Source organism: Artemia franciscana, chromosome 20, assembly GCF_032884065.1.
Source record: "Artemia franciscana chromosome 20, ASM3288406v1, whole genome shotgun sequence".
Taxonomy (NCBI): domain Eukaryota; kingdom Metazoa; phylum Arthropoda; class Branchiopoda; order Anostraca; family Artemiidae; genus Artemia; species Artemia franciscana.
Window position 1 is genome coordinate 11,399,879 of NC_088882.1, and position 142,344 is coordinate 11,542,222.

General features: G+C 34.9%; 2 protein-coding genes across 3 annotated transcripts; both read right to left on the reverse strand.

Moving 5' to 3' along the window:
- Positions 1-23,161: 23,161 nt before the first annotated feature.
- Positions 23,162-76,282, reverse strand: LOC136039754 (uncharacterized). The gene is made up of 7 exons (XM_065723604.1): positions 76,128-76,282; positions 56,844-56,974; positions 40,876-41,238; positions 29,515-29,717; positions 27,956-28,246; positions 26,708-26,902; positions 23,162-24,384 (listed from the first exon to the last, which is right to left on the reverse strand). The coding sequence occupies exons 3-7, from the start codon at positions 41,207-41,209 to the stop codon at positions 24,160-24,162; spliced, it is 1,248 nt and encodes a 415-aa protein (XP_065579676.1). The 5' UTR covers positions 41,210-41,238; positions 56,844-56,974; positions 76,128-76,282; the 3' UTR covers positions 23,162-24,159.
- A 17,086-nt stretch (positions 76,283-93,368) lies between these two features.
- Positions 93,369-141,820, reverse strand: LOC136039758 (phosphoribosyl pyrophosphate synthase-associated protein 2-like). 2 transcript variants are annotated; one of them, XM_065723611.1, is made up of 8 exons: positions 141,693-141,820; positions 136,585-136,704; positions 121,771-121,880; positions 114,358-114,536; positions 109,407-109,552; positions 103,910-104,042; positions 100,202-100,348; positions 93,369-94,695 (listed from the first exon to the last, which is right to left on the reverse strand). In XM_065723611.1, the coding sequence occupies exons 1-8, from the start codon at positions 141,767-141,769 to the stop codon at positions 94,537-94,539; spliced, it is 1,071 nt and encodes a 356-aa protein (XP_065579683.1). In that variant the 5' UTR covers positions 141,770-141,820; the 3' UTR covers positions 93,369-94,536. The 2 variants fall into 2 exon arrangements, with proteins under 2 accessions (XP_065579683.1, XP_065579684.1); XM_065723612.1 differs by having other exon boundaries at positions 94,285-94,695; positions 121,780-121,880.
- Positions 141,821-142,344: the final 524 nt, after the last annotated feature.

Sequence of the window (142,344 nt, forward strand, 5' to 3'; positions counted from 1 at the left end):
GATTGTAGCTTAGTCATATAATTTACTACGGGGGAGGGTCAGCTCCAGAAATCGTTTAATTGTTTTAATTTTTTACCTTCAATATTTAAATCAAAACGCCCAATATAGCTTCAGATTCAATCTATCTCCAAATTTGTAATTCAAACGCCTAGTGAACGTTAATAACGTCCTATTCTTTGAGTTTTGGATTCACATACTAACCCATAAGCGTAGAACTGCCTCTATGTACAATGCTATGTTAACTTCTTGCTAACTTTGCTTTTCTAAATATTTTGTTTTAACCAGCTCCAAAAAAAGGAATTAACATAAATGTGCAGAGGATTATTTTATCGCATTTCACGTAACGCCAGCGCTCCTTGTGTGACAATTAAATGAAAAAAAAACAGTTTTTTTTAAATGAAAGTAAGGAGCGAAATTAAAACTTAAAACGAACAAAAATTACTCCGTATATGAAAGGAGCTGCTTATTCATCAACGCCACGCTCTTAACGCTAAAGTTTGACTCTTTCTCTTAACTCTACTTCTTAAAACAGTAAAAAAAAACTTTTGCGTAAAGAGCGGGGCGTTGAGGAGGAAAAACCCCTTTCATGTACGGATTAATTTCTGTTCGTTTTAAGTTTTAATGTCACTCTTTTCTTTCATTTAAAAAACTTGTTTTTTTTTAATTTAATTTCTGGACGTTTTTTAATTAATGCATGTTTTGATCTTGGCTCTCCGCACATAAATAATTAAAACGAAATTTGTATACTAATTCTTTTTCGGCTAAATGGCTTTCTCATAGATTTAATCGGAAAATTTTGAGAAAAAAGGAGCGAGGGAGGAAGCCTAGTTGCCCTCCAAATTTTAATTACTTAAAAAGGCAACTAGAACTTTTAATTTTTTACGAACATTTTCATTAGTAAAAAATATACGTAATTTACGAACTAACTTACGTAACGAACTTCTACATTCGTATGTTTTTATTGCGTGAATGAGGGGGTTCACACCTCGTCGATACCTCGCTCTTTTCACTAAAGCTTAAATTTTGTCCCAGTTCTATAAGAATGGCCCTTGAATCACAAAGGCAGTAGAATAAAAAAAATTACTAAAAATACTTTAGCGTAAAGAGCAAGGTATTACGAGGAGGTAAACCCCTCATATGCGTAACAGTTTCTGCTCGTTTTAAGTTTTAATGCTGCTCCTCACTTTCAGTAGAAAAAAACTTTTCATATTTATTTTTTCATTGTCTTATTAAATAATACTAGGAAATCCTGCACCCCCTTCATTGAAAGTCTCTTCCCCCAAGAGAAATTTTTCCGTGGAAAGATCATCCCATGTACCCTTCCCCCTTAACTCTCCTACACTTCCCAGTAACCATTACTATATGAAAACACAGGTCGAATTTTGTAACTTGCAACCCCTCCCAAGGGGACTACAGGGGAGTAAGTCGTCTTCAAAGACATCGTTATTAGGTTTTTCGACTATGGTGAATAAAATTGTTATCTCAGAATTTTGATCCAGTGATTTTGGGGAAAAAATTAGCGTGGGATGGGGCTTAGGTGCCCTCCAGCTTTTTTCGTCACTTAAAAAAGGCACTAAAACTTTTAATTTCCGTTAGAATGAGCCCTCTCGTGATATTCTAGGACCACTTAGTCGATACGATCACCCCTGGGAAAAAAATAAAATAAAAAAACAAATAAACACGCATCCGTGATTTGTCTTCTGGCAAAAAATGCAAAATTCCACATTTTGTAGATTGGAGCTTGAAACTTCTACAATAAGGTTCTCTGATACTCTGAATCTAAATGGTATGATTCTCGTTAAGATTGTATGACTTTTAGTTGGTGTTTTCCCCTATTTTCTAAAATGAGGCAAATTTTCTCAGGCTCATAACTTTCAATGTGTATAACTGATCTTGATAAGCATGCTGTGCAAAATGTCTGCTGCAAGTAGGATAAAATAAATCCAGAAAATGAATATATGTTTTTTTATGTTTGTATATATAGTTTGTATAATAATATAGTTTGTATAAGTTTTAGCTGGTTATAACAGGCTAATAAAACCAAAAAAATGCATAATTCCTTACTTTCTTTCTTTAGCTGAGAACTAACTTTATAAGGCAAAGGTAAGTAGAACAAGAAAAACAAGAGCTAAGAGCTCATATGGCGCTTGTGACGAGGCATGAAGAAATAAGAGCCAAGAGATCATATGGTATGAGCTCTAACAAAATTCTATGAATCAACAGATTGACTTAAAAGGAAAATAAGTGGCTGATGGTCGAATCTGGGAAAACGACTTTATCAAGTCAATTTGTGCAGCTCCCTGACACGCCTACCAATTTTCATCATCCTATCACGTCCAGAAGCCCCAAGCTCACCAAATCACTGAACCATTCCCCCCAACTCCCCAAAAGAGATTGAATCCAGTACGGTTCCTTCAATCACGTATCTAGGACATTTGCTTATTCTATCCACCAAGCTTCATCCCGATTCTTCCGCTCAAAGTGTTTTCTAAGATTTCCCCTTCCAACACCCCCCAATGTCAAATGACCTGGTCGGGATTTGAAATAAGAGCCCTGAGACATGAATTCTTTCTAAATATCAAATTTCTTTAAGATCCGATCACCTATTCATAAGATAAAAATACCCCAATTTTCACGTTTTCCAAGAATTCCGGTTTCCCCCTCCAATCCCCCCAATGTCATAGGATCTGGTCGGAATTTAATATAAGAGCTTTAAAGCACAAGATCCTTCGAAATATCAAATTTCATTAAGATCTGGTCACCCTTTCGTAAGTTACAAATACCTCAATTTTCAAAATTACCCCCCCCCCCCAATTCCTCCAAAGAGAGCAGATCCAGTCCGGTTATGTCAATCAGGTATCTTAGACAGGTTTTTATTCTTCCCATCCAGTTTCATCCTGATCTCACCACTTTAAGTATTTTCAAAGATTTCCGGTACCCCCCAACTGCCCCCCTCAATTACGCTGGATCCGGTTGAGATTTAGAATAAGAGATCTGAGTTACGAGGTCCTGCTAAATATGAAATTTGAGTAAGATCCGATCACTCCTTCGTAAGTTGAAAATACGTCATTTTCTAAATTTTCCGAATTACCCCCTCCCCCCCAATAGAGCGGATTCGTTACAATTATGTAAGTCACGTATCTAAGACTTCTGCTTATTTTTCCCACCAAGTTTCATCCCGATCCGTCCAATCTAAGCGTTTTCCATCATTTTAGGTTCCCCCACCCCAAACTCCCCGTAATGTTACCAGTTCCGGTCGGGACTTAAAATAAGAGCTTTAAGACACGATATCCTTCTAAATATCAAATTTCATTGAGATCCGATCACCCGTTCGTATGTTAAAAATACCTTGTTTTTTCTAATTTTTCAGAAGTACCCCCCCCCCCAACTACCCCAAAGAGAGTGGATCCATTCCGGTTATATCAATCATGTATCTAGGACTTGTGCTTATTTTTACCACCAAGTTTCATCCCGATCCTCCACTCTAAGTGTTTTCCAAGCTTTAGCTTCGCCCCTCCCAACTCCCGCCCCCAATGTCCCCAGATCCGGTCGGAATTTAAAATAAGAGCTCTGAGACACGATATCCTTCTAGATATCAAATTCCATTGAGATCCGATCACCCGTTCGTAAGTTAAAAATATCTCATTTTTTCTAATTTTTCAGAATTACCCCCCCCCAGCTACCCCAAAGAGAGCGGATCCATTCGGGTTATGTCAATCATGTATGTAGGACTTGTGCTTATTTTTCCCACCAAGTTTCATCCCGATCCTCCACTCTAAGTGTTTCCCGAGTTTTAGGTTTCCCCCTCCCAACCCCCCCCCCAATGTCACCAGATCTGGTCGGAATTTAAAATAAGAGCTCTAAGACACGATATCCTTCAACATATCAAATTTCATTCAGATCAAATCACCCGTTCGTAAGTTAAAAATACATCTTTTTTTTGGTTTTTCAGAATTTACCCCCCCCCCCAACTACCCCAAAGAGAGCAGATCCGGTCCGGTTGTGTCAGTCATGTATCTTAGACAGGTTTTTATTCTTCCCATCCGGTTTCATCATGATCTCACAGCTTTAAGTATTTTCTAAGATTTCCGGTTCCCCCAACTGCCCCCCCCCCAATTAAGCTGGATCCGTTTGAGATTTAAAATAAGGAATCTGAGTAATGAGGTCCTTCTAAATATGAAGTTTCATGAAGATCCGATCACTCCTTCGTAAGTTAAAAATACGTCGTTTTTTCTAATTTTTCATAATTAACACCCCCCCCCTCCCAATAGAGTGGATCCGTTCCAATTATGTAAATCACGTATCTAAAACTTCTGATTATTTTTCCCACCAAGTTTCATCCCGATTCCTCCAATCTAAGCGTTTTCCATGATTTTAGGTTCCTCCGGCCCAAACTCCCCCCAAAGTCACCAAATCCGGTCAGGACTTAAAATAAGAGCTTTGAGACACGATACTCTTCTAAATATCAAATTTAATTGAGATCCGATCACCCGTTCGTAAGTTAAAAATACCTGAATTTTTTTTAGTTTTTCACAATTAACCCCTCCCCCCTCCCCAAATACCCCAAAGAGAGCAGATCTGGTCCGTTTTGTCAGTCACGTATCTTAGACAGGTTTTTATTCTTCCCATCCAGTTTCATCCTGATCTAACCGCTTTAAGTATTTTCTAAGATTTCCGGTTCCCCCAACTGCCCCCCACCCCCAATTACGCTGGATCCGGTTGAGATTTAAAAAAAGAGATCTGAGTTACGAGGTCCTATAAATATGAAGTTTCATGAAGATCCGATTACTCCTTCGTGAGTTAAAAATACATCATTTTTCCTAATTTTTCAGAATTAACCCCCCCCCCCCCCCCAATAGAGCGGATCCGTTCCAATTATGTAAATCATGTATCTAAGACTTTTGCTTATTTTTCTCGACAAGTTTCATCCTGATCCCTCAAATCTAAGCGTTTTCTATCTTTTTAGGTTCCTCCAACCCAAACTCCCCCCAATGTCACCAGATCCGGTCGGGACTTAAAGTAAGAGCTTTGAGACACGATATCCTTCTAAATATCAAAGTTCATTGACATCCGATCACCCGTGCGTAAGTTAAAAATACCTCATTTTTTCTAATTTTTTCAGAATTAACCCCCCCCCCCCCAACTACCCAAAGAGAGTGGACCCGTTCCACTTATGTCAATCGTGTATCTAGGAATTGTGCTTATTTTTCCCACCAAGTTTCATCCTGATCCCTCCACTCTAAGTGTTTTCCAAGCTTTAGTTTCCCCTCCCAACTCCCCCCCCCCCAATTTCATCAGATCTGGTCGGGATTTAAAATTAGAGCTCTGAGACACGATATCCTTCTAAATATCAAATTTCATTGAGATCCGATAACACATTCGAAAGTTAAAAATATCTCATTTTTTTTAATTTTTTAGAATTACCCCCCCCCCCACTACCCAAAGAGAGCAGATCCGTTCTGGTTATTTCAATCATGTATCTAGGACTTGTGCTTATTTTCCCACCAAGTTTCATCCCGATCCCTCCACTCTAAGTGTTTTCCAAGATTTTAGGTTTTCCCCTCCCAACTCACCCCAATATCACCAAATCCGGTCGGGATTTAAAATAACAGCTATAAGACACGATATCCTTCCAAACATTAAATTTCATAAAGATCTGATCATCCGTTCGTAAGTTAAAAATACTTCAATTTTTCTATTTACTCCGAATTAACGGGCCCCTCACTCCCTCCCAGATGGTCAAATCGGGAAAACGACTATTTCTAATTTAATCTGGTCCGGTTCCTGATATGCCTGCCAAATTTCATCGTCCTAGCTTACCTGGAAGTGCCTATAGTAGCGAAACCGGGACCGGCAGACCGACAGACCGACAGAATTTGCGATTGCTATATGTCACTTGGCTAAAACCAAGTGCCATAAAAAGGTACTGAAAAGGGTTTTAGTGGCCATCTACGTCATTTTACAGTAACACAATAAACAAAAGTGAACACAATCTTAAAAGTTAAAGCAGCGTAACTTTGACCAAATGGATTAACAAATTTGACCCAATTAATGGTCCGCCCTCAGCTTTGGCGCATCTTTGTGATGGCCCCTTTCTACAAACAGACTTGATTTTTCCTTACACAACTGGGGAAAATTCAGAACAATCATCAGAATTTTCAGAGATTTTTAAAACATCTTTAGGTTTGTGTTTTGTACATGTTTTTTAGCACCCTTTTGCTTACAGGTGGTTTTACAAAAGAAAACTTGAGGAGGCACTACCTACGCGCGAAGAAACCTTAGGGGCGTGAATTCGAAACAAAAAAATATCTAAAATTTATATTGATATTATAGTTCTTAAAATTTTATCTCTGTCAAAACAATGCGGAGGTCGTAGTTGGCAGTAAGTTCGCGTAATTGCACTGCATATATACAAAGCGAATAAAACCGAAATATGGCGGAAAATTTGGACTGTACCGCAGTGTACCATGACCTCTTTATTCTGTCAAAACTGTACAATTATACCGCATTGGCAGCGTTACTCAATAGCTTTTTATGGCACTTGGTGACATATAATGCTATATGTCACCAAGTGACATATAGCAATCGCAAATTCTGTCGGTCTGTCGGTCCCGGTTTTGCTACTTTAGGCACTTCCAGGTAAGCTAGGACGATGAAATTTGGCAGGCATATCAGGAACCGGACCAGATTAAATTAGAAATAGTCGTTTCCTGATTTGACCGTCTGGGGGGAGTGGGGGGCCCTTTAATTCGGAAAAATAGGAAAATTGAAGTATTTTTAACTTACGAACGGCTGATCAAATCTTAATGAAATTTGACATTTGGAAGGATATCGTGTCCCAGAGTTGTTATTTTAAACTCCGACCGGATCTGGTGACATTGGGGGGGGGGGGTTAAGAGGGGGAAACCTAAAACTTGGAAAACACTTAGAGTGGTGGGATCGGGATGAAACTTGGTGGGAAAAATAAACACAAGTCCTAGATACATGATTGACATAACTGGAACGGATCCGCTCTCTTTGGGGTAGTTGGGGGGGGGCTAATTCTGGAAAATTAAAAAAATGAGGTATTTTTAACTTACGAAAGAGTGATTGAATCTCAATGAAATTTGATATTTAGAAGGATATCGTGTCTCAGAGCTCTCATTTTAAATCCCGAACACATCTGGTGACAATAGGGGGGGGGTTGGGAGGGAGAAACTTAAAACGTGGAAAACACTTAGAGCGGAAGGATCGGGATGAAACTTGGTGGGAAAAATAAGCACAAGTCCTAGATATATGATTGACATAACTGGAACAGATCCTCTCTCCTTGGAGTAGTTTGGGGGGGGGGGGGAGGTTAATTCTGAAAAATTAAAAAAAATGAGCTATTTTTAACTTACGAATGGGTGATCGGATCTCAATTAAATTTGATATTTAGAAGAACATCGCGCCTCAGAGCTCTTATTTTAAATCCCGACCGGATGTGGTGACATTGGGGGGGGGGTGGTAGGGAGAAACCTAAAATATTGGAAAACATTTAGAGCGGAGGGATGAAACTCGGTGGGAAAAATAAGCACAAGTCCTAGATACATAATTGACATAACCGGAACGGATCCGATCTCTTTGGGGTAGTTGCGGGGGGTAATTCTGAAAAATTAAAAAAATGAGGTATTTTTAACTTACGAACGGGTGATCGAATCTCAATGAAATTTGATATTTAGAAGGCTATCGTGTCTCAGAGCTCTTATTTTAAATTCTGAATAGATCTGGTGACATTGGGGGGGGGGGAGAGTTTGGAGGGGAAACCTAAAACTTGAAAAACACTTAGAGTGGAGGGATCGGGATGAAATTTGGTGGAAAAATAAGTACAAGTCCTAGATAAATGATTGACATAACTGGAACGCATCTGCTCTCTTTGGGGTAGTTGGGGGGAGGGGGGTAATTCTGAAAAATTAGAAAAAATGAGGTATTTTTAACTTACGAACGGGTGATCGGATCTCAATGAAATTTGATATTTAGAAGGGTATCGTGTCTCAAAGCTCTTATTTGAGTCCCGACCGGATCTGGTGATATTGGGGGGATTTTAGGGTGTGGGAACCTAAAATCATGGAAAACACTTAGATTGGAGGGATTGGGATGAAATGCGGTGGGAAAAATATGCAGAAGTCTTAGATACATGATTTGCATAATTGGAATGGCTCCACTCTATTTGGGGGGGGGGAGTTAATTCTGAAAAATCAGAAGAAATGAAGTATTTTTAACTTACGAAGGAGTGATCGGATCTTCATGAAACTTCATATTTAGAAGGACCTCGTAACTCAGATCTCTTATTTTAAATCTCAACCGTATCCAGCGTAATTGGGGGGGGGGGGGATCTTGATGAATTTTGGTAGTTAGAAGGACATCGTAACACGGAGCTCTTATTTGAAATGCTGACCGGCATTAAGCCTCTTATTTTCCTTATAAATCAATATATTGATTCATAGAAATTTGCTAGAGCTCATACCATATGATTTCTTGGCTCTTACCTCTTCTTGCCTCGTCGCAATTGCCATATGAGCCCTTAGCTCTTGTTTTTATGGCACTTGGTATTAACCAAGTGACATATAGCAATCGCAAATTCTGTCGGTCTGTCGGTCCCGGTTTCGCTACTTTAGGCACTTCCAGGTAAGCTAGAACGATGAAATTTGGAAGGCGCATCAGGGACCGCACTAAATTAAATTATAAATAGTTGTTTTCCCGATTTGCCCATCTGGGGGGGGGACTGGAGGCCCGTTAATTCGAAAAAATAGAAAAATTGAAGCATTTTTAGCTTACGAGTGGTTGATCAGATCTTAATAAAATTTGATCTTTGGAGGGATATCGTGTCTCAGAGCTGTTATTTCAAATTCCGACCGGATCTGGTGATATTGGGGGGGGGGTTGGGAGGGGGAAATCTAAAATCTTGGAAAACACTTAGAGTGGAGGGATCGGGATGAAATTACGTGGGAAAAATAAGCACAAGTCCTAGATACATGATTGACATAACTGGAACGGATCCGCTCTCTTTGGGGTTGTTAGAGGGGGGAGATAATTCTGAAAAATTAGAAAAAATGACGTATTTTTAACTTACGAAGAAGTGATCTGATCTTCATGAAACTTCATATTTAGAAGGACCTCGTAACTTAGATCTCTTATTTTAAATCTCAACTGGATCCAGCGTAATTGGGGGGGGGGGCAATTGGGGGGACTGGAAATCTTAGAAAATACTTAAAGCGGTGATATCAGGATGAAACTATATGGGAAGAATAAAAACCTGTCTAAGATACGTGACTGACATAACCGGACCGGATCTCCTCTCTTTGGTGGAGTTGGGGGGGGGGGGTAATTTTGAAAATTGAGGCATTTGTAACTTACGAAAAGGTGACCAGGTCTTAATGAAATTTGATATTTAGAAGGATCTTGGGCTTTAAAGCTCGAATTTTAAAATTCCGACCAGATCCTGTGATTGGGGAGAGTTGGAGGGGAAATCTTGGAAAACACTTTGAGTGGAGGAATCGGGATGAAGCTTGGTAGATAGAATAAGCAAACGTCCTTGATACGTGATTGACGAAACCGTACTGGATTCACTCTCTTTGGGGGAGTTTGGGGCAGGGGTTCAGTGATTTGGCGAGTCAGGTGCTTCTGGACTTGTTAGGACGATGAAAATCGGTAGGCGTGTCAAGGACTTGCACAAATTGACTTGATAAAGTCGTTTTCCCAGATTCGACCATCTGGGGGTTAAAGGGAGAGGAAAAATTAGAAAAAATTATGTGTTTATAGCTTACGAGTGGGTGATCGGATCTTAATGAATTTTGATATTTAGAAGGACATCGTGATTCAGAGCTCTTATTTTAAATCCTGACCGGCATTAAGCCTTTTATTTTCCTTTGAAATCAATCTATTGATTCATAGAATTTGTTGGAGCTCATACCATGCATTAAGCCTCTTATTTTCCTTTTAAATCAATGTAATGATTCATAGAATTTGTTGGAGCTCATACCATATGATCCCTTGGCTCTTAGCTCTTCTTGCCTCCTCACAAGTGCCATATGAGCTCTTAGCTCTTGTTTTACATAGGAATTAGAAGAATCATTCTTGGAGCACTTGAAGAACGAGAACATTGACCCATTTAAAAAATGGTAACATCCTCTCTGAAGATACACAGCTACCCATCTAAAGTTACGAGCCTAAGAAAATATGTTCGATTTTCGAAACAGGGGGAAACATCCTTAAAATTCAAGCAATCCTAATGAAACTTGCGCCATTATAATCAGCACACCAAGAAAACTCTACTTTAGAATTCTCAAGCTCCTATAGACATAAACAAGGAATTTTGCTATATTTGCCAGAAGATAGATCACGAATGTTTGTTCATTTGTCTTTTTTTTCCAAGGAGTGATCATATTGAAATAACGGACCTAGATTATCGGGGGAGGATGCATTCGAACAGAAATTAAAAGTTCTAGTGCCCATTTGAAGTGCCTAAATATATCGAAGGGCAACTGGCCGCCTCCCACGCCCATTTCCCCCTAAAATTGTCTGATCAAAATTGTGAGACAGTCATTTTGTTCAGTATAGTTGAAAGAATAAATACCCTTGTGTTTAGGTATAAAATGAGCCATCACAGTCCGTGGGAAAAGGCCTCTAAGTTTTGAAATTTGTCCATTATTTACGTATAGTATTTGTTATTGGGAAGTATAAAGAGCATTTTTGTGGTTGGGGGGTGTTCTTGGGGTAGATTTCTATAGAAAGACTCTCCCTAGAGGAGAGAAATTTGCGAGGGGATAATTTTCAAGGGGAACTGATACAATGAGAGGATTTGACAGAATTACAATACGAAACTCTTATTATTTGTCCTACATTCTCTTCTCTAAATTTTTCATGTGGAGATGTTCCGGGGGAATTATTTGGGGGGCTACTTTCCTCGTGTTTTGAGTTACAGAAAATAATTTTTACGGAAGGGGGCTTTTCTGGTATGATCGAGAAACCGATTAGCGATTAAAGTCTTATTCAAATGAAATAACACGTGTTTTGATTTCCAGGAAATAATTTCCACGGAAGGGGCATTCTGGAGTGATCAAAAATCCGATTGTAGATTAAATTCTTATTCAAATGAAAGAACGCTATGGAGAATTTTTCTGGCTGATTCATCCGCAAGCGATTTTACGGGGAGGATAGATTTTCAGGGTGGAAATGCCTTGAGGTAATATGACGGGGGGATGCATTTTACGTTGGATGAAATTTCCACGGCGAAATGTTCCATGAGGTAGGGGTATATTTCATAAAGGGTGAGCCAGATTCACTAGCATTATTTTTTAAAACGAGAAGTTTTTTTTAACTGAAAGTAAGTATCAACATTACAACTCAAAACCAACAGTAATTATTAAATACATGAAAGGTTGTTTCCTCCTCAACACCTTGCTTTTTACGCTAAAGTTTGACTGTCTGTCCTAATCTTCGTAGATCGGCAGCTGAAACACGGGGGCTGTTTGATTAGAATAGGAATAAATTTAAAAATGCTAACAGCATTTGAACCTGCATTAGTTGAAAAACGTTGATAAATTATATACAAAACAAGTTTTGTTTTCACTGAAAGTAAGGAGCGACATTAAAACTTAAAACGAAAAAAAAATATTTCCTACATGAAAGGGGCTGTCCTTTCATTAACACCTTGCTCTTCATGCTAAACTTTGAATATGTCACAACTATACTTTTTAAAACAATAAAGATAACCTTAGAGTAAAGAGAGAGGCATTGCAGAGGGGACAGCCCCTTTTATATACGGAATAATTTCTGGTCGTTTTAAGTTTTAATGTCGCTCCTTACTTTCAGAAAAAAAAAACTTTTTTTTATGTAATACCAAGAAGAAACATGGCTTTGTATAGGCATTAACTCTTCGTTTCAGTTTTAGTTTTTCGAATATTTGCTTTTCATATGATTTAAATAAGTTTTGAAGTTATTTATCTTATGTAATTATCCAATGAAAAACAATTTACGTACGTTAAATAACAGTGATCGATATTTTATCAATACTTTGAAGTTTTATATTAAAATAAAATACACGGTGTAAATCTAAAAGAAATTTTGCATCATGGTCAATATATAGACGGTGTATACATACAATACAATGTTTATTCAATACAATACAATTCAATACAATTTTTGAATTGCTGATTTATCCGAGGATCGTAATTGTGAATCGGGTTGCCAGCATACAAGTTCTGAATTTTGATCACACATTTGATACCGATAGAGTTACGAAAACTCGATTAATTTTTGGGACACAGTATGTGGTAGCGATGCTAGCAGCTGGAGACAGGAAACTGGCAACATAACTTAGATACCAATATTGGTATCTAAGCTGTATATGCATCAAAACAAAATTGCGTTCCCGCCTATGGTGTTGTAGTGCTATCTATGCGTTGGAGCGCTGGCTTGGAGGAGGCGTCAAGTTAAGAGCTCTGTACCAAAAGCTTCTCATGAGCAAAATAGGAGTTTTCTTAACTATATATTGCTATCTAAGCTATGGTTTTGATCCTGTATCCGACTTACCTCTATTCTGGGTGTATTCCATAAAAGATAACAACAAATACTTATCCTTCCAAGTGTTATTTGAAGTGCAATAGATAACTATGAGAATATCAACAATGATCACTTGTACTCTAATGTAAATATAGCCCAGTGTTTAACCGGTCTTTAATATACTGGTGAAAAATCCCTATTTTCAATACCAAAATCCTTAACAGCTTTCCCATTTTCTAACTTCTTTCCAAGTCACAAATAAAGCCTTTTTATGCAAACTTTTAATAGCATTTGTTCAAGACGATTTATTTTGCAACTAAAGTCCTTTTACTTGTTCCAAAAAATCTTCTTTTGACTTTTATAAGAATTCTTTTTAGTTATCGACCGGTTAAGTTTGGATTCTGGTACCAGATCTCAGATTCTGGACCATGTAAATTGATTTAATTTGTTTGTTTTTCTTTGCCATTTTTTTCCTTCTCTAGTATTACTTTTGCAACACCCTCGTTTTTATTTGAATTGGTACGAAGGATTGACATGAATAATATCCAACCTGTCGCTTTTTCAAGCGTTATTTTTGTTTTGGCTTTTTTTTTATATTGGGTTCCGCTTATGTTAATAAAAATGTCTGAATTTTTTCCCAAATACAGAAAATCCTATTTTTAAAGGGGCCAGGGGGGGGGGGCGTAAACGCCAAGATCCGTCCCTAGAAAGCCCTTTCGTGGTTCCCACCCGGTGAAAAAAATCATAAGATTATTGAAAAAATCACTAAATCAGCACACAAATCACTTGATTACTGAAGAAAATTACAAAATCAACCAAAGAATCACTAGCATTATAACACTATTTATGAGTGTAATGAATAATTATTTTGCTTTTTTTCCATGCTATATGCCGGTGCACTAATGAGAAGGGTGTAAAATTAGCTCCTAGATGAGAAAAAATACCTTTAGATTGGTGTTTTGTTTTTCCAAGCAAAAATTAATCTTTAAAATTTGAGAAATGCCTTTTGCCTCTTTATGCGGAGAATAGAGCAAAATCCTCGCTTCCACCCTATTTTCCAGATCTGGTACCCTGGGTTTATCCCCCGTTCGGGGAAAATTGGCTATCGCTGATCTAATCGAAACATTTACTTTTACTTTTTATTTTTTTCTTGTCCATCCAAAGCCCCACCTTTTTCTTCAACAAATATGAAAACTATTTTATTTTTACTCATAGTTAATAGTTGATCTAGTTTAATTACTGGACATCAGTGCAAATTTTGAAAATGACCTTATTTCATATTTTGTGAAAAAATTTGTCTCACCCTTCACAAATTATTAAAAGCGTCGTTCTTGTTGTTTAATAAAAATCATCCAAAGAAAAAATTTTCTCCGAATAAAAAAAAAAAAATTTCCACAAATTATTTTTTTCAAGGAAAGTAAAGAGCTCCATCAAACCAGGAATTAGCAAAAATAAAATAAAATAATCTTCCGAGAGTAAAACTACCACAAATCAGCATCAATAAATAAATCAAACCCAAAACGAACAGAAACTACAGTAAATGACCGAGTCAGACTCAAAGTGAGCAGAAGTTAACATGATTAAGGCTCACAACCCCTATGCCTTCATAAGGCTAGAACGTAATTTGCACTCTATTGAAAAATACAAGTCAATGTGTATTGTCAGTTTAATATACATATTTTCACATTTATTTTTTTTAATCTTAATAATTTTTATTTATCGAAGTTATTAAAGTGAAAATATTGATTTTTTTCAGTAAAGTACAAATTATGTTCTGGCCTGAATAGGTATAGGGGTGTTAAGGCCTAATCATGTTATTTTCTGAGTATTTTTAGTTTGATTCGGTTATTCATTGCAATTTCAGTTCGCTTTGAGATTCATTTGTTTATTGATGCTTATTTGTGGTAGTTCTACGCTTGGTAAATTATTTTATTTTTGCTCATTTTGGTTTAATTTGACTCTTTACTTATTCTTGAAAAACACATTTTAATGAGGGCGGGAAAATTTTTTTCATAAACATATAAATGGATCATTTTCAAAATTGTTGCTGGTGTCCCAGTAATTACACTTAACTTTAGGGTTATTTTTCTATTTTTTAGATGGAAGTCTGGAAAAACTTCTCCTGGAAAAATCATAGAAAGTTTCTGTTCTGCGAATCGGGGATTCCGGGGTATACATTTTCGAAGGGAGCGGGGCTCACTGCATGTCATTTTATGTCTGATGTTCCTCTTACAAAGTGAAGTTTGATCTCCTTGTATTGTTTATCAAAACTGATAACCATAGAAAAAGTGTATAGGTTAATACCGCTTATATATGCGTATAGCTTGGAACCTTTCAACTATGCTCAACAAATGGTTATCTCAAAATTTTGAGCAAACAATTTTTGAGAAAAAGGGGACGCATGAGGGGGCTGGTTGCGCTCTAATTCTTTTGGTCACATAATAAAGTGCGCTAGAAATTTTAATTTCCGTTCAAATGAACCCTCTCCCGATGTCCTAGGACTATTGGTTCGATACGATCATACCTGGGGAAAAAACAAACATCCGTGATCTTTTTTCTGGCAAAAAATACAAATTCAACATTTTTGCATATAAGAACTTGAAACCTCAATAGAATAGGAATTTATTCATGCTTATTAGGCATTGCAAGTACACACAGAAAGCTTTTAATTACAGAGAACTCGGAGAATTATTGGAGTATCGATTAGATATTAGAAGTAAAAACTAGAACCATATAAAAACTCCCAGAGGAGGCACTCTACCCCTCTAACTCCCTATCGAACTCAGTCATCAAACTATAATTGATTTAACCTATCTACTTGTGTTACAAGTTTTATTATGAAAAGGATCAAGTCCTATTTTCTTTTTCAATATTTTTTTTTATTCAGAAAATTATATTTAATGTATACCTACTTTATTTTTTTTCAATAACTCCATTTCTGACCTATCTGCATATGTAGAAGATATATTCATATCCAATCCACTTTCAAAGGTTTTAAAAGAAGAAAATATAATTTGGAACTGACAGATTACAGAGAGATTAAACCCTTAAATATGAAAACAACTTGACCTGAGTAAATGTTGGGAAAAAGGAAGTATTGAACATATTTGTAATTTTTGATTAACTAGGTTCGCTTATACTTTTAATTAAACAAAAAAAAAACAGTTTTTTAACTGAAAGTAAGGAGCGGCATTTAAATTTAAAACGAACAAAAATCACTCTGTATATGAAAGGGGCTGTTCCCTCCTCAACGCCACGCTCTTTACGCTAAAGTTTGACTATTTTTCTCAACTCTACTTTTTAAAACAGTAAAACACTTTAGTGTAAAGAGCGGGGCATTGAGGAGGGAACAGCCCCTTTCATATACGGGGTAATTTCTGTTCGTTTTAAGTTTTTAATGCTACTCCTTATTTTCAGTAAAAACAAACTTGTTTTTTTTTAGTTTCTGAATTTTTTTGAATTAATGCATGTTTGATTTTGGCTAAATGAAATTTATATATTAATTAAGAAGGCCTAGTTGCCCTCCATTTTGTCGGTTACTTAAAAAGGCATAAAACTTTTAATTTTTAACGAACGTTTTGATAAGTATAAAATATACATAATTTACAAATTAACTTACGTAACGAACTTCTATATTCGTATATTCTTATTACATATATGAGGGGGTTTTCAACCTCGCTCTACACTAAAGCTTAAGTTTTGTTCCAATTCCTTAAGAATGACCCCTGAATCCCAAAGGCCATGGAAATAAATATTTGAAATTACTAAAAATACTTTAGCGTAAAGAGCGAGGCATTAGGAAGAGGTCACCCCTACATGCGTAATAATTTCTGTCCATTTTAAGTTTTAATGTTGCTCCTTACTTTTAGTTGAAAAAACTTTTTCATATTTGGTTTTTCATTGTTTTTAAATAAAGCTAGAAGACTCTGCGCCCCCTTCATGGAAATTATCCTCCCCCATGACAAATTCCTCCTAGGAAAAATCCCCCTACGTAACCTCCTCCCCCATAAAAAATTCCCCTGAAAACGAAGGTACACTTCTCAATAACCATTACTATATGTAAACATTGGTCGAAGTTTGTAACTTGCAGCCCCTCCCACGGGGACAGTGGGGGAGTAAGTCGTCCTCAAAGACATAGTTATTAGGCTTTTCATCTATGTTGAATAAAACTACATCAGAATTTTATCCGGTGACTTTGGGAAATGAAATATATAAAAGGGGCTGCTTCCTCATCAACGCCCCGCTCTTTACGCTAAAGTTTTTCATTGTTTTAAAAAGTAGAGTTGAGAGAAAGAGTCAAACTTTAGCGTGAAGAGCGGGGCGTCGATGAGGAAGCAGCCCCTTTCATATACGAAGTAATTTCTGTTCGTTTTAAGTTTTAATGTCACTCCTTACTTTCAGTTAAAAAACTTGTTTCTTTTTACTTAATCATGGGTAAGACTAAACTTGATGAAGCTTACATATTTAAAATCAGCATTAAAATGATTCTTTTGATGTAAATATTTGTATCAAAACTCCGTTTTTTAGAGTTTTGGTTACTATTGAGCCGGGTCGCTCCCTACAGTTCGTGGTAAAATTGGTGCTAATAGTATTACTGGCTTTCATACAAAGTAAATATACCACTCGATGTCTTTTTTTATGCTCTTTACAAATATGATAATCGCTTCTACCGCAAATTAAAATTTAAGCAATTTTTGACCTAAAAAAATGACCTATATATGGGGTCATTACAAATCTGTAATAGTTTATAAGCAAATTTGGGCTATATATTTGCACATCAGGGGGGTGCGGGTAAAACATAGCATATATTAAATACGTAAACTAATCATTCCTTTTTTTGGTGCTGTTACACTGGTGATTTCTCTTCTCATCGAAATTCGATGTGCATAAACACATGAAAAAAAACCAGCAATGGTTAGTGAATAACAGCAATGGTCGAATCCGAGCGTACCCAATTCTTCAGTTTGGGACGGGGGTCAGTGGCGAGACTTTGTAAGCTTAGCCAGAGTCGACCCAGCTCTAAATGGGTACCTGGAGAAATCTGGGGAAGGTAAACAGGAAGGGTGTGCGAAAGCACAGGATGGCTGGCCCCCAGCCCCCCATTGCACTTCCTGGCTGAAGGGCCAAGAAACGGAGATCAGCACCGCCGGTACGGACTGTAAAGTCTAATGCCGTATCCTTTACCTTTTACCTTTTTATGGAGATGCGAGAGGCCTCAATGTTTTCCATCTTAATTGCCAAGGATTAAATTCTTCGTTTAATTTTTTAAATGAAGTATGTGATCTTTCGGTTTTCCAGGTCATCGGTCTTACTGAAACCTGGCTGTATGACCACAACTCCGCTCTTTTAAATATACCAGGATATAAATTTTATAATAGGAATCGACAGTTTCGGCAACATGGAGGAAACGGTGCATATATTCGAAGCGATATTGAGGTTTTGGTAAGAAATGACTTAGTAGTATACCAGGAAATGGCCTTTGAACCATTTATTCTTCAGCTTAGGCTGATACCTAAAGATGCATTTGTTATTATATTGTATAGGCCGCCATCTGGCTCCATACCAATCTTTATGGATCTTTTGGATAAGCAGCTGGAGAAACTAGCAACTAGTTCACATCCATTTATGATGCTCGGGGATTTTAATATTGACCTAAGTGAGCTTGATGCGAGTGTTTCTATGGATTTTTTGCGGCTTTGTATGTCCTATGGTTTATTTCCAACTATAAATATATGCACACGAGTAACCACCTCATCATCAAACCTAATTGACAATATTTTTTCAAATTTGTTTTTTTCAGCTCCAAGAGTTATTATTACAGATGTATCCGATCATTTTGGGATTTCAACAAGATTTGATCTCTGTATTCCCCAAAAGTTAGCAACAATAATTCCTAAGAGTACAATGCACGTATTTAGCCAGAGTAACCTTCAAAAATTTAAGCAGGCAATTGCAGAAGTTGATTGGAATAATTTAATAGACCTTACGGATGATATAAATACGAGTTTTCAAAGATTTTACGATAAACTAATTTTGTTAGTGACAAAAACGTTGTAATGGTTCGTTCGTCATCAAGGAAAAATAATCCTAAGAAACCATGGATGTCGCCTAGCTTGTTGCACTGTATTAATAAAAGAGATAAACTTTATAAGAATTCCATAAATAATGGAAATAATCCGATCTGCTTAAGAATTTATAAAAATTATAGAAATGCCCTGAATAAATTACTGAGAAATGCAAAAAAAAATATTTCGTAAATAAATTCACTGAGACTTGTGGTAACCCTGCAAAAACATAGAAAATAATTAAAAGTGTGATATCGACAGAGAACTCTATTATTCCCGATGAAGTAGTAATGCAGAATGGCCTACCAACGAAGGAACCTGAAGAGATATGTAATGCTGTTTCCAAACATTTTGCTAATATTGGCGTAGATTTATCTTCCCGTATAGTATCTTCTGATGATGACAATTCAATTTGGCTTCAGAAAAGGGAGAATCACAGAGATGGCATTATCATATATAACTTCGATAATCAATGGAGCTCTTGATAATAAGCTTAGAGTAGCGGGTCTGTTTCTTGATTTGGTTAAGGCATTTGACACTGTTGACCACCAATTACTACTTCGAAAATGTGAATTTTATGGACTAAGAGGGGCTACTTTAGCTTTGATTTGTGATCATCTCCAAAATAGAGAGCATTATGTTCACATAAATGGATTTTCTTCAAGTAAAAGTCTTGTTAAATATGGTATCCCCCAGGGTTCGGTGTTAGGGCCTACTCTTTTTTTTATTTTCATAAATGATCTGCCAAATGCTGTTGCAACTACTTCTAGAATAGGGGATATAGTGAATCCCGCACCTTCGGGAACCAGGATCACTACACCCTTATTTGCTGGTGATGCGACATTGATGTGTGTTGCCTCAACTGAACAACAACTTACCTCAACAATTAATGCAGCAATGACTATGACATGTCTTTGGTTGAAGATAAACCGCCTTGACCTAAATATAAATAAGTCAAATTTTGTTATTTTTTCACGGTCCCCAAATTATTATCCTTGGATTATGGAAATAGCTACACCGAAGGGAATTGTTAAGCGGTCAAAGTCCGTTAAGTACCTTGGGATTATTATTGACGAAATTTTATCATTTAAGTGCCATGTAAAAGCTATAAGTAGAATATTATCGCGGAATTTAGGGATTATCCGTAAACTAAAACATTCATTTCCTTCAAATGTTATACGGTTATTATATTTTTCTCTGATTCATCCGTATAATTTGTATTGCTCGTCTGTATGGCTTGGGACATTCCCCTCAATACTTCGCCCAATCCGCGTACTGCAGAATAATGCCATTAGATCACTTTGTGGAATAGGGAACCGGGATTTGGTCAGGTCAGTGTATAGTATGATAAATATAATGCCTGCAGCCGGATTGCGTGATTTTTATACACTGATTTTTATGTATAAGTACCATTATGGGTGCGTTCCAGAATGTTTTACAGGAAGTTTTCGGGATAGGTCTAATATTCATGATCATAAAACTCGAACAAGTGGAGATATTGAGGTTCCTCGCCTAGTTTCAAGTAGGACTGCTTTTTCAATTATTTATAGAAGGGCTAAGCTATGAAATAAGCTTGTTCCAAGTATTAAAGAATTGCCCATTAATCAATTTAAGGCCGTGCTGCGTGTGGGGTTTCTTGGTAGGCCTACCTTTGAAATAGATTGAGATTGATTGATTTAGTATTGAAAATAATTGTTTATTGTTTTTTTCTTTTGTTTTCTTTTTTTGCTTTGGGATCATGATATTATGTTGTTTGATTGTGTATGAATTATTTATATAAATTTTTTTTTCTCGGTACACGCTTTCACCTTTCTGCTCATTTTAGATTAACAATTTTTTTTTTTCTCTTCTATTTTTTGTTAGTAACACACCCTCGCAAGCAACGCTTTTGGTGTGCTACCGATTGATTTTGTCTGTGTTATTTCCTTTGGTTAATAAATTAATACTACTACTAAATTAATACTACTACTAAAGCAGAAAATGAGTTTGAAAGCACCTTTACACCTACTGCAGTAGGTGGTTGAACCATTACAACAAATCAAAATAACACCTTTAACATTGGTTTATTTAAAAGATTGAATAAAACAAAAGAAAGCCACGTGGCTAGTATGTGTTTACCATTATCGCGGTTATTTGGATTTTGTCAAGATATTAATCGTGGTTTAGAGGTGTTACACATCAAGTTATATTAAAAAGAAACGATTTTTCCAATATGATTGTAAATTCTGGAGCTCAAAATTCCAAAGTAGGCGTAATGCATTTGTGATGGATGTTACCAGTATTATATCCCAGTTTATCCATAGCGATTCAATTAGAAGGTGGATCAACGAAGAAGGTGGAACAATTAAAAGCTGGATTAGGAAAGGGCAGCTCATTTGAATTAATATGGGAAGCGTGCACTACATATAAAAGTGATAACAAAACAGATAAAGAATTAACATAGAGGAGAGTCAGTGAACACTTTAATACAACTAAAATTGTTGTTGTGCTACAGAAATCTGAAAAAGATAACAGTTATACGGAAAACAATATTGTATTTGACCATATAAACACTGATAAAATTGAAATGAGAGTAAATGGATATATTTATCCACAAGAAGATTTTAAACATGTTTTTAGTGAAGATTATTCTAACGCCTTCATTTCAATGAAGATTATTCTAACACTTATCAACGATTTGTATAGTTAGGATATAAACATAAAAATGTTGTTAGTGGAACATTTATAAGTTAAAATGAATTTAAAACAGTATCTTTATTTTGTTTGGATGTTTCAAAGCATGAATCGAATATTTATCAAAATCAATCATTTATTGGATCAAATTAAGCTTTTAATGGATCAAGTATATACTTATCCATATAACATTTACTACGTTATATTTTTAGAAAGAAAAGCAATCATGGAAGTCATTGCTATTAAATTATATGTTAATATATAAGTTATTTTTGATTAGTAGATTTTTAAATAAAAGTATTTACTAATAAATGGAAAAAAATTTAAGCGAAATGGAAATTGAAAATTAATATATTGAACTATTAAGAAAGAAGATTTAGACATTGGAATGGAATACACGATTAAAGGAACGAAATGTTTTAAAACTAAATATGGAAACGAAGTCGTTATCATTATAGATTTTAATGGTGAAATGGTTGATCTATTTGCACCTAAGCTATTTGATTCCAAGGCAGCTGATCTTGAAAAGAAATTTAAAAAACTAGGTAAATGTATGCCACTAAAGGTTACTGATAAGAATAAAAAAATAATATAAATTACTTAGATATTGATATCGAACTATCCACTAAATATTAAATCATATTAAATTATTACATTTTATGAGTAGTATGGGAAAAAGAGAATATAAATAAACTCTTATTCCATAAATTCATCAAATTTTTATTTCACAAGACCTGTTTTGATCTTAAAGCTCAGGATGAAAAACTTAAAAATTTTGGAACCCCTCATTTAAAATGTTGTGAACTTAATTAAAAAGGGTGTAAATTGATGGGGCGATCTAGATGGGGTTAGAACCTGTGTTCACTGTGTAAAAAGTATAAAAATGAGACTAAATTTAATTTGGTCTCAATTTGGTTAAATTTAATTTGGTCAAATTTAATTTGGTCTGTTTTCATTTTGAATGTATGGTTGGAAAATGTTCAAAATGTGCAATATTTGTTAAAATAATGTAAAATAAACCGAAATTTATTTAAATTGATGGGGAGATCTAGGTGAGGCAAAACTCCCATTTTCTGTGCTATTTATGTTCTTACGAAGAAAAATGTGTTTTGCCTCAATCTAAAGGATTAGAACAAGACATTGTTTGTTACCTAAGTAACCTAATTATTACCTAATTTGTTACTTATTTCACTGAAAATCGCTTTCTAAGAAAATGATCCTCCTCCCTAGATTTCAAAAAACCATCCCCCTCAAGCTTTTGTGAATTGACGTCACTGCCTACATTCAGGACTTTAATTCCATATTCTTCTCTCTATGAATAAGTAGTCACAAGGAATGATGGTCACCGTACCATTACCATGCAAGATAATCAATCTACGTCTGAGCTAGAATATCATATCTTTTTTGTTCTTAGATAAATTAATAAAATACACAGTCTTAGTCCCATGCGGCAATTCCTCATATGGTGCTTAATGTATGATGTAGTTCCAAACTAATTTGTATTATTTCAGTAATTTCCCCTGAATAGTACTTTCTTAGGAAAAAATAGCCAGTTCAATGACCGTTACCATTCACAAAATACTCCACTTTTTTATAGCATATAGCATGGGTATTTCGTTTTGTCAGTGCCAGAGAAAATTGGTGGCCAGCAATAGCTTTCATACAGGCCCTTAGGAATCTCTACTGCTTTAAGAAGATATTAGGTATTTGTTCCACGTAACCCTGCCATATGTGGTATGTCATCTATGGAACTAAAAGTGTTTCCTCAACAATTCCTTTATAACCTACCAGAGAGGGTCCAATCAGTGTCTTAGTCGCCTGGGCTCCAAAATAAATATTTCCATTCTATAAACAAGCAAAACCACTAATAAGATCCACTATTTAAATTAAGTCACAATAACTTAACAATTAAACATTTATTATGATAAATATAACATCCGTCAAAAATTGTTAATTAAGACAAAAAAAAATGCAATATCACATGAACTTACACCGGATGCATCTCAGTCTTTTGAAAATGATCTTGTGAGACTTGGAATTTTCGGGCTTAAGACCACTGAATATCATATATAACCCATAAAGCTTCTCCGGAAAAAAGACAAGTATAAAGAAATTAATTTTGTGAGGTCCAGCATTGCAAAGGAAAACTTCAAAAGAAATGGTCAAACTATATGGAAAATGTATGAAATCATATAGCGCTGTCAATAATTGTATAGGGATTCAAAGACTCTTACACTTTGCACATACCTTTCCATATGCCTAAATTAACTTTCATTTTAGCACAAATACATACGGTTTCATTAAGGATATTAAAAAGGAAGTGGAATCTGCTTTTAGAAAACAGAAGAAATGCTCTTAAGAGAGGCTTTAAATACTTCGGCCCCAGAATGCTCCGTGTCTAAGCTACGAGCCTCTTTCTCCAAAAAAATATTGAAGCAGCCAATATAGTGGTCTTGGAAGGCTTCTTTCCAAGGAATCATCATGAGTTTCAAGCAGAGGTATGAAAATTTAGGTGTCAAGTACGTGAACTGATGTCTGGAGTATATTTAATTCGCTCTATGACTTTCTATGGAATATCAAAGAAATTTTTCGAGAAAACGGTTGTAGAGCTTTCATCCAGATCAAATTTTAGCTGAAACTTTGCTAGGCATTCTGGGAAATTTACTGTAAGTCCTCACTTGAAGGCTAGGAAAGCTAGCTGGCTATCTCAGAGTCAGCAAAGGATAAGGATAAAATCTGACACTTCTTCCTCCGTATAGGCATCAAAAACGTTCCATTCGGTGGAACATTTTTGTTTAAGCACTTTCTTTTATAAAAATGGTGGCTGGCCTGCCTGGGTACCAAGCTTGTAGCAAGAGCAAAATATTTATTGAATGGCTTTGGTCATCACATGGCTATATCAAACTTCGTAATCTGAAATTCCACTTTCTCTGTCTAAAATTATGTTTCGTATCGCCAACGACCTAGATGGGTCCATCGTTTGCTGAATGAACTCTTCTGCAATATCTCTGTCTAATCCTGTATAAGTCTGGCTTAGAGTATCACTCTGAGTGGGTGTTTCAATTCGTTTTGACCTTCGTCTTTTCTTCTTCACTTTTTGGTTTCTTCCCTTTAGGCTTGTAATCTAAAATTAAGAGAAAGATAAATTAAGCAAAGAGACAGTATAGGTTTTATTAGTGGTAGATAATTGAATAAACAAGGTGCAGTAAAGGGGTTAAGATTACCCCTACCCCCTTACATCAGCAATGTTGTATATGGATGCTTACTTTCATAATTCATCAAACAAGAACACTTACATATTTGGACATCCTATCCATGCTATCAATAAAGGTGATATCCTGCCATTTCTGACGGTTTTGATAGTTACGCTTGTTCACCTGTTCTGCTCTTTAAGCCCTACTCTTATCAATGTTTCGGAGGACATTTCCCCCTTCATATGTAGAATATTGTCTGTTCTATTCCTTTCGAAGTTTTTTGTTACTCTTTTCTTTCATTTGAACAAAAATTGTTTTCTCAATTTTACCTCAAGTCTACCCCTTTTAAGTATTTTATTCAATACTATCTTTAAAATGAGGATAAGAGGACTTTAACTAACCTCTCCCCATTCCCACTTTTAACGCTAAAGTTAGACTATCCTATAATATGTGACTTCAAAAATAATAATCATTCTCTAAAAAGTAAAGCTGCTAAAGATACGTTTCTTGGGAAATCTTCAGGAGAAACATTCATCGGACAAATCTTGCCCCTCTGGATACCTCTCACCCCTTCATTTGCGGCAAACGAAAGCATCTGAATTAAATATTTTGCTTCACACTCGAAATTCTTATGAAAACAGTTGAGCTATCACCTCTGGGCAGTGGCAGCAAATCACGAAATTTAAAGGTGGGGAGGGAAAAATTTTATTTTTCAAGATCTTGAGGGGAGCAAGTTTGTCCCCTCATGTAATAAAAGGCCTTTTCTAATGTAAATTCTCCCAAAAGGGTATTTTTCATAATCTAGAGGAGGGGAGAAAACTAAAGAAGAGAACAAATGCACCCCTCCCCCCTAAAAAAATTGGCATTACTGCTCTTCAGTAGTCTGATTGCATGTCTAGTCCAAATGTGTTCCTTCAAATTAACGGGAGCATAACGGTCAATACACCTCCTCCATACTGTGACGTACCTTTCGCAAAAACTTGGCCCTTAATATTTTATATGCAAATATTTAAGCATATGTAACCTTAAGTATTTTTGAATAAACAGTCTGTAATGACCATTCATGGTGAACATTATTCTTTTTTTGTCCCTATAGAATTATGGCCAGGCCAAAATAATTGCTCTGTGGCACAATTTAGCAAAAATTGAATATTTATCTCTTAAGATTTGTTATGCTACTTTTAAAGGGCACTTGAACCTGAAATTACCGCTACGGACCATCTCAATATTCTATGACCACTTATTCGACACGATGAAAAAAAAAACAAAAAAAACTGGACCCTTCAGAGGATTTAAAATCAGACTTATAACTTATCAAGATACTATATGAGAGAAAATATCTGCGAGCTATTAAAAGTCTTAAGTCTTATAGCAGAGAAAATGTCATATTTATGACGAATATTCCTCTGTTCCTGATATTTCTGATAGTTTGTGATGCGTTTTATGCACAAAAAAATATGCACAAAAGAGTTTGAAAAAGGATACCATGTGTAAAACACTAGAGGGGTTAGCTTTCTTGGATGTGTGTGTGTGTGTGTTTTTTCTGTTGTTGCTGTTTTTTGTTTGTTTTATTTTGAACACTAAGGACGGCTTGACGGAGGTCTAAGGACTAATGCCAGAGGACTAAGGCTAAAATATCTGTTTCTGTCTTTACGCTTCATTTTTTTTTCCACTAGCTGACAAATACACTCATTTGATTTTTTGAAATATTTTCTCGTTTTTTTCTCAGCCAATATTAGATTAGATAGTTCTAGATTAGATTGAATCGATTTTTAATGTTTTTATGGAATATTTAGTTAAAATTAAGTTAAATTAAAGTTTAATTAAAATTAAGTTTAATTAATTAATGATATAAAGTTTGTTTTGAAACTCAACATAAAAGGTTTTAATGATTTCTCAAATAATAAAAGGTTTTATATAATTTATTCTTGGATCGGTACAGCCTTATCCACAATACAGCTCCCTTGCATTTAACACTTCAAGCAATACAGACAATAAATGATTAGCATGGCCTTCTTTCAAAATGTAACTTTTTTGTAGCGGCAAAAATTTAAATTTTTCTATATGCTTAAAAGGAATATTAATATTGAACCGGTTATTATTGAATTTATGCAAAAGATTTTGATGCTGAATAAACTCAAAATTCAGAAACAAGTTTGTTATTTTACAATAGTCTGCAGTTTCATCGATTTTCAATAGATTTTGGCTCAAATATGTAGCATTAAAACTAGTTACGAATAAATTGATGCTTACATCATAATCAACAGGTGGCAGCTGCATATCACTAGCTTGCCATGAACGGAAGCCATGATGCTGGTGAAATCGTGGAGGAACGAAATTGGTAAAATAAGAGGGAGGCAGTGATGAAGGTGCTACTGTATAGGTAGATGGGGTTCGCCTCGGATAATTCATAGCTGGTCCAAATATTGTATGCACTTGTGGCACTGCCTAGAAGCAAAATAATGAATTAAGAATAATAACAAAAAAATAGCCGGAAATAAAGTCCAAGGTGAATTTTGCCAACTCATTTAATTTTATAATAAATTGGTATTTGCATTATAAGGTTGTTAAAACCATGCCTCCGGGTAGCTACACGAGGAGCAAACATTAAACTGGGACACAACATCTTAGATAAAAAAAAGTAGAAGATATAGTCATGCAGATACCAATTTGAAGCTACACAGAAGCCATACAACCTCTATTTCCTTTATTCAGCTTAAAGTGGCAAACTATAGAAACGTATATATAAATCAAGCCATGTCAGGTTAGATAAAATCAAGGTGTCCATCTACAAAAACCCACAAAAGGGAAGAGCAGACTTTTGACTTTGACTTTATTTTAAATAATAAACAAAAATATAAACCACTACAAATATAAATCACAACACTAGGAAAGAAAAAAAAATTACCAGCGCATATCGATTACCTACATAAATATGCCTATAAACAGATAGGCAAGAATTATATTATTGTTATTTTGAAATAATAAAAAAACAACTAGAACTTGGGGGGGGATCGACCCTCTTCCTTCGCTTCCCCCAATGAATTTTCCTGGTTAATATATATTTTATATTTTTAGTTACACACACAGTTAAATTTAGTCACATAATAGGCCTATACTCATTTAAAAATGAATGAAGAAGAGAATATAAATGAAAAATAAACTTTTAATATAAATAATTAGCTTTGTGTGACAGTGTTTTATTAATTAATTAATTTATCAACTAAGTAAAAATTACAATTCAGAGTTAAGGATGAAGGCGGAGACGGAGGCAGGACCTCTCTTATTGAAGATGATATGTGTTTGCGTTCAGACTTAAAATAAGATTAGCTCTTTTATTCGCTTGAAACGTTTTGATGCTTAATTTCATCAACTCTGGCTTAAAGAGCTCCTCCCCCCCAGCATCATTCAAGAAGCCCTGTTGCATATAACCAATATGGAAAATCCAGTATTTGCACAATTCTTAATCAAAACTTTAAATATGCAACTAATGCAACTTACCTTTACATTCGGATGGTTTTGGTAAAATGTTTGTTGCCTGATCCAGGTAGCCAATCTATCGGCTTTAGCTCTACCCTCAGGAGATGTATCAATTTCTAATAAATTAGCGCGTGAACCAATCAGAGTCGAGTTCATCTTTGAGCAGTGGCAGGTTTCACGAGCACAAATTGCCACTGACGCAAGAGCCAGGAATATTTCCAAGGTTGCCAGTGCCACAAGTACAGCATTAACGATTACTGCACGTTGTCGAAGTGGGATCTTTCCAAGAAACTCTACTGGCTTGCCATTATCCTGTTCAGTAAAAAAAATAATAATAATATTTAATAGTTGAGTCAAAAACATCCAAAAAAGGTTGAATAAAAATATTTAACTTCTGGGTCCCCTGTAAGGAGCAACAAATCAATATCTAAGAAACCGATCATTGGATCTAAACAATAATTTTTTTATGATCACGTGTCACAGGTAAAGAGGCTATCCCCAACGTTACAATTCAAAAGCTACTAGAAGAATAGCTTCTGAATTCCAAACAGTAATCCCCTCAGAATACTGTATCTTAACTCAGGAATCTACAAAACAAAAGAAGCTGAGCACAACTAGATATCTTTTGTTGTTATATGGAAGCACTTCTGTAGTATGTAACCCTTGAAGTATATTAGTCTTGGGATTTGAAAAAAAGATTAGCTCAACTAGGCAACAACTGGATACGCTTAGATATACTATAAAATCCTTATGTCGGAAATTGTTGCATTCCATTCTTATTCTTCAGCTTAAAAGAGTGCACAACCTTCTTGAAATCCCTGGGTGGTGGAATGTCAAGACAGGAACACGGACAAAGACTTCTGTCAACGTTGGTATATGGTCGTCAGCCCTGACTCACCTCTCAAGTGTGGCGTCTCTGCTCGCAGATCTCGATTGGAAGGTAAGAGGTTCTTCATTCTACCGCCTCCTCACTTATTATACGATACCAATTCTTCTGCTGGTAATGAGCAAAGGTGTTTGGGCTCCTTTACCCATCAGGAAAGTGCTCAGGCTATAGAAATATGGGTTTTGTTAGGCTAACTACTTTTACCTGGTTGCAACACATCAAGATAAGCCTAAAATCAGACTGTGATACCGTTGGCAACCTATTATAGGTATATATCGCAACTTACGACTACAAGTGCAGCAGCAAGAAGGGACTTTCAGTGAAAAACTGGCTATAGATCTTGGAACTTTGAAGTCAGGAATATCGTTAAACAGCTTTTAGTTCAGAGCAGGCATATATGCCGGCTGGTTGCCTATCACTGCCCTAGGAATCTTACATTGATTTGTGATTTCCTACAATTGACCTATTTCGGCTATTTTAATAGATTTATGCCCTCTCCATTGAAGTTGTGTGTATATGCCCAGTTCAGACAAGAGCCTATAGTTGAACCTCCAGATCTGACTATAACTCTAGTTCTTTCTTTATTTATGTTTTCTTCTTAATATAGACGTTGAAAGAGATTTTGGTATAAAATTTACTAGAATAAACTACTTATCATCCAATTTAAATATAAATCGACAACTGCCAAACATACCTCTTTATCGATAAAGAACCCCATTGGAGTGTTATAGTCTTTAATTAGTCCAGTAGTTGTAAACACTAATACAAGGCCAACAATTGCTAGTTCTAAGAGGGATGTGATCAGGAAGCTAACAATGTAAACCATGCTTCGATGATTTTTCCCAGCCACCAGTCCAAGGAAACCACAAACAATAATCATGGCTCCGCCCCACAAACCTGAAAATATATACGGAGGATTAGTAAATAAATAAGCTCAAACATATCATTCGACACACTAACTTTATGACTGTTTCCAACAGCCCCTGGAAACATTATGACAACAAAATTCTTGACAAAAACGGTTACAAGGCAAGATCACATGATCTGATTTATTGGCGGAAAAAAAATCGCTGGCACACTGCTAAGCAGAAAAACTGAGATAAATTTCCTTCCAATCGTAAAGAGGGGCTAGTGTCTCACCCATTTTGACTAAATATCGTTGGCAATTTCTTTATTTGTAGTGGATGGTTGCCAAATTATCCAGGTTAAAACATAACATTTACACAATAAAGAACGAGTAAGGTGGGCTGAACTTTTGCGAAAAATTGGCAAAATTACCCAATTGAGGCATTTTAAATGGAAACGATGACATAGACCTGGGTTTTGAGTCAGGACATATAAAATCTTTGTACGGATCTCAGAAGTCACGTACTCACAACTTATAGTCACTAGCCATATACTGTGCATCTTACTCTAACCTTTGATATTACTATTGGTATAACACGTTTTAATTTTTGACGGTTAATTTATGCTGTATTTTGACTAAAATCAATTAATAGGAAAAGTTTGACGAAAAAGAGTGATGTATAAATGTTACTGTAAATATCCGAAATCTGGTTAGGGTCGACATTCACCGGTGAATGTCTGAAATTCCTTTTTTTCTGCATGGATTCTATTAGCTTTGCGAATCAGTTCTTTTAGTCTTATGCAAGGTTTAAGTCTTAGGCTATATATCTCAGAAATGGGTTAAAACCCTAATGTAACCGTCATCATCCAACCTTACATAAAACTGAAAAGTTGACTGACAACGCTGACTAAATTGATTACAGCTGACTAAGCTGACTAAAGAAGGAGAAACAGGGGTATTTCGGACATTCACCGATGAATGTCGACATTCACCAATTTTGGACATTCATGGTAACACGAACACAAGTTCTAATGATAGGAGGAAGGGGAGTAGAAATAAAACAATCATTGAAAATAGCAATGTTTGATTGCAAAACCAACTTAAAATATTGTTTTCCTTGAAAAGCTTTAACTTCAAGTTACCTACGAGGATATTACCTGTAATAACAGAAAAAAAGCGTACAAGCAGACCCGTATCTAATACATTAATGACAATGGACCGACCAAGAAGAGCGTGAATTGCAGCGGCACCTATGATTTTTCCCAAACTTAAGAGAAAAAGAAGCTTGAAGTTTTGTATATGCGGTTTTCACTTTGTACAATAGTTTGCTTTTACATAACGATGCTAGAAAAAAAATGAGAAAGACAAAGGGAAAATATGCAGCAATCAGGCACGTAAACAGGAGGGAGAGCAGCCTGACTTGTCTCCACCCTTCCTTGAAGTTCCATAATTTTAATGTGTGCTTTGGGACAATATCTATTAATTTCTTTGTAAACCACCGAATTTTTCTGTTTTGGTGAAACAGAAATGAATTTTTGTATTTTATTTTAGAAATTTTAAATCTTGGGCTATTTAAATTTAATACAGAATTTATTTGAAGTTTCAAGGGCGTATCCGAAATATTAAAGTTTTCTGGGGGGGGGTCAAAATGTTTTAAGCACTGTTTAGAATAGCAGTGTTCATCATGTTACTTATACGCATATTATTTAAAGCATTTTTAGAGTTTCTGTAAGCTTTGCTCAATATGAAGCGTCTAGAATTTACGGTTTTTTTTTCCTGGCCCACGGTACAAAACGGTTAACCATACAAGGCTAGGGAAAAGACTACTCGATCTCAAGTTTTTCAATGGCTAAAACCAATTGAAATAAGGAGGTCAATTAAGCAACATTTCAATGCTATTTTACCCCTTCGAGCCCTGAAAGTCCCAATTCTTATCGGCAGAGTATCGACATTTCAACATAGGAATTTTAATATGAACTGTCAGACGGTTCAAAAACATGCCTCCAGGATCAACACATTCCTCATAATCCCCACAAGAAAGAGTGCATGCTGGTGCAAGTAGCACCTTTAAAATAGGGGCTTCCTAGAAATATTTGAGAAGAAAGGAGGACATGTTACATTTTGTTGAGTCAGGGTCTTGCACAGGTTTTTGATCTATGTGATTAGAGAGCCTGAAACTAGGACTCATGGGTGTGCCTGACACCCTTTGAACGCCACCCTGCCTCTAACTTTGCACTTTTACGCACGTTGTACCTATTGTGACTCATTGTTATTCTGGGGCTATTTAAGTAATCGGCATACAACCATTGTTAACATAGCAAGGTCTACCCCACTTCAATACTCATTAATTACCTATTTGACAAATGGAGTTTGATTTTCACCAAAGCTGGTAAAACTCACTAAGTGCATATTTCACAAATTGCGCTTGATTATTAAAAAATTTTTAATCCAAGGATTTTCGAGCTTGTTGACAACAAATTTGAGGCTAATTTTGCAATATATATGACAAAAATCAAAGCAATTAAGTGCTTATTTCCTGAATGCATATTTCACAAATAGCACTGGAATGCCATCAAAGCTTTTGTATAACAATTACCGATTTTCTTCATCACAAATCTGAGACAAATGCTGTACTGTGAAAATGCAATATCATAACAAGGTAAAGGAGCATATATATATGACAAGTTATATTACATTACAGACTTTCTTGAAAACTGCATTGCATTGATGAATAAGATAAAGGAAGTTATAGCAATTTTTTTTTATCAGCACCATTACGGTAATTCGAAAAGGGATATAATATACATTGTAAGTTTTAAAGAAGAGCACAAAACTGACATTCGTTTCGATTGTTTTCTATTGTTATTGAAGAATAGTGCTTTGTGAAAGTAAGTGGTTTATTTGGATTTCAAGAAAAGACAAGCCCATTTTGTATGCTAAAATTTCAAATCCTGAATATTTAGCATTTTAAAAATATTTTTTTGCATTTTATTCATTTTTATAAAAAAAATATAGAAGCTCGTAATTATATACAGACATAAATAAGATATGAGAAATCGGATTGAATCAATTGATCGCATCTCAGTATCTCAGATCTCAAGACAAGACAAACTCATTTTGCAGGTTAAGATTTCAAATCCCGAATACTTTTGCATCTTTATAAAAAAAACAGAATCTCCTAACTATATTCAGACACAATCAATTCACGACGGTTTCAATCAATTCACCTTATTTCAGTATCAATTGTATTTTATTTAATAGGGCGGGGAAACTCAACAGGGTTTTTGGATGAATAGGAAGATAAATCTGCGAATCAAGATTAGAATATTGGAAGTTAAAGTGATGACAATGGTCAAGCCTGGTTCTGAAGCACAGGCGCTCCAAAAAAGAAGGAGGAAGTGGAGGATGTTTTCTAGAGGAATTGCCTACGGATTGCTTTGCTAACCGCCTGACTGACCGTAGTTCAAACAGTAAGTTGTGCGAAAAATGAAGTTTGATCCTGCCTTCTGAGGATATGATGAGAGAAAGGATAAGATGACTAGGACACTTATTCTGCAAATGAAGGATTACAGATTGCCAAAGATTGTCTTTGTCGGCCAACCGTCTAGGGCCAAAGGAAAAGAAGGACATCCCCGAATGGGTTGAGAGGTAATCGTAAGGAAATATTCAAGGGAAGTGGAAACTTCTTGGGAGGGTGTAAAGAGTGAGGGTGTAAAGTGTTGGCCTCAGGTGCCATGGCGCTGCAGTTTTAGTAGTAAATCTAGATACACCTTGGACAAAAAGCTTCAGAAGTTTCACTAAAGAACTTTTGAGGTAATATAAGTGAATTTGGCAAATGTAAAACAAAAGAGGTTTTATTACACTGTCTTAGAATGGAAGGACACAACAAGAAAATTGATAATGAGCGGTGTCATAAGAAATATAGCTACAAAATGCCTGGATGATTTTCGCATGTATTGTCCCGTGAAAACCGCTAATAACAATCACGGTTGAATCGTCTATTAGCCTGAAATAATTGCTGAAGGTCAGCAAGTTAAAAACACTTTGTTTTAAACACCCTTATTTAGTCTCTTGGTAACACTGACAGCACTAATAATTTTTTTTTCTTTCATTTGAACCATTCTTTAAATTTTCGGGTTAGTTTTACTCCTTAAAGTCAAAGAGTATGGGTAACTTAGAGTGGAAACTGGCGCATACTATCAGTGCAATACAGTGTTTGGCAACACTTAGTATTTTTTTAAGTTCTGTTATCATTTTTACGTAAGGAACTGATATTAAACATTTACTACTACCCTAATTTCATCAAATGCACTAATTAAATTAATTATTCTTTTTATTACACAGGAAAAAATGTCAAGTGTCACCAAACACTAGGTGATGCTGATAGTTTTTTTGCTGACATTAGCGCTAGTTCCGACTCTTATAAGTTACCCATACTAATTGATTAAAGGTAGTAAACAAAAAAAATAAAAAACAACGAAAGGATAAACGTATACGGACAAATACCCTATCAATCCCCAACAAAACCATAGAAGAAGAAAAGAAAATATTAGAATACAAGAAGAGCAGTCATACCAAAGTCAAAAGGAGTAAAAAATCATTATCTCTACACAAAGCATCCATTAAGTTATTTCTAGAAATATTCAGCTCTTGATTCAAATTTATATAACTATTTAAGTAGATTGCTGCTTAATTTTAATCAAGTCAGTAGAGGGGGCTTTATTTATTTTGTGCTTTGTGCAACAGAGATAGGTTAGGTTAGGTCTTTTAAATTAAGATGCAAAAAAATTTTTTGTTCAAAACTAGGGGGGAGAGAGATTTTTTAAACGAAGAAAAAATTAAAATATATTGTCAAATTGTAAGATGGAGTGGTGCCCCCCTTGCTTTCTGGTAAAATTGGTACAACTGAGAGATAGCTACCAAGTTCGGTTTAATAAGTATGAAAAACCAGCAAGAGTGAGAATTTTATTGCGTAGCTCAAGTACTTTCCAAGACATTAGAAAGTCGTGATCTACAATTTTACCTCAAATGATTTCGCAAAAAAAACCCAGAAAAAACGGATGATGATGAACGGTCGGCATAGCGTGGGCACCGGTCTCCTAATTCTCTGCCTTTGGCCGAGAGTCTAATGCTTGGTTTGGGGTGAGTCACCAAACCCTTCACGTATTCTTCACCCAGATTTCACTCAGCATCCCTTTGGAGCTGGGAAGACTCTGACTGAGCTTACCGAGTGACATGGTTTCGTAGCGTTTCCTAAATCAAAATTTCGAGATAAATTACGGCTTTTAAATAATTAGTTTATGAGAAACTACCACAGACTTGTTTCTTTTTTAAGAATTGAAAATTTAATGGAGGGTAATCCTTAAACCCGTCAGCGGTACCACTTTACTGATCCTACCAAAATTTTATTCACACCTACTTAGTAGATACTGGATTTTAAAGCTAAGAGAAATCTTGAAAACAAGACAATCTTGACTCATTGTTATTATAGCTGAAATCATATAACAATACAGATTGACAATCTCAGTTAATACATTGTTTTCCAAATTTTCAAATGGATTCAACAGGAACTGGTGTAAAAATGACCCTGCTCTTTTTTCCCATATGTTCAATTACTGGAGGTCCAATTCTAACTTGTCTTCCGTACTCATTGGTTCAACATAAATTGACTCAACTCAAATTTATCTTGAGTTTCTCGTCAAATTATGCATATTCCAGGAGATCCGTGTAAAACTAGCCTGGACAAATTAGAATATTTTCGACGACCAATATCTGACCTACTTATAAGTTTTAAACTGTTTATTCATCGTTAATTTTTATCGCCGGTCTTCTGCCTTTGTGGGCACCTCAGTCCTCAGGAAAAGAGGCCGTGTCTTCAACAAATTTGACGCAACATTAATCTACATTGACAAAACCTATTTCCTTTTAAGGGTCAACACAAATCTTGCGTACCCCAGGTGGTCGATATCAAACAAGTGGGCACAAGTGACAGATTTTCTGCAGTGGAGGACCTTGGAGCCCCTTTAAATTAAAAAAACTTAAAGAGGAATTCTTTTTAAAAAAATACTCATATATTACAATATTAAATGAGTTAAAAATAAAATTTTCACCGTTCGTTTCATATATCAGAAATAATCCCTTACTCGGTTGATAATTTGCATTGGGGTTTTCAACTGTTACGAGAGCTCTGAACTTCACGGACAGAGGTTTCGACGTCACAACATTTGAATGAACCTCCATCTAGACTGATTCAACTTCTATATATTGTGAGTTTCAAGTCAGGTCTTGCAGACGCTTGGGGATGCCTGTCGAACTAGCTGGGGCTTATGATAAATTTTCACTGAAGGCTGACATTTGATACACTTTGAAGTCACTGATTAGAAAAAGACGAGACAGCTATTTTATTTATTTCCTTTTTGGTTTCCATTGGTTAATCTTGATGGTCCAATATTCATCTATCTACTTATGGAGGAATATTTAGTATTAACAGTTGTATTTAGTACAATAGTACTTTTTTAGTGTTTAATTACTGACAAATACAATTTTCATATCCAACTTCATACAATAATGTTAATAGCCTTTTCGGATGCCAAATGGCTCTTTTGTCCTTCAGAGTCTGAGATTGTACGGACAGACTTTTCCAATGTAAAAATCAATTTCAATCAAACATAGTGTACCAATCAGTTTTAAAAAGACAAATTTAAATTTTTGTCACGGAAACTGATGACAAATTTGTGTCATGTGTGTCATTTGTGACACATTGTGTCATTTGTGTCATGGAAACTGTCATAGATTACACATTTCTGGGCCACTGACGTTTCAAAAATAAGCCATAACTAGGATTTGGAGTTGCACCTACATAAAGAGTGCGTTTTACTCTTTTCTACGAATTTTGTTGCAATTTATCCAAGACTTTGAGCTTCACAAACACCAAAGGCAAGAAGAACAATAGGGAATTTTTTAAGACAGTGGGAAACAAATTAGAATGAATATTATTGAATATTAGCCTATGAATATCTTATTTATTATATCAGAATTGTATTGCTGAGGACGGCCCTTGGACATAGGGCCGAAATTTTCATTCTAATTTGTTTCCCACTGTCTTAAAAAATTCCCTATTGTTCTTCTTGCTTTTGGTGTTTGTGATGGAAAGGCAGTGTGGTCTTCGTTGTTATTTAAGTTTGAGCTTCTGTATAAAGATTATAAATATATGAGAAATGGAAAATGGGTTAAGCGACCACTATTACAATTCTTCTAAAGAACACGAAAAACTATAAAACTGATTTAAACTTTATTTTCCTGGATGACTACCGTCAATTATGTGTATTCTTTAAGTTGCTGCAACTAATCTATATTAGCGAACAACAAAACGTATATCAAGGGTTTCAACCTTGGATTTCCCCCAATTATTGCTTAAGCCGTAATTTACGAACTTTAATTGCAATTGCTTTTAATGATAGCGCTCTTTTGCTGATTAATGCTTGAAGGGCATTTTTGATATCTGTTGGACATGATACTAAAAGTCAAATTGGACTCTAAGGAGTCCAATTTCACTCTATGGGACTCCCATTAGACTCTAAAGGAGGTTAAATCTATTAGGGTATTTATTAAGAGCCTTCACAAAGATTGTGGAAGAAATGAAATACCGAGGTGTAAGAGATGGCAAGAATTTAAATTAACACACACAGATATACAAACAAAGATAGTAGCAAAACAAAATAATGTTTTTACAAGTAGGATCAATTCTAGTAAATCTACTCTTTTTTAAGCAAGCAATAATTGTGTATTTATTTATGTGTTTTTTTTGTCGAAAATACCTCCATATTTTTTTTTATTTACCTACTGCCTGGAAATTTCAGGCCAGAAAAAAAAAAACGAAGGCCAAGAGTTTGGAAAAATTCGTCTAGAGCCTTAATTTTAGAAAAATATATTTCATGTGAATGACTCACATTCATATGCATCTAAAGAGCAAATATCGCCATTTTTTCTCAAGGGGTGGTATTATCATTTTTGGTATTTATGACGCATACGAAACTATACAAGATGGGGAATGACTCCAAAAAGCTAAAGCAAGGCACGGAACAAGCAAAAACGAGGATCACATTGAATTGCCAAAGAAAATGTTACACAACGAAATATGCGGTTAGAAGACAGAGCGAAATTTCGATGGAATGAAGGAACGCGTTATTTTATCATCAGCAAAGGATAAACAGGAAGGAAGGATTGAAATCATACCAGAGTTTGTAAATTCAGTTGAAATTTCTGATTCGCCATCCTATGACTGAAAACTAAAGAATGACACGATAATTATATGAATCGGATATTTAGATATTTTAAAAGGTTCATGCAATAGAATATGTTTGGTTGTCACTAAATTATATGCAAAAGGCATGGAAGAAAGTATATGAGACTATGAGGTAATGATGAAGAAAAACGAAGCACAACAAAATCTGTGTTAAAAGATATGCAACAACAACCACCATAACCAGTCAAAATAAAAATGATGTTCATTCGAAAGTCATCGACTGTTTGTTGAAAAGCAATATTTTTATTTATAGTTGCCACTATAAATAAACCCAAAACGTCTTCAATAAATCTTTTAAGCGATTAGCGAAGAGCTGCTTGAATTTCTTTTAGATATAAGTCTTCCTGTTGACAAAATTCATAGAAAAAATCCGAAGAATACTAACCTGTTAAGGAAGAGACTAGGCTAGAAGGCTATCTGCAAATTACCTGGGTTCCAGTTTTGAATTCCCTCCTAAAAAGTCTAGAAATCTAAGTTTTGGAGAATAGCATTTTTTTTTGCTCAAGAATTAACCAATTTAGCAAAATTTTTAGTATATTAACAAATTTTTTATTATCACTTTTTTTATTTATTCAAATAGTGGTGTTTCTTTTCTAGAGCCCCGTTTTCAGGCACCGGTTTTACAAAATTTGTTTTGCAAAAATTGACAAAAACTGTTTTCAGGTTCTTCGTGTCCAACCCAGCCAAACTCTCAAGTTTTTTCATCAATGGGTCCCAAGCGCGTTGGATACGGGTTCTTAAAATTAGTACGCACAAGAATAGCATAAGCGGGGTTCTGAAAGACCCGACGACGAGTATTAGAAAAACATTATGTTTACAGCACGTGCCCAGCTCCGTGTTGGATGTGGTGTAGCCTGAAAATCGGGCTTAGTAGTTTTGGCTATGGTGCATGTTCAATTGCTGGCCCTTAAAAACAGCATAAAAAACTGTTTGACAGTTCGTCATAAAGACAGCTTGTCAAGGGGACAACTTATCGTGGAGAAAAATCATCATATCCTAATCATGAAAAAGTAACCTAGGCATATGAAGATTGGGATAATAATGCAGCCGGATTGCTGAACGGATTAGAGGTAACATACAAAGGGATAGAAATACTTCATGGTCAAGAAATAGTCGGGCCTAATTTGTTTTGGAAACACCGGGCAACCAATTTTCCAGATATATTTATTCAGACTTCGAAATTTTCACATAGGTTTGAAGAAAGAAAGAAAAAGTAGCGCTTAGATCAATAATTATTATAGCTTATTTATTATTCCCCCCAGATCTATGCTAGGCATGCAATTCCTACGGGGGGGGGGGGTAGAAAAAGACTTCAATTGTCAGAAAAGTGTTTTTTCCAGTGACAAAAGTGACCCTTGTAAAAATATTTGCCAAAGTTTTTAAACATTATGTGAGTTTAGTGGGCCTAAACTCCTAAGCCGTGCTGCATACACAAGGGGTGTAATTTTTATAGAGCAGGGGGAGCGGCAACTACCCCCGACCCTAGTTTACTCCCAGCTAACATTTAGTTTCTTCAAAAATCTTGTCAAAACTAAGATAAGCCTGCATAATTCAAGCATCCACAGAAACAGGTCAGTTTTAATGTCGCTCCTTACTTTCAGTTAAACAACTTGTCTTTTATTGTTTAATCTCTGAAAGTTTTTGAATTAATGCGGGTTTTGAAGATTGCTCACCGTACATGAGCAATTAAAACGAAATTTGCATATTAATTCTACTTTTTTTAAACTAATAATAACCTTATAATAACCCAAGTTTGATTTTTGTTCCAGTTATTTAAGAATGACTCCTGAATCACGAAGACGGTTTAATTCGAATTATAGCTTCTTTTAAAAGTTAAGAAACCCCATCATATACGTAATATTTTCTGTTCGTTTTAAGTTTTAATGTTGCTCCTCACTTTCAGTTAAAAAAACTTGTTTTTTAATTCAATTTCTGATCGTTTTTTTCAATAATGCTGGGAAATCCGTCACCCCCTTCATGGAAAATTCTCTTCCCCCATGAAGAATTCCTCCATGGAAAGATCCTTCCACGTAACTTCCACCCCCCCCTAGCACCATAAAAAAACCTGAAAATGTCTGTATACTTCCCAATAACCAATACTATATGTAAACAATAGACAAAGTTCACAACTTGCAGCCCTCCCCCTGGAATTGTGGAGGATTAAGTCATCCTCAAAGACATAGTTAACTACGATGAACAGAATAGCTATCTCACAATTCTGATAGGGTTACTTTGGGAAAAAATGAGCGTGTGAGGAGGCCTAGTTGCCCTTCAATTTTTTGGTCACTTAAAAAGGGTACTAGAACTTTTAATTTACATTCGAATGAGCCCTTTCACGATATTCTAGGACCACCGGGTCGATACGATCACCCCTCGGAAAAAACAAATAAACACACATCCGTGATCAATCTTCTGGCAAAAAATACAAAATTCCACATTTTTGCAGATAGGAGCTTGAAAACTCTACAGTAGAGTTCTCTGATACGCTGAATCGGATTTGGGTAAATGAGTAAGACCTGATGAAACTTATATATTTGAATTTCACATAAAAATCCGATTCTTTTGATGTATCTATTGGTATCAAAATTCTGTTTTTTAGAGTTTCGGTTACTATTGAGCCAGGTCGGTCCTTACTTATTTAGTTTGTTACCACAAACTATTTGGTATCTTTGTCTTTATGGTATTTTATGTTTCATTTTTCAGTTTTCACTGGCGCTTTCATTTGAATTGTAAAATTGGTTCCAGCTCCCCCCCCCCCAGTGAATAACTGTAATCACCGAATTATCCGTTGAGTATCTATTATCTTTGCTGAGAGTTGCGAATTACTGACTAATTAACAATTTGATCCATAACATATACATCCTGACGGTAACACAATACAAATTCAATCAATTTTTTCTTACCTGACCCAAGTTGCGAATATGTCGCCTTTTCAAAAATTGCCAGGACTCCAAAGGCAATAAATAATAACCCCATCAATACTTTTGCCATGCCAAGCGCCAATGCCAACTTGGCAGGAAAATATTGACCACGCTCCTTTTGGAGAATCTCCACATCATAATTAGCAGTTTTTACTGATTTCCAAGTCACGCCAGCAAAGTTCAAACCACTACTTAAAGCAGAAACTGACTGAGGTTTTTTGGCAGTATTTGCATTTATGCTATTTGATGGACTCGAACTAATAGTATTCGCGCGCAACAGCACATCTCGCATGGATTCAGTTCGACGTGGCTTCATGTTTTCATTTTTTTTTCGCCAAAGAATTTCTAAAAAAGAAATTTTTGAATTCATATAAAATGTTCTATTCCATGATATTCTGCAAAATATAAAAAATTCTGTAAATGTATCAAAAATCTCTGCAAAATATGGATTTCACGTCTATGAATGTCACCAGTTACTACTGAAAATTAAATAAAGTACTAAACTGTACCTAGTTCGTAACAAACTGATCTGAGAATCTGTGATAGAGTGTTGTCGCTACCCCCAATTTTTCGGGAATTTCCCCTAGTTTCTACAAAAAAGGGTTCTCGAGAATTCCATTGATAATTTATGTAAATGGGAATTAACGATACATTTCAAGTTGAGGTTTTTATATTGATGGACCTTAATTTTCTGATTGGTATCAGAGAACCCAGTTTTCTTTTGAGGAAATCCCAAAAAATAGGGGATAGTGGAAGCATTGCTTTGATAACCAATGCCATCTATAGGCTCTCAGTTCTATTATGAAACAGCAGCAAACCATATTTTGACGATCAGAACTCTTAAGCGATTGAAATTTTCGCAAATTAGTGTTTGAATTGTAATTTTCGTATTTCTCGATTAGTTTGTTGGCTTTTTGTTATAGCATAGAAACAGATAGCGCAGTAGTAATATAACATAAAAACATAAAAACATAAAAACAGAAATTAGAACAACAGTCAGGATTACTAGCAAAGAAAAGGATTTTTAGCTCGGTAGAAATAAAAAAATATTGTATGACAAACCTTAGGAGAATAGGGTGAATTTAATGGAGGTATGGAAGCCATCAAAGTATGAATGAAGATGTGAAATACAATGGCGACGCTGGATCTTTTGGTGTCCTATACAATATCAATTTGCAGGGCCTATTGCTATAAAAAAAGACAATTGCATTTAAATCATTCATTTAATTAAATCTTCTTGTATGCATATTTTTGTGATCTTAAGTGTAATTTGAGGGTACTTTTTGGACATGCAGCATGACGGATCGTTCTCTGCAGTATTTTCATACTGCAAATAGACGGTAGAAGCGCATGCCTGACACTGCAACTTTGGAAACGGGCGGTATAATGTTATAATGACTTTCGCTGAAGATGAATGCCTTGAAGATCTTGCTAAATATTTTGAAAAACATGTGACCCTTTAATTTGATTGTCGATAGAATAATTTGCGGTATAGATATACAAAAAGGTTTATTGAATGAGGGAAAATGAAACTAGGGTTGTTACGTGAAAGAAATTAAAAAAACTGTTTTTCTTTTGACCAAAGCAAGCTCAGCTCCCAGGTGCTTAGTGTCAAGTAGAGTGCAAGGGAAAGCTGGACAGAACAGCTTGAGAAATTCCAAAACATTAACTAAATCAAAGGCAATAATAGAGAAATATTTGATAATTTGCAAGTGATTGAACATTTATTTAGTAAGGAGGAGTTCAAGATGGTACGAAAAGAAATGAAAGATATTAAGACTTATTGATCTGATAGTTTGGCAACTGCGTTTGTGAATTTAGATAACATAATTGTTACAAGGTTCGAGATAAGATAATAAAAATCAAGTGTGTCATTTTTTTTAATTTTATGAATATAAATATGATTATAGAAAACAATGCGGAGAACAATGATAAAATATTTTAATTTTGAAGAGAAAGTAATTTTTGATGAAGAGGAAGTACACAAGGATATTAAGGAAAACTTTTGTCAAACCTCTTAATAAGAAAGGTGATAAGAGTAAGTGTGGTAATTACAGGGGTATTAGGTTTATTTCCGTAAGAAGCAAATTTACATAGTATGATGATATTTATTCAACAAAGAGATATTATAGATAAAACTCTAAGACCTAAAAAAAAGAAAAGAAGACATATCCTGCTTCCCATGCAAAGATTTTAGTAAGAGGGGTGAGTATGTGTTGACCACATCTTAGATACTAATACAGTTGTGAAAACTCCCATCTTGCCCATGAGAAGCTTTTGGTACAGAGCTCTGAACTTGGCACCTCCTCCAAGCCCGCGCTCCTACGCGTAGATCGTACTACAACACCATAGGCGGAAACACAATTTTGGTATTTGTATTTCGGTCAGTTTCCTATCTCCAGCCACTAGCATCGCTGCCGCGCACTGGGACCCAAAAATAAATCGAGTTTTCATAACTGTATTGGTATCTAAGCTGGGGTGTTGACCTAACTTTCACGGTAATTGAGAAGCGTTTGAATCGTAATATGCCTTTAGTCACAAGTTTGAAAGATTAGGAAGAGGATTATTGAGAAAATAAAGAGAAAAGACATAATAAAGAGATAGAAGAAAATGAAGAAAAAATATAAAGAGAGGACTATACGCATTATCGATTACGAACAGGCATTTTTACGAACAGGCATTTTATTAGTTTGATAGAAATAATTTAGTGAAGTACTATTCTTGTATGGCATTTCAGATTAGGACATTAGAGTGATTAGTGCTATATACCAAAATAATGCTGCAATAGTAATTACAGGAAGTGATTTTAGTAGTTGGTTCGGTGCAGAAGCAGGAGCTAAGCTTGTTTGTGTCTTATCCCCAACTTTGTCCTAAGGAGCACAGAAATTCCAGTGTATTCACTCTAATTGTAGTACATTCTCTCTAATTATACTGTATTCTCTCTAACTGAAGTAAATTTTCATGTTTTTAATTGTTATGCTCCACAAGTGTCATTTTTGTGTTGAACGTGGTTTAAAAATAAGTTATTATTACTATGTGTCACGCTTGTCGAGGATACTTTGCTTAGACTTGGGTGCTTATTAGTTTTTTTTTATAATCCTTGTCAGTGCTTTTAGCTTTTAGCGTTCTATCAGTTGATAACTTCTTTGTGTTTTGTTTTATGTTGCTGTTTAGTTTTGTTACATTTTTTTTCAATACTTCGTTTTTTCCTTTTTTAATTCAATTTTATTTTTTTATTTTTATATTTCCTTTTTTCAATTTTTTTCATCATTCTTTTCCTTTGGTTTCAAATGGAATGGTAAACCTTTCCTAAATTCAGATTATGTAATCTGCTGGAGGTATAAGTATTCTAGATAAATTATTAGCGAAACGAATGAAGATATCGAGGTTTTGGGAGTCCAAAATTTCTGTCTACTTAAAATTTTAATGTCGTTCTTTACTAAAAAAAAGAAAAAAAAAGAAACTTCACTGCTACCCAAATAAAAAAGTGACTTCCTTGTAGCTTTAGATAGGGGACTATATTTCTCCTTTACAGGGTTTCAGCTGTGATGATTCAAATAGTGCAGTTTCCATTTCGATACGACACAATTTTTGTAGTGTTTCACAGTATTTTCCAAAAATTTTATAAATTCGTTTTCGCAATAATTTTTATTTAATCAAAATGATAGTTACTATTCCTGAATCAGATTCAAATGGCAATTCTTCTTCACTTGACATTTGTTTCAAATGTGTCTTAAAATTTAGAGTTCATTCTTTACTATGTTGCTTCCGACTCTACAACCAAGATTTACCACTACTAAAACACGTTTCCAAAATTGAGGTTAAATTTTCGCATGCTAATAACTTTTGGAGAGCCAATTCAAACATTATTAGATTTTATATATTCAGAATCGGCAGTAAATTAGTCTATTCGGATACAAATATTGAAACCAAAAGTAAAGTTTAGTTTTCTCCTGATAAGGGTCACTCATCAATTTCGTTTTCTTATTACGGACTGTTTAGTCTACGGTTTTTTAAGTGTGACACAGGCTGCCACCCTCCCTCCTCAACCCTGGATGTTTACTTACAATTTAAAATACTCTAGTTTATCCCGTTAAATTGTTCTTGGGAGAAGGAGGGGTATGAAACATCCAAAATTAGTTAAGGAAGATACTCCCTCTTCCGTTAGGGTGATTGAGCATATGCATATTACTTTTTATGCTACAATTGAAAATTTTATGTGAATACGAGGGAAAGGGTCACCCTGCTAAACCCTTATTTCAGAGAGAGTCCAAAATATACCTAAGAATGAATACAATTTATAGGGAAAATTATTCTTTTCTTACCTAATCTCTTTCCATTTTTATCTGAAGGCCCTTAGAATTTTGGGAGTTTTTAGCACTTTTTGGGGCTTCATGCATCCCCTCTTCCACCCAGAATGATCTACTGAATCTCTTCTTTGATAGCTGACGTGTAACTTTGCACCACTTTTCGTTAATTTTCAAGCTTAAAAACAAACAGAAAATACACGTTTCATCTTTGCCCTCTTCATTGACATTCCACCCCTTGTGTGGGGGTAATCTCCCACATTTTCTAACATCATGGATCCTGCAAGTTTCCTGAGGCATATAATTTTGATGAGTAACAGTAGACTTGAATTCTAAACATTCGGAGTCACCAGAATAAATTGATTCTTCTAATGCGTTAAATATAAAAAAAAAACATTTTTTTAAACTGAAAGCAAGAAACAACATTATAAAAGTAAGCCGAACGGAAATTATTCCGTATATTAGGGGGCTGCCACTTCCCCACCCTTCATCCTTTATGCTAAAGTCTTTAAAGATTTCCCCCAAAAATATCGCTCTCCAAAGGAAATTTTATTCAGGGAAAACCCATTCCCCCTCTGCAGAAAATTCTATCTCCCAAGAAAACACATATTTCAAATAATAAATACTATTTGTGAATAATGAGGAAATTGCTAAGCTTTTAGCCCCGTCTCCAAAAAATATGGAGGAGGGGTCGTGTCGTCTCCAAAAGCATAGTTACCAGACCCTTCATCTATACTGAATCAAACGGTTATCTCGAAACTGTGATCAGATAGCTTTGGGGAAATAAAAGCGTAAAAGGGGGGCTAGCAGCCTTCCAATTTGATTAATAACTTGAAAGGGGTACTAGAGCATTTGATTTCCGGTCAAATAAGCCCTCTCCTCGTCTTCTAAGATCACTTGTCCGATATAAAAATGGACATGGAAGGGGGCTAGTTGCCCTCCAGTTTTTTTGGCCGATTAAAAACGGTCACTGGAACTTTCGATTTCAGTGCGAATAAGCCTTCTTCCGATATTCTAGGATCACTGGTTCCATACAATCACCCCTGAAAAAAAACAAAAAAACCTGCATCCGTGCTCTTTCTTCTTACAAACAAGAGCTAAGAGCTCATCTGGCACTTGTGACGAGGTCTGAAGAGCCAACAGCTCATATGGCATGAGCTCTAGCAAATTCTAATACTAAATAGATTGGTTTAAAAGGAAAATCAGAGGCTTAATGCCGGTTGGGATTTAAAATAAGAGCTCTGAGTCACGAGGTCCTTCTAAATATTAAAATCCATTAAGATCCGATCACCCACTCGCAAGTTAAAAATACCACAATTTTTCTAATTTTTCCTCTTCCTTCAGCCCCCCAGATGTTCGTATCGGGGAAAACGACTTTATCAAGTCAATTTGTACAGCTCCCTGACAGGCCTACCAATTTTCATCGTTCTAGCACGTCCAGAAGCACAAAATTCGCCAAAGCACTGAGCACCACCATCTAACTCCCCCAAAGAGAGCGGGTCCAGTCCGGTTACGTCAGTCACGTATCTACGACATTTATAAGCATTTTCCAAGATTTCTGGTTCTCCCTCCATCTCCCCCCCAATGCCAACAGATCTGGTCGGGATTTGAAATAAGAGCTCTGAGACATGAGTTCCTTCTAAATATCAAATTTCATTTAGATCCAGTCACCCGTTCTTAAGTTAAAAATACCACAATTTTTCTAACTTTTCCAAATTAACGACCCCCAGCTCCCCCAAAGAAAACGGATTCGTACCAATTATGTCAATCTCGTATCTATAACTTGTGTTTATTCTTCCCATCAAGTTTCATCCCGATATCTCCATTCCAAGCGTTTTCCAAGATTTCCGGTTTCCAAGATTTCTGTTTCCCCCCTCCAACCCTCTATGTCCCCGGATCCAATCCGAATTGAAAATTGAGCATCTGAGACATAAGATTCTTCTATATATCAAGTTTCATTGAGATCCGATCACCCATTCGTAAGATACCTCGATTTCACATTTTCCAAGAATTCTGGCTCCCCCCTCCAACTCCCTTTAATGTCACCGGATATGGCCGGGATTTAAAATGAGAGTTATAAAGCACAAGATCCTTCTAGATATCAAATTTTATTAAGATCTGATCACACCCGTTTGTAAGTTACAAATACCTCTTTTTTTCTAATTTTCCCGAATTACCCCCCTCCCCCCAACTCCACCAAAAGGAACGGATCCGGTCCGGTCCGGTTATGTCAGTCACCCATCTTGAACTTGTGCTTATTCTTTCCACCAAGTTTCATCCTGATCTCTCCGCTTTAAGCGTTTTTCAAGATTGTCGCCCCCCCCCCCCCCTAATGACAATGGACCTGGTCGGGATAAAAAATAAGAGATCTGAGTTTCGAGGTCCTTCTAAATATGAAATTTCATTAAGATACGATCACTTTCGCAAGTTAAAAAACCTGATTTTTTCTAATTTTTTAGAATTAACCTCCCTCCCCAACTCCGCCAAAGAGAGCAGATCCGTTCCGGATATGTCAATCCCGTATCTAGGACTTGTGCTTATTTTTCCCACCAAGTTTCATCCCGATCCCTCCACTCTAAGCATTTTCCAAGAGTTTAGGCTCCCCCCCCCAACATCTCCTTCACGGGATAAGGTTGAAAATTAATATAAGAGCTCTGAGACACGTTATCCTTCCAAACATCAAATTTCATTAAGATCCGATCTCTCCTTCGTAAGTTAAAAATACCTCATTTTTCTAATTTTTCAGAATTAACACCCCCCTCCCCACTCCCCCAAAGAGAGTGGATCCGTCCCGTTTATGTCAATCACGTATCTAGGAGTTATGCTTATTTTTCTCACCAAGTTTTATCCCGATCCCTCCACTCTAAGCGTTTTCCAAGATTTTAGGTTCCCCCCCTCAATCCCCCCCAATGTCACCGTATCCAGTTGGAATTTAAAATAAAAGCTCCGAGACACGATACCCTTCGTAAGTTAAAAATACGTCATTTTTTTCCATTTTTTCGGAATTAAAAAACTGGGGGGAGTGAGTTACCCCCCCCTCCTCCCAGGACCCAGAACCGCCAATGCGTAATTGCCACTATTCTAATTATTTTACTTGATAGATATGGACGTATTGGGTATGCTAAAGCTTTTTACCGCTAATTTGTCTTTTGATGTTAATGTTCTGCAGTTACTTAGAATATGTTGTCATAGGAAGCATTACGCTTGGATGCTTTTGTTTCACAAATATTCTACTTTCCACATAATTATGGCACATCTGGCAACATTGACTGGGACAGTCTATTAGACAACGGTAGCTGAACTAGTGCTGAGCTATATTTGATATCGATTTCAATACAACGGACCCAACATCGATATCGAAAACGATATTCTGCCTTCTATCAGTAAAGATCCAGTAGAAAAGATTCATCATTGAAAATTATATGTATGCATGGGCCATAAAAGGGCCCATGCGTTTACACGGCATGTACATGATGGTGAAACGGCTAACCTTTTTACGTTATCGCAAACCGAAGACTGCCAGGATTGATACAAGATGCTTGCAAAATTACAGAAGATCTGGATGGTGCAATCAGACGGTATAATGGTAAAATATTGTACTGGTATGTTAAAAATTAGGAAGTGTTAATCTGGACTTGCCCCAGTTAAATATAGGAACGTTCTACAGTTAGGATATGGAAAGTGTCAAATAGAGATGGCCCGACCGTTTTGAGAATGTGCAAAAATGTGAGAAAGCTAAAAGTAAAGATATGGAATAGAATAAATTTTTTGATACTTTGGAACTAAAGGTAAATTAATATTGTGAAGAAAAGTTAATGACAACCAGCAAATAAAATGATTACAGAATTATAAGATTCCAAGTGCTGACACGGCGGCGAATAAATCTTTTAAATATGGTGGTTGTGAAGTTGGAGATAAACCACTAAAGATTGTGACTATGGTTTCTGAAAAGGGGAAAAACCAAGCCATTTAAGAAAAACTCCCATTAAACTCCTCTATAAGAGAGGTGATTGGAGGGAGTGGGGTAATTACATAGGCATTAGTCTGGTTTCTGTATGAAGCAAATTACCTAGTATGATGATACTTTTTAGACTTAGAGATGCTGTAGATATAGTTTTAAAAGCAGAAGAGTGTGGTTTTAGGGAGGGGAGAGGATGTGTCAACCAATTTTTTGCTCTTAGGCTAACATAAGTGAAAAGAGACTGGTTCATTAAACCCCTTTAGTCCTCATCCTTATAGATTACGGGCAAGAGTTTGATTCAGCCGATGAAACTCTAGTGAAGGTCCTTCACTATAGTTTGTACTTGTGGAGTGTACGAATGATAAACATTAAAGTGATTAGTGCTATATACGACAAAAAGACTGCTGCGATTATGGCAGAAAGTGAAGCTAGTTGCTATGGTGGTAAATCAGGAGTTAAACAAGGTTGCGTTTTATCCATAAATTTAAATAAAAAAAAACAATTTTTTTTAAAAACTGAAAGTAAGGAGCGACATTAAAACTTAAAACGAACAGAAAGTACTCCGTATATGAAAGGGGCTGTTGCCTCCTCACGCCCCGCTCTTTGCGCTAACTCTTTCTCTAAAGTCTACTTTTTAAAACAGTAAAAAATTTCCATGACTTTTAGGGGGTGAGGCATTTTCAAAAATAAGGCAAATTTTCTCAGGCTTGTAACTTTTGATGGGTAAGACTAAACTTGATGAAACTGATATATTTAATATCAGTATTAAAATGCGATTCTTTTGATGTAACTATCGGTATCAAAATTCTGTTTTTTAGAGTTTCGGTTACTATTGAGCCGGGTTCGTTATCACGAACTGTTTGATTTATATTGATTTATTTTTATGAACTTTGTCATAAGGAGTAGAGTAAAGACAATGGGCGAAAATGAATCAATTGAGGAAGTAAAACTCTCTTAGACTTAGTTTGTGCTGATTATTTCAGCATCTCACATAAAAATGGTGGCAAAATGAATGCTTTTTGGGGTGTTTCAAGAAATCAGGGCACAAGAAGTGGTTTGAAAACTAATGGTAGAATGACTAAGTGGCTAAAACTAGGGGTAAGTGAAGGCGATGATAGGTAACGAGAACGTCGATCTCGCTCGATATCGTAAGTAATATTAGTAAAGACGACAGGCGCATTGAAAATTCTAAAAGTAGAATAGCCAAAGACCAGGGCGTTCTTTTACAGTTGAAAAATAGTTTGAAAGAATTAAATATGAGCCTGCAAAGCAAGATTAGGATTTCGGAATCTACACAGATGGCAGTGGTCAAGTATGGTTCTGAAGTGAGGGCGCTCCGAAAGACGGAGGGTTTGCCTGATGTTTTCCAGAGAAATTACCAACGAATTTAGTATCGTATTTCGTATTTCAATCTGTAAATTGTACGAAAGATTTGGTTCTATCCCGATTTATAGGGAAATGATAAGAGAAAGATTGAGATGGCCAGGACCGGTCCTCTGGATGAAAGATCGGAACTTGCCAAACATCGTCCTTGTCCCAACGTCAAAAATTAAGTCTTCCCTGAAGGAGATGGAGAATGCCACAAGGAATTACATAAGGAAAATGGGAACTTTTGGGGAGGGTATGAAGTAGGAGACTTTTAATATATTGGTATGGAAGAGGAGCGTACATAGAAGTGTTGGACTCAAGCGGCTGGGTAATGCAGTAAATATTATTTGTAATAGTAGTATACAAGATTCAAAAATAGCCAAGAAGAAGAACACCACATTCAATGGATCGACTCTTACCTACTAATGCACGTCATGCTATCTGTGTCCATAAGTTGGCTTAGTTTGCTCTCAAACTACGTTTAGTCAGGATGAACTTACAAATGTTGCTGAGCAACTCCGAAAGGCTTTGCTGGATAAAATGTTTTCTAGGTTTGTAAGCCTCGTTCAGGTCACAACCGTCACGATTAGTTTGAACCACTTTAGAAGTAAATGTATATCTCCCATGACTATCTTCTCTAAGTTGAGAGCAAAATAGCAAGACCTTGATGGCTGCTCAATCTGTATAAGCAGATGCAAATACCGTGGCAGTCCCCGTGTTTCAGCTAAAACAGAATGAAGCCAGTTTTTGGGGTTCACACAACGGTTTTATTGGTCAAAGCCAAGCATGCTTTGCCAGCAGCTGTTTATCATGGCTCTACATGTTTTCAAAAGAGAGTCTACAGTTGTATGAAAAACTTTTCCACTCATGTCTCGTAATATGGGTGTCGGAAATATAAATACGAGGTTGCCGCGAAATTAATGTCCGTGCCCGCCACCAGTATCCCTTTTAAGAGTGTTTTTCAAGGTTGGCCAGCTAATCACTAAAAAATGGAACTGACCCTCAGGAAAAACATTGAAATGTTGGTTTTTTCAATAACCAGTAATTTACTTATCTTTGTCCTGAGCCCGACTAATTTACAATCTGGGTTTTCTTGATATTCATTTATGTAATCAAATTTTCGGTTTATTGTTTCATTTTATAATATTCGACGTTTGAAAAAAAATCACAATTTTTGCTATTGTACACAGGCAAAAAACCAAGAGCTAAGCTGAGCAGAATCCTGCCCCAAAATATAGAAAGTCAAATTGATTAATCAGATTGTGGCCCAGCGTGACAAAACAAAGCCGAACCCTAAAATCAGAGTTACCATCTACAAGTTCAAAGCTATGTCAGCTTTTCAAATTTAAATATAAAATTCATCAACACAATAGATTTTATCAAATCTACAGGAATGTTTATAAATGCTGTCTACTCAACTATAGTTGAGTTTTTTTTCTAAATTCAAAAATATCCTTGAATTAAGTCAAAACAATTTTCAATTCGTCAAAAACATTTCAAAATATACTTACCTTTTAAAAAAATAGTTATATATTTGTAAAATTACAACTTAAATTTTAAAAGTCAGTTCGTGAACTATTAAAATTATATATTTGAAATATTAACTTGGAAAGCAGCACAGATTCAGCACAGATTTCCAATCTAGTTTCAACAGACACTAAAGTACTAATTAGAGTAAAAATAAAATCGAATCTAGACTCACAAATAAGAGCGGTTCTCTCTCCGCCTCTCAGACCTATAAAAATGCTGCTAGAATTTCTTACAAATTTTCAAAAATTCAGTTCCAGGGATACAAATAAACAAATAGATCTGAAAATAATTGTGTGACGTTATGCAAGGGTTGCCTGAAACTAAGCGAGTATTTTTCTTTATACTGTCAGTAGGCTTAATTAAACAATGACGAATTTTATACGTGAGGTTTACTCGATTGTTTGTTTGAAGGGAGGGGAAAAATATTTTCTCTGATCCTCACGAAGGGAATACGCTCCATTTTTGCTCTCGCCCGGAAGGTTATTTTACTAGTTGACCGGTTATGAAACATAAATGCAAATTAACGCGTTGAGAACGCATAGACATGAAATTTCATAAGGAAATGTTCTAGTACTTCTATACAATTGAGTTCTCTCATTAATAGTTATTTCTGTTAAGGTAGTTTAAAAAAATTACAGTTACGATTTTTTAGTTAATCTTAGGAATGTAAAAATATAAAATAAAAGGAAATTAATGTCAGAAAAACTGGGAGGGGGCCGAGGCTCCCCCTACCTGGTGCTAAAGCCTCCACTACTTCATTATTAACTAATGATGCTATTATAGAGACAACTGATCGATCATTACTCCTCACTATGGCCCGGAACACACTTTAAGTTTTTTTTACTTAGCGTTTGTTTTGGCGATCGTTTTTTAGAGGTGCATGGGACAGTATTGCGACGTAAATGTTAGACGGTAAAAAATATCGATAAAAAAACGCCGAAGAGAGCAATGCAGCCCTATGGTTAATGTTCTTCAAAAATATAACCCCCATCGTCACATTTACGGCCCACTCCCATCTAATGGAGGCCAAAGATAGCCATAAGCTATATACTGAAGTTTTCTAAATTTTTTTTTTTTGGTTTGCCAAAATCTTTTGTGCTAATTTTCATCAAAAGTTGGAATAAAACCAACTTAAAAAAACAACAAAATCAACATGTTTTTAGTTTTTGTTACACCTAGCCCCACTAGAAGGGGGGACACATCGCTATGGTATGCAATCTATGAATGAAATTTATAATGTTTATATTCAATATGAAACTGAACTAAAACTAAACGATATTTCTGGAATTTTCTCTTCTTTAATAATATGATACTTTTTTCTGGTCTTCCGACTAAGCAAGACTTGTCAAGGTATTCAAGTTCTCTTTTTTTTATTGCGTTTAGTTATTTTAATAATTACTTTCAAACATATTATACTCTGAGACCCATTTATTTTCTATCAATTAAAAACAAATTTGACCATGAAGTTTGCCAATGGTACGTTGAAAACTTTATAATTCTGCGAAAGAACATACTTCATTATATTGAAATGGCAATTTATCCATTTTATTACCTTTTACTTTCTCTTTAGTTCAAAGGTTAAGTTCAAAATTACGAAAAAATAAGCTTTTTTATCATGCAATATGGAAATATTTTTTATTTTCTCTTAAATTTTGTGAAAGTTCACTGGTTTCTGGTATTAGCATCACTGCTGAAAAACTATTGAACGGGGGGGGGGGGCTTAGAAATATAATCTGACATAGTGAAGAGAACCTACTGACTGAATAATGATTGCTCATAAAGTGTTTTAGTTCATTTATCATTTGGGTACTTGTATGATATAGCGATCACAGCAAGTACCCATGTTAAGAAAACAATTTTTACATCGTAATATACAGAAGAATCATAGTTAAAGATTTTTTGCAGGCAACCCCAATATGTTTTGCCCCCCTCCCCAATATAAAAATATATAGCCCGAATTAAATACTTTCAATGCATTGTAACTTGTTTTTCCACTTGTTGTTGCGTCACAGTTGACTCAGTTTACAGGTACACTAATTGAAACAACTGAGACGCATATATAGGAAATATATAATTTGGGCTATATATTTGCACATCAGGGGTTGCAGTACAGTGGGGCTACATGCAAAATGTGTTAACTTTGATTATTCTGCGTATTATGAAGTAACAAGTGTTTTCTTAACATAGTTACTTGCATGATATAGCTGTGGTCGTTATATCATACAAGTACCTTCATTTGCTCTAGTATATATTTAGACGCATCATTCATCAGAGAGATAGCAAAGAGCAAAATTTCGAAAAGAGTGGGGTGGAAGAGGATTATGCGCAGGTGTGCTGACGTAAGTTGGCCAACACAGCTGTGTTGGCCTTGGTTTTGTGATAAGTTACAAATTGTAGTAGAAGAAATATTTATTCAAACTAATGAAAAAACAAGAGGAGATTCCATATACACATTTTGTTTTTATGAAAACGCTGTTATGTAAGACTTGTTTTTAACAGAGATTAGGGTAGATTATAATTCATTTTTACTAATTTAAGAAAACAATGTAAAATAATTTTTTTCATATTACTTTCTCTGCAGAAAAAATATAATTTTGTTTTGTGTTATTTTATAGCCTTTCTTATACATCTAGACAATAGTTTGTTTTATTTACTATACCTTCTCTATTCTACCATGTTCCTCTTCAATTAGAAAAACACGTTTGCATTTTTCATTTTTACCTAATCTTTAGTTGCGTTACTTTTTCATATTAGCTCCACCCCTACCACCGTATTGCAGTCTCTACAAAAGTTTAAAAAAAAAATTTGTATTAGTTTGCTCCAGCTGTGTTCCCTTTTTATAAATTTGATAAATTTTTTTGAGAAAGACGAATTAGAAATTTGTTATTAAATTTCCCCAAGGACATAAAAATCCACAGGAAAGATGGTTATTACAGGCTGCAGAATTGTAAAAATAAATCCTGCAGAATTTTCTAAATATATAATCCATCACGATAAATGAATCAAAAACCATTAAAAAGAGGTTTATAGCTCTGATACAACTACGTAAGAAACGCGCCGTTAGTTCATAGTTATCCGTAGTTTAATATTAGCTCATACCAAACAATGGAACATAAGAAAATAATTCCAACTAAACTTTTGTTCTAGTTATTTTCTTCATTGAGTTACGTTTTCATCAATTACTATTCATCAATAGTTGAAAATTAGTTCATACCAAATTATAAATACAAAAATAGAATTCTAATAAAAAAAATCTAATTAAAGTTTTGTTACAGCTCTTTTCCGTTTTAATTAATTTCTGTTTTCGTCGACTGTACTCAACAGTAGCGCAACTTTCAACTTTCGTCTTTCAACTTTCAACTTTAAAATTTTCAACTTTCGTCAGCAGTAGTTGAAAATTAGTTCACACCCAAGTATAAAAATCATTCTAATTGACGTTTTGTTCCAGTTCCTTTCCGTTTTCATTAATTCCCGTTTTAATCAACTACTTATCAGTAGTTGGAAATCACTTCATATAGCATAAGGTAGAAAGAAATTCTAATCAAACTCTTATTCCAGTTTTTTCGTTTTCATTATTTTTCCGTAATATCCCATAATCATACTCTAATGCGAATTGATTGTCTCAATATTAATATGTCATAATATAATGTCACATAATGTCATAATATGTGGATTAGGGGATTGGTGGAATGAAGGAAAGGGGGTTATGGGTATGGAGGAAATAGTACCAAGGGATGTACAAGAGAGGTTGAAGAACCAAGAAAGCCAGATATGGTGGGCAAGTCTGGATCGTTCAGGGTCGTTAAATTTTTAGACAGATAAAGGGTAGTTGGGGGAGGAAGTATTTTGGAAGGTTGGGTTAAGTAGAGAAGATTGGAGGGGAAATGGATTTTTGATTGGTGAGAAAAAAAAGTATCAAGGGAGGAAATGGGAGAACGTAGAATCTATTGCTTGTCCTATGTGTGGATCTCAGGATGAAAGTTTGCTACATTTTTTGTGTGAATGTGTCGAACTGAATGAATGGAGGCGAGAGATGCATGGTAAAGAAAAATTGAATGAGGTATGGATGATAGGTAGAATGAAAGAGACAAATTTCCTGAGTATTAAAAGGATAGCAAGATTTGTCAGGATTGCAGTGACACATCGTGAGCGTTTTCTTTAAACAGTATTAATTTATTTTAGTTTAATTTGTTGTTTGTTTTTGTTCTGTGAAATCCCTATGGGACACGGGCTTTTTCTGGAATAAACTATTATTATTATTGTATAGCCATTCCCAAACCCGTAAAATAAATAAAAACAGAAATGAGACCTGAATGAGAAATACGGTATATGGATCATCCTGATTAAATACACAGATATAGGAGAGATGCTTTTTAACATCTTAAAAAGTTTTCAAATATGGCTCTTCCAAAATTTTGCAAACATTATCCACCATCACACATCAGCCATTCAGAACCCACCTTAAAAGGGTTAAATCTCTGATATTAGAGGAAATATTACAACTTTAGTTCATACAAAAAGAAAGAATATAAAAAGAAGAATAAAAAAATGAATTGTAATAATCCAGTTCGATTCCATTTCCATTAATCTTTCTATAACATTGCATAGTCATTTTTTATTGCCAATTGGATTGTAGTAATATTGGATTGTCAACCCTCAATCTTGGATTAAGACAAAAAGACTGAAATAGGAATAGAAATACGACATAAAAGTCATCTTGATTACCTACACACACAAGAAATAGGCTTTTTAACAGCATGAAAAAGTAAAAAGCACATTCTTACCAAATTTTGTAAATATAGTCCAGTAACCACGATAAACCAACCATTCAAAACATCACCAAAAAGTTAGGTTTAATATCTGACACATCAACGTCGGAAGCCCATTTTAGTTCAACTTTCACTCTTACCAAATTCTGAAAAAAAGTACACCACATAACATGAAGACATAAATCACGCATTTCCTCATTTCAAAAATAGCACAATAAAAAAGAACTCATAGGAAGTAAGTAATTGAAATAACATATGGGAACCAATTGTACTTCTGACATACTGGCGCTATTACTCCTACTATGTCCAACTCATCAATACGATTAAATAACAATTGGGCGTTATTTTTAATAAAGAGCAAATGTGGTTTAATCTTTTAATTGACTTTAATTGTTTTCACACTGGCTACTGAAGCCATTGTTAGTTTTTACTTTCCTTTTTGTCTCGCTCTCTTTAACTTTATATATTTTTTCTAAGTAGGTTATTATTCTTCGCAAATGTTTCGCATACACTTGACCCTTCAGACAGACATTACAAATTAATTTGGACAGCTTTTTTTTATTACATCTTTTGACTGTGTGTCATCAGTCGGAAAACAAAAGCATGGGACAGTATTGCAAAAATTCCGTATCGCAGTTAACTATATGCTCCCTAATAGTGTCAAAAATGTTGCAAACAGGGGTTAATTTATATTTATTTATTCCAAAAATGGGGTAAGCTTTACCAAGCTTGTCGCAATAAGCGTTATAACAATGTATGACAACGCTGAAACACGCTATATGAAAACATACAGGTCATCGTGATGCAGCCTGATACGACCTAGTATGGAAATCCATAGAGGCTATACTACTTTTGAAAGACTAGATCGTGATAGTCGCAACTGTCTCCGATTCTTCTGTGTAGAATTCTTCCACACTCGGCTAGATAAAGAGTTTTGGCCTAAACTTTTCTGTGGACGCGATGGGTATATTTTGCGTTGCTGTTGACGGGTACTACTGTGTTCTGTAAAAGTGAAGAATTGAGTTGGATTGGTGTTATCAATGTTCCTAGGAATGTGGGATGTGTTTATTAGATCAGCTCTATCACGTCGGAACTGAAGACTAGGCAACTGTAGTCTTTGCATTCTCTGGTGGTAAGGTAGATGTCTCTACCATATATTACCTCTGAACTTATTCATAAAAATATTTACTTTTTCAACATAAATCTCCACTGTTACAGTACAATCTAGTCCCACGCAGCCAATGTCATTTCCAGGAGGGGGGTCATAAATGGTTTTGGTGGTTTATTTTTCTTCATTTTCCCATATGAGAATATTTAGAGGGGAAAATGCTCATTTCTAGCCTACGAATCGGTCGATCCAAAAAAGAAAGAAAAGCAAAAAGGGTGATATTATCATCACAGTCAGCTCCAGATTTGCCAGAGCGGTATATATGGGGCCGTTTTTGGTACAATTTAGACGTCTTGGTTCAATGTGACACAATGGGAAATTTTTGGTATAATACAAATTTACCAATAAATTTGGATTTTACTTGCTCCTTTCTGACTCAGATATATGTCCAAGTTTTATTATATTGAACATTATTTCCTTGTTATAGCAAATTTTTAACCGGCTGTTCAGATGGTACAAAGTAATTTTCTCCCGGCACAATTTTATTCAGAAAAAAAGTACAGTTTATTTTAAAGTGTTGGCAACGTTGCCCAACTCTCTTTCCCAAATAAGTGAATCTCAGAATGGCGGGAAGTGTGATTAGGCAAATGCCCCTATTTGTTTTATATGACTTATACGTTTTTTATATCTGACCTTTCCTGTTTTTGTCGACGGATTGCTTTTTTTTTATTTCGTGAACTACTTCCTCGAGTAAGTTGAAAATTAGTTTCTATTGTTGCATAAAAAACATGTAAGGTATATTTTCCCTCCATGGTATTAAAAATACACTCCTTTCCTATCAACGCGAATACTAGTCAAAAAACAAGATATACCAAAATAATTTGGGTTTGAACGGTGGACTTCTAAATTCTATTCAGGAAGTCTCATTTAAATTGAGCTGATCTATTTCTGGTTTTTACATTATTTTTTTTTTTGAATATTTATTTTGTTCCTCTTAGCTTCTATGTTTTCATCTTTGTTTAATATCGTCAAGAATAGGGGCGAAAAGTAGTAAAATCTAAAATTGTGATCTCTCTGGTAAAAAAAAAACTCTTAACTGAAATTATATATCTTGGATATACGGTTTCAAACGCTCAAAAACAGCTTCACATTTTTTTCTGGTTTGTCATAGTCCAAATCTGTAACATTTGAAATATCTTCGAACATCAAATACTTTATTTTCATTTCCACCAGTTAATAACTCTTGTCTTTCCATCTTAGTTTTAACTTGTAAAGGATCAAGTAAAACATATAAAAATATAAATGCGCAAACTCTCGGGAGAAAGGAAAACTCTTTAATTGAAATTTCTAATGGCAATTTCAAGGCCCAATATTCCTGCATTTTCCCGAAATGTCTTCCAATATTGTATAACAACAAAATAATCAAAGGTTTCTTTTCCGACTTATCCCAGTCCAAACCTCAATATTGTGTAACATCTCCGAGCATCAGTGAATTTTCGGTCTTTAAAAATAATTCATTGGTATACATAGACTCTAGTGTCAAGGTGCTAGCAAATTTTTTAAGGCCGGGAGGGGAAAAATAGGAACAGTTCTCTGATGAGGGGATTCCCCTCAAATCTCTGCACAAATTATTCAAGTTTATTAGGGAGGAGATTCTCTAGACCAATCTCAAAGGCGGGATCCTATATTTTTCTGAGAGCACATTTAAAATAATGACTGGTTCAATTCATCACCTTTTTCATTAAGGATTTGTGGCAATAAAATATCAAATTATTGACTTTTCGCATGCTTGCTTATTATTGTGCTAAAAGGAGCACCTGTGGGTTTGCGCATGTTTGTCTTTGAAGCAGTCAATAATTTAATTCGAATTATAATTATCAGGTTTTAAATAAGGATTCTTCAGTAACTTACAATATGGCTGTCTTTTGGCAGTTTGACCTGATTTAGCAAACAAAGGTTTTTCTTTTTATCGAATAAGACAGTCGTAACATATTTCAAAATACACAATATGACATTGATAGTGTTTGAATATTTTTTTGTATCATATAGTAGAATAGACCATTAAATATAAACAAAAATTAAGGTAATTTATTGTAACTGGGTACGTGTTCTCAACGGCTGGGACACGATTCTTCAGCTCAGAGTTGTTGTTTTCCAACACTCCCTAGCATAGGGGTAATAGACGACATATTACTGCTCAGGAGGCGGAGCTTCAGGCGCACAGAGTCTTTACTGCTCCAGGTTTCACCTTGTTAACTGCCGATGTCACTTGCCCGATTCTTCTCTTGATCTTGTTTGACAGTTCACCATTATCTTTAGTTCTACCTACATTACTACTAAAATTGTTTGCCCTGTTCAATTGTTTGAGTTGGACTTTTAATATCAGCGGAGGATTAGAAGTGGCCTTGCTTATTACCTTACTGACGTTTGATGTTTTAGTATCAGCGGAAAATTAGACGTGGCCTCGCTTATTGCCTTACCATCGTTCACAGTAAATCCTACTCTCCAAGCCTTGTCATCTACAGTGTCTATCTAGTAGCACTGGTAGCAGATGTCGCCTCTGTGTTTGGCTTCTCAAAAAGAAGAACGTCATCGGTGAAGTCCATATCAGAAATTGGTTGGCCACTAATGTGGTCAAAATCGGGTCCCGATTTGAAGATTTGGTCACAAAATCAGGTCATCAAAAAAAGAAAAAAAAGAAAAGAAAGTTGGAATAATGACAGAACATACGCATTAAAATTTGTCATTTCAATAGGCTGCCGCCAACAGGGTGAAATTTTCGTTGGGAGTATTCCCAAGTCGTTTTTACTGGGTATTACGAAGCTCTGTCTGGCTCCTGTCAAAATCAAGTAAGTACATCATAGCTGACACATGACAAGGACTTTCCTTCTTTTTTACACTTTCACATTTACACAAAATGAAAAATGTGAATAATTATCAAAGCTTCACATTCATATCAGCCATCTGCTTAGGTTTCCATCTTTATCAAGTTCAATGACTTTTTTAGATCCTTGTTTTTCCCGCATAAAAAGCAATAAATAAACAAAAAAGTGAACAGCCGTTAGACATGTGATGTTTGTAATTAAAATTGGCTTCTGAGGCTAAAAAAACTGATCCGAGCAGTATTCTCCCACGTTGATAATTTATTTTCATTAATTAAAAAAATTATGTCCCAAAAAAGTTCTCTAAGGAAAAGTAAAGAGCGATATTACGACCTAAGACGAATAAAACTAAAAAAAACTTGAAACTTCCATCTTCAATTTCCTTAGCCAAGGGGAAATCAGTGCACGAGAAAAGGAAAACAAAAACAAAGAAAAATTCTTTCAACCAAAACTAGGGCCAATAATGGGACCGAAAAACTTTTTTTTTTAATCGACTCGGAAGTTATATGCTTAAGTACTTCAGTGAAACAATCCTTTTCCTGGAAGTTTTAAAACTTAAACCCGTAATTTCGCTGGCCAAGGGATAGCTAATGCAATTAAGGTATTGATGTGACATGTCCCTTGAATGGGGGCCTGAAATATGCCTGAAAATGTGGAAAACTTTTTTTTTAACAGCATTAAACATATAGCCGTAAGTATTGCTGCCAACTGGGCACATTTTATGTCAAAAGGACGCATTCCCATGTCCCAGGACAAAACAATATAAAATGACAAAGTGAAATGTTCTAGAAATTTGGGAAATAAAAGGACAAAAAAGGTACATATTTTGTACTTTTATGACATAAAACGAAACATTTTCTAAATGGATTTATAATTTGGTATAAATTTGTCACTTTTCACCAAAATAGTGTTTTTTCTTGTTTTGCCTTTTCTGAGGATTCATGTTTTGCCAGAGATGTCGTAAGTATAGTATTTTCTCCAAAGCAAGGGATTTGTATGTTCATATGAGTTTCGTGCTTTCACTCCAAGTCATTTTGTATAAACGTTTTATAGAGATTTTTTTTTCGTTTTGATTACATCTGATATTAACTGGCCGCTTTGAAAGAGGCTTACAAAGCGTCTTTTGGCCAATAATACAACTGAAAAAAAAATCTCTAGTTCTTGAGATTTAAAGATGAACACATTTCAACTAAAAATTACACGTTTTTGGAAGCTCAGGGGACACATTCGTGGACCATAATACTGGATAGGGTTGTAACCTCGGGCATTTCCTATGCTATAATTGCCCAAATTTGCATCCTACAGAGCAATTTCGGTGCTATAGTAAACAAAATTGACTGTAATAGTGCTGAAATAGGACATTCTTGCTATTTTAGTAACCCTGCAGCTGGAGTGGGGGAGGGACATCAATACTGCACCAACACAAGCAGTTCTAGCACAAAAATAGTAAAATTACGAGTTTTTGCAGGTAAAATCATTAAGCTTAAAAAATTTCCAAATTAGGCATCACATTACCTACGGCGGCAACCCTGACCACAAGCCTAAAACCTATAGGTAAGCAGGCTTGCCACCAAGGTAGGTTCCTTAAATACTACAATCGCCGAAATTTGCGTGCCACAAAGCATTTTGCGGTACTATAGTTAAAAAAATGACTATAATAGTACTGAAATAACACTTTTGTTAGCGATGCTATCAGCATTATGTGACTTGCCATTTTTTAATTTCTTGGTGGCGCTTAAGATCTGAGTGGGAGAGATTCAGTCTAGGTTAATACCTAAGTCGAACAAAGGTACTTCTGGGATATTGGGTGTCTGAGGCGATCTAGGTCAATTAAAAACGTTCTTAAAATGTTCTGCCCAGCGTTCCTTATATATATATATATATATATATATATATATATATATATATATATATATATATATATATATATATATATATATATATATATATGTATATATATATATATTTATATATATATATATATATATATATATATATATATATATATATATGTATATATATATATATATATATATATATAAATATATATATATATATATATATATATTATATTAATATATATATTATACATATATATATTAAGTAATTTTTCAATTTCATTTCGATTGAAATAAAGTAGAGGGTGCAGTTAATAAACGAAAACAACGAATAAATTATTAATTAATTAGTAAAATAAAATAAATTAAAAGTAATTAGCCTAAACAATATTGAAATAACTAAGTTAAGATAATAATGATTAAAATAAATGATTAATTAATGGATAAATTAAATTAGTAAATTAAAAAAATATTAAAAATTAAGATTATGACATTAAGATAATGACAACTGAAAAATAAATTATTGATTAACTAGTAAATTGAAAACAGTCTTGTTAATAAATACATTTTTTTTTGTTAGAACTTGGCTAGAAAAGTTTTGGGGGACCGGGGGAGGTGCTCATCAAAATTTTTTCCCGACGCAAGAGAGGCCAGAACTGCCGCAATATATATATATATATATATATATATATATATATATATATATATATATATATATATATATATATATATATATATATATACATATATATATATATATATATATATATATATATATATATATATATATATATATATATATATATATATATATATATATATATATATATATATATATATATATATATATATATATATATATATATATAACTTATTCAAAACTTCTTCAATAAAATAATAATAAACTAAAATCCACAAAAAAAAACATAAAATTTGGACAGGGTATTGGCTTCATTACCTCAAAAAGACTCAGCCAAAACATAGTATATTTCGCTGAAGAAAACTATTAGTCAGATGGTCGCAATGTTAGATTATGTTGTGTTTTAGTTCATTGTTTTGGTTTATTTATATCATCATTTGGCAGTGTTTTCTTTTTCATTATCAGTAGCGGTTCTGGCTTCTCTTGCGCCCGGGGCAAGATCATTATTAGTGCCTCCCCCCCCCCTCTGTCTGTCAAAGTTTTCAGGCAAAATTTTTAACAAAATATATATTTATTAACAAATTTTCATTCATTAGCATAGTTTTCTATTTATTGAAATTTGGATTTTTTTTTACTCTAGCCTCAGTAAAATTATTAATTCGTCTCAATTGATTGCTTATAATTCGTTGACTTGGTCTACTTACTTTCTGCTTAAAATTCAATTTAAAGTTACTTAAATTCTTTCAACCTTCTTCTATTTTAGGAGTGGTGTTGAAGATATGGGGAAATAGAAAAGTTTTGATTCAATTTGATTTTACTTACTGCCAACTGTACCCTCTACTTTGTTTTAATAAAAATTTGATATAAAGAAATACTAATGACTACAACCGTCAGATTATTTGTTTGAAATTTTGCAACACGAACATTTCTGTGCTTGGTAAAAGTGCCCCCTCTGTCCCCCGTAAAAGCACATCTTGCCATTATGTACCTCACCAATTGATACAGCAGGGTAGGTAAGATTATAAGGCGTATCTAATACATATTCTGAACAATACATCATTTTTCTTCTGACTACTGAGCTTTTCCGTAACGTTAAATTTACCGTTTAATTAACGTTAATAATCCCTCTAAATACACAAAAAATTCCAAAATTCACCGTTCTCCATTTTTCTTGCATTGCAATTTATCGCCTTTCGTCAAGTTGTCAGTTTTCAACAAGAATGCAACCATCTTTTATTTGGTTGACACTGGCCTTCCAAAAATTCATATGAGCTGCATCATGGTTAAAGGTTGTTCATTCTCTTATTAATTGTATGCAATTCTTTACTGATGACCCTGACGTAGTGAAAGCAAGTTTTTTCCGCTACTATTCCCGTTTGCGTTTGTGTAATTCTAATTCTTTGATTTCATTCTTGTTAAACAATTTCATCTTCTGCGCAAAATTTAAAATGAATTATCTAAGAGTTATAATCATCAAGTAATTTTTCAGTTTTATTTCGATTAAACTAAAGTAAACTAAAATTATTAATTAATTAGTAAAACAAAATAAATTAAGAAAATTAGCCTAAACAATACTGAAATAACTAAATTAAGATAATAATGATTAAAATAAATTACTAATTAATTGTAAATTAAATTGAAAAAATATTTAAATTGACAAAATATTTAATTTAAAAAAATAATTGAAAATGAAAAAATAACTAAAAAATTACGATTGTGAAATTAAGATAACAATTATTAAAAAATAAGGTATTAATTAAATAACTTTGCGCCTAGTCCCGTATGCGTTTGTACATTCGAGCTACCATATCCGTATGCGTTTATGTAATTCTAATTCTTTGATTTTATTCTTGTTAAACAATTTCATCTGCATAACTTGCCCCAAAACAAAACTATGTATATCGAACATGTTCAAAATGAATTGATGTTCGTGATATGGCATAACCCCTAATGAATTTATGGATGTGTTTTAAGAATTCTAATTCTTTGTTTTCAATTCCATTAAACAATTTTGTCAGCATAATCCCAAAAACCCCAAACCTACCCCAAAAACCCCAAACTAATCCCAAAAACCATGATGCGAGTGGTACTGCATACATTTTACTGTTTTTACTTTATTTATGCCCGTGTCTGCGTAATTAAAATTCTTTGATTTTATTGTCATTTAAATGTTATTTCGACAAAAAAATATATAAATAAATAAAAAAATAGAGACAAGATTCAACAAAAATAATATACCATATGTGAAAAAAGAAACATTTCTCAAATATATTTTTAGTTTGTCAGGATCAAAAAAAGGGAAGTGCGTACAACCCAACCCCGTTCAACTCAATCTTCGTTTAACTTAATCCCAGATAAACTCAACCCACGTTTAATCCAAGCTCCATTCAGTTCAATCCTGTGCAACTCAACCCCTTTTACCTTAGCTCATACAGCTCAACCCCATGTAGCCCAACTCCCGTTCAACCCACCCATCATGCAAATCAACCCCATTCAACCTATTCTAGCCTAACCTGATGGAATTGTAAAATTGAATTGGGGTTGAATTTAATAAAGGTAGAGTTGCAAGGGGTGTGAGATAAATGGTGTTGAGTTAAATGAGGGTTAGATTGCCGGGAGTTGAATCAAGTGAGGGTTGAGTTAAAAAAACAACAAGTTAAATGAAGTTTGTGCAAAACAACATTTGGAACTGAAAAACGGAGATGTTCAAAAACATTTTTTTTAGGTTTACCTTCTCTTGGTAAGTTTTTGGTAATTTAGTTTTCTTCTGTCCTACAGTTTTATGATTGCAACGCAAGCAAGGCCGTATCCAGTATTTCTGTTCAGGGAGGAGAGGTACAAAAAACTTTGTAAAATGCATCATAACTTTGTTTATATGCATTTTTGTTACCTTTTTATATTTCGGGGGGGGGGGTCCAACCTCCACCATAACCCCTTTGGATATGACCTTAAACGTAAGATAGCACTTTTACTATTATTCCGTAGCTGAGATTCCACTTTGGCCATCTACCATATTCCACTTTTTAAATTTGCTTTGCAATTTTCTTTTTAGATTGTAAAATAGTACATTGAAGATGAGTTGGCAACGATTAAAAAGAAGGACATACTATTTTCTAAGCAAGTTTAAATATTCTCCAGAAAATAGCCTAAATAATATTACTTCCCGCTCAATAAATGTATACATATGAATTTATGAACCTAAAGCAGAGTCTTTCAAACAAGGGGGGCAACCGGGGCAGCTTTCCTAGACACCGTGGCTGGGCGGTTGCCTACTTCAGTCAATTTTTTTTGCTTTGATTCGTTTTTTTGCTTATATTTCAGTCAACAGATGGGCGTTGTTATTAATTCTTGCCCCAGGCACCAACCCTAGAAACGGCTCTGATCTAAGGATATAATTTTCTTGTCCTTTTGGAGCAAGTTGTAGTGCCAATGATAGTGATAATGAATTCTAATTGTTTTTATTGGTTAAGAGGAAAATTGAACAAACACATGCAGCTTAAATAATCCGAAAAAATTGGAGGGGGGGTCTATTTCTAATGAAAAAGACTTCTGCATACATTCTTAGAGTTTTCAGTGGTAGTAGGCACAAAATATAAAAAAAAAAATGAAAAGAAACGTTGCTGAAAAATCATTAACAATTAGCTAGAAATACATGGTACCGAACAACTTTAGAAGGCCTAGCTTTCGTTTGAAGAACGTTTTCATTTAGGATTCAACAAATTGTTTTGCTGAATTTTTACGGACGAGAAGTGTTGTCAAAATTAACTAATTAGTTTTGATTACTTATTTTGATGTTTCAACATTGGAAACGTTCGTGAAAACGTTTTGCTGCAAAGGGTGTATCCAGGATTTTTATTCGGAGGGGGGTTCATAAAAACCTTAAAAATGCATCAAAAATATGTTTATTTGCATTTTGTTCCGTTTTTGTGAGTCGAAAAAAATAATTTTTTAGGGTGGGGTGGGGAGGGTCAAACTCAGTAGCCACCTTCCCCTGAATACGGCCTTGTTTAATACCTTAAAAACTTTACAATTTTGTAACAACCAGAAGAGAAATCTTTTGGGAAGAGATGGGTCCATGGAATGGGTCAAAAACGTTTTCATTTTGGCGTCATTGGTACTTTAAAGTTGCAGGCTTGGCAAAAAATTGTAAGTTTTAAGGGAGCCCTATAATTCCCTATCCCTGTAAAATATCTCAAAGAGGGCTAGAAAATAAGTCTTTTCGTGGCTGCTAATTTAAACTTGGGGCTTTTTTATTCATTTGATTTGTTGTGCACACATTCTCTTTATAGCCTAACTGAACCAAATATACCGTCTTTGGACCATAATAAGAAAGTAAAAGACCAACGATATTGCAAAATAGTGCACATTTTTAAAATATGGTATCTTTGTGCAACAATTAGATACGCTGATATGCTACGTTGCTGATTTAATATTTAAGTAGTGCATAGCACGGCATTGTTTTTTTTTTCTTTCACAATTATGCGATGCTTGGTTGCAAAAATATAATGAATTTCTCTTTTTCTAAAATTATAACTTGTTGAAAATTTGAAAGTTAAAAAACGATAGATTGATAAGCCAACCATTCCTATTTTTAGATTCGATCATTGACCCATATTTTTTTTTCTTAAATACTTTTTCAGTAACACTGCCCATTCAAAAATTTGAGCCTAGTTATCAAAAATTTGAGCCTAGTTATAAAATTTGAGCCTAGTTATCAAAAATTTGAGCCTAGTTATCAAATTCGATCGTCTTGTATTTATAGCCATGTTTTAAAGATAAGATAAGAAGATAAGATAAGATAATATTTATTTCCAAAAGACTATCACAAGCTCTATAGAGCCGAATTCGCTTTATATGTCAGTAAAAGCTAAGAAAAAAAAAAAAATCAAAACAGTACATTATGTATAACACTTAAAATTAAAAAGAAATTAAAAAAGCAAAATCATCAAAGATAAAGGGCAAATCAGTAAACTTAACAATTAAATTACAAAAACATTGCAGTAAATCAAAAAAATAAAAACGGCAATAGAGGAAAAGGGGAATTTGGCAAGTACATAATCACGAATTATTATTGAGGTGTTCCAAAATAAAGGGTATAGAACTTTTACGAAACCTCTCTGTAACAGCATGGATCGGAAAGTAAGTTGGGATTGCTAAGGAGGCTGACCGGGGAAGTCGGAGTCTAACGGGATTGTGAAAATCAGGGAGTAAGTCCTCAGTACGGGGATTGGAAATGACTGATTTAGCGAAAAGCAGGCAAATTTTTTCCCTCCTTTCTTTTAAGGTGGTAATGCGTGCAGCTTTAAGGAGGAAGGAGTATGGAATTTTGCCTTCTTTGTAAATGATCCTGAGCGAACGCTTTTGGACCGACTCGATTTTGTCACTAAGTTCATTTGAAAGTTGCGAATGCCAGACCGAACATGCATATTCCAATAACGGCCTGATAAAGGATAAGTAAACACGGAGGGAATGTATCTTAGGACAATTAAATTTGTTTAGCAGCTTAAAAATGGATAGTGAAACATTTGCTTGTTTAACAATGTTGGAAACATGTGTGTCCCACTTAAGATCATTAGAAATTGTGACACCAAGAGGCTTAACATGTTTCACTAGCATTTCGCTTGGGATCGGGTCGCAAAAAGCAGGAGCAGATTTCAAGAAGTTGATCGTCATTATCGGTGATTTAGTGGGATTTACTGTCATATTTAGATTCTTAGATTCATCCGAACATTGGGTTAGGATTTCAGCGGGGTCACTTTTAATATTCCTATGACATACTTCAAGGATCGACAGGTCATCCACATATTTCCATCTTTGGGGGAATTCTTTGCCAATTTCGTTAATCATGACAAGAAATAATAGTGGTCCCAATAAGGTTCCTTGAGGTATTCCACAGTACCTAGGGAGGGGGTTAGAGAAGGTATTTTTGTATTTTACAACCTGTGATCTGTTTGAAAGGAACGATATAACAATATTTACTAAAAGTGGGTCATTTTCAAAGTTATCATGTAGTAAACGAATTAGGATATTGTGGTCAACTAAGTCAAACGCTTTTTGGAAATCGACTAAAACCAGGTTTAGCCAAACATTTGGTTTCTCTAGTTCACTTAGGATCGTGTGAATCAAGTGTACAAGGTAATGGGTGGTGGAGGTTTTTCTTAAATTACCAACCTGTCGGATGTCAATGCGTGGTATAATTTTAATTTTAAGCCAGTCACAAAGGAACCCTTCGTAAAGCTTAGAAAAAACCGGAGTGAGTGTAATAGGACGCATGTTGGTTATAGTCAGACTGGAAGATTTCTTTGGGATGGGTGTTATAAAACCTAGTTTCCAGCAACTTGGGAATTTACCAGATTCTGTAATTTGGTTAGAAATCAAGGAGGCACACTCGTGCCTCTATAAAGAGGCGACACACGACAATGTTAAGCGATCTTCGGTTCCAGTGGTCGCAGACGGATGGGGAGGGATGCATTTCGTAGCCCGAGCTCCAACTAAGAAACCTGCAAAATTTCATCCCCCCTCCAACTTTTTCTTCATGGGGAAAATCTGGCCGAAAGTTTCGACCTGTCAACCCAAGCCCCCCTTTAACGTTGTCCGATCGGGCTGAAATTCACAAGTTAAGGTCCCCTAGGGCCCAGGAGCTTATCCGCGAAATTTCAGCTTGATCCGATATCTCCTTCCCTGTTTTCCAGAAACCACGCATAGCCACTTAAAATTCATTTACTTTTTTTTCCTAGACGCCTACAGGTCACATCCGACATCGGATCTGGGTGTACGAAGACTCATTCGATGCGGAATTCTCCGAGTAAGTGCCCATGAAAGTTTCGTAGGAAAATCTTAACCCCCCGAAAGTTTCGACCCTCCAACCCCCCCCCCCCCCACCCCTTTTAACGTTGTCCGATCGGGCTGAAATTCACAAGTTAAGGTCCCCTACGGCCCAGGAGCTCATCCGCGAAATTTCAGCTCGATCCGATAACTCCTTCCCTGTTTTCCAGAAACCACCCATTAGCTATTTAATTAACGGATTTCTCTCCATAAGAGCCCATGTTAATTTGAAATTTTTAAAAGCTATTGAGAAGTTATATTTACACACATGCAAGTTATTAGCTCAGTTGGTAGAGCGTGAGACTTTTAATCCTCGGGTCAAGGGTTCAAGTCCCTTACGGGAGGTTTTTTTTCACAACATCAAAAAAATTTTGATAACACATGGACAGCTTATCATTTGAGAGATAACAGAATATTAGCTTCTTATGAGCAAAAGAAACATTTCGATCATTCTATCTATTTTTTTTCTATTTTATACAATGATTTAAAAGCGGGGGGGGGGGGGGGGGGGGTTCCTCTCCTAATTCCTGTACGAGGAGTACAGGAATTATTAAATTACATCCACCATGGATTGTAGAAAAACGTACAGAATTAATATGAAAAAAAATTAAACCTGTACAAAAGAGTCTTTAAAAGCGGGGGGTTTGCCTCTCCTAATAGTCTTCCTATAGTATAGTCTTCTTATAGTCTTCTAATAGTCTTCTTGCAGCCACCCAACTTCCTCTCCTAATTCCTCCACGAGGAGTACAGGAATTATTAAATTACATCCACCATGGATTGTAGAAAAACGTACAGAAATAATATGAAAAAAACTTCGTTTTCTTAAAGAGTTAAAGAGGCTGCGTCCCAAAGTCGAACCTTAAAACGTACAGGAATTAGAAGAGGCAGTTGGGGGGCTGCCGCCCCCCAAACCCCCAGCTTTTAAAGACTCTTTTGTACAGGTTTTTTGTTTTTTTGCTAACCCCCAGCTCTTGGCTTCGGAAAGGCCCTCTTTTAATTAACAAAAAATTGAAATGAATGAATAATGGAATAACTTCGAAAAATGTTAAACACAGAGGACAGGAGAACCATTGCGCCGAAACTAGTAATTAGTAACAATGAAGTCCCCCCCCCCAAAAAAAAAACCTGTACAAAAGAGTCTTTAAAAGCTGGGGGTTTGGGGGGCGGCAGCCCCCCAACTGCCTCTTCTAATTCCTGTACGTTTTAAGGTTCGACTTTGGAACGCAGCCTCTTTAACTCTTTAAGAAAACGAAGTTTTTTTCATATTATATCAGTTAAAGGTCCAGCAATTGTGTCTGAAAAGGCTTCAATCAAGTCAATTGGGAAGTCTAATGGGCAAGTACTTGATTTTTTGAGCTTTCGGGTTTTATTTATAACATCAGAGGGAGAAATTTGGGGGAAAGAGGTGGAGGGAGGAATAGTTTGACCTGAGCCAGTGAAAGGGGGGAGACTTTGTACAATGGACGCAAGATGCAGGTTCAAATCGTTGGCTATCTTGTAAGGGGGCTCAGGGAGATGAAAATTAACTTCAACAAGGTTTTTTCCGCAAATCTCTTTAATTTCCCTGTACCATTGTTTGGGCTTGTTAGATTACAGATCCTTAACCTTACTATTGTAATACTCAGAAGCTGCCTTTCTCAATTTCTCTTCAGGAACTTTCTTAGATCATTAGCCTGTGTGATATATCCTTGCTTGAACAAATTGATTTTTTTCCTTGTTACTTTTTAAAAAGTCGCAGTAATGTAAGGTTTATCGGTAGAGCATATTTTAATTTTTTTCACCGGAAAATGGGCTTCATAATTACTCCTCAATAACTTTTGGAGGGACAAAGCCTTGAAGTCGACATCATTTGTTTGGTACACATGGGACCAATTTTCACTAGAGATCCAAGAGCCAAAATTATAGAGTCCTGAGTCAATTAGAGGTCTAAAGACGGTTTCAGTAATAGTAAAGGAATGTTTAACTGTAGCTAGTGGAGATAGGAGTAGGCTAAAGTGGTAACTACCTCCGAGAGGGGGAAGAATAGTGACGGGTCTGTAGAAATTTGACATATTGGTGCATATTAAATCAAGAGTAGAATTGCCTTTGGTAGTAGGGACTTTTACAATTTGCTTTAGACTAAAAGTATTACATGTAGACTCAAGTTTTAATTCATTTACATCACCTAAGAGGAAAATTGCAGCACTTGGGTATTTAGATAGTATATAGTCAGCATTGCCATGCAATTTTTTAATAAAATTAATTTTTTCAGCCGCTCTCTGCCCAGGAGAGTAGCAAAAACAACACAGGACAATCAAATTGAAAGGACGTGGTAAGACCTTAGGTCGAACACAAACCCACAAAATTTCATCAAAGGGAGTAAGACAAGGAACTAAAATTTCTGAAGGATAAAAATCATTAGAGACAAAGAAAAGAATTCCACCCCCTTTCTTACCCAGAGGGTGGGTTTCGGGTCTCAGTTTAATGAACTGGGAGAAATTATTCATTTTTAACATGTGTGTATTTTGAGCGTGTACTTCAGTAATAGCGATTATGTCTTATCTACATATTTTAGAAAAGGAGTCTAATTAATTAAGTTTTTCAAAATTAAGACTTTCAGCGTTGCTTAACAAAAGTGTGGGGAATTTAAAACGACCTGCAAAGGTACCGTTTTTACACTTGACTTTATTAAAATTACAAATGGGTACAGGGGGTGTGGTGGGATTCGTAGCGGGGGCCAGATTAATGTAGTCAGAACAAGGGACTGAGGGAACACATTTGACTTTTATGGGATGACTATTGGAGTCAACATCGATAGATGAATTATTAGAGTAAGAGAAGGATTTGTCTTGGGGATTTGGAGGTGGGGGAACGGGCAATGATATGGATGAAGCACGAGGAGAACAATTAGGATTTATTACAAAACAATCAATTTCTTCTAATAGCGAAAACCTGTTACTAAGCGGGATGGCTGCTGTGAGTTGCTGTTGTTCAGTGGGAGTGCTGCCTGCTGATGTGAACGAGACTGAGGCGGGGGAAGTGGTTTGGGTAGACACGGAGGGGGGAACGAAAAAGTGTGCGAGGGAATTTGGGTGGGTATGTAAAACTCCGGCCTTTGGTACGCGGGAGAAATCGGACGCTTTTAAAGGCCTTTTAAAACCACTCCGCATAGGAAATTTGTATTTTTTATGTAATTGTTTACATTTACAGAGTGGGGTGGGTTCAGGTGCAGCAGCTTTCTACTTGGGTTCCGCCTTTTATAGAGTTTAATGTCCTAGTAACTAGCAAACTACAAATAAGCTGGACACAAAAAAGCAAAAAAAAAAGAAAAACAAAGGCATGACAATAAATAATTTACCCTCCATTACCCTCCAGAGGCATTCGAGTGTTGGAGCTAACAGATGAGGTATTTTTGCTTGAATTTTTTTTTCAAGGGTGGAGCCCGATATTTAGTTCTAAGGGTGACAAAAAAAAGTTTTAAAAATCCAAGAAAGTTTGTAAAGCCTGTGAACAACTCGAAGCTTATTGGGGTGGGCTGGGAAGTCCGGGTTTTCCTCCCTACTCGCAGTGGAGTTTTAATCTTGGACCTTACTATCGTGATAAGAGTGTTTTTTAAAGTATTAAATTTGATATATGTCCATTTTAAGAATAAAAATTTATAGGGACCCTCACATGGTGGTCCTTGTTGAAAGATTGAGGGGGGGATCGAGGGACTGACAGAAATTAAAATCCATATCACAACACAATCTATATATGTAAAAATAAGTTGTCTGTGTGTGTGTGTGTCGAGTGACGTCATGTTTGTGTGTCGACTGACGTCATGTTTGTCGACTGACGAAATTACAGACCGGGACATCGGGACACAAATGACGACCGGGATACCGGGACATAGGGAATATAAATGACGACCGGGACACTCAAAGAGAAAGCGACCGGGACACAAGGAATGTTCGATTAGCAATCACCATCAACAAAGCACCGGGACACAAATGACGACCGGGACACAGGGAATATAAATGACGACCAGGACATCAGTAAAAAAACTAAAAAACTAAAAAAAGGGTAAAAACTACAAAAAAAACTAAAAAGAAAAAAAAAACTAAAAACTAATAAAAAAAAACTAAAAAAGCTAAAAACCTAAAAAACTAAAAAAGAAAAAAAGGAAAAAACTGAAAAAATAAAGGAGAAAAACAGAACTAAAAAAATAAAAATAAAAAAAACTAAAAAGGTAAAAACTACAAAAGAAACTAAAAAGAAAAAAAATAAAAAAACTAAAAAAAAGTAAAAACCAAAAACAAAACTAAAAAGAAAAAAGGGGAAAAACACAAAAATTTATTTCATCATATACCAATTCAAAAACGAATGTATATACAGACCGGGACACCGGGACACAAATGACGACCGGGACACAGGGAATATAAATGACGACCGGGAAACAGGGACACAAAAATACAACGGGGACGCCGGGGGGCACTGGGGGATATATAAATGACGACGGGGACACAGGGAATGTTCGATTAGCAATCACCATCAACAAAGCTCAAGGGCAATCCTTAAAATCATGAGGTATAACTAAAAAAACGGTAAAAAACTAAAAACTAAAAAAAAGACCAATTCAAAAACGAATGTATATACAGACCTGGACACGGGGACACAAATGACGACCGGGACACAGGGAATATAAATTACGACCGGGACACAGGGACACAACTACAACGGGGACGCCTGGGGGTACAGGGGGATATATAAATGATGACGGCGACACAGGGAATGGTCGATTAGCAATCACCATCAACAAAGCTCAAGGGCAATCATTAGAATCATGAGGTATAGATCTGAATACGGATTGTTTTCCCATGGACAGTTATATGTTGCATGTTCAAGAGTCGGTAAACCTAACAATCTATTTATATGCACAGACAATGGGACAGCGAAGAATGTCGTATATTCGCAAGTTTTACGTAGTTAAAATCATATATATATATATATATATATATATATATATATATATATATATATATATATATATATATATATATATATATATATATATATATATATATATATATATATTCACAGGTGGGACACAGGGACACAACTACAATGGTGCGTAACTAATATGGCGCGTAACGACTTACGCGCGCGGGGGGGCTTGGGGGGCGCGAAGCGCCACCACCAACTAGGTGTTGGGGTGGCGCGAAGCGGCACCCCAACAGCTAGTTATGGAATATTAAAGTTACAGAAATGACTATTTTGAATTCAAGTAATTTTCTTTTTGTTTAAGTTCGAATTTTAGGATGAATTATTGTTAATGTTGAACTGTAACGAGTCACCACAACCGCTTCTTTTTCAGGGTGGCTCTTCATTTTCATTAGGCGTTTTTGAAATTTGCCTTTTTCTAAACGCTTTAGTCTATATTTTCATTCTTTTTGCGCTGACGACAGTTAGCGGAGATTTTGGTCAAAATATCGACATTTTTCTCCTAATCCTCCTTTTTTACTGCCCTATATTTTCTCTCAGTGTCATGTTTAGCCAGTCTGGTCGCATGGTTTATATATTACTGCAGTGCTTAAGGCATTGAATCGGCTTTATAGTATCATTATTTGTAGTTTAGTTTTCAAATTTTGGGAATAAATTTTTAGGCCGGGGGAATTGTGCCCCAAATGTTTTTCTTGTGGCCTCATTTATTTCCTTTTCTTTTTTCCTTTTTATTAAAATTAGCTTGTCAATTTGGTCAATTACTTGCACCTTTGTTACACTGCCCCCCTCCAAGATGTTGCTCTAGACCCGCCTTTGCCTCTGGGCACCCCTATCGGTATCTGCGCAGAGGAACAGGGGAATTATATCCTCACTTTTATCCGAATACCCATACGGATTAAAAGCTTAAAAAACTTTCTAGGCAATTGAAGCCCTTGAATTTTTTTTTGACAGATCCTCTCCAATCAAAAAGCGTCTATCTATGCATGTAAACAGAAAATCTTACTTGTCAAAGGCAGTTGCAATAGAAAAAAAAATATAAATCCTTACCAGCAAAGAATCGATATTATTATAAATATTTCTCAAAAGATACCAAATCAAAACTAATTGTAAAATTTGCGAATATTCATAACTGCCCGAAGATGCCTGAGAAGGTGGAGCCACTGAAAAAAAAAAATCAAGGCTTTCACTGTCACATGTTAGCGGAAAGAAAAAAAAACTAGTTTGCTTACTTCCGAGTTGTGTAGTAAAACCGTAATGTGAGTGACGTAAAATTTGAAGTGTGTATACAGAGACAGCATTTTAGTCTTCTGTTTAGGGAGGGGGGGAATGATTATAAAGCCAAAGGGTTTCTAGGGGATGAGGCTGCAATTTAGTAGGGAGAGTGAAACCGGTTTGGTTATCGCGAATAGTAGGCTAAACCGTATAATGAAGACCCCTTAAAAAGGTGGTACAGAGAGTCCATTCTATTTTATAAAGCGGGAGGAAACTTTAAAATCAATAATTTTTAGGGTAAGCGTTTAGTTTTGTTCCAAGTGCTCTAAAGTGCGTATTACTGCATATAGCAAGATTCTAATGATCGCATAATGTTTCTTTGTCATTATTAGAGAAGCACATCCATTTTTAAGCTTTCTAAAATACCCCTCAAAGAGACCAAAAATGCGTAAAGTGGGCTTGCTTACAGGTAACATTACCTATAGAGCGAAGCGTATTAGTCCATGAGCCCCGCGGGCAGCGGGGCGAGTTCTGCATTCTATATTTATTCAACAAAGAGTTATAGAACTCAAAAAGAAAAAAAATGTTTTTTATTAAATTATTAAATTAACATAGGATACAGACCTCGCCCTGCTGCCCGCGGGGCTCATGGACTAATACGCTTCGCTCGATAGGTAATGTTACCTGTAAGCAAGCCCACTTTATGCATTCTTAGTTTGTCCCATGGAGGAGGAGGGTCAACCAGAAATGGTTGCGCTTCTAGAATTAGCATTTCTATGTGCTCTAAACTGAAAACTATGCTTGGAACGAAACTAAATATTTACCATTTTTAGGAACAACACTGCATTTTAGAGGAAAGAAAAAAGCCAGTCTGTTTACTTTGGAACAGCAGAACTGTAGAGTCAGATTAAACCGCAATTATTAACGTTTTGTTTAGATAGTCACGTGCGATTTCAGCTTTTCCCTTCTTAGAGGGAGGGGGAAGAACAAAGAATTCAAAGGGAATATGAAAAAAGACTATGCACTAGGCCACCTATTGCACAGAATGCCTGGGTATAGAACTAGATGGAAAGGCAGAGCTGGAGACACGAATTGTACACCCCCAGGAGAGCTAATCTTTTTTTTTAAACTACTGTTCTTGATTCTACTCTACTCTCCCTTGCTATGAATAATTTTTTTTATGTTCTAGCCTCCTGGAATAGGAGGAGGTCTTAATGAACCTGTGCAGAAGGACTTGACTTGCTTCTGCTTGGGATGCCATCTGGAGTCACATCAGGGCCTTAATATTCACCATTCTGTGAATCAGTGTTGCTATTATTTTATGTCGTCCGTTTCTCTCGTGTCTGAACTAGTCTTTTCTTGGTTTGTGTGGTTGATACAGTACTTCAAACTTGCATTATTTTTTTCAGTGAGAGCCTCAAAATCCTTTGAATCTTCTTGAGCAAAATTCAAGCTCCTTGAATCTCCAAAAATTGCTATGTCTCTCATGCGGCGTCAATTCGCAAAAAATTAGAAGGAGGCGAATTGAATTTTTCTAAGTTTAAGAAGGTGGGAAATTTATCATCTTTTTTAATTTTCTCAATGAAAATACAAAAAAGTACTTTCAATGGAGATTCTCATATATATATTTCAAAATATGGGGGAGGAGGCCAGAAAATCTAGAGGTGCAAATAGCCTAACCCAACCCCCCCCCCCTACCCAATTAACATCTTGTTTCTTTCTGGAAATGTTACTGGAAACAAAAAAGCAAGGACTTATCATTAGCGGGTTTTGTCAACTAATGAGTGATATTAAAATTAATGGGCAGAAACCCAATTCGCATGGGTGTGATAATATAAAAACCTATCCAAGCTTGATCATATTTGTCTTATAGTATCGTATTTAAGGTACTGATATATAAAAAAGAAAAAACATAGAAGGCTATGATACATGAAGCACATTTTTAAAAGATAGCTTACAAAATGTCGATAGATTATCCACTCTTAGAGATCATATACATCAGGTGGCGCGTGCCAAGCGTGGCAATCAATTTGTGCAAAAAAACTTCACAATTCAAGAATTTTAGCTCATTTCACTAAAATTCAAATTTTGCCAAGCGTGGGGGACGTGTGCGGCGCGCGTGTCGTTAAGAGAAGTGCACCAGGGGGCAGAAAGTGGCTAGGTTTACGAAAAAGGTCCATCTGTATTACTGTCTTGGAAGGACATTTTCCACAATGACTCGCAGAGGCTTTTTCAAAGCAACTTGACTTGCTTATGTTTCAGACTTCCTCTGGAGTCATGTCAGGACGAAATATTATTCCTCATTCAATGGATCAGTGTTTGATATTATGGTATGTCTTCCACTTTTCTTAGGTCATAGCATGAAAACTCAACCAGGAAGAATTGCCCCTTCCAAGCCCTCCCCTGAGAAACTCATCCAGAGTAATGGCGATTATGAAAAAATGTGGGGTAAGGGGCTAAAAATTCAACAAGAAAGGTGTTTTTCAAATATGGAGGAAGGGGGCGAAGATTCTCGGGGAACATACCCCTCCATCCATTTTCCACCTCCAGTCCCACAGGGAAACTGATCCCGGAAAAACTTGGTCCCAAGGAAAATCTAACTTTTGAAGAAGTGAACCCTGGCAATGTCGTCCCAGGAAAACTTGCCTCTGGAAAATTTGGCCAAAAAAGATAACCATCGAAAATATTGCTTGAAAAAAGTTAACCAAGAAAACCCACCCCAAGAAAAGTCACACTCAACTTGCTCCTAGGAAAAAAACTGACCCTTGAATACTTACCCTTCGAAATTAGTCACCGCAGCTAGCCTCCTAAAATATAGCTGGAAACCCCGAAGCTCTTCTTTTATTTACACCTTTCTTAAAAGTTCCTCAAAGAAACCCCTTCTTAAGTTCCTACAGTTAACCCCCCCCCCCATAACAGTTTGTAGGACTATGCTGCTTATAATTAGTCAGCAATTTTAACCATAGAACATCTGAAAAAAAGTATTAGTATTCCGAGGGAGGTAACAGATGGGGTGTGTGCAAAAGTGTCGTTCGTCCCTAAATTTGGCCTAATCATGTGAAACCTTCTTTCATTATATACCCGACAGTGAAGCCGAACCAAACTTTTCCTATGTATTATTTTTGTACAGCCACTAAAGCAAGTAAAGCATATCAGTAAAGTAGTGTTGGGCGATAATGGATATCGATATATCGAACCAAACATCGAATATCGAAACGTAAATATCGATATCGAAGACGATATCCGGGTGTTTCCGAATATTTTCAGCTTTTTCTGGCGTCTACCGGTGAACGTCCAGTAGAAGAGATTCATCCCAGAAAATTTTTTCACAAATAGCCGAGAAGAAGAAGAAGAATTTCTTCAATCTATTGACTCATACATGCTGATACACAGCATACATAGCTGTAACCATTGGCATAGCCTGTTCTAAAACCCAAACTATGTTTAGTGAGACTGTTTTTCTAGAACGTTGGTGGGGACCTCCGAAGGGCTTGGATACATAAAATACCTTCTGGGCTTGTTCAGATCGCACTCTTGACGATCGCCACATACCTTATCCACGTTTCAAGAAATTGTATATTCTCCAATCGGCCTTGCTGGAATATGTATTCAACAGATGCAAGTGTCGTGACAGTTCCTGTGATTCAGCCACTACAGAATCAAGCCAGTTTGTGGGGATCACATGACAAAGTTTCACAAGTCAATGAAAAGCAGGCTTCACCAGCAGCCACATTTGTCACACCTCTCCAGATTTTCCATAGAGAGTTTTTAGTTATAAGAGAAACTGATCTAATTAAGTCGTAAAAGTCTCGTAATATGGGGTCAGAAAAACCTCTATGAAATAGTCATAATATTAATGTCCATGCCGGCCACCAGTGAATCTTCTGAGAGTGTATTCAAAGGCTGATCAGTTAATCAAATAGTTCGTGATACTAAACTGTAAGTAAGGAGCGACTAGGCCCAATAGCAACTGAAACTCTAAAACACAGAATTTTGATAACATGGATACATCAAAAGGATTGGCTTTTTATGCTGATTCCATATATATCAAATTCATCAAGTTCAATGTATCCATGAAAAGCTACGAGTCTGAGAAAATTTGCAAGATTTTCAAGAAATTGGGATACTAAAAGTCAACAAAATTTAATGAAGATTGCGCCATGAGACTTAGCATAGCAAAGAGCCCTATTACAGTGGTTTCTAGCTTTCATCTGCAAAAATTATTCAAACTGAAATTAAAGTTCTAGTTCCCAAGTTTGTGACCAAAAAGGTTTGAGGTAATTAGACCCTCCCACCTGCCTCCCATGCTCCTTTTTCCCAGGTCATCCAATCAAAATTTTAAGACAGCAATTTTGATCAGTATGGTTGAAGAGTCTAATGACTAGTCGTCTGGGGAAGACATGACCCCCCAGAGTTCGTGAGAAAGGATTGTAAGTTAAAAAAAAATTACCTATTTTTTACATATAGTATTTATTATCGGTAAAACATACATTTTCGGGTAGAATTTTTTGTGGAGAGGGTGTCTGGGGATGAACTTTCAAAGTGAAACTTCACACGGAGGATTTTATCAGAATTCCTATACGAAATTCCTTTTTTTTGACTTACTTTCTTTTTTGCCAATTCGATCTCATATGTGGATACATTCACGGTAAATTACCCGGAGAAAGTTTTCAAAGTGGCTAAATTTTATGGGGGGATTTTCCGTGGGAGAAATTCTCCATTGGGGAATTTTCTGTGAGAAGAACTTTCCATTGGGACATTGGGGCGAGAGAATTTTTCACAGAAGAAATTTTCCATTGGGACAATGGGAGGGGAGAATTTACGGGAAGAATTTTCAACAGAGGAAGGATTTCCGGTATGGTTTGAAAAACGATTAGAAACTAAATGAAAAGCAAGTCTTTTTCAAATGAAAGCAGACAAAAAAAAGAGTGTATCAGGCGGAATTTTCCGCAAGAAATTTTTTATTTCCAGCGGGGACAGAACCTCCTGGGGGAAGGGGGATCTTATGCGGGAGGGACTTTTCAAGGAGGAATTTTCGTGGGGATGGGATTTTCTATGGAAGAAAGAGGCAGATTTTCCAGCATTATTTAAACAAGAGCTAAGAGCTCATATGGCACTTGTGACGAGGTCGGAAGAGCCAAGAGTCAAGAGCTCATATGGCATGAGCTCTAGCAAAGTTCTACGAATCAATAGATTGATTTAAAAGTAAAATCAGAGGCTTAATGCCGGTCGGGATTTAAAATAAGAGCTCTGAGATGAGGTCCTTCTAAATATCAAAATTCATTAAGATTCGATCACCCAATTGTAAATTAAAAATACCTCAATTTTTCTATTTTTTCTCTCCCTTCAGTCCCTAGATGGTCGAATCGGGAAAAACAACTTTATCAAGTCAATTTGTGCAGGTCACTGACACGCCTAACAATTTTCATCGTCCTAGCACGTCCCAAGTTTCACCCCGACCTCTCCACTTTAAGTGTTTTCCAAGATTTCCGGTTTCCCCTCCAACTCCCCCCAATGTCACTAGAAATGAACGGGATTTGAAATAAGAGCTCTGAGACATGAGTTCCTTCTAAATATCAAATTTCATTCAGATCCGGTCAACCGTTCTTAAGTTAAAAATGCCTCAATATTTCTGCTTTTTCCGAATACCCCCCCAACTCCCCCAAAGAGAGGGGATTCAGTCCGGTTATGTCAATCATGTATCTAGGATTTGTGCTTATGCTTCACACCAAGTTTTATCCCGATCTCTCCACTCTAAGCGTTTTCCAAGATTTCCCGTTCCCGCCAAGTTTCATCCTGATATCTCCACTCTAAGCGTTTTCCAAGATTTCCGATCCCCCCAACTCCCCCCAATGACACTGGATCCGGTTGGGATCAAGGAGGCACACTCGTGCCTCTATAAAGAGGCGACACACGACAATGTTAAGCGATCTTCGGTTCAAGTGGTCGCAGAGGGATGGGGAGGGATGCATTTCGTAGCCCGAGCTCCAACTAAGAAACCTGCAAAATTTCATCCCCCTCCAACTTTTCCTTCATGGGGAAAATCTGGCCGAAAGTTTCGACCCGTCAACCCCAGCCCCCCTTTAACGTTGTCCGATCGGGCTGAAATTCACAAGTTAAGGTCCCCTAGGGCCCAGGAGCTTATCCGCGAAATTTCAGCTCGATCCGATAACTCCTTCCCTGTTTTCCAGAAACCACGCATAGCCACTTAAAATTCATTTTCTTTTTTTTCCTAGACGCCTACAGGTCACATCCGACATCGGATCTGGGTGTACGAAGACTCATTCGATGTGGAATTCTCCGAGTAAGTGCCCTTGAAAGTTTCGTAGGAAAATCTTAACCCCCCGAAAGTTTCGACCCCCTAACCCCACCCCCCCCCCTTTTAACGTTGTCCGATCGGGCTGAAATTCACAAGTTAAGGTCCCCTACGGCCCAGGAGCTTATCCGCGAAATTTCAACTCGATCCGATAACTCCTTCCCTGTTTTCCAGAAACCACGTATTAGCTACTTAATTAACGTCTCCATAAGAGCCCATGTTAATTTGAAATTTTTAAAATTTATTGAGAAGTTATATTTACACACATGCAAGTGATTAGCTCAGTCGGTAGAGCGTGGGACTTTTAATCCTCTGGTTAAGGGTTCAAGTCCCTTACGGGCGGTTTTTTTTCACAACATCAAAAAAATTTTGATAACACCTGGACAGCTTATCATTTGAGAGATAACAGAATATTAGCTTCTTATGAGCAAAAGAAACATTTCGGTCATTCTATCTATTTTTTTTTTCTATTTTATACAATGATTTAAAAGCGGGGGGGGGGGGTTCCTCTCCTAATTCCTGTACGAGGAGTACAGGAATTATTAAATTACATCCACCATGGATTGTAGAAAAACGTACAGAATTAATATGAAAAAAAATTAAACCTGTACAAAAGAGTCTTTAAAAGCGGGGGGTTTGCCTCTCCTAATAGTCTTCTTATAGTCCTAAAAAAACGTACAGAAATAATATGAAAAAACTTCGTTTTCTTAAAGAGTTAAAGAGGCTGCGTCCCAAAGTCGAACCTTAAAACGTACAGGAATTAGAAGAGGCAGTCGGGGGGCTGCCGCCCCCCAAACCCCCAGCTTTTAAAGACTCTTTTGTACAGGTTTTTTGTTGTGGGGGGGACTTCATTGTTACTAATTACTAGTTTCGGCGCAATGGTTCTCCTGTCCTCTTGTGTTTAACATTTTTCGAAGTTATTCCATTATTCATTCATTTCAATTTTTTGTTAATTAAAAGAGGGCCTTTCCGAAGCCAAGAGCGGGGGGTTAGCAAAAAAACAAAAAACCTGTACAAAAGAGTCTTTAAAAGCTGGGGGTTTGGGGGGCGGCAGCCCCCCAACTGCCTCTTCTAATTCCTGTACGTTTTAAGGTTCGACTTTGGGACGCAGCCTCTTTAACTCTTTAAGAAAACGAAGTTTTTTTCATATTATTAAAATAAGAGATTTGAGTTACGGGGTCCTTCTAATATGAAATTTCATTAAGATCTGATCACTCCTTCGTAAGTTAAAAATACCTCATTATTTCTAATTTTTCAGAATTAACCCAACCCCCCAGCTCCTCCAAAGAGAGCAGATCCGTTCCAGTTGTGTCAATCATGTATCTGGGACTTGTGCTTTTTTTACCACCAAGTTTCTTCCCGATCCCTCCACTCTAAGTAAACAAATACAAAGTAGAAACAATAGGGAAAATCTTTTCAAGACAGTGGAAATCAGTTCTGTGAATATTTCGGCCTTATGTCCAAGGGCCGTCTTCAGCACGATACGAGAACGAGAGAGAAAATATGTATATATAAATAAACTTCCATTAAATTGCGAGAATTAAAACTAATAATGTTTTTTAAAAACTCTTTTAAAAACAGCCCTAGCATCCTTACTTCAACGAAGTTCAACCAGGACTGACAAAAAGAATGAAGTGAGAATATAAATTCATTCAAACTAAAGACAACAAAGTGATCAACTGCAATTTCTCAGAGCCAACCTTGCATTTATTGCAGCCTGTCTCAAAGGCCTTTTCGTAGCTGGTTCAATACTATTATAAATTGGTTTAGTAAAATATTAAATAAAAAAAACAAGTTTTTTTAACGGAAAGTAAGGAGCGACGTTAAAACTTGAAACGAACAGAAATTACTTCGTATATGAAAGAGGCTGCTTCCTCATGAACACCCCGCTCTTTACGCTAAAGTTTTTTACGGTTTTAAAAATTAGAGTTAAGAGAAAGAGTCAAACTTTAGCGTAAACAGCTTGGCGTTGATGAGGAAGCAGCCCCTTTCATATACGAAGTAATTTCTGTTCGTTTTAAGTTTTAACGTCGCTCCTTACTTTCCGTCAAAAAAATTTTTTATTTAATTTCTGAACGATTTTGAATCAATGCATATTTTGATTTTGGCTCTCCGCAGATGAATAATTAAACCGAAATTTGCATATTTTTTTTTTTTGCTAAATGGCTTTCTCATAGTTTTGATCGAAAGATTTTGAGAAAAAAAGGAGCGGGGGAGGAAGCCTAGTTGCCCTCCGATTTTTGGTTACTTAAAAAGGCAACAAGAACTTTTAATTTTTTTACGAATGTTTTTGTTAGTAAAAGATATACGTAACTTTCAAATTAGCTTACGTAGCGAACTTCTGTATTCTCATGTTTTTGTTACGTATGCAAAGGGGCTCACCCCTTCGTCAGAACCTCGCTCTTTACACTAAAGCTTAAATTTTGTTCCAATTTCTTAAGTATGACCCCTGAATCACGAAAGCCGTAGGAAAAATAGTTGAAATTACTAAAAATACTTTAGCTTTAAAAAAAGCGAGGTATTAGGAGGAGGTGAACCCATCATATGCGTAATAATTTCTGTTCGTTTTAAATTTTAATGTTTTTCCTTACTTTCAGTTGAAAAAACTTTTTCATATTTATTTTTTCATTGTTATTTTAAAAATGGTACTAAATGCTGCGCCACCTTCATGGAAATCTTTTTCCCCCATGACAAATTCCTCTATGGAATGTTTCCCCCACATAACCCCCTCTTCTCAACCCCTCCACCCAGCCAAAAAATCCCCCTGAAAACGTCTGTATAATTCCCAATAACCATTATTATATGCAAACAGTGGTCAAAGTTTGTAACTTGCAGCCCCTCCCAAGGGGACTGTGGGGGAGTAAATCGTCCCCAAAGACAGAGTTATAAGGTTTTTCGACTATGTTGAATAAAATGGCTATCTCAGAATTTTGATCCGACGAATTTGGGAAAAAATGAGCGTGGGAGGGGGCCTAGGTGCCCTTCAATTTTTTGGTCACTTAAAAAGGGCACTAGAACTTTCCATTTCCTTTCGAATGAGCCTTTTCACAAAATTCTAATACCACTGGGTCGATACTATCACCCCTGGGAAAAAGAAAAAAAAACAAACAAGCAAATAAACACGCGTCCGTGATTTGTGTTCTGGCAAAAATACAAAATTCCACAATTTTGTAGATAGGAGCTTGGAACTTGTACAGTAGGGTGCTCTGATACGCTGAATCTGATGGTGTGACTTAACTTTTAGGGGGTGTTTCTTCCTATTTTCTAAAATAGGGCAAATTTTCTCAGCTCGTAACTTTTGATGGGCAAGACTAAACTTGATGAAACTTACATATTTGAAATCAGCATTAAAATACGCTTCTTTTGATGTAACTATTGGTATCAAAATTCCGTTTTTTAGAGTTTCGGTTACTATTGAGTCGGGTCGCTCCTACATAGTTCGTTACCACGAACTGTTGGACTATAAGTTTTGTGGAACCATTCTAGGTAAAGGGTGTAATGCGTTCGTTATTCCCCACTTCCTTGCATTAGCAGCGTTTTGGTGTATTTTTACTGAGGCTGATATTAAAGCATTATGTAAGTTTTTTTTAGAGTTTGTCAAATATTTGTTGAAACTTCCACCTAGGTCAAGCAACATTAGCATATCAAGGAAGTATGGAGTGACCAAGCCCGTAATTGCCGTGCAGAAGCGTCTACTGCGGTATAGGCAAGATCTTGATCCGACAAGTGACATAGACTACTGAAATAGATAATAATCTATTGTTGATTACGTAGTGACGTGCATTGTTTTTTTTCCTAATTTTTCCTACTCCATATTTTGTGTATTTATCAATTATGATGGGAAATAAAATTATATATATATATATATACTATATATATATATATATATATATATATATATATATATATATATATATATATATATATATATATATATATATATATATATATATATATATATATATATATCTTATGGTGTTACTGTTACAGGGTCAAACCTGCGAGTGAGTTATGGCAAACTCGCCCCGCCCAAGTTCTCTTACAATCACGTTTTAGAGACGCTATATAGAGCAGTGGCTTTGCCACATATTCTTTACCTGTCTCCTGTACGGGAATGTTTACACAAAAAGATATACTAAAGGTTAAATCCGTTTTTGGTAAGTATTTGAAGTATTTAACTCGTATACCGCTCTTTGAGAAAAATAACTTTCTCTTGGACAAGCATAAAATTCCAGACTCCCGTGAGTTGTGACAGAGCTGGAAAGTAATTCTAAAAAAGGCGCACTTGAGCGCCTTTTTCCCGCCGACTTCACGATTTCCCGCCGTTGCATGTTATCTTTTCTTTTCCTTTTTTCTCTTTGTACTCTACCATATTTTTGTATTATTGGTGGGCTAAAATAAATTATCTATATATTACGCACCAAAATTTTTGCTACAAAAAGGTACATCAAATCAAGTTGGCAGTGTAGTATGCTGCATTGCAGTTAGTTTTGTTCGCATTAAAATTAAAAAAAAAGTCTTCCTTACAAAAGTAAACCAAGTTGAAACTTAAAACGAGCAAAATTTGTTGCTCTGCCATTTATGCATGATAAACAAACTAGCTGAAATAAACTGACTCTAATATTTTCAGAATTTGAAAAAAAATATCTGTTTACTGAATGCACAAAAGCGACCCTAAAAGATATTCTCTTAGGAACAGAAAATTCTACAAATTAAGGTAAAAAAAAGGGGTAAAGAATACGGGATTGAATTTTTACAATCCCTGCCGGCCTTGTAGATTTCCATTTCATGGCCCTTCATCCAGGAAGTACAATGAGGGGAGGGGCAGCCATCCTTTACTTTCACACATCCTTCCTGGGTGTGTGTTACACACCCAGTTACAAAGTTAGTTACATTGCCAAGTTTCATGAAAAGGGGGAGGATCATTGAGGGTTGCCATTTTGATTAGTCTAATATTAAAAAAAAAGTTACATTTCAAAGTTAGTTACACTGCCAAGTTTCATGAAAAGGGGGAGGATCATTGAGGGTTGCCATTCTGAGTAGTCTAATATTAAAAAAAAACAAAGTTACATTCAATTTCATGAATTTTTTTTACAGTTTAAAGTACTTTTCTTAAAGCATTTGTGATGGGGTCCTCCAGCGGATCCGATGAGGGAGCTATCATTTTAAATATTTGTCGTGAACGTACAATGGCTAAATAAACATGTTATCAGAAAAGTATTAAGAAAAATTAAATACAATTTAAAGTACTTATATGATATACCCACTTCCACTCAAGAAGTGAAACTAGATTAATCCTAATGAATATACCTGAGTATGATAAAAGTATAATACTTTTGACACAAATTTGGACAATAAACTTGCACATTAGAGAGGGGATGTGGGAAAAGTACAGCGGGTCTGCATGCAAAATGTTTCAGCTACAGTCTTTCTGCATATTATGAAGTAAGAATAGTTTTCTAACTTTACACTGTCCAAATACTTTACCCCACCTCCATAACGTGCAAATATATAACCCAAACTATGTATTCCCCGTCTATTCTGTCACTTCTCTTTGTATTTTCTCACGTTAAGGTGAAAGAAACTAGCGAAAGCAACCGGTTTACAGTGCGTAAATGAATGAACAACTTGAGCGGTAGTGGGTATATCATACAAGTACCAAATTTAATATAAAGTTAATTTTGATCCTTCTAGCTTTTAATTCACTTTCATCTGGGACAAAACATATAATGTCTGCTTAATACTAACAACTTTTTGTCGCAATAACTTGTTGTTTCTACGCTTAAAAGACGCTTAATTTACCAGTTTACTGGAACGTTTAATTGAATCCTTAGTAAACCGAATTAACTGATTCCAATTTTAGTTTCCTTTTAGGCTTGGGGATTTTACCCTACCTTTGTTACTTGATGAACTCATAAAAAAACAAAGGTTAACGCCATATTTGGACAGAGATCATTGGGGGGGGGGGGATTCCTTAAAACAGGTTTAAAAAATCTCGTTTTGAAAAATTATAGCAAGAAAGTTTGCATTTATTTTTTAAATTTTGCTCCTCCCTATTAAGATAAATCTTCTGATTCCAGAGTCTAAAGGATCAAATATCTGGGTATTTGACAATGACAACCGAAAATGACAAAATATTCTTGAACATAAGAATCTAAATAATTCTTAGGAGTCTGTTGTAATAGCTCCACTCTAAAATACACCAATTCATACTCACCGTCTTTGGAACTTCAAAAAAAAATGTAAAAAAAACTTTCCGACCAAGTAATTGATATACCTCCTTTGTCACTTTTCCTAATAGTTTTTCTAAGAAATAATTAATTCAGCCTCTAAAACAAAAATTTCCATAATATTTTCCAGAATAAAATGTATTTGGCACCACTTTTTGACAATGGGCAAATAGTCTGACCTACAAAACACAAAACCAAAATTAACTAATTTTAAACGTTGGACAATAAAATTACAAAATTCTTTGGAAATCCGTAATAGGAACAATATAGGGGCTCAAATACTACAGCAAGAACAATCAGAGAACCCAAAAAAATTCAGCGTGTTCCAGAAGACACTTAGCATTAATGATACTACTGCTACTATTGAGAATAACTCTCTAGAGCACAAAACTTCCTGAGGCCAACACAGCAGACCACGCCCCTCTTCAACCCCAACCCGTTCAAAGCTTCACTCTTTACCCCTCCTACAAAGTAAATTTCTTGTACATACTAACATATAACCTCTTTCCGGCCTACCCACGGGATACTTGCTTTTTGTTTTGACCAAGATGGATGGGCAAACATAAAACGTGGGCTACCCATCAAAACCCTTTTTTCAGCGTTGCCCTAGAAAGTCGGATCAAACCACATTTTTCGTAGTGCTTCACCACACCATTATTAATAATTAATTATTTGTTATTACTCACTTTTTAAAGCATCAGATAATAAAAGAAATTAATCAATCCTTTGTGTTGTAAATTCAGACAGAAACAAAATGTCAAAACTTCTAGCTTACTATTAGCATGTAAGAGGCCAGATCTGTGACTATGAGCCATTTTAGGGTGAAGACAATAACAAATAACTATTTTTTCTGTTATATTTCAGTTATTTTTAAATCTATTTATTTTTTATACTTTAAATATTATGTATAAATGTATATAACATATATATATATATATATATATATATATATATATATATATATATATATATATATATATATATATATATATATATATATATATATATATATATGTTATATTTGAATAATTGTTTCGTTAATTGTATAAATTGAAATTAATTATATTCTTTTGTTAAAAATTAATTACATTAATGATAAATGGTTATGGAACGCACCGGGAATCTATATTCCAGAAACATCAAACTTGGAAGCGGAAATGAAAATACAATATGACATTAAAATGGTACAGTTACTTTTTTTTAAATTACTGAATGACAAAATTTACTTAATAATACAGTAAAAATGATCTACTAAAATTACAACTTTAGTCCTAAGCAATAAGTTATAAAGATAAATTAAGTCAGATAAAGTCATAAAAAAGAGTTTTTTTTTTGTTAAGGTATAATAGGAACAATATAGAAGCTTGAATACTTTAGTCAAAGCGATTGTCAAATCCAGGAACTCTGCACGTATTTTTAAAACTTCACATCTCCCTCTGTGGCACAGTAATGGCGACATCTCCATGAAATACAAGGTCACCAACCTTTCCATGGCCATAGAGAGAAGAATCTCCAAATTCAGTGCCAATGTTTTAAGACCCAACCACCTCTGGACTAGTGTTATTTTATAATGTTTGTAGTTGAAGTGTATTTAATTTTTTTTCTTTTTTATACTCCGTCTTTGACGGGTAATAAATTAATAATAATTTAGAAGCAGAACACACATACACACACACAAAATACAAATGGGAATGTCTTTTTTTCAACTTAGCAATTCCGTATTCGGGGGGGGGGGGCAGAGGAGAGGGAGGGGTTACTGGGTTTGAAACTTTGAAAAAATTTCCCGCCCATGAAAAAAACAACAAAATGCATTTAAACCGATTTTTAATTCGTCTTGTGAAGCTTTTTTGTATCCCCCCTTGCTTAATAGAATAAAAAGCTCTATCAAAATTACGGTCCTGAACATTTAGTCAGAACAAAGTGCATATGAGCTACTTTGAAATCGGACAATAAAAAAGACAACTAAGTCCACAAAAAATGAAACTTGAAATATGATGCTTATTCTTTGAAAGCAAATCGAATTTTCTATTGGAAAATGATAGAGGGTCTTAAATAGCAGAAATAGAATGCACTTCTGTATAATTCTATTATTTCTCTGCACTTCTATCACTTTTTGCACTTCTTTATTTACTATCGAGAAAAATCGCACTTCTCTGGAAAAAGCTACAGTTCTTTAAATTCCTTATGTACGGTAAATTCCCTTTAAATTCATTGGTATATTTACGGGTTTTAAGCAAATCTAAGAGGGGCTCACGAGGGTGCCTTATTCAACTATCTATAAATTTCCTAGATATAGTGCACCAAATACTTATTCAGTGTTTTAGTCGAATGACTTGTGAATACACCAATATAGTCTACAGTGGGCTGCGCAATGGCACTAGACTCTATAGTCCAAACCGGCGGTGCTGATCTCCGTTTCATGGCCCTTCAGCGAGGAAGTGCAATGGGAGGTTGGGGGCCAGCCAACCTGTGCTTTCGCACACCCTTCCCGCCTAGCTTACCCAGATTTCTCCAGGTACCCATTTAGAGTTCTGTTGACTCTGGTTGAGCTTACTAGTCACGCCACTGACTCCCCCTCCGGACCAAATAATCGGCCAAACCAGGAATTAAACCCCCGTCCATCGGACAAACAATTCCAAGTTTAGCGCTAACCACTCGGCAAAGATGGCTAAGGGTAGAGTAGCCAATCAAAAGCAGCATCTGTGGTAACTCAAAAGGGGTTAGGTGACATTGACAATCAGATTTGCGCCTTACTTCCTCAAATAAAGCAAGCTTTAGCAGTAAGTTCATGTGTTTTCTCCTATCTTAGATCTAGACATCAAAACAACGGAGCTTTCAAGGCATACACACCCAAAATTAAGAGAGCAATAGAGAATCGCTCTTTTTTTGGCGATAATAGATTTATCTATTATATAGATATTTGTAGGTATTATTATATAGATATTATATATTATTAGATAGACACTATAGATAACATTTTGCAACTATAAGTACAATAGCTTTCCAGTAAAGGCTGTAAACAATGAACAAGGTCAGAGCCATGTGGTATTGCTTTGCTTTGAAAGTAAAACATACATTTCTAGAGGGATACTTTCAGCAATTGTTAAACTGTCTCAGTTAATAAATAAATTTAGATTTCATGAAAACAAATCTTGAGCATCAGTCAATACTAAGTTATTAATTAAATTGAAATAAAATTAATTAAAGAGGAATGATTAATAATTCAGGAGTAGTCACAAGGGTACTAGTCAAAAGAGCCTATCAGACGAAAGGTATAAAAAAACAAGGGTATAATTTCTTATAAGGACTGGAAAAAATATTACTTCCTTTTCTCAAACCCAAAATTATAAGACCCTTTACCCTTTCCCAAAAAAAACAAGTTTTCCTGAAAGTTTCAACTCGATCCCATAGCTCCAAAACAAAAGAGGGCATTCTCTGGAAGACTGGAAACCATCTACTTCTAATTATGAAAGGACTTTGATGTAGTACTGTCTCCAGCTTCCCCTTATTTCTACTCACAAGATTGGCTTAGTGCTACAAACAATTAACAAGACAAGACTGCTACGTTGAAAATGCGAAAGCATAAACGTGATCAACTTGAAGTCAAACATTTCATTTACAATTGAGCAAATTGTCTGACTATACTGATTCAAGTGATTTACAAGCCAATTTATTAGTTCTTCAGTAGCAACCAGAAATCTATCTATTACGTTTTGACAGGACCCCTTAATTTTCTCCAAGTGCAATTTGAGGTAATTTTAAGGTAGGATACAGAAAATATACCCCATCTAAAATAAATAGACCTAGGCACCATTTGATGACCATTGAGGGCAAGTTTAAAAATTTTGGGCATAGAGAATGCTCCTCTTTCCTTTTTGTTTTAAAAATGAGGATGTTTTCTGTATCTTACCTTAAGTAATTTTAGGGTAATTTTAAGGCGATATTTTACCTTAAGGGTACTTTTTTACTTTTGATGGTAATATTAAGGTAAGATACAGAGAACTTCACGTTACAAAGAGTCACTAGATACAAAATGATAAAAAACTCTGAGGACTTTTCGGGTCCTCATTTCGAGGACTGAAACAGCAATTAAATAAATGTTCTCCACTAGAAACAATCTAACAGAATAAAAAAATCATTCAATGTAACCCTAGTTTTCTTCCTTTTTCGTCAAGGTTGTACTGACGCTTGACATCCGGGCAAGCTTTTCGATACAATCAACGTACATGAATATACTATATTCACCCAAAAAAGTGTCTTACACTGAAATGAAGCTTAAATCTATTTAATGACCGTAATGGCTGGGCAGTGGGGCATTTGCCCTTCTAGACTTCGAAAAAAATTCTAGTATGTTCATTAACAAATTCCCTTTTTTGGTATATTCGTTTAAAAATGTTGCCTTGTTGTGGTGCTATGGTGCTATAAATGGTGCTATACTTTACTTCCTTTTTTCGACTATTTCCAAAATTTGACTTTCAACTATGAAATTTGACTTTCAACTATGGCAAAATTTGGAAAACTAAAAAAAAATTCTATCAAGCATTATATTTTCATTTTCATAATACTGAGTGAGTGTGAGTGTGTTCACTAAAATCTATAGTGTAAAAATCTAACACTTTGGTACAAGTAAAGAACAATAGGACGAAACACACAGTAATTGTCAATATGCAGAATAATCAATAGTACAATTTCCCCTCCCTTCAACCAACAGAGACGCACCGAGAATTTTTACAACAAAGAAGATTTACTAAAAACTTCATTCAAAGGTTCATTTTATTTTCCACCTTTATGAACAATTTTGAGAGTTTTTTTGGGGAGAAGGGAGTGGGCGGGATTTTGTCTTTTTTGTTATAATATTTTATGAATTATTGAGCCTTAAGGACAAAGGGACTAGACTACTCTACCCTCTTACCATTATTCTTGTTGTCAAATGTACCTCCCCATCCCGATCATTATAAAATGTAAAACAAGACCCGCTCTAGGGCTTAAATTTGGAATGAACATCTGTTTTTTATGGCACTTGTTTTTTTAGCTTTTTTATCTCTTGCATGAGGAAGATTAAAGGGATTGTTTTCCGCTATTAGTATCCTTCAAAGGATACAGGACCGTCATTTCGTCGTATGAGTCTGAAGAATACATCCCTTGTCCCTTTGAGGGGGGTTTCGTGTACTTGAATAGTTGAAATTGTTCCAACATTTTCAATCACCCAAACTAGGGTGAAATATATCATTCGGAACTGTGAAAAACTTTTGTTTTTTGAACGGCCGTCCCCCGTAAAAAAAATCCCTACGTGGATACCTATCACCATGAGTCAAAGATCTACAACAATTCAAAAGGAGTTAAGTAACACATTCATCAAACGAGACCTCTACAATTATATATTCCCAAATCCCTTTCAATTCAATTTCCAGTATTTCATGTAATTGATATACTTGGAAACTCCCTTTTCCCCCAGTGCTTTATATCCTCTTCTCTCACTTTTAGTGACAAAACCCCCATTGAATTGTTGCAACCGACCCAGAACGCCTTAATATACAATATAGCTTAGTCTTCCAAAGTAACATTAGCAAAAAGATAGGACATAGACTCATTGTTATGAATTCTTCGAATGGCCTCAGCAATTAATGGGGCAATATCAACGGTTTGATATTGCCCCATTAATTGATATTGCCCAGAACGCCTTAATATACAATATAGCTTAGTCTTCCAAAGTAACATTAGCAAAAAGATAGGACATAGACTCATTGTTATGAATTCTTCGAATGGCCTCAGCAATTAATGGGGCAATATCAACGGTTTTGATTTTATGACACTGCAGCTTCTGCATATCGTGGGGTACTGTATTAGTAACAACCACCTAAAAAAAAATTTAAAGAATGTAAAATAAGCACCAAAATAACACGGAACTAAAAAAGTGTATACATAATAAGCGCAGCACTAAAAAAAGCTGGCACAGTAATTGCAGCACTGTGCCGCGCCTCAGGAAACACAGTGCTGCGACACATTGTTAGGAATAGTAGTGACAGTGGCAATATATGACCTATTCTGTGTCTGGCTATGCACAGAATTCCATACATTGGACCAAAGAGTATGGGTACCTTGTAAAAGTGGGAACTGACGCTAGTGTTGACAACGAAGTATCAGCCCCATCTACCGCATAGGGACACTTAGTAATTTAACAGCTCTGTAATTTTTTTTTCTGTCAGGAACTGAGACCAGATACTTACTACTAGTCTAATTTTACCCATAAAACGAATTAAATTAATTATTCTTGTGAATAACTAATATAAAGTGTCACGAAACGCCATCAATTTTTTTTTGTCACGAGTTATTTGCATATAAATCATCTTTTTAGACATCACAAATAAGCAAAAATAAATTTTTCTAGTTAATGAGTTTTATTTATAAAAGTAAAGAGGCACCCGATAAAGAATACAGAGAGGCCCCATACTCGGGTTTATATAACGCACTCCGAGCATAGAATAATATTCATAAGATAAAAGGTTACAGCGACGTTTAACGATTGCTATCAAAACCTTCATTTTATATCTATTTATTTTTATGCATAAATAATAAATATAAACTGTTTTTTAACTTGTTTTCAAAATGGACTGAAAAGAAGAAAAAGCATTTTTTTCTTGAAAATTTATGAATATTAAGTGAAAACTAGGGGTGCAAGATGGATATATATTTTATATAAAGTTGATCTAAGTTATAAATGCATAAATGAAAAAGTATGTGAATTGAGGAAAATGATAAAAAAATTAAAAGAGCAAGTTATTGAAAGCCAAATCTGTTTTGCGCCCTTTGTTTTTCACGTATTTTCGAAAAAAAGATCATTTTCTACTATTTAGTTAATAAAAGTAATTATATTTATTATTTTCGACTTTTTAGTCTTCTCTAAGAATCAAAAAGTCCTTAGTCTTCCCTGAGATAAGAATTTTTCTTATCTAATGTTCAAACCTAAGTTACCACGGCTACAGGCAAGTGATCTAACCCCTAAGCTATCAAGTCTTACATAATAGTGTTTGTTTTATACTTTTTGCTGTCTACAATCAATGGTTTATGTTCTGATGGGGGATGGGGATGCATGCAAAAAGGGGGAATTTAAATATTGTTTTATTACACTGTTATTGGATGTGCGTATACTGACGAAAATTGGAGATAATTCAGCCCTTGGAAGTGGTCAAAATGGCTCACAGATTAAAAAAAAAGTACGTGACAAACAAGGGCTATCCAGAATTCTCGTTCATAGGGGGGATTTTTTCGGGAGAGGGGTGTAAAAAAGTTTAAAACGCATCAAAATTTGTTTAAATGGATTTTTGTTATGTTTTTGCGGGTCGGACAAAATTTCAAGGGGTTCAAACTCTGACCCCACGCCCCCCCCTCCTGAATACGACCTTTGTGACAAACACAAAAAAGTCTGAGAGTTTAAGAAAACGAGTCGGAAAGGGGTATAACATCATTTTTGATACTTTATGAAAACTAACAACATTTAAGCATATTCACAACTAAATAAGATACAGCAAGTGGATCGGACCAACAAATAGAGAGTAAGTAAAAGCCTACACACAATGAAATTTTCCTAATATCCTGGATTAACTAGCACCAGTTTGAGCCAATCAGATTTTTCATGGAATTATCTGATTGGCTGAAAAATTCAATGAAAAATTCTAATTGGCTGAAATTAGAGCTAGCTATTTCCCGGTATTAATAAAAATCTCATCGTGAACGGGCCTTAAGAACATAAGATAGAGCGTACTGAGCTGTGAATTTTAGCCTGGCGCAAAATGAAAAAAACACCTTTTAAATTGCCGAGGGTGAATTCCTGCATATCGTCATCAAATTGCACACCGATAATATCAAATAAGCTTAATAAAATAAATAAGTATTCTTCGCTTAGCTAATATTTGGTCCCAACGGTATTGCACAACTGTCTGTGTCAATGCCAACAATAAAGCATTTACACTTCTCCTTGTTCTTGATTTTTTTTTTTTGGGGGGGGGGGACTAAATTGCAAAAAAAAATCAATTATGTAGAATTATAAGACATTATAGAAGCAATTGTAACAATCTGGACGTTCCAAAAGATTTGACCCTCGCCCCACCCTGCTCCGTCCTATACCGTAGTACATAGACTTTTACCTTCATATTATGCGAACATATCATGGAATTTTTTGAACATATCAATGGCACCATGTGAACATATCATTTGTTCCCATAATGCCATTTTATTCAATACCATTTAATAAATATCAGAAAACAGTTCATATTTAAACTCCTTTGTAAATATTGCCCTTCTATATGTGTTGTATCATTTATGGTCACTCGTTGCTCTCCAGATAAGGTCTCTCCCCCCTCTGAAATACTAAATTTACCCGAGTTCTTCTTACTTAAATCATCTAAGAAAAAATACATTATTATTATTATTATTATTAGCTACCCTGAAAAAATCCTGCTTTGAAAAAAGATTTGACCCTCACACCCCCCCCCCCCTGTTCCATCCTGTACCGTAGTACATAGACTTTTACCTTCATATTATGCGAACATGTCATGGCATTTTTTTAACATATCAATGGCATCATATGAACATATCACTTGTTCCCATAATGCCATGTTATTCAATACTATTTAATAGGCATCAGAAAACATTCATATTTAAACTTCTTTGTAAAAATATGTGTTGTATCGTTTAAGGTCATTAGTTGCTCTCCAGATAAGGTCTCCCCCCCTGAAATACTAAATTTCCCAGAATTCCCGAGCAATTCTTATTCAAATTATCTACGAAAAAATATATTATTATCATTATTAATAACCCTGAAAAAATAATATCCAACTTACGTTCCTGCTTTAATTGGCCAAATATGTTGTAAATTTACTTTTACCTAAAGAAGCCTAAATTCATTGTTCCTATTTAAAAACTATAATTCATATATAATATGTGTAAAATGCATCATGTTTGTACTAACATACCTCAACATAGCTGTACAGGTAAGAAAGAATTTCAGAGATGACATTTAATTCAATTGTCTAAGTTCAACTTCTATTCTTGCAATGAAACATAGTGAAAACGAGGACGATAAACGAATTAATTTTTACATAACTTAATTTGTATTCTTCATCAATACATTTACAATTTTGATCAAACCGATATTTATGCTATGCAAAACCCAATCCGTTTTGCATTTATATTCGTAAAGTCTCAAGAAAAAATTATTTCTTGCCTTTTAGTCCTTTTTGAAATGAGTTCAAATTTATTTTTTATATTTATTATTTTTCAGTGTAATAATAAGACAAAATCGGAATGCTTAATGTAAATAACCGGGAAACGTCTAGAACTAGGAATAACGTGGAAAAAACGTGGAATAACGAAAAAAAAATAAGATAATAAAACAAGGCCTCTAATTACAACTGTATTTTTCGTTGTTTTTATTTATGCTATGAGCAAGCCTATTTCCAAAAACCCTAGCCATTCACCACTGTTTAAAGAATTGTTCGAGAGGCTAAACCTACGTTATAATAATAGCATTTCTTTAAATAGAATTTAAGAGATTACTCACTGAGCACATTGCACACAGATTTAACTAGAAATGGTCTAATATATTGTATGGCAAACCCAATAATGAATTTCAATTAATCTGCATGAAATGCATAAATTCGGTGGTGTTTACAAAAAAACGCATCAAAAATTGGTTTATATTCATTTTTGTTACATTTAACGAGCCGGACCAAGATTTGGGTGGGAAGTGGGGTCAAACCTTCTACCCCCGCCCCCCCTCTGGATACGGCCTTCATTGTATTTAGCGTAATTGGCAAAACTAATGAACCAATAAGTGTCTGATTTCAGTTTCTGAATAATATAATTACATTGAAAATAAAAGTACCAAAAACACCAAACGCCAGAGGCAGCGTTGGCACCGAGTGAGGGAATAAATCACTAGATTTCAGAATTTTTGGTTGATTTAGTGATTTTCTTCAGTAATCTAGTAATTTCTGTGCGGATTTAGTAATTTTTTGTTTAGGGAATATATAAAATCGCTAATAATAGTGATAGAACCCTAGGGGCGTCATCCCTAGCTAGATGGCGTGATTTTATTGACATTAGTGCCAGTTTCTACCCTTAGAAGTTGTCCATAGTTTGATAAACGATGTCAAATAGCTCTTTTTGAATTACTAGACTTCGATTCTAGACTCTCGTCTATCACATTAACGTTAAAAATCTTAACAAACGCTGATATTCATAAAACTTCAATAAACGTTTGATAAACAATGTCAAATAGCGTCTTTTCAATTGCTAGACTTCGATCCTAGACTTTCGTCTATCACATTAACGTTAAAAATGTTAACAAACGTTGATATTCATAAAACGTCAACAAACGTCCTGATAAACGATGTCAAATAGCGCCTTTTGAATTACTAGAGTTCGATTCGGGACTCTCGTCTATCACATCAACGTTGAAAATGTTGATAAACGTTGGCATTCTCAAAATGTTGACAATATTTGATAAATGACGTCAAATAGCGCCTTTTGAATTACCAGAGCTTGATTCTAAACTCCCGTCTATCAATATAACGTTGTTAATAAAATAAATTACAGAGACCTCTGGGAATAATGTCTTTATGCAAAAATGTAGACCCAGGCTTTATATAAAATTTTGTTGGCTTTCTTGATTTGTATTATTTACTATCGTACTATTGATTATGACGGCACTAGACCCTCAGGGTCCAAACGGGTGGCGCTGATCTCCGTTTCATTGCCCTTTAGCCAGGAAGTGCAATGAGTTATCTAGAGTCAAAATATTTTTATGTACCTATATTTTATCAACTGATGCTTCATAAAACCATATAATGCTAAAAAACAATAATAAAAAAATAACCAGAAAAGAAACGGTTGGTTTGTATATCTAGGAATTATACGATTTGAACGCAAATAAGTGGTAGCAATTATTATATTTGGGAACAGCGTTGGATTTTTATCAAATCATAGGTAGGGAACTATCTCTAACTATGATTCCCTAAGGTAGGGAATCATGATTCCCTAGGTAGGGAATTATGATTCCCTAGGTAGGGAATTATGGTTCCCTACCTAGGGAATTAAACGTCAGTTTGACAAATTTACGGCGAAATTCCCTAAACAGAAAAATTATGCTACCAAAAATTTTTGACTTTTATGTACTCTATTCTCAAAAGAAACGTTCTGCCCCCCCCCCCTGGATTCCCCTGAACAAAAAAAAACTGAAATATGAGTGTACAAGAACTTGTCAAGAGTTACAGTAGGCGAAGAAACAGATGATACACTGTCGACATGTAAAAAGTTTTCACATTATGCTTGATTGTGACATAGGGCGAATTAAATCAAATTACCTCGTCAATGCAAGATTCTTCAATGAGTCTGGGAGCATCCAAGGAAAGTAATCCATGGCAAGCAAGAACGTAGATTCTATAAGCTCCTCTCTCCTTCAGAGCCTCAGCTGCAGCGACAAACGAATTCACGTCATCAACCATATCATCCTACAAAAACGACTGGTAATTTAATTAATAGTTTAATTAAATAAAATTATTTCCTAATAAATTGCTGGATCGTTTAGTAAAAAATTAAACAGTGACACGGGCATCTAAAAAACATAGAAATAAAAACAAAGATTAAATAATGATGAAACAGTAGGACAAAATAAATAAGGACATTTTAAGTCAGTGAACAAGAGAAACTAGCAGATATTTCCGCAAGAACCTCCGCTAAGCCGTCCTCAGTACCAAAAACCTTCGAGCTTTAATGTTGCTTTCAACGTTCATCTAAGAAACTTGTTTTTTTAATATCCATGTTACAACAGTAGCTAGCAACCTAGTAAGAGACGATTACGTCCCACAGTAAAAAACAATATAGCCCAGAACTCCTAAAACTAGTCAGATAAAAAAAAAAGAAGTACACTATTAGAGCCGCCTGGTCCAACATCCCTACATAGAAAACTAACTGTCCCTTGGCTTGAATAAAAAGGAAAATATATTGGTTTGAAAATCAAGAAAAGTGGCTGCAACCACAATATTCTACAACGAGGGCATCTATTTTCTTTTCTTTTTTCCTTTCCTCAGGTAGAAAAATGTTTTTTTTTAATATAATCAATTTTTTACGAATATCTGCTTTTTTTTTTATTAAGAGCCGTTCCCTCAACAGCCACTTATTTTCAAATGTTTGTAAGGATAAATATATTCCAGACACGCAGCTTTATTATTAAATGAAGAAGTAAGATTGTTATCAAGAGGTGAAAGTTTAAGAAGATTGTTGTTGTTATTCAAGGGTGAAAGTGAAAGATTTTTAGTTGAATAAAGATGTGAACTTGCTGCTTCTTTCCAAAATGACTTATGGCTATCCAAACTGTTACATTTGTCATATATATTTGCGAAATTAAACCATCTCAACCTGTTTCTTCAAAAAAAAATTGCGATACATTTACTTCATATAATAAAATTGAAAGTTGTATAAAAAATATCAACACTTGGAAAAGTAGGGTAGACAAAATTCGTCCAAAATGTTTTGAGTGCCGACAACTTTAAAATCAAGAGAAATCCTTGTAAAACTTCATTACAAAAACAAAACAAAAACAGTTCCGTATATATTTTATATTAAATGATGAATTCAGATAGGAAGCTTGGATTCAAAGGCCATTTTGGATAGGCCTAGGATTTGTTGAGCTTTTGAGTGACTCAAACTTAAAACTACAATTTCCAAAAAAGCCCTTGACTGAATTCTGGATAGGAACTATAGCTGAATTTCCCGTAATCGGTGATATGGCGTTAAATGTTCTTCTTCCATTCAACACAACCAATTTATGTGAAGTTATTTCTCTGCTTTCACTGTTCATTGCTAAAAAATGTTGAAGAGGTCTTGCGTGCAGCAGTGACACTCATTCCATCGATATTTTATCTTTTATGCAATAAAAAACTAGCAAATCATTCTCATTAAATTTTTAATTTTAATTTAATACTTAGCCCTCAACGACTGCCTTCAAATATATACGAACGAACTAAGACAGAGACGGACAGAATTCGCTTTTGTTTACGTAATTGCTAAAATACAATTTTGATGAAAAATAAGGCATATAATTTTTGTAATTATAATAAATACAACTTTACAACTTTATGGTCAATTTTGATTTCAGGTTTCTGAATGTTTCTATACTAATGCTAAAACTATATATTTTCTTATTTATACATATGTTGTTAGCCAAAAAATAAACCATCAAAATTTATTTTTTGTCTTTCTTTTATATGGGGTCACCCGGAAAGTCACAATCATACACAGCGTCATGAATGAAAAAAAGTTCAAGAAGCCGTGATCTAAAGGATGGGAGTTAAGGAGGGGTTGAGGAGGCCCATCTCATATTTAAGGTAACACTGGGTAGGCTATTAAAATAAAGAATAACAAAAATAAAAGATTTTCCCTCAAGTAAAAGAGCGACATCAAAACCTCAACACATAGATTATTTTGTGTAAGAGAATGCAGGGATGTAGCTGCTCCCTCCTGAACATCCCCGCTTTTTATGCTGAAGTTTCACTTTCGCCCTGAATTCTTCAAGACCAAATGCTCAAACACAAGGCCCAATAAAATGGGATAAAAAGTAAATTTGCAATGCTTTAAGGTGGAAGAGCTTTTTAATGTACATTTGATTTGAACAATCTTGAGATCTGAGAGGCCTTGAAAGGCAATCGGTAAACAAATCACTTGCAGTTACCCACTGACTTAAATTCATCTAAAAACAGGTTTTTTATATTCTGTTTTAGTAATGTAGTTATCAAAGACCATGGGTAACTCACAAGATTGGAAACGGGCACGGCAAAAAGACCATGAACGCCACATAGCAGTTGGCGACAATTGCCATTTTTCAAACTCAGTAATAGTTTTTCAGTCAGGAATTGAGATCAGATACTTATTACACCACTAATCTTACCTACTACACAAATTAAATTAATTATTCTTATTGTTACAATGAAAAAAAATACCAAGTGTCGCCAAACGCTAGAAGGCGTCGAGGGTTTTTCTGTCGACACGAGCGCCCGTTCTACTCGTGTGAGTTACCCATATTCTTCGATATATATCTTTATTTATGTTCCCTACAAAACAAGCGACTTTGCGACACTTAATACATTGAATCCTCAAAACCATAGGACTGCAGAAAGGCCACATACCAAAAACTTTCATCGACACTGGTGGAAAGTACTTGTTATCAGAGGCTGATCATTCATTTCTGAAAATTCGATATTTAGCCATTCGGTATTATTCGGTAGATATTCGGCCAGTCTGGGGTCAGAGATTGAAGCCAACTGAAAAATAGTTTTGCAATTCTCGAATCCTCCTTACTAAGGACGTGACCTAGGTATTTCATTGACATTGGTAGAAAGCACTTGTTTTGAGGGGTTCATTGTTCATTTTTCAACATTAGATATTTGAAATTCGGCAAATCCGATGAGGATCGAAGAAGGAGCCCCACTAACGATTAGTCGTGCAATTCTCGAATCCTCCTTAAGACGTAACCTAAGTATTTCTTCAACATCTGCAAAAACTACTTTTCCTAAGAGGTTGATTCTTAATTTTTGGAATTCAACATCGGCAAGTCAGCAGTCCGATGCGTGTTGAGGATTCTAGAAGGAAATATATTATCATTTGCTAGAAATCCAAGAAATTCTCTTCCGATTAAAAGCTATATTATGTTACATTTCATAAGAAGATCAGTAGACAATGGATTAAACTGCATTACTGCAATATAACTGCATAATCAAGGAAGGAGCATGGGAAGAGCTTTAATAAGTATACAAGTTTACACATCCTGTTGGGAAACTATAACGGACCTCTAAATCTTCCACAAGCAAAACAATATGAATAGCCAAATCTACTAGGCTTTTTTTAAATAATAGAATTTCCGTTAAGATTAAATTCCGAAGTCATATTGAAAGGCAAAGATTGTACATGGTATTTTTTACTTTATGATTTTTTCTTGTGTTCACGAACAATTTAAAAACGTTATGAAAAAAAGTGAAAAAAAAAAACAAACAATAAATATGAATAAGATCTAGTACCACCATAATGGCAATCCTTCCTGCAACGTCTCCAACCACATTGATGGGCGGCTTTTCTTTTGCCGTTAGAGGTGGCATTCCAACACCCACCTCCGTAATTCTTTGTCTTGAGTTACCAGGCGGTGGACTATTTCTAAAATTAGAGTAAAATTTTTACAAATTAAAGTAACCAGATAGCATGAGTCAATCTTACAGAATTGAAAGCCTGGGTCTTAGAACTATATTATATTTTTAGAGTTATATAGTTGTTTGGGTGTTATATAGTATGTTTTTTGTGTTATATAGACAGTTTGTGTTGTATAAACTTACTTCAAGATAATAATACCATATTCAGTGTGGTAATATAAAACTTACCATCCGGAGAGCATAATATATATATATATATATATATATATATATATATATATATATATATATATATATAATATATGGTGGTGGCAATCCTATTCGGGAATTAAGTAGCTACTTCACACTCGGTAGGTATATTACAAAGGACTAATGAACTACTTGGATGGCAAGTACACTTCTTCCAAATATACAGTAAAATAGTTTGCTACGTAGCCCAGAAGGAGGAGGATGAACCCGGACGTACCATCTGTGGTGTCAATTCACAAAAATATAGAGGAGGCAGAATCAGTTTTCCAAAGTACCGGGGGAGGGACAAGTTTTTGAACTTTAAATTTTGTTAATGGGAATATCAAAAAGACCTTTCCAGAGATAATGCCCGAAATAAGGCATATTCCCAGATTCAAGGAAAGGGATGGGAGGCAAAAAGTCTAGGCGTCAATTAACGCCCCTGCGTCCAAATTAGGCTAGAATTACAGTTGTAAAGGCTGAAACTCTTTGAGACTTCCAAAGAGGAGGTAAAAAAGGAGGTCTAAATAGGGCATGATAGAGGAGTATTCGCAAGTTTCTCAGTCATTGGCGCCTCGGCACTACAACAAGTTTGAAATAGAAGCCTATTAAAGATTATAATAATATAACCTCTGTGTAATCAATGCAATCACAGTTATCGTCAGGATAATTACACAAAATTCAAGTACTTAGGAACATAATCTTTCCCACATTTCAATAAATTGGTCGAAATATTTAACTCTATCCAGGACGAAAACCCATAGTGATAAGGTTGGTAATATCTCCTTGTGACAGTTTGGGATAGAACAAAGCTTAGAGGCAATAGACCCATTCTCCGAGAACATATCATGATTCACAAGGAAAAGACATGTGAAACCTCACATTATTTGCTGCACATGATCGTACAGAGGGGAGGGGGCAGGGGGCAGCTGCCCCCCCTATAAGTTCAAATTTACACTAGATATGGCTGAAAAAGCAGATGCTTGAAAGGGCAGATGGTTGAAAAAGCTTTTAGAAAAAGGTAGATGGGTAAAAAGCAGTTGATAAAAGTAGATGGTTGGCAAAGCTGGAAATAAACATCTGGAATGACAGAATAAAAGTCAAACAAGGAGCAATTACCTATAATGTCTTGGAAAGATTTGGCTCTAATCCAAGAAGATTAATCCTGAAGCTAATTGATGATTTATGATTTTTGGCCGATTACTTATTGATAAAGATTTGATAGGTATGACAGAGCTTGCTGGCAATGTAAGGTTTTGCGAACTGCCAATCAAACTCAAGCTCACCCCCACTCTTCATCACAAAATCAGCTGCCCCCCTAGACAAGAGCCTACGTACACCTATGTTGCTGTACATAGTAGCAATAGGACGATGAATTGGGGTCAAGCTAATCATGGTATTTCAAAGGATCTGGATAGTAAAATTAAACAAAAAAAAAAACTTCTTCGCATGATGACTTATGGTTTTCATTGCACAGGTACCATTTTCCTGATTCACTACCTTCAGCTGGAAGTGAAATGCTTGGTTGGGGGGCGAATCATGAGAAGTTTCCCATTTTCCTCCCCCCAAATTTCTGAGGGTACAAGGATTTGAAGTCCAGTGCGCTAACCGCTCGGCTAAGAGGGAATCGAGCAATTTTTTTCGATTCTTTAGACGATTTCACTGTCTAATTCAGTTTTTCGTAAAAAGCGTAAATTTTTTCAATAAAGCCATTGCTCGAACTCAGTCCGAATAAACAACTTTTTTCCAAGGGCATACTCTGGAAACAAAAAATTTGCTTATATAAGTTAAAAGACACTAAGCTCACCTGATTTGAACTACTTACGAAATATCGGGAAAGGCTCAACAGATAGCGTTGGAACTTTCAGAGATTATTGGGGGAAAGGGTCGAGCAGATTACAAATTTTGACTTAAGGAAGGACACAGGTAAATTGAACAAAATAATATCGTTGACTCTACAACCCCAAAATGATTTGAATGGCGCCACTGTACTATTCCTTGATAATTCTGTCGTGACTGTTTTACAACACATACCTTGTATTATAAAAACAGTTTTCGTTTTTCTAATCAACATATGTAAAATAGCGTATAACTTTAAACAGCAAAGTCCAAAGCTAGCAGACTTGAAACCTCTGAAGTACCATTGCCCATTCGGTTGAGATCCGTGATATAAAGGAATTTGCATAAGGGATTTGAAAGAATGTATTTTATTCTTATTAAAAGCTCATTAAAAAGTTAGAAAGGTGAAAAAATATTTTCACAAAAATGAGAAAGAGAGCTTATTAAATAAATAGATTAAACTAAAAATAAAATACAGCTTATTATCCCACAGTAATTTGAACATCTATTGTCTATATTACAAGGAGAAACCATTGACCACTGTACAGTGGTAACCGATTAATGTTTATAAATGATAAGCTTTCGGGTTATTTAAAGTCTTTCAAATCTCATTTTAAATTCTCATTCATTGAATCAGATGAGTTGTGATGTTTAATCAAGTCCCCATTATTTTTTCCCCGATGAAGGAAACAAGAGCTAAGAGCTCATATGGCACTTGTGACAAGGCAAGAAGAGCTAAGAGCCGAGAGCTCATATGGTATGAGCTCTAGCAAGATTCTAAGAATCAATAGATTGATTTAAAAGGAAAATCAGATTCTTAATGCCGGTCAGGATTTAAAATAAGAGCTCTGAGTCATGATGTCCTTCTAAATATCAAATTCATTAAGATCCGATCACCCACTCGTAAGTTATAAATACCTCATTTTTTCTAACTTTTCCTCTCCCTTTAACCCCCCAGATGGTCGAATCTGGGAAAACAACTTCATCAAGTCAATTTGTGCAGCTCCCAGACACGCCTATCAATTTTCATCGTCCTAGCACGTCCAGAAGCACCAAACTCACCAAATCACTGAACCCCTCCCTCCAACTCCCCCAAAGAGAGCAAATCCAGTACGGTTACGTCAATCACGCATCAAGGACATTTGCTTATTATATCCACCAAGCATCATCCCGATTCCTCCACTCCGAGTGTTTTCCAAGATTTCCCCCTCCAACTCCCCCCAATGTCAAAAAATCTGGTCGGGATTCGAAATAAGAGCTCTGAAACATGAATTCCTCCTAAATATCAAATTTCATTAAGATCCGATCACCTATTCGTAAGATAAAAATACCCCAATTTTCACGTTTTCCAAGAATTCCGGTTTCCCCCTCCAACTCCCCCCAATTTTACAGGATCTGGTCGGAATTTTAAATTAGAGCTTTAATGCACAAGATCCTTCTAAATATCAAATTTCATTAAGATCTGGTCACCCTTCCGTAAGTTACAAATACCTCATTTTTCCAAATTACCTCCCCCCCCCCGCAACTCCACCAAAGAGAGTAGATCCAGTTCGGTTATGTCAGTCACGTAACTTAGACAGGTTTTTATTCTTCCCATCCAGTTTCATCCTGATCTCTCCGTTTTAAGTGTTTTCTAAGATTTCCAGTCCCCCCCCCCCCAACTGCCTCCCCCCGATGACGCTGGTTCCGGTTGAGATTTAAAAAATGAGATCTGATTTACGAGGTCCCTCTAAATATGAAGTTTCATGAAGATCCGATCACTCCTTCGTAATTTAAAAATACGTCATTTTTCTAATTTTTCAGAATTGACCCCCCCCCCCCCGATAGAGCGGATTCCTTTCAATTATGTAAATCACGTATCTAAGACTTCTGCTTATTTTTCATCCCAATCCCTCCAATCTAAGCGTTTTCCTTGATTTTAGGTCCCCCCCAAACTCCCCGCAATGTCACCAGATCCGGTCGGGATTTAAAATAAGAACTTTGAGACCCAATATCCTTCTAAATATCAAATTTCATTGAGATCCGATCACCCGTTCGTAAGTTAAAAATACCTCATTTTTTCTAATTTTTCAGAATTGACCCCCCAACCCCCAACTACCCCAAAGAGAGCGGATCCGTTCCGGTTATGTCAATCATGTATCTAGGACTTGTGCTTATTTTTCCCACCAAGTTTCATCCCAATCCCTCCTCTCTAAGTGTTTTCCAAGGTTTTAGGTTTCCCCCCAACTCCCCCCCCCATTGTCACCAGATCCGGTCGGGATTTAAAATAACAGCTCTGAGTCACGATATCCTTCAAAACATCAAATTTCATTAAGATCTGATCAACGGTTCGTAAGTTAAAAATAGTTCATTTTTTCTATTTTTTTCGAATTAACCCCCCCCCCCCCCCCCCGATGGTCAAATCGGAAAAACTATTTATAATTAATCTAGTCCGTTCCCTGATACGCCTGCCGAATTTCATCGTCCTAGCTTACCTGGAAGTGCCTAAAGTAGCAAAACCGGGACTGATAGACCGACAGAATTTGTGATTGCTACATGTCACTTGGTTAATACCAAGTGCCATAAAAACCAAAGAGTATACTCTTTTTATGGGGAATATGCTGCCTGCTTAATCGCAACATGAAACTCAAATTCCACTTTAGTAAAATGGACGATATGTTTGAGTCTACGAGAATGCCACATACTTTCGAGCAACATAAGCTTGTGCAGAATTTGGTTCTAGCTTCTTCACCAAACAATTTCAAAGTCAGGGTAGTATCATAATTTACAATTCTAATTTGTTAAACAAGACAGAGCAGTTCTTTTTTTGTAGAATTTCACTATTACTCTTAATGCAAACACACCCTCCTCGTATGTTGAAACCCAATCCCTTTACTGAAAACATACAAAAATTTTTATACCCACACATTTTACATGTTTTCTCTTTTTTTTAATTTAATAATTCCAATATTATTGAAGTTTTCAGGAACGAATATCGGTATATATATTAATCCTAAAATATAGCCAAGTTATTGTGCTGAAGGTTAAATCCTTTGAAATTATAAAAGTTCTCATGGTTTGAGGAAATACTAGGATTGATTCACTCAAATATTACTCATAATTATTTCACTATTATATCTTTAATTCTCATTTCTAACAGTCTTTCTGTATGACAGACTGGTGACATGAAATCGAAAACTGAATTTCTGTATGATATGAAATTTAAATTAATAATTTTTTTACGTTCTGGGAGATGTTCTTTCCCGATAGATATGAACAAAGCCCTAAAGTGGTCTATTATTTAAATCTCGGAAAAGCATCTGACCTGCCATCTACCAAATCACTCTCAGAATCTTTCTGCTCTCCGTGGATAACAGCAATGCCAAGACGAAGACGCTCTGCATAAGATGTGGCCTTTTTAGCTGATGCTGGGTCTTTGGCCACTATAACTGCACTCTTGAAATTAGGAATCTGTAACAGGTAGAACGTTAGAGCCATGACGTCAGAGAACATTAATTATCATGATTATCATTACATGCCAGGGTTGCCGCTAGTAGCACGAAAATACTGTTTTAGCACTATTTTACCACTATTACAGTCAGTTTTTTACTATAGCACCGAAAGTCGCTGTGTAGCTCATAAATTTAGGCTATTGTATCACTTTAGGAACTGACTGTGGTGGCAACCCTGTTACATGACATTAGATGAATATTATGCGGGATATGTTCTCAATCTAATTCAGAGTAACTCTTACCAACTCTTGTACAAGTATCAACAAGTAGTATCTCTGTTACGGGTTGGTCAGAACATTTGGCAGCTAATTTTAAGGTTGTAGTTGTAGCCTAGCAAAAAAACAAACCACAGGCCAGAGTAACCAAGACTTAGAAAAGAGGATTTCAAAAAAACTAGTTAAGCGACAAACATTACCAATACAACACTACTTTGAAAATAGTAATTTTCATTCAGATTAAACTGCAAGTAATTTGCAATTACGAGAAAAAACTTTTGAGAATTTAGAAAAAGTGCTTGAAATCCTTCAAAAATGAGGCCAAAGTGAAATAAAACGCAGACCATTTTATCTCTATTGTGGAAAACCCTTAATCATCAGCAGTGGCGACACAAAAATTTTTTGCTATCGCGATAGCAAAAAGTTTTGCTAAAACTTAAAAACGTTTTCTGAGTTAAAGCGCAGAAAAAAGAAGAATAAAACTAAAATACTTTAACGAGATTGCCAATACACAAGTAATTATATGCTTTAATGAATGACATATGTGAAACCCCCGCCTCCAGCAGTTTAAAAATATGAAGAAATACAAACGATTTTAATGTTAAGAAAAAAGTGAGGTACAATTACCCCTCCCCAGTCAAAGTTATGAGGTAACCATGTTCTTTCATTACTAATAACAGAAGTTTTGACAGAAAAGAAGAACATTGACATTTTCAAAGACAATCATCTTTTTTTTTTTTTTTTTTTTTTTTTTTTTTTTTTTTTTTTTTTTTTTTTTACCCGGGGCGCATTCAGTTCGAGCCTAGTCAGGTTGACCTGAATAGATTTTAAAATTGTTACTGCGGTTAGGAAGTTGCCAGTTGAGTCTCGCCAGGTTAACCTCAACAGATTGTTAGATTGGATTGTGGTTAAGCTGATACTGCAATAAGGCTGTTACAATTTGAGTCTGGTAAATTCAATCTGAATAGGTTGTTAAGTTAGGCTGTTATTGTTCCTGTGGAAAGTATTGTATTACTTTATTTCGGATAAACGACGCTTCTTGACTACTAAGATCCCTGCGTCGGTAATCGGGTTGAACCCAAATTCTCCAATTCTGAAGGAAGGCCATATTACCACTCTTCTAAGGTAACTAATACTAAAAAGTATGACACAACGTTTATTATTATTCCCTTGCGCCGCACGGGACTAAACCTAGATCCTTCTGGTTGAGAGGTGCTAGAACTAGCACTGGTTGAGAAATGCTTGCACTAGGTATTGTAGGAGTTATTGATTTGATTGTTTGTTCATTTTATTGACCGACCGAACAAACAACCTAGAAGAATTTCATTCTTTAAAAAACGAGCTGAATACTGACTTGCAGTCAACCAGACACAGGTATGTATTGTTGTTCTATGTGTGTCTACATGATTTGTGTTTAATTTGCCAAAACAGGAATCAGGTCGATTGCGATTAAAACCGATCTCTTACTGGTTATACCCTTCCAAGTCAATCGGAGATTAAAGAATAGCGTAAGTAAATAAAATAAAATCATGTAAATGTATATATAAAAAACCAATTATCTAAATTATGTAAATCTGTAAGCCGTCAGCTCATTTCATATCGCATAAAATGAGTTAAAAAAAGACTGACTATTTCATAATAAATACTTCGGTAGGATATTTATCAGACTTGGCTTATGATAGTACAAAGAATATTTGGCCTTAATATAGGCTATAATTTAGCCTTAATATATATTTAGCCTTAAGATAGGCTAAAGAGAACAACGTAACAACAACATAATAAACATAACGCAAAATCTTTTGGGCAAGATTTTGATGGTGTCCTGTCCATTACTCTTACTTCTGTTTTTTCTAAGTTATTAATTCTGATCCTCCCCCCATTTATAATGGTGTCCCCCGGGGAATCGTTTTAGGCCCAATTTTGTTTCATGCAATGATAAACAACCTTGGTGTCGATTCCTCGGATAAATGGAAATTCGTTGATGATTTAACTGTCTCAGAAACATGTTTCAAAAATTTAAAAAGTAGCCCAATGGACAGCTGAATGAAGCTATTACTAATGATATGAGAATCAACCCTTTAAAGTCAACGGTTTAAGAAATTAATTTCCTTAATATCCCCCCTTCTTTCTCCTGCCCAATTCCCTCTGATATGTCAACTAGTACTATGAAATTACTGAGTGTTACTATCTCAAGCGACTTAAAATGGGATTTTCAGATTAATTATATGTGCAAATGCTGCATTTTCCCTCCTTAAACTCCTTAAAAAATTTACATATCCTAAATCACATTGTATGAGGTTTTTCCTCTCATTTGTGCACCTAACCCTCGATTATACCTGTCCTGTTTGGCGTCCTGGCATCGCCATTGAATTAGGTTTTTGAAAAAAAAAACCTAATGTAACCAAACTTTCATCGCGTACATAGTTGATATATTAAATCAATGGATTTCCTCCCCCCCCCCCTCACATCCTTTTTACTTTATAATTGTTTAATGATCGTTTTCAAATTTTGAGCTTTCTATTTCTTGGTCGCATATTGTCCTTGTGCTTTAAATTGTTTTATTCCCTTTTTAATTTTACGAGTTTAAATTGATTTTGACATTTTTACGAACTGACATTGACTTTTCTTATAATCTTTTTTTTATTTTGTTTTCCACAACCCGCCATTTTTTACTTGCTTGCTCTTTGTTTTGTTTCTTTTTTGTTTATCAAACAGTTCGTGGTAATGAACTGTAGTAAGGAGCGACCCGGCTCAATAGTAACCGAAACTCTAAAAAACGAAATTTTTATAACAATAGTTGCTGTTTTAAAAAGTAGAGTTGAGAGATAGAGTCAAACTTTAGCGTAAAGAGTGTGATATTGAGGAGGGAATAGCCCCTTTCATATACGGAGTAATTTCTGTTCGTTCTAAGTTTTAATATCGCTCCTTACTTTCAGTTAAAAAAACTTGTTTTTTTTTTTTAATTTAATTTTTGACACTGAAGTACGAATTCGGCCTATTTGAGCTTGTGATAGCCGTACGTTTTTCAGAAATAAATCTTATCTTTTATAACAACAAAAATGAATATAAATACACATTCAAAACAACACTAGAGTCCACCAATTAATTTCAGATGTTGTTTTCTTAAGCGATACAGACAGAAGATAATGAAAATAGATAGAAAGAGAAAGAAAAAGGAAGAAAAAAAGAAGAAAGGGAGGAAGAAAAAGAGAGCCTAGGACGTAATGCTAAAATATTCACAAAACTTAAAGCTCATAACTTCCTTTTTTGTACGTCAATGGTAAATCTGAACTAAATTTTTCATCTATTGAAATTTTAAGAAATCTATTTTTAAATATTTGAAATTTTTACGAACTGACATTGACTTTTCTTATAATCTTTTTTTTTTTTTTTTTTCCACAACCCGCCATTTTTTACTTGCTTGCTCTTTGTTTTGTTTCTTTTTTGTTTATCAAACAGTTCGTGGTAATGAACTGTAGTAAGGAGCGACCCGGCTCAATAGTAACCGAAACTCTAAAAAACGAAATTTTTATAACAATAGTTGCTGTTTTAAAAAGTAGAGTTGAGAGATAGAGTCAAACTTTAGCGTAAAGAGTGTGATATTGAGGAGGGAATAGCCCCTTTCATATACGGAGTAATTTCTGTTCGTTCTAAGTTTTAATATCGCTCCTTACTTTCAGTTAAAAAAACTTGTTTTTTTTTAATTTAATTTTTGACACTGAAGTACGAATTCGGCCTATTTGAGCTTGTGATAGCCGTACGTTTTTCAGAAATAAATCTTATCTTTTATAACAACAAAAATGAATATAAATACACATTCAAAACAACATTAGAGTCCACCAATTAATTTCAGATGTTGTTTTCTTAAGCGATACAGACAGAAGATAATGAAAATAGATAGAAAGAGAAAGAAAAAGGAAGAAAAAAAGAAGAAAGGGAGGAAGAAAAAGAGAGCCTAGGACGTAATGCTAAAATATTCACAAAACTTAAAGCTCATAACTTCCTTTTTTGTACGTCAATGGTCAATCTGAACTAAATTTTTCATCTATTGAAATTTTAAGAAATCTATTTTTAAATATTTGAAATTTTAAAAATCTATAAAACAAGTTTTATCAAGCAATCCTTCGGTATAACAAAATTCTCACACATTTAAAATAAATTAAAAAATTCAACTTACAGTTACTTGTATATACTGAATAAATTAACAACCAGACAGTGAAAAAACTTCTGAATCTATTAAAAAAAAATAAACCTATTTTGAAATTGTTACAATTTTCAAAATCTATATTTTTTTTATCAAGCAATTTTCCGGTGTAACAAAATTCTCAAATATTTAATTTTAAAAAACTTGCGTTTCCCTTTGTATGTTGAAGCAAAAAACACAAAGCTCGTAAATTTTCGACCAAGCAATCGAACAATCCCTGAAATATCGAAAAATATTTAAATATATATTAAATTACTAAAATTTAAAAAAAATTTATAAGCACTTTTTATAAAGCAATGTTTTTATACAAAAAGCATCTTAAATATTTAAAATCAATAAACTTACGTTTTCCTGTATGTATTGAAGCAAAAAAGGCGAAGCTCGTAAATTATCGACGGGACAATCGAAAAATCCCTGAATCTCTTTTTGATGCAAGTCCATTGTAATCACATGAGTCAACCCAGACCTACACATCATCTTTGCCACAAGCTTAGACACAATGCATCCACGCTTCCTCATTTTGCCTTAAATATAGTTATATTAATAATAATATTAAATCAACAAAGTTTTTATTATAAGTTTACAAACTCTGCAGCAGGGACAATTCATGGAAATTTACTTTGAGACCAAATATACTTTTCAAAATTTAGAGGTGAGAGGGTTATATAGAGGGTCGAGAGGGGCAAATTTAAGAGCGAGAGTGCATATAGGCCCATCCCCAAAAAATAACGACGCTGAAAGTCTAAGTAGTAGAAAAATTTCCCTAAAATAAGCTAATTAAATAAGCCAAATCGAAACAATAAAATAAGCTAATGTTATTTACTTTTGGCAGACCGGATTACTGTCAAGCGGACACTATCGTAATGGTATTTTACATAAATTAGCATCTTTTTAGTTTTCAATAAGATTTACAGAGGAGCTCTAAACATATGTGTAATTTCCTTCATTTCAGAATTTAAAACATCCTTCTGTCATGAAACGGTATAAGTACCAAAAGCGCCATCGACACAAACTAAAAAAAAGAAAAGAAAGATTAAGATCCTCCTGAGCCTTTGCTGGCGCATAGGGCGCAAAATTGACATTTCATATGCTGAGTCTTTTTACGAGGACTAGTATCAAGCCTGTCTTGCCTTGGGGGTCGGCCCCTGGGCCTCGTACTGCCAAGCAGATCCAATTTTAGGAATCCAGGAATTCTGGTAAACTAGTGACATCTACGTAGGGGCAGTTATAAATTATGTGACGGCATTTCAAACACGAAAGCTGTAAAATTTTAAATAGATGAACTTGGAAATGGTATGTTTTTCTTGAATTTCTGACAAAAATTAACTTGACTTATAATCAATTAGAGCTAAAACATATTTTTATTGCCCGGTAACTGGTCTATAATGGGTATATATGTTAAACTCACAAAAGCTTGAAATTGAGGCAATGACAATTATCTGAAGTTTAAATATTAAACACACTTTTTTTTTAACAAGCAATAACATTTCCTTATTATACGGTATAACAAAAGAAAACATAGAAAGAATGAATAAATAGATGAAAATAATAAACTATAAAGATAGGAAAATACAGGTAAAGATAACAATAAAATAAAAAAAGAAAAATTATAAGAATTAAAGCGTAAAAGTTTAGTAGAATATTATCTCATTTCATTAATTTGCAATGCACAAAAAGGAAACAAAGAACGAATGAACGAATGAAAGGAAACAATGAATAAATATATGATTATAATAAATCATAAAAAATGGAAAATTACAGACAAAGATAAAAATAAATTAAGGATTGAAAAATAATAAAGAACAATAATAAATGATAAAAATTTGATAACAAATTTTATTCCCTACAAAAAAAAAACAATTAAACGGACTTTTCATAAGATAGAAACCACGGAATAATTAAAGATTGACTGTTTCGTGCTATATTCCAAAGAGCCGTGGTTAGTGAAGAATAGAAAAACGTTAAAAGACAAGATTAAACAGAAACGGAAAACATATAAAAATTGCAGACACAGAAACCATGGATTCAGTATAATTAGTTTATGACAAACAGACGAGATAAAAGGAAGAATAGAAATAGAGGATCCCCGAAAGAAATAGATATATCCCAAATATTGATACATCAAATTACAGCTGTCATCTATGTAAAACTTTCAGTACCACCATCGCATATAAAATATATTACATCTACTCAGAAAATCTGGATTAAGTTAAATTCAGGTTCTCCTGAATTTATTCATTTAAGAATTTGGTAATATACTGGTTGATTATACTTGGTTGTAATATACGTTCAAGAATTAAGTTAAATTCAGGGTCTCCTGAATTTATACATTCAAGAACATGGTAATATACTGGTTGGTTATATTTGACAGAACATACATTCAAGAACTTAATCTCCACGAAGGAGAATTACCATAGCCGTCATACAAAAACAGCCTAAATAGTACTTTAGCACCTTGTGTGACAACCCTGTCTTTAACATTCATCATCAGAGAAGAGCTTAAAGCCACGTTTGAATTAGCATTACAAAGTTGACAGACTGTTAACATCATGTGGACATTTTGTCTCCAATATGATTCGAACGGACAGAAAAACCGAAACCAAGGTCTTAAAAAAAGGAAAAAAAAACTACTAAAGCAATATCTACATACAGTGAAACAGAATTAGTCTACTCAAAAGACATTTAGCAACATAGCCTGTCTAAAATTAAAACATATTATGTCTATTTCTGCACGTAATCCGGTTTGCCCTAAGTTGTGAGCCCTAAATAACAGTTCAAATAGGGACAAGTCCTTTTATTGGACAGTAAAAAAAATATAAAAATATACTGGATATTTCGATCACACATACGGATATCAAACAGTTCGTGGTAACGAACTGTAGTAAGGAGCGACCCGGCTCAATAGTAACCAAAACTCTAAAAAATTGAATTTTGATATCAATGGCTACATCAAAAGAATTGCATTTTAATGCTGATTTTAAATATGTAAGTTTCATTAAGTTTAGTATGACCCATCGAAAGTTACGAGCCTGAGAAAATTTGCCTTATTTAGGAAAATAGGGAGAAACACCCCCTAAAAGTCGTAGGATCTTAACGAAAATGATACCATCAGATTCAGCGTATCAGAGAACCCTACTGTATAAGTTTCAAGCTCCTATCTACAAAAATTTGGAATTTTGTATTTTTTGCCAGAAGACAAAATCACGGGTGCGTGTTTATTTGTTTGTCTTTGTTTTTTTTTTTTTTTTCCCAGGGGTCATCGTATCGACCAAGTGGTCCTAGAATGTCGCAACAGGGCTTATTCTAACGGAAATGAAAATTTCTAGTGCCCTTTTTAAGTGACCAAAAAAATTGGAGGCCATCTAGGCCCCCTCCCACGCTCATTTTTTTCCCAAGGTCAACGGATCAAAATTTTGAGATAGCCATTTTGTTCAGCATAGTCGAAAACCATAATAACTATGTCTTTGGGGATGACTTACTCCCCAACAATCCCTGGGGGAGGGGCTGCAAGTTACAAACTTTGACCAGTGTTTACATAAAGTAATGGTTATTGGGAAGCGTACAGACGTTTTCAGGGGGATTTTATTTTGTTTGGGGGTGGGGATGAGGAGAAGGGGCTATGTTGGAGGATCTTTCCTTGGAGGAATCTGTCATGGGGGAAGAAAAATTCAATGACAAGGGCGCAGGATTCTCTAGCATTACTATAAGAAAACAATGAAAAATAAACATGAAAACGTTTTTTCAAATGAAAGGAAGAAGTAGCATTGAAACTTAAAACGAACAGAGATTATTACGCATATGAGGGTTCTAAAAATACTTTAGCATAAAGAGCGAGGTATTTAGGAGGAGATAAATACCTTGCTCTTTATGCTAAAGTATTTTTAGTAATTTCAACTATTTATTCTACGGCATTTCTGATTCAGGGGTCATTCTTAAAGAATTGGGACAAAACTTAGGATTTAGTGTAAAGAGTGAGGTATTAACGAGGGTACAAATCCCCTCGTATACATAATAAAAATATAAGGTTATGAAAGTGTGTTACGTAAGTTAATTCTTAAGTTACGTATATTTTTTACTAATAAAAACGTTCGTTAAAAATTAAAAGTTCTAGTTGCCTTTTCAAGTAACCGAAAAATTGGAGGGCAACTAGGCCTGCTTCTCCACCCCTTATTTCTCAATATCGTCTGATCAAAACTAAAAGAAAGCCATTTAGCCAAAAAAAGAATTAATATACAAATTTCATTTTAATAATTTATGTGCGGAAAGCCAAAACCAAACATGTATTAATTCAAAAACGTTCAGAAATTAAATAAAAAAAAACTAATTTTTTTAGCTGAAAGTAAGGAGCGACATTAAAACTTAAAACGAACAGAAATTAATCCGCATATGAAATGAGTTGTCCCCTCCGCAATCCCTCGCTCTTTACGCTAAAGTTTGACTCTTTGCCACAATTCTACTTTTTAAAACAATTAAAAGCTTTAGCGTAAAGAGCGAGGGACTGCGGAGGGGACAACTCATTTCATATGCGGATTAATTTCTGTTCGTTTTAAGTTTTAATGTCGCTCCTTACTTTCAGCTAAAAAAATTAGTTTTTTTTTATTTAATTTCGATAGAAATATCCATTATATTTTTTGATCGTTTTTTTTTTCACTGTATCGTTTTTTTTTTTTTACTTTTTCAGTTTTAATCGTTTTTTTTTTTTAACAAAACGATTTATCCCTTATTCGAACTGTTATTTATCGTCATGGAAGGGCAGTGTGATCTTCGAAATTACCGACTTGTGAACCCCTAGGAAATTTAGTCTACTTTTTATTCTCTCTTTTATTCTCCAAATGCATCGTATAAAGTTTTTTGAAATAGCCATTTTGTTCAAAAGTCCTAAATTCAAATTGCTATAACATGGGGTTGAGAAATCCTTGATAACCCCAGGGAAAGGATTGTAACTTATGTAAGTTGTTCATTATTAGAAAAGCTGTTTGTGGAAGAAGTGTTCGTATTAACTTTAGAAAGGGCTCATTTGATCGGAAACTACAACTTAAAGCTCTTTTTTAAGAGTCTGAAGTAATCAATGGGCAATTAGCCCGCGCCCCACTTTCCCAAAGGGCATCCGATCAGAATTTTGAGACAGCCATTTTGTTCAAAATAGTCCAAAGGCCAAAAAATATGCTTCCGGGTTTGAACCCCCCAGCCCCGGGGATATGGCTCTGAGTTACGGAACTTGCTTATTCTTACTTTGTTTACTTTGATACCTTGCTTACTTAAATTCTTTCTTTACTTTGATACTAGTTTTGCTATTTTGTTGAAAGTTTGATGCTAAAAAAAAAGAGTTTGAAATCAGGCATTTTCTAAAAATTTGAACCTTTTGCAATCAAACACAAAAATTAATTTAAAAAACTTTCCGAAAAAGAAGTTTTTCAAAGAAAAGTAAAGGCCATATTAAACCTAAGATAAGCAGATACAAATACCTGTTAAAATTCAAACTAGAAACGACAAGAAATTACTATTAAAGAAAAGATTAAACCCAAAATGAAGGGAGATTAAATAAACAATCATAGCAAAAAACATACAGCAAGTATTAATATAAATGAATAAATCACAAGAAATTACTATTATACAATAAATGAAACCCAGAACAAACAGAAATTAAATAAACAATCATAGCAAACAAACATACAATAGGTACTAATAAAACGAATAAATAAATCTTAAAACGAGTGAAACAAATTGAATATGCAGATGAAGCTTGGAACGAACAAAAGTTACTACAAGCACGAGTCTGGGTTTTGCCTCCTTCTCTCACTGTAAAAGTCTAACATTTAGTGCGTCGTTGGCGCTTTACTGAAAACTATATGTGTCTTGAACAGTCTTGGAAAGTACAAATAAAATAAAACTTAATATTTGATATATAATGATATCAATTATTGAAAGATAATCAGTTCAAGATTTCATTTTGCTGGAATTTTATTTTCATTTTCAATGCTGTAATAACTGGAAAATAAAATATTTGTTTCCACTGAAGTACCAACGACGGAGTAGGCTTTAGACTTCTACAGTTCAGGAAGGGGGCAGTATCCAAACTCTTGTTTGTAGTGAAACTATATTTGTCTTGAAGAGTCTTGGAAAGAAATAATAAAATTAAACTGAATATTTGATATATAATGATATCAATTGCTGAATGCTCATCCCTTCAAAATTCAATTCTACTCTAATTTTATGTTTATTTGCAATTTTGTAATAACTACAAAAGAAAATATTAGTAAAATAATTCGTCTTCAGCAAAGCGCCACTAACTCAGTAGGTTCCAATTGAATGAGCCCTTTTCGAAGTTTCTACGACAACAAATAGCCATCTCCAAATTTCCATCATATGTATTTTGGGCAAACATGAGGCTTTTGGGGGCGTATCCACCCTCTGATCACGGTTTTAGACTTTTACAGTGAGAGAAGGAAGCAAAACCCAAGCTCTTGTTTGTAGTGATTTTTGTTCGTTTCAAGCTTGATTTGCATTTAAATTTAAGTTTCATTCGTTTTAAGATTTTTGATTTATATTAGTATCTATTGTATGTTTGTTTGCTATAATTATTTATCCAATTTCTGTTCGTTTTGGGTTTCATTTATGCTTCGATAGCAAAATATTTTCGTTCGTTTTACGCTTTATTTACATATTCAACTTCTTCAGCTTTACTCGTTTCGAGATTTATTTATTCATTTATATTAGTACTTATTGTATGTTTGATTGCTATGACTGTTTATTTAATTTCTGTTCGTTTTAGGTTTCATTTATTCTTTAATAGTAATTTTTTGTAATCTATTCACTTATGTTGTCTGATTTTTTTGCTATGATTGTTTATTTAATTTCTATTCGTTTTGGGTTTCATTTATTCTTTAATAGAAATTTCTCGCCGTTTGTACCTGCTGATCTTAAGTTTAATATGGTCTTTACTTTTCTTAGAAAAACTTCTTTTTCGGAAAGTTTTGTAAATTAATACGTAAAAAGAATCTAATTTTTATGGTATTTTCGAAAATGTAAAAAGCACTAAATTTAAAATTTTGTATCAAGCGTTCTTAGAAAAAGAAAATTTGTTCAATTCTGAAAAAAAAAGCGAAAACAGTCTTTAAAAGGGGCAAGGTACGTTTTACCATAAAATTTAACGGAATTGAATTCAACAAAAATTCAACAGAAGCCAAAAGTGCAGAGGTCAACTCTCTACCAGAGTTTCTAGCACATCATTTGACATTCTAGGGTCTCATAGGAAGGGCAATTTAGAGTCCTAGTGTCCTTTTTAATTGAGAAATCAACGTTGTGCCATGAAAAAGTACAGCACCAACTTTTTCACTAGAAACCGAAATTTCAGCCTGAATATGGCACAAATGTTATCAAGAAGACCAATATCTGATTTAGATATATGATAATCTATAATTTTAAAGTTTTAATTCACACAGAACACGCTGTGTCAATTAGTAGTGGGCCGTTCTACTACCATGGTTGTAATACTCTTCTTTTGGCTTTTTTCTTTGTAGTGTCTAAAATATTATTTTATACATCAATATGTGAGAGAATGAAACCTATTTCTATGTCACGGATAATTTTTGTTTTGGCGAAAAATTTTGACAAGAATTTATATCAAGTAGGAATTAGTCTGTTTTCTTTTGCTTGAAGGTGGGTATTTCTTTGATTCCAAGTCCATTTTTGTTACACACTGAGGTTAATAAGGGTACAAAATTTCAAAGGATAGGAAACCCAAACGACCAAGCTTACACTGCTTACTGTACGGCAAGTAAGGGATAACTCCAACGATACTCCTGGCAGATGAGGTCTTGCAAGCATATGCCATAATCAACAGTTCCATTATATTGTTGTTGACATCCCTGCAAAAAAAAAAAGAAAAAAGAAGCAACAAATAAATTAAAAATAAACCCTTATACCAGTAGCATGTAGGCAAGACACTTATGCTGGGCTATTAGGGGGGTAGGGGGTATTTCAGACGGAGGTTGAAAAACGCTAAAAACATTCGAAGTATACAGAACAATGAATAATATTAAGAAAATTTTAAAATCTCAACATTTAGAAGGATGCGATCCACCCCCCCCCCCAACTGTTTACGTACCTGATATCCTAGACATAATTCTTTTTTAATTTGTTTGAATAGGTGGAAAAACTTCGTCTTTTGAGTTTTAAGAGATTAGAGATGTCGTTAGATCAAATTCTTAAAATAAATGCTTTAATGTTTCACATCGAATTACGTGAATTTGCACCGGGACCAAAGATTTTCCGCCTCAACTGGCATCTAAAATTAAGATGTTTCGTGTGAATTCCCATTACGTGAGGAGTTAATGGGGTCATGGGTCCCTTATATTTAGAATAAATTTATGTTCTTTTAAATTTCAACGTTGCCTTTTACTTTTATGTGAAAAAAATTTTCAAAAATATTCCAAGGGAAAAAACTCTAAATATTATTCAGTTTTTATTTGCTTGAATAGTTAGAAAAGTCTCTCTCCCTAAAAGAAAAAAAAAACTGTATCTTACACCCATTAAAGTTTTACATGTTACTACGTAAACTTTAACTTGAACTTGTGGTAGGACCAGTGGTTTTGCGGCTCATCTGGCATTTGAAATTCAGGTGTTTCGTGGCAACTCACATGAGGTGAGAGATTGACCAGGTCAGCGGCCCCTTATATTTGGGATAAATTTTATGTTTTATAAGTTTCGATGTAACTCTTAACTTTTATGAAAAACCTTCTTTTAGAAATAAATCATATTTATAATTAAAGGAAAAAAAATACAAGACATGATATTCGAGATGATAATGTTTAAAACAGATTGAAGATATTGTGTGAAAATAGCAAGGAAAACGTGAAATTTTTACAAAGAAGCGGTGTCTAGAGTAGGATATAGTTATAGGGTATATGTAGGGTATACAAAACCCGTTATAATGTGGCCTCTATGCATTTTTTTTTAGCAACTTTGTATGGAAGGGATGGTCATAGGAACTTAGGAGAGGAATATTCGATTTCTAAAATAAAGAAAGATTATTAATATAATTAGTAATAAACATCTCATTATAGAGACTACAGTCAGCAAGTTGTCATTAAAACATGACGAAATTCATATTTTGGCAAGTATCTCTCGTTTTTCTTACAGCTGTTGGATCGAACTGAAACTCCCAGGAAAAGTGTTTTCTTTGTTGTTGTTTTTTTTTGGGGGGGGGAGTAGTTCTGTTATAAATATCAAAATAACCGACTGTCAAGATTTTGCCAGAAGACTAGGATATTTACGTTCTGCGTTATAATATTTTTCTCACACAATTAAGAAGGTGTGCCATGAATACTGATTATTTTTTTGTAAAAGGAATGAACTATAGCATCAGATAAGCTATTAATGCTGTTCCATATTGTCATTCCAGCATTTAAGCTACTTCATATAATAATGAAAAATGGTCTATAACTGGTCAGTTAAAATAGTCCTCTAATAAGTAAGTAAATCAGCATGAAAGACCAATTTACCCAATATGCAACCAATGCTACCTTAGGTTGATCAAGTTTTTACAGAATAAAATAAAGTGCTAGAACTATTCAACGTATTAGAAGTTGCAAACTGTTGAATTAAGGAAAACAGTTGATATTGAAAAAAGCTCGATTGAAAAACGAGCTAAATCATGGGTGATCAGCACATTCACAAATAATTTTCAGTTTTCAGCAAAAAAAATATACCCAAAGTAAAAAAAAACAATCAAATTCCTTATTGGTATATTTTCACAGCCTTATTACATCCTTGTTAGAATGGATTTTTAATAATCAGAATGAATGATTATTAGGTATCAGAAGGACTTCACGCAAGCCTAAATCTTAGGGGATGGCCTTTATACAGACGATCGTGTAAGGGGATTCACAAAAATGATTACAAGGAGAGCCATCAACTCCAACACTTCAAAAGACCTCTGGTAAGTCATTAAGTTGAAAACCAAGACGAGCATATTTAGATTCTTTGATGTTAGTTGATAAGCCATCTTATTTGACCGATTATAGTCAGCAAACTTGTTTACAGTGCAGAGGCAAAAGAATCGTTATTTTTATCTAATTATACGATTATACGAGTTGGTTGGTACGCTGGATTCGGGATCCTTTGTTTGAGAGGACGCGGGTTCGAATCCCAGTGTACCCAATTCTTCAGTTTGGGACGGGGGTCAGTGGCGTGACTCTGTAAGCTTAGCCAGAGTCGACCCAGCTCTAAATGGATACCTGGAGAAATCTGGGGAAGGTAAACAGGAAGGGTGTGCGAAAGCACAGGATGGCTGGCCCCCAACCCTCCATTGCACTTCCTGGCTGAAGGGCCGAGAAACGGACATCAGCACCGCCGGTAGGGACTCTAAAGTCTAATGCCGTATCCTTTACCTTTTTTTTATGCTATAAATAGTCTTCCCACAAGTAACCATTTAGTTTATCTGCTTATTTACATTCTAATTTTTACATTTCAAATCTTCCATTACGATACTTAAACCTAAAGAGACATTTTTTTTTTCCATTGCTAAAAAGTTTAACTTTTCCTTGAAAGACCAATGGAATTTTTTTTCATTCTCTTGGCTTAATATATAGTTTATAATTTTATTTTTATTAATATGTTGCATTATTATTTTTAGTTTTGTTGATAAACTGGCCTATTTTAATTAATTAATTATCATATTACATGAAAGAATTTCCTATTTAACAGGACACTAGCCATCATGGAAGATATTAACGTAAAATAAATGACTAAAAATTACCGGTGATCTTATTCTATTTCATGTTTTTCTGCATTATTTATGGGTTTGAACAGACTGGAATTGTTCCTCATTTATATTTTTCTCCCTTAAGTTACATCATGTTTAACCAGTACTGTCTGAGACTTTTTTTTTTTTTTTTTTTTTTTACGAGGAGCATTTCCGTGTGTTTGTTCAATTCATATACTTTTTTTTATCAATAACTTCAATCTAATGCTTAAACCGTACTTTAGCGTAAAGATGCTGAAAAACTTTAGCGTACAGAGCGAGGCGTTGAGGAGGGGACAACCTTTTTCATATACGGAACAATTTCTGTTCGTTTTAAGTTTTAATGTCGCTCCTTACTTGCAGTTAAAAAAACTAGTTTTTTTATTTATTTCATATTAGCTCCACCCCTACCACCGTATTGCAGTCTCTACAAAAGTTGAAAAAAAGATTTGTATTAACAGTTTGCTCCAGCTGTGTTCCATTTTTATAAATTTGGTAAATTTTTCTGAGAAAGACGAATTAGAAATTTGTTATTAAATATTCCCCAAGGACATAAAAATCCGCAGGAAAGATGGTTATTACAGGCTGCAGAATTGCAAAAATACATCCTGCAGAATTTTCTAAATATATAATCCATCACGATAAATGAATCAAAAACCATTAAAAAGAGGTTTATAGCTCTGATACAACTACGTCAAAAATGTGCCATTAGTTCATAGTTGTCCGTAGTTTAATATTAGCTTATACCAAACTATGGAACTTAAGAAAATAATTCCAATTAAACTTTTGTTTCAGTTATTTTCTTCGTTGATTTATGTTTTCATCAATTACTATTCATCAATAGTTGAATATTAGTTCATACCAAATTATAAAATACAAAAATAGAATTCTAATATAAAAAATAAATCTGATTAAAGTTTTGTTCCAGCTCTTTTCCGTTTTAACTAATTTCTGTTTTCGTCAACTGCATGTCAGCAGTTGAAAATTAGTTCGCACCCAATTACACAAATATAAAAATTAAATCATTCTAATTGACGTTTTGTTCCAGTTCTTTTCCGTTTTCATTAATACCCGTTTTAATCAACTACTTATCAGTAGTTGGAAATCACCTCATATAGCATAAGGTAGAAAGAAATTCTAATTAAACCCTTATTCCAGTTTTTTTCGTATTCATTATTTTTCCATAATATCCCGTAATCATACTCTATACTCTATATTTATTTAATACTCTAAATAAATATAGAGTATAGAAGTAATATATACTCTATATAAATATAGATACTAAATATAGATATATAGTATTATATATAAATACTAGCTGTTGGGGTGGCGCGAAGCGCCACCCCAACACCTAGTTGGTGGGGGCACTTCGCGCCCCCCGAACCCCCCCCCCGCGCATTTAAGTCGTTACGCGCCATTGTAGTTGTGTCCCTGTGTCCCACCTGTGAATATAGATAGATATATATATATGTTTTTAACTACGTAAAACTTGCGAATATACAACATTCTTCGATGTCCCATTGTCTGTGCATATAAATAGATTGTCAGGTTTACCGACCTTTGAACATGCAACATAAAATTGTCCATGGGAAAAACAATCCGTATTCAGATCTATACCTCATTATTCTAATGATTGCCCTTGAGCTTTGTTGATGGTGATTGCTAATCGAACATTCCCTGTGTCCCCGGCATCCCCGTTGTAGTTGTGTCCCTGTGTCCCGGTCGTCATTTATATTCCCATTATCCCGGTCGTCATTTGTGTCCCAGTGTCCCAGTCTGTAATTTCACTTTGAGCGTCCCGGTCGTCATTTATATTCCCTGTGTCCCGGTGTCCTGGTCGTCATTTGTGTCCCGGTGTCCTGGTCGTCATTTGTGTCCCGGTCTGTAATTTCTCTTTGAGTGTCCCGGTCGTCATTTATATTCCCTGTGTCCCGGTTTTTAGTTTTCTTTTTCTCCTATGTTTTTCAATTTTTTTCCTTTTTTTAGTTTTTTTTCCTTTTCAGTTTTTAGTTTTTTTTATTAGTTTTTAGTTTTTTTTTCTTTTAGTTTTTTTGTAGTTTTTACCTTTTTTCAGTTTTTTTTAGTTTTTTTTTCTTTTTTAGTTTTTTACCTTTTTTAGTTTTTTTTAGTTTTTTAGCTTTTTTAGTTTTTTTTGTAGTTTTTACTTTTTTTCTTCTTTTGTATTAATGCTAAAGCCAAGGTTCGAGCCTGGAACCTCTCGGACCTAGAACCTGGAACATAACGCTTTACCAACTCAGCTACTTCGGCTTGAATACATTCGTTTTTGAATTGGTATATGCTGAAATAATTCAGGCGTCATATGCGGACAGACAGACAGACACACACACAAACAACTTATTTTTATATATATAGATAATACTATACTCTATATAAATATAGAGTATAGAGTATATGAAATAATACTTATTTCATACTCTATATTTATTTAATATCTGAACGTTTTTGAATTAAAGCATGTTTTGATTTCGGCTCACCGCACATGAATAACTAAGACGAAACTTGGACATTAATTTTTATTTTTTCGAAATAGCTTTCTCATAGTTTTATCGGACGATTTTGATAAAACAAAGGGGTGGGGCAAGAGGCCTAGTTGCCCTCCAATTTTTAGCTACTTAAAAACGCAACTAGAATTTTTTTTTCGAACGTTTTTGCTAGTAATAAATATACGTAACTTACGAATTAACTTACACAATGAACTTCTATATTTGTGCATTTTTATTACATATATGAGGAGGTTCGCCCCCTCGTCAATACCTTGCTTTTTACACTAGAGCTTAAATTTTGTCCCAATTCTTTAAAAATGAACCCTGAATCACAAAGGTCGTAGAATAAATAGATGAAATTACTAATAATACTTTAGCATAAGGAGCAAGGTATTGCGGAGGAGACGAACCCCCTTATATACGTAATATTTTCTGTTAGTTTTAAGTTTTAATGCTGCTCATTACTACCAGCTGAAAAAAAATATTTATTTTCTTTTTTTTAAATAATGCTAGAAAATCCATGGAAATTCTCTTCCCTCATGATAAATTCCTCCATGGAGATCCTCCCATGTGACCCCTCCCTCGAACCACCCCCAACCCAACGCGAAAAAGTACCTCTTAAAACGTCTGTACTTCATAATAACCATTGCTAGATGTAAACAATGGTCAAAGTTTGTAACTTGCAGCCCCTCCCCCGGGGACTATGGGAGATGAAGTCGTCCCCAAAGACACACTTATTAGGTTCGACTAAGTCGAATAGAATGGCTATCTCAAAACTTAGATCCGGTAATTTTGGGGAAAAATGTGCGTGGGAGGGGGCCTAGGTGCCCTCCAATTTTTTGGTCACTTAAAAAGGGCACTAGAACTTTTAATTCCCGTTAGAATGAGCCCCCTCGCAACATTCTAGGACCACTGGGTCGAATACGATCAACCCTAGGAGAAAAAAAACAAGAAAAAAAAACAAATAAACACGCATCCGTGATCTGTCTTCTGGTAAAAAATACAAAATTCCATATTTTTGTAGATAGGAGCTTGAAAAATCTACAATAGGGTTTTCTGATATGCTGAATCTGATGTTGTGATTTTTGTTACGATTGTATGACTTTTATGGGGTGCTTTCCCCTATTTTCTAAAATAAGGAAATTATTTGCCCTATAATAAGGCCCTATTTTCTCAGGCTCGTAAATTTTGATGGGCAAGACTAAACTTGATGAAACTTATATATTTAAAGTCCGCATTAAAATGCGATTCTTTGGATGTAACTATTGGTACTAAAATTCTGTTTTTTAGAGTTTCGGTTACTATTGAGTCGGGTCTCTCCTTACTACAGTTCGTTACCTCGAACTTTTTGACAACGCAGGTAACCTAACTCTTGCTTGCATCTCAGCAAGAACACTGCTAGAAAACTTAAATGAAGCTGACGTGGTCTTAAATAGATTTGAGGAAAAGAGGGAGGGGGTAAATACACAGGTCCTTTCCCCATGTGGTGGGGGAAAGAGGTATTGCTACCAAGACCCCTTCCTCTGGGGTATATCTAGACCTGTCAGTGAGTGGAGCAAGAATTGATTTTCTTGAAACAACAACCCCCCGGGTCTCGGGGGCAGGCATTGTAAGTTATGCCATGGGAGCATATATGATTTTTATGGAAGGGATGCTCGTATAAACTTCAAAATGGGCTCATTTGATTGGAAGTTTAATGTTCTAGTTCACTTTTTAAGAGTCAAAAGTGATCCGAGGGCAGCTGCCCCCCGCCCGCGCCCTTTTTTCCTAAATGCATCAGATAAAAATTTTGAGATAGCCATTTTGTTAAAACTAGTTCAAAGGTCAGATAACCAAACTCAAATGTCAACACAACCTCCAAGGGCCCAGGGCCAGGCATTGTAAGTTATACACAAGGGGCATATATGGTTCTTATAGAAGGGATGCTCGTATAAACTTGAAACGGGGCTCATTTGATTGGAAATTGAAAGTTCTACTTCACATTTTAAGAGTCAAAAGAGATTCGACGGCAACTAGTCATCTCCCGAGCCCATCCGATAAAATTTTGAGATAGCCATTTTTCAAAATAGTTATTCAGATAACTAAAACTCCGGTGTCAACACACACCCCCATAGTCCGGGGGCAGGCGTTGTAATTTATGCCCTAGGGCATACACGGTTCTAATGGAAATGATGCTCGTATAAACTTCAGAGAGGGCTCGTTTGATTGGAAATCGAAATTTCTAGTTCACTTTCCAAGAATCAAAAGCGATCGGAGGGCAGCGAACCCCCTTCCACGCCCATTTCTCCCGAAATGCATTAGATATAATTTTGAGATAGCCGTATTGTTAAAAAGAGTTCAAAGGTCTGATAACAAAATTTCTGGTGTCAACACAACCTCCCACGGCCCGGGGAAGGCATTGTAAGTTATGCCATGGGGGCACACATGGTTTTTATGGAAGGGATGCTCCATAAAAAAATGTATAAAATTCAGAGAGGCTCATTTGATTTTTAATTGAAAGTTCTATTTCACTTTTTAAGGGTCAAAAGAGATCCCAGGGCAACTAGCCCCCCACACCCCTTTTTCCCCAAATGCATCCAATAAAAATTTTGAGATAGCCATTTTTTCATAAATAGTTAATACATCAGATAAAAAAAAACCTGAGTCGACACAATCCCCCAGAGCCCGGAGGGACGTTGTAATTTATGCCCTGTGATTTGTACCAAAAGTGATCGGAGTGCAGTTACCCGTCCCCCATGTCCTTTTCCCCAAAAGCACCAGATAAAAAATGTGAGGTAGCCATTTTGTTAAAAATAGTTCAAAGGTCAAATAACGAAAACTCTGGTGTTGATACAATCCCCCAGGGCCCAGGGACAGGCATTGTAAGTTACGCCCTCGGGGTATATATGGTTTGTATAGAAGGGACGCTCGTATAAACTTCAGAAAGGATTCATTTGTTTAGAAGTTAAAGTTCTAGCTCACTTTTAGTCAAAAGAGATCGAAGGGTTAATAGCCCCCCAGGCCCTTTTTTCCCCAAACGCATCAGATAAAAAATTTGAGATAACCATTTTATTAAAAATAGTTAAAAGGTCAGATAACAAAGCTCTGGTGTCAACAAAACCCCCCAGGGCCGGAGGCAGACGTTAAGGACGTTAAAGGTTTAAGGATTTGCGTGGCAACTTCGATTTACAGTGCAAGGGCTGTAAGTTATGCAAGATGCTTATTGTTACTTCGATACCTTGTTTACTTTGATACTTTCTTTACTTTGTTATTTTTTTGGTTTGATACTTTGATACCAGTTTTGACACTTTGATGAATGTTTCATGTTGAAAAAAAAATTGGATTTCGAAATAAGGATTTTTTTAAAACTTGAAACTTTTTGGATTCAAAAACGAACGAAAATTAATTAAAAAAAAAGTTTCCGAAATAGAAGTTTTTCAAAGAAAAGTAAAGGCCATATTTAACTTAAGATCAGCATATAAAATACCTCCTAAAATTCAAACTCAAAGCGACCAGAAATTACTATTAAAGAATAAATGAACCCCAAAGCAAACAGAAATGAAATAAACAATCAATGCAAACAAACATACAATAGATACTAATATAAATGAATAAATAAATCTTAAACTTAAATTGAATATGCAAATTAGGCTTCAAAGAAACAAAAATCACAACAAACAAGAGTTTGGGTATCGTCTCCTTCTCTCACTGTAAAAGTCTAAAGCCTACTGCGTCATTGGCACTTTAATGGAAACGAATAATATTACAAATATTTTCGTTCGTACTTAATATTCAAAATAAACATTAAAATTACAGTAAAATTTTGAACTGATGAGCTTTCAGCTATTAATATTATTTATACATCAAATATTCAGTTTAATTTTTTAAGTTCTTTCTTAGATTGTTCAAGACGAATATAATTTCACTACAAACAAGAGCTTGGATACTGCCCCTTTCCTTAACTGTAAAAACCCAAACCCTACTGTGTCATTGGCGCTGCAATGAAAGAGAATTTTATTACAAATATTTTCTTTTCCAGTTATTACAGCATTGAAAGTTAAAATAAAAATTACAGTGAAATCAAACCTTGAGCAGATAATCTTTCGACAATTAATATCATTATTTATCAAATATTCAGTTTGATTTTATTTATACTTTCCAAAACTGTTCAATAGATATATAGTTTTCATTGAAACACCAACGACGTAGTCGGTTTTAGACTTTTACAGTGAGAGGACAAGGCAATATCTAAACTCTTGTTTGTTGTGACTTTTGTTCGTTTCAAGCTTGATTTGTGTACTCAATTTCAGTTTCACTCGTTTAAAGACTTATTTATCTATTTATATTAGTATCTTTTGTATGTTTGTTTGCATTGATTGTTTATTTAATTTCTGTTTCATTTGGGTTTCATTTATTCTTCAATAGCTAAATATTTCTTATGTTTTAAGCTTGATTTGCATATTCAATTTAAGCATTACTCACTTTAAGATTTATTATTTATATTTTTTTTTTCTATGATTGTTTATTTAACTTCTGTTCGTTTTGATTTATTCTTTAGTAGTAATTTCTGGTCGTTTTGAGTTTGAATTTTAACAGGGTATTAGTATCTGCTGATCTTAAGTTTAACATGGCCTTTACTTTTCTTTGGAAAACTTCTTTTCGATTTTTTTTTTTAATTAATATTTGAATATGCGTTATTTAACATCTCTAAAGAATACACTTATTTAATCATTCTACTATTATTAATTCATTTTTTTTTATTTAAATCCTAATGTGTACAATAAGGTTCAAGAAAAAACCTTTTTAAGATTCCATGTACCAATATTTTATTGGTGACATAGTACACATACAAAATCTGAGTCATCTTCTTTCTATCCAATACCCTCCCAATAAGGATCCAAATTAGAAAAAGCTTTCAACAGAACTTAAATCTTTTTAAAACCTGAATGTTTCTTGTCACATAATTAGGAAGATGCCCCCTGAGTATTAATTAGTTACAACAAAAAGGATTAATAATGATAGCTTTCTTGATAAGAGGCTTTAAGAACTTTTCGTTGTCCATCCTGGTCAGCTTATTATAGTTTCTCCTGATTTCCACTGGGACGGATAATTTTCATTACATGCCATAAAATTGACAATTTGTTTTAATAAAGAAAAAGACGTATTTGTCTAAAGAAGAATATTTGCGATAAATTGTGCCCTAACGGCAAAAAAGCACCAGTTCCGAGTATCCAGTGGAAAGTTAAGCTGGCTTGGAAGACCACCTAAAACTATCGTAAATTTTTAAAATTTTGGCAAAATCGTTGGTTAAAATTTGGCAAAAATTTTTTTTTGAAAAATTTGGCAAGCATTTGTTTAAAAAAGTTGGCAAAATCGTGAATTGAAAAGAACTTCATTTGCAGATCTGCAGCTTTTGGTAGCACGGGACGCGAAGTAAAAATTAAAAATAAACATGGATAAAAAATTAATCTAACTAATCTAATCTAACTAATTAGTTTGGCTTAGTTATTTTCACAGTTCAATTTGGCAACACTGGCGAATTTGTGATAGTACCCTAAAAATTTCATAATTTTTAAATTGTTCCCTAACGGCAAAAAAAGCACCAGTTCCGAGTATCCAGTGAAAAGTGAAGCTGGCCTGGAAGACCATCTAAAATTATCGTAAATATTGACTGGATTTGCGCATTACTTAAAAACTGGCCACGCTTCCATTACCATAATCAACTTATCTCAATTAAGTGTCATTAGTAACTGCGTCTCTGTTATAAGTCTGAGGCACTTTTTACTGTTAACCTCAATTTGCTTTCCAGGTCTAGCTCATTCTCGCCAACTCTTGAATATCGCTCTAGCAACTTTCTAATAGTCGCGAACATAGACGAAAACCGAAGCCAGCTTCTCTCTCAAGTCGCCAGCCTCCGCTTGCTTTGCACGCTAAACTTAAAAATGGCCATCATATCACTTGGGGAACTCATTTAATGGTTCATTCAGACGTTAAGGAAAAAGATAAAATACATAATGTACGAACGGATTTTTCGTTTAAAAATTTCTCTTAAAGGAACAAAGAATTTTGAATATAACATTTTTTATTTCGTCCTTATGGGTAGGTAGGAAGCTTCATGCCATAAAAGATACATTAAAGGCCATAATTCTTCAATAGCTTCTAAAAAACCTTTCTAATCCAACTCCATATTTTTCCGTTTGAAATCGACAAAAAGAAATTTGGAGCATTGGAAATCCTTAAATGAAATTTAAGATTTAAATGGAATTACCAAATAGAAAGTATTTTTCAGAACACACTTCATTGCATATCAGACGATGTGAGCGTTTTTATTAACCACTGAGCTAATTAAAATGTTTTCACTATCATTGGTTTTAACAATTTCTGATCTTGCTTACTAAAATGTGAACCTAATATTTTAATACAGACTTCCAAAACCAAAAACCTTCAAGTATGTATTTCGCATATGGGAGCTATGTACGACCGTATCCAGGATATTTATTGAGAGAGGGTTACAAAGGGAGTCAGACAATCATTTCCAGAGGGGGCCTCCAATTCGGTACCCCCCCTAGATACGGTATGGCGACATATTACACTCAGGTTGAACTCGGAGCTGTGCAAAATTTTCAATATGCATAATTGGAAGGCCCTAGATAGGGTAACCCTAGGGTTTTAGATCACAGTTTCAATTTGTTTTATGTTTGGCATCATTATTTATTGTAATTTCCGTTCGTTTCAGGTTCTTTTTCTTGGCCCTGCGCCAAATTCAATGATTTTATTTACTAAAATTGTGAGCAAAAAAGGTAAACTGATGAAAGCACGAAATGTTAGTCAACCAGAGGAAATACGTGCAAGACATCAACCAGAACTTAAATATTTGTCGATTAGCACGGTTGCTTTAAAGACTTGGATTAATACGACGTTATTTTACGTCTTACCACGTGGTAATGTGGTAATTTTTATTCTCTGTTAGGAGAAAGTGCATAAAAAACAAACCGGTCCGTAAAATCCTTCCCCCTATTCCCAACAGGAATTTTGACTAGTAACGCTTCTGTATATTACTACAAAGCTCAGGTTGAAGGTATAAAAATTTTTAAATTTGATTCTATGTAGTATGAACTTATTTTGTCTCAAAACAATAATAATGCTACAATATATCTCCCATTTATGTGATGAAACTGAAACAAATTCAAAAACGTGAGAGTTACAATGAATATACTAGTACTTCTAAAAAGAAAAAAAAGTGTAAGGTATTAAAAATGTCTATTTGGGACTCCATTTACGAAGCGACCAGATAAACCCATCCAGATTTCTATCGGACATGTTCAATAGTTATCGACAGATCCAATCTTGGTAACCCTATGTTGACTCAATATACTTGCCTACTCTTCTGTATTCTACCCTTAAAAATGATACAATCAAATAGCTGAAACATATTTCGACCCAAGCAAAATGCTTGTAGGGCCACTCAAGCCCATTGATTATACATCAGGTTGTATTTTATTTAAAAAATTCTGGGCGTAACCCATTCATATCCACATGTAGAACATATTTAGCGTTTTACTTCGCCCTGGTTAGTGCATTTTGCTAAGTTCCTGGTTGTGTTTGGTATATCCATGAAATTGGTAAATTCAAAATGTTGCATCCAACAACATTTTAATAATTATATAATTTTTACATGTTCACATCCGATTCCTTCAACCTTTAAAGGCATGTCTCTAGAATCACTGGTTTTTGGCGCAAGCACTTAGTCATACACTACAGATGAATATTTTTCATTCTGACAGAAAAATAGACATAATAATCCTGAAGCATCACGAGTAAAGTTTAATATAAATGATTGGTATATTTTTATAAATCATTCCCAATTTACTAAACTATATATATATATATATATATATATATATATATATATATATATATATATATATATATATATATATATATATATATATATATATATATATATATATATATATATATATATATATATAATAAATTAATTATTACAAATTAATTATAAAAAAATGTCATTAATTTATCACTAATTTTTTGTAAATATGTTGGAATTGGGAGTGCTTTATCCTCTGTTGAAGGGTCTTTCTCCATTACGACAAACGACCCTATCTTCAAGGTATTCCTTATTGTTCCCTGCTGCAGATGGTCCTGACAAGCAGAATTACGACAAAGTAGAAATAATTATCACTTTAAAAATTAGGACTGACCTCAGAGCCCTATTTAAAAAGGCAGTGTTTATTTAAATACACATTCACTCTGTGTTTGTGTTTTTTATTTGTCCTCAATAATTTACAAGTTCAAGTTTTTATTTCAACATTCACAAATAAATAAATAAAATACAACACTTTCGCGCTGGGGAAAAACTACGAGGGTTTATATTGGCGCGAAAGTCCACATATCTACTTACCTATAATGATAAATCCAATCTCTCTTACTTATTAATACACAACTCGCCCTCCCCCCTTCATTGCTCCCAACCCCACCTTACCCTCCAACCCACCCTTACCTTCCTAGCCCACCCGTACTTAATACAATGACGTTAATTTCATAAAAAGCAAGAAAAAAAGAAAGCTAATCAAACCATTGTGTGTTGAACGTTTCCTTTCTTCATAGAGACTGTTTTCGAAATACCAAAGACAGTGAAAATGAATTCTGATTACTTAAATTGAGTAAGTGGAAACTTGCAACATATGTTTTTTTATAATTAGAGCAAAACAGAAATTCAGTTATTTTTTGAAAAAAAAAATTTTTGCATACAGTGTTTGAGCGTAGTGGGCGCCAAATTTAAAGCAGAAAATGTAAGAGAAAAATAATAAAGTCAATCCAAACAGCACCAAATTGCTTAAAAAAGTATAGCTTTCTTTTGATTAAACAGTTTTCATTTGGTATATATGTATTGGATTAGCAACGATTGTTGACCACTAACTGCGTCTGCTCGGTCCCCACGTCTGCTCTAGAGTGTGCTGCTACAGCAGAGTTTGAACTCTAAGTTCCATACTACCAAACTAAGATCAAACAAGAGATTGATTGATAGTGTTTGAATTTACATGGACAAAGAGTATTATCAACGTAATTAATTAGTTATTCTGATTTTTTTTTTCTCATGGTTCAACATAACAACATTGACAAAAATGCAATACTACCCTAAAAGCTTCATAATTTTGAAACAACAAGAGGAATAACCTTAGAACATCACGGTTTTCAGGTATAAACATACCTGAGTTGGGCATAGGAGGTGATACTTGTACACCAATGCATACCATTTTCTTTTTTTCAAAAGTGAACACCATTTCTTTTTTGTGTGTGCAGGAGCATAAATGTGCAACTTACTTTGTTCCCGTTTGAATAATGTACACATCTTTTCCTCTTACTGAATCGGCTATATCAACCATGGTTTCTCTATTTGTTTTGTGATACACAGAGGCTGCACCAAGCTTCAGACCAAGACGCCTGGAAATAGTTTAAAAAAAACGATTTAAAGTAATTTAAAATTTAGTCTAGCTAATTATCACCAGATTGATGGATCAGGAATCCAGCTAATTAAAAATATTTACAAACAAAAGTTCAGTCCAATTTAAAATTCATAAGCATTAGTGTGCAATAACTATTGAGCAAGATAGACAGTGTTGTCAGTGGATGTTTAATGCTCCAAAAAAGTCTATAATAATAACAGTAATAATAATAATCTCTATTAGAAAAGTTTTATAAAAGACATACAAGAAAAAAGTTCGTTACCTGGCACTGCGGCTACTAGCAACTCACTGCAGCACCAAGCCACCTGAGGCCGTCATAGCAACTTACACTCTTCCTCCATCCATATCATTTCAAAAAATCCGTCTTTACACACCCCCCCTAGGAAGTTCCGATTTTCTTTAAAACTTTCTTTACGATGTCCTTCTGCTCCAACTGTGGACGAACTGCTTTCCGTTTAACCCTAGACGTTTGGCCGAGAAGGAAAATCTATCATCCTCCCTCTGCAAAACATGCCCTAGTCATCTCAATCTTTCTCACTTTATAGCCCTCAAAAGCAGGATTGACCCACGCACTTTGTAGAGCCTACTGTTTGAAATACAATCAGTCAGACAATCTGTAGGCAATTTCTCTGGAAAACATCAAGCAAATCTTCCTCCATTTTTCAGAGCACCCTTACTTTGGAGTCATATCTAAGCACTGTCATCACTGATAGGCCTTCAAAATATGTTTATGTGTGCTTTTTTTTTACTAATATCCTATTTTTGTCTAATATCCTTGTGCCTAAATTTGAGATATGTAGTGTCTTAAGTGTACTTATTTGACAAGTGACAAGTAGAGCATTTGTTTAGTGTTATTTGTACTGATAATTAAAAAATAAACAAAATCTGAAAACAATTTAGCTCATACTTTGAGTGGTAAAATCCAACTGATGTAAATGAGAATTCTGTAGCAAATTACTAATATATACTGATAAATAAACTAACATCTGAACAGCAACTTAGCGCACACTTTAAGCTATAAAACCCAAAGGATGTAAACGACAATTCTCAGGCTCATGCTGAATGAACAATAAAATAATTAATATTTCTGTGATGATTTGCATGAAAGTTTTCAAAAAGAAAGGAACGATGGGAAAAATCTGTCAATATTTTTTTTTTGCATTTAGCTTTTTGATGTTTAATAAGTGTAATTGCAAATTCAAAGGTTTCTTTTTAACTCTTTCAGAGATTATATCACATCCATACTGCGTTATACACCTAACCTTATTACATAATCCATTTCGTGTATTTTTATTAATACCAAATACGGTAAGCTTTCAAGCTTGTCGCAATAAATATAATAAATAGAAATTATGACAACATAATACATAATACAACTGACAACATAGTACACACATATAAATCAATGAAAATAACGACTAAAACAAACACTGACAAATAATACTATAAATTATTTAAAAATGATTTACTTTGAAAATTTGTTTCTGCTAGTCTTGTTTTGAATTTATTTATGTCGTCTGTTAGAAATGTTTTAGGTGGAAGGTCATTCCATGGCTTCCACACCCTGCTGTAAAATGAATGTTGGCCTATTTTCCTTTTTGAAAGTGAGGGGTACAATTTAAATGTGAAGAACTGTGACGTACTTATATTGTCAATGCCTTTGATTATACGGAATGTGTTAATAATGTCTGCCCTATCCCTTCGGAATTGAAGACTTGACAATCCTAGCCTGTGCAGTCTATTTTCATACGGCAAATGTTTCAAATAAGGTACAAGCTTAGTTGCTCTTTGCTGTATTTTTTCAACCCTTGCTCTGTCATTTTTATTCAATGGATACCATACTGACGAATTGTATTCGAGTATAGGTCGAACTGTTGATTTATAAATGGCAATGAATGAACGGAGATTAAACTTACGGAAATTCCGTCTAAGACATAATAGCTGATAGTTTGCCTTACGAGTTACTTCAGAGACATGCTTGTCAAACCTAAGACTAGAATCAAAATGAACACCAAGGTCACGGACATTTTCAACAGGTAAGATTGAATGTCCAGCAAGATGGTATTGGTAACTTTGTTCTACTTTGCCAAAGTAATGGATAACCCTACACTTATTTTCGTTGATAAACATGGAGTTAGCATTACACCAATTGTGCACTGCATCCAAGTCTTTTTGAAGCAACGAAGCTTCATCTGAATTTGTCAAGGAGCGGTAGAGCTTTACATCATCTGCAAACATTTTAATTGTGGAATGGTGGACAACAAGAGGCAAGTCATTGATGAAAAGGCAGAAAAGTACTGGACCAAGGCAACTACCTTGTGGAACACCACTTAAAACTATCTCAGCAGAGGACAAAGCATCACCTACAATCACTTTCTGCGTCCTGCCTGTTAGATAATCACCAATCCAATTCAACGTTCTGGCACCAAGGTGATATACCTCACACTTTTGAAGTAAAAGCGGAATAGAAATTTTATCAAACGCCTTAGAAAAATCTATATAGATGCAATCCAGCCTGAGACCTTCATCTGCCATCCTATGGAAGTCAGTAATTACTTCCAAAAGCTGTGTATTACATGAACGTTTTTTATGGAATCCATGTTGAGATGGATGCCAAAGAAGATTCGATTCGAAATAATTTTGTATTCTCTTGACAATTAATTTTTCCATAACTCTGGAAAAAATTGAAGTGTTTGATATTGGTCTATAGTTTTTAAATTGCGTTTTTGTGCCACTTTTATACAGGGGTTTAATTATTGCTTTTTTCCATGCCAAAGGGCAAGTACCAGATGCCAGACACAGATTATACAAATGTGTCAGTGGTTCAGTGAGTCTATATAATTGTCTATATAATATAGTATTGTCTATATAATATACTGTTTATGCCATAGCCAAATTGCAGTCAACCCATAACACCAATTAGACTAACATTATATGGAGTTCAACATAATGCAATTATATCCAAAAAGTGACAATTTACCTGAACAACGAATCAAGTTTATTTGAGTTGTTTGAACCTACTGAGATGAAGTTAAATTTTAATTCTTGGAATGTTTTTTAAAGTGTCTATAATAGCATAATTTATCACCTCCTCTGGGTATATTATCAAGTAGGGTTGAAATACAGGGTAGAAAAAAGAAACATACTGTTTGAATCTATATTTACTTCACTTTAAATTTCATTTCCAGCAAGATAAGGTAGCATTTTGGTGGTTGTAGCATAAGGTAGTGTTGGGTGGTCTTTAGTGTTATCTCAGTTTTTGCCTCCAATTCAGCATTAGCTGAGTGTTGTTTGGCTCTTCTTATGTATTCTTCTAAGCTTTGGGACTGGATGGTGGCTCAACAGAGGTTACTTTCAGTAGAACAGAAGAGACTGAAAAAAAGCTTAAATATGTCCAAAAACATGGAACAAAAGTTGTTGATGTGTGCAAGATTCTTGACTATCCATCTCAATTGAGTCCACTAAAACTTCCAACACATGTGTATAGGCATCAAAGAGATGTCATAATGACTAATAAGCTTTTGAATGTTGACTCCTCTTAGTCAAAATCTATTTCAGTTTGATGAACCCTCCAGAACTAGGGGGCATAGTAAGAAGTTGTTCTGTAAGAGGGCAGATACCAGAGCCTGCAACCACTACTTCTCCAAATGAGTGATTACCCATTGGAACAATCTTGATACTGGTATAACTGATCCCTCTGTTGACACCTTTAAGATTGCTATTGACAAGAGTTGGTATATTAAGCCATGGAAGACAGAGTGGGATGCAATTGAGTCAATGACTCCTTCTCATCACTAACCAGCAACTCTACAGGATGTTTTCCTTATTTTACTGGACAATGTGATTTAAGATAGTTTTAAGGGAATTAATTGTTTCCTATTCCAACTAAGGTTTGTATCAACCAGCCAAAGGTCTGCTATCAACCAATTGTTTCTTTTAGAAAAACTCTATAATTTTTTGTTTCCATTTTGAAATGATGGACAAGTAATTATCAAATAGAGGCATAGACATCTGTACAAACACTGAAAAAGCACACATGTGACTTAAATGAAATTCAATGATCTCAAGAGCCCAAGGTTATAACAGCACATGGCTTAGTTGGCAGTAGCCTGGCAGTTACAAAACAAAAATTCTTGTGTGGATATCATCACATATTACCTAATTGTTGGGCCTGCATTATTCTATATCAATGGGAACAAATCTGTAACAAATTTAGTTAGTTTTTAAGACATTAACATTTTAAATATATTTTATAAAATGAATAGGCTAAATCATTGTTTTTATCTTCATCACAATAAGATTTACAGCATAAAGATCTATAAGAATGTCAACACTACAGGACAAGTTTCCAAAATTTGGGGGGAATGTATCCCAGATAGGCTATCCCCTCCCTAGGTTTGCCTCTCAACCTCTCAAGTAGTAGGCAAATTTCCTAGACATAAAAATTGGAGGAGGGTTAACATAGAATCATGGCAATACCTTCTCAGATTATATTTTTGGACCTGGATTCCTTACATAACGTTTTATTGCTATAAAAATATGCAATTTGGAGATAGTGAAGAGTAGCTAAATTACAATTTTACCAAAAATAAAAATTAACCAAATTTAGTTTAAAGCCAAAAACTAAATTGTAACCCTAAGAACAGAAGCTAAGATTCAATTGTAGCTACAAGCTGAGATTATTATAATAGGAAAGAGAATTACATGGATAATTTGACAGAATTTTTACTAGGCCTATATAATCTTCACCTTATAATATCCATAAAATGGGACATAAATCTTAATTCAAAACTGAGATTATTATCGACTAGCCTACAGCATAGTCCGTAACTATGACATAGTCATAGACTAGGCTATATGGACTGATGGAAGTAACATCCTAGTCTGTCACACTTGTCTGGTTTTTCTTGAAAGCAAAATTTGTGAAGACAAAGTTGAACAGTTTTCAATCTTCAAAGGACCTACGTGGCAACTTTTTCAGCTAGCTCCTTGTGAGAATTCCCAGTCAAAATAACAGGTTCCCCTGAGTTTATTCTACTCATTTTTCAATTTTGTTAGGAATTTAAAAATAACACTCAATAATTTGATTGAAGTGACATCTGCGTAAACTATATAAAATGGTAGAATCGCAATTTTAATTGAATTTAGGAATAGTAGGAGCTATTTCGGTTAATATTGGTTGTAAAAGTTTGTTGTGACTACAAACTTACGGGAATTTCAGAAAAGCCTGTAATTGCTAAAAAATGGTGTCACACTAAAATTAAAACAAGGCTCTTGGAATCTACTTAGCCAGCTACCTCCTCAGTATTTCTGCAATCAGGAATTAAAATTCTGTTATTCTTTATTTTTACATACCTAATAAGACACTTAATTGACTAAAAATTGTCACAAATGTATTTTTGGACAACCTCTCCCCCTCCAGTTCATGAGACCTAAAACCGTCACTATTACAGTTCCCAATTTTTAGCAACAAGATGAATCACTTTTTTGCATTGGAAGGAATGACATGTCTTCTTTTTTTCTACTTCATTTTACCACCTGTAATGTGGCATACTTCAGTGCCCCATTACAGGTAGTAAAAATGAAATTGCACTGAAGTGCCCCATTACAGGTGGTA

Excerpts from the sequence above, each read along its gene's own strand:
- LOC136039754 (XM_065723604.1), bottom strand. The coding sequence starts at position 41,209 with ATGAAGCCACGTCGAACTGAATCCATGCGAGATGTGCTGTTGCGCGCG. Across the intron at positions 28,247-29,514 it reads GGTTCTTTATCGATAAAGAG|GATAATGGCAAGCCAGTAGA; the intron begins GTATGTTTGGCA and ends TTTACTGAACAG. Across the intron at positions 26,903-27,955 it reads AAAACCATCCGAATGTAAAG|GCAGTGCCACAAGTGCATAC; the intron begins GTAAGTTGCATT and ends TTTTGCTTCTAG.
- LOC136039758 (XM_065723611.1), bottom strand. The coding sequence starts at position 141,769 with ATGAGTAGAATAAACTCAGGGGAACCTGTTATTTTGACTGGGAATTCT. Across the intron at positions 104,043-109,406 it reads AGTGATTTGGTAGATGGCAG|AAATAGTCCACCGCCTGGTA; the intron begins GTCAGATGCTTT and ends CTCTAATTTTAG. Across the intron at positions 94,696-100,201 it reads AAGAATCTTGCATTGACGAG|GTGGTTGTTACTAATACAGT; the intron begins GTAATTTGATTT and ends ATTTTTTTTTAG.